The sequence below is a fragment of the Chiroxiphia lanceolata genome, chromosome Z, assembly GCF_009829145.1.
Source record: "Chiroxiphia lanceolata isolate bChiLan1 chromosome Z, bChiLan1.pri, whole genome shotgun sequence".
Classification (NCBI taxonomy): domain Eukaryota; kingdom Metazoa; phylum Chordata; class Aves; order Passeriformes; family Pipridae; genus Chiroxiphia; species Chiroxiphia lanceolata.
In genome coordinates this window covers 58,791,568-58,935,746 of record NC_045671.1, presented here as the reverse complement: position 1 = coordinate 58,935,746, position 144,179 = coordinate 58,791,568, and the positions used below count along the sequence as shown (strand labels likewise).

At 37.5% G+C, this 144,179-nt stretch overlaps 1 protein-coding gene and 1 non-coding gene across 11 annotated transcripts; both read right to left on the bottom strand.

Annotated features, from left to right (window-relative positions):
* Positions 1 to 41,522: 41,522 nt before the first annotated feature.
* Positions 41,523 to 41,594, bottom strand: TRNAE-UUC. Its single transcript has one exon. It is a non-coding gene; the product is annotated as a tRNA-Glu (tRNA).
* A 14,882-nt stretch (positions 41,595 to 56,476) lies between these two features.
* Positions 56,477 to 123,077, bottom strand: CSNK1G3 (casein kinase 1 gamma 3). Of its 10 annotated transcripts, none has more exons than XM_032675522.1 (16): positions 122,975 to 123,077; positions 105,706 to 105,777; positions 103,177 to 103,586; positions 99,154 to 99,194; positions 91,583 to 91,652; positions 79,797 to 79,945; positions 78,264 to 78,498; positions 71,967 to 72,052; positions 71,748 to 71,832; positions 70,148 to 70,296; positions 69,475 to 69,570; positions 68,720 to 68,815; positions 64,848 to 64,954; positions 64,457 to 64,480; positions 59,966 to 60,057; positions 56,477 to 58,691 (listed from the first exon to the last, which is right to left on the bottom strand). In XM_032675522.1, the coding sequence occupies exons 3-15, from the start codon at positions 103,352 to 103,354 to the stop codon at positions 60,000 to 60,002; spliced, it is 1,374 nt and encodes a 457-aa protein (XP_032531413.1). In that variant the 5' UTR covers positions 103,355 to 103,586; positions 105,706 to 105,777; positions 122,975 to 123,077; the 3' UTR covers positions 56,477 to 58,691; positions 59,966 to 59,999. The 10 variants fall into 10 exon arrangements, with proteins under 10 accessions (XP_032531413.1, XP_032531411.1, XP_032531415.1 ...); XM_032675520.1 differs by lacking the exon at positions 122,975 to 123,077 and adding an exon at positions 122,600 to 122,716; XM_032675524.1 differs by lacking the exon at positions 122,975 to 123,077 and adding an exon at positions 122,600 to 122,716 and having other exon boundaries at positions 68,726 to 68,815.
* Between the last annotated feature and the right edge of the window lie 21,102 nt (positions 123,078 to 144,179).

Below are 144,179 nucleotides of genomic sequence, written 5' to 3'. Positions count from 1 at the left end.
AAGTGACAAGGCGTGCGCGGTTCCAATCCCAGGGACAGGGAAAGACGCCCAGAAATTCTTCATCCGTGACCAGATGTGGATGCTGGAGTCACAATCTGCCGGGAAGGGTAGAGGAGGTGGCATAGTTACGATTCCAGCACCCGCATGTAGTATGGCATATACGACAGGAGACTGGTTTGGAATCTGTTTAATTTTGGAAGGGGTGGTCTGAGGCTTAGGTGGTTGAGGTTTAGGCTCTGGAGGGAGCCTCCACCCATCCACCTGTTTTTGGATGTTCGGGAACCACCCCTGACGCCGAATTCGGTTCTTTAATTTTGGAGTCGCCAATTCATTTTCGTTTTGGAGGGACCTTTTAATTTGGATTCTCGGTAGGATGGCCAGATCTGTCATTTGGAACTTCGCCGGTTGTAAAGGGCCAATTTTCCCACAGTGCAGGGACCCCCTTCCGGGTAAGCCCGAATACCAGGCCATGCCCTGTCCCCGCACAGCAGGAAGTACCCCTTTGGCAGACGCATGTTCCGAGGAACATGCTCTGTGGGTATGGTGGTGACAACGGACCCATTACACCACGGCGAAGCGGTCCCTTGGTAAAGAGGTTTTGTAGGGGTGACATTAAAGGGAGTAAACAAAATGGGTTGGGTATAACGATGAAACATAACGCATGCAAGGGTAGGGAGCGAACCGAGGAGGTCAATTTCTTGGAAGGGAATATCAATAAAGGAAAGTGCCGCGATTGCCTGGGCCAGATTGGGGGAGTTGAGGGGCATCGCCCCACGGAATCTTGTCTGGGAAACGAAAGCGCTCCAGTCCCCCGATGTTATGGGGACTCCCACCAGGCACGTCCTGAATGGACTAGCTGCGCTAGCCAAGGACAGACACAGGGTGTCTGTGCCTGTTGCCTTGGCCAGCGTTACCCATAGATTTTCCTTTGGTTGGTCCATCCAGGGCCTCAGTGGGATGGGCGCGGCGAGAGGAACGGTCTTGGTGATGATGATGATGGTGAAGACGGTGGCGTGGAGGAGGACGGTCATCAAGCTCATGATTCCGATCTTTTTTGTGCTTCTCCTGATTCTTGTCTCTGAGCGATTTTAACTCGTCTGGCGGGGACCCACTTTGGTCCTTCAGGACCTGCAACACAAGCGTAGCCCTTCCCCCAGGTGATTAAGGGGAAAGGGCCCGTCCATTTTTCTGTTAGTGGGTCCCGATACATGATTTTTGCTTTTAGCGAGGACATTTCTGCTGAGTTTGGGTCTGTCATGAAATGTTTTTGTGCTGGACTTCTGTTTATGTGAGTGTTATATTCCTCCAGCAAATTCAAAAAATTTAAAACATACATTACTTTGTCCAATTTCTCTTGGGGAGTCAGGCCCATACTCCCCCTTTTTTGTTTTTTGAGCAAATTTTTGATATTTTGGTGGGCACGCTCTACTATGCCTTGTCCTGTGGGATTGTGAGGGATCCCGGTGGTATGGTGCACCCCCCATTCTTCAAAGAACTTTTTCGTGTCTGCAGACACATAGGATGGTCCATTGTCAGTTTTTATCTGCTTCGGGACACCCATCCTTGCGAATGCAGACAGGAAATGTCTTTTAACATCACGGTTCTTTTCACCAGGATGCGCGGTGGCCACAATCATTTTTGAAAAAGTGTCAATTGAAACATGCACAAATTTTAATTTTCCGAATTCTGTAATGTGTGTAACATCTGATTGCCAAATTTCTAGCACCGCCAGACCTCTGGGGTTAGTACCTTCAGGGGTAAGTGGCGTGAAATTCTGGCAATCAGGACACGTTTTTAGAATTTCTTTTGCCTGCGAAATTTTTAGGCCGAATTGTTTGTGTAACGATCGCGCATTCTGATGAAAGAACTCGTGGGATAGTTTGGCTTGCTGGTATAAATTTGGGGTGACTACCATACCTGCCAGATGGTCGGCACGCTGGTTTCCCTCCGCCACAGGGCCTGGCAGAGTAGTGTGTGACCTGGTGTGGACAATGAAAAAGCCGAATTTTCGGACCTGAACCAAATATGCCAATTGAGTTAATAATCTGAACAAGTTTTCATTTGTTACCTCCTTTAGATATGAATTTTCGATTCTCTTGACCACACCAACAACGTAGGCCGAATCTGAGACAATATTAATTGGCTCACCACTGAAAATTTGGAAGGCTCGCACAACTGCCGAAAGTTCCACAATCTGAGGGGAACCTTGCACTCTGTGAATATCTTGTTGCCAATTACCATTTACTTGCCAAACAATCACAGCGTTGCCGGTTCTCCCTGAGCCATTGGTAAAAATCGTCTTTGCATTTTTTATCGGTAAATTTGACGGCACAATTTTTAATTTGAGTGGAATTTGGATTAATCTCTGGATAAATGGGCACGCCGGGAGATGTAGCCGAATTTCTCCTGGGTAACCCCCAATGGCTATTTGAAAATCTGTGGAGGTTTGCAGCAGTTGATCTAGATGTTCAGAGGTCAGTGGAAGATAGATAGAATTTGGTTCTTCCCCACTGAGTTCTAAACACCTAGCGCGGCCTTTGAAGATGAGTTTGCCAATCATTTCTGCAAGAGTGGTGATGGTTTTGCCGAATTGGTGTGGGAGGAATATCCACTCCCACAAACAGAAGTCTTTATTGTCTGTCGTAAACTGGCCCAGTAAGGCCAGGGGTTGCTTGTTGTCTCTAAGGATTACCAAGGAGGATGGCAGCCCCTCCATCCTCCTACATGATTGTCTTTCCGAGATTTTCTTTTCGACAATGGACAAAGATCTTTTAGCTTCTGATGTTAAGAAGCGGGGAGAAGATAGGTCAGCGTCTCCTTTGAGCAGCTCAAATAAGGGGTGCAGATCACTAGTTGTGATCCCCAGCACAGGTCTCACCCAATTAATGGCTCCTAGCAGCTTTTGGAGGTCATTTAAAGTTCGGACTCGGCTGTCAATTTCAATTGACTGGGGTCTAATAGTTTTCTCGGTAATTTTGAGTCCGAGATACCTCCAGGGTGCTTCCTTTTGAACCTTTTCAGGGGATATCTCCAATCCTCTGTCTTTTAGCGCCAGGATAGTGGAATTTAGGGTTCTTTCAACTGCCAATTGTGTCTTTGCACAGATCAATACATCATCCATATAATGGAAGATGATTGACTGTGGAAATTTCTGCCGAATTGGCCTCAACACTTCTGCCACGAACATTTGGCAAAGTGTTGGGGAATTTTTCATCCCCTGAGGAAGCACTCGCCACTGATACCTGCGATGGGGTTCGCAAGCATTGACTGCTGGGACAGAAAAAGCGAATTTGATCGAATCAGCCGGATCTAAGAATATATGAAAGAAGCAGTCCTTTATATCAATGACCACTAGGGGCCATTCAGCAGGGAGCATAGATGGAGATGGCATTCCCTGCTGGAGGGCTCCCATTGGTTCTAGGACTTCATTAACTTTGCGCAGGTCCTGGAGAAATCTCCAGGAACCTGAGGATTTTTGGATGACAAACACTGGAGTGTTCCAGGGACTGGTGGAAGACTCCAGGTGTCCTTTTGCCAATTCTTGATTTACCAATTCGTTTAAAATTTGCAGCTTTTTGCTTGGTAGGGGCCACTGATCAACCCAGACTGGTGTTTCAGTTTTCCAGCTCAGTCTGGGGAGCTGCAACACTTCAGTGACCCCACCTAAAAATTTTGTTCATGGAATGGGGAGCTTAAGGTGAGCTCCCACTGTTCCATGGCGTCCCGTCCCCACAAAGTAATTGGTATATTTAGAATGTAAGGTTGGAGAGAGGCTGGCCTACCTTCTGGCCCGTAGATAGTGAGTGCCTCCTTGCTCCTGACCGGCTGTTGACTTCCCCCCACTCCACTGACCCGCACGAACGCCGCCTGGGCAGGCCACTCGTGCGGCCAATCTCTGGAAGCTAATATGGTGACATCTGCTCCCGTGTCCAAGAGGCCTTTCACCCTGATCTGCTGTGGCTGCTTCGGCTGCGGATAATAAATGAGACAGGTGAGCAGAGGGCGAGAAGATCGGACCGTGGTGGTCCAGAGAACTTCTTTTTGGTCTCTTTCCCTCTGCTCTTCGTCCGGGGACCGGACACACAGCAGATCCTCTGTGGAGACCATCTTGGCCACCGGGGAGCGTGCTTCCAGCTGGATGGGAGGAAGGTGAACAGTTAAATTGATGGCAATGTTAACGTCATTCAGCCCAGTCAGGAGGGTAGGCACTATACTAACTCCCTTGTCCATTGCTGAAAGGTGAGACACGATTAAGTAAGTCAAGTCCGGGTCAACATGGGCGGAAGGTGTAACTCTCAAGAGGTGTTCGGGGGAGGTCAACTGTAAGGTGGAATTGTCGGTGTACAAAATTGTCCACTGGAACGGAACACTTTGGTTTGGAACTAGTTCGGGAAATGAAGTTCTTATTGCTGAAGGTCTGGCTGGGAGGCCGTGCGCAGAGCAGAGCGCAGTTGGGGGGTCACTTGTGTCATTGCGCCCCCCCGGGCGCTCTGCTCCCCGTTTCCCGACTGTTCTTCGCCAAAGTGTCTGATGTCCGGGAGGGAGGAGAAGGTGACTCTTCTCCGTAGGTTTCGTGAACGAGACGGAGGGAGAGGTTCGCCATTAATGTCCGTGAGGGAGCAGCAGCTGGCTGTCCAGTGCCGTCCCTTTCCACACCTCTTGCACATGGTCTTAGGAAGGTTAGGTGTGGATGCGGACAGGCGAGGGCAATGCTTCTTGAAATGCCCTTTTTCCCCACACTCGAAGCAATGGTTAGGTCCGGTGAAAGCAGCAGCCAGTAGACGTGCCTTATGGGAATGTGAGCCAACATTTTTACACGCTTCAATCATCTCTAATAGAGTGGGATTCTTTAAAAGCTTTAATGCTTTTTGGCAGTCCTCATTGGCCTTTTCGATCACCAATTTATTAAAAAGAATTTCTTGGCACTCTTTCTGAGGTACCTGCCTGGCAATAGCCTCTTTGAGCCGGGTTATAAAATCTGTAAATGATTCTTTTAGGCCCTGATTAATCATTGTAAAGGAGGGGGTCGGCACATACGCGTCGGCCACCTTCTTTAAGGCCTCTAATGCCAATTCTTTGGTTATATCTAAAAATTTGGGGTCTAATTTTGCTTGATCCCCTCTTCGCGTGTAATCGCCCTCCCCATACAGCATGTCTACTGCCTGCCGTGGGGGAATTCCTCTCCTTTCCATTTTATCATTCACGAAAGCTACTATTTTCTTCCTCCATTCTGCCTCGAACACGGAGGCCTGCACGGTGGTCAGCAGGCCTCCCATGACCGCCCGAATATCAAAAGGAATAAGTGTATAGGCGAGGAAAAACGACTCTAACAGCCCGATGGTAAATGGGGCGCCCAACCCGTACTCCACGATAGCTTTCTTAATGTCTTTTAACATGGGGTACGAGATGGGACGCCACTCAGGGGGCTTCCCTTCCTCGTAGTACACAGGGAAGGCTCGTAGGAACTCAACATCCTGGGCACTTGCTGCGTCCTCCCGGAAGGTTTTCCAAATATCCGGAGCGGTGGACGGCTCCTCCGGGAGGCATGGTGCCCAGTGGTAGTCTGAATGGGGATGCCGGCAGGCGGGGTAGGCCTCGGTGGCTTGGGCCTTATGGGCGCAGCCATCTTGGCGGATGTTGGGTGTGGCTTTCGCCCTGGCCCCGCCCACTGCACCCCGTGGCTTCCAGGAGGGAGATGGCTCGGGGGAGGAGTCAGAAGTGGCGGAAGTGGACGCGGAAGAGGACCGGTCCGAGGAGGGGCTCTGCGCGCGGGTGTATGGGGGCGGAGGCGGAGCAGTGGGTGTTACTACAGAATCTCGCCTCCGCTTTTCCCGCCTTGATTTCTCCCGCGCTATCAGGGGCCCCGCCTCCTCGTTGCTATTTCGGAGTCGCCGCGATCCCCTTCTTCGCGCCCTCCCGCCATCTTGGTCTTTGCTCGACTCCTGCCTGCCATTTTGTGAGCCTCGGTGTCCTCTCTTTCTCCCTCCCTTTTTCCTGGGTTTCTCAGTGTCCTTATCTGTATCGCAAGTGTCCGTGTCCGTATTAGAAAAGTCCTTGTCGGTGTTCACTTTATCTTTTTGCGTTATCTTGGAGGAGTCGGCTTCTTGGTTGTTACTGCCGCTATTCTTGTTCATCATCTGGTGCTGTAGCACCATCAGAACAAGCCTCCAGGCTATCTGCGCCTTCTTCGCGAGCTGGTCACCCTTTTCGCCCTCTCGCCATAGCTGGAAGCCTATGGCTTGCCACTCATCAAATGTGGTGTTATCGTGGACGTGATGATGGTGGCAGTCCAGCCATTTGGCGAGGGCTTTGGCCGATTTTTTATCTAAAGGGTGACCGTGCTCGATGATAAAGTCTTTCAGGCGCCTGTATACGAACTTCTGGGAGGTGGAAAGCGTGAGCCCCATGCTGTTAATCTGGTTCCTCAACGCTCCCAGATGGTAATTCCTCCCTTTTAATTTATGTTGCTGGGGGTGGGTGATGGGTGCAGGGTCAGGAATGTCCCCTGTGGCTCACCTTCGTCTGGTGCGCGACTCATCGGACTTCTCAGCGTCCACAGTCGTCCGCTTCGCAGGGGAGAGCTGGCGGAACGATCTTCCCTCGTGAAGATTCGCTCGAGCCCAAGTGCAGGCACAGGAGTTCTCTTAATATAAGAGCCCTCAACTGTGCCCCACGTTGGGCGCCACTTGCCACAGCTCGTGGGTTGGAAGGGAAAGGGATAGGGCACTGCAAAAAGGACTAGGACACAGTTGAGGTGAGGGAAGCAATGCCAATTTATTAAGGGGAAACACGGACTTATATAGGGTAGTCTGAGGGGTTGGACTCAAGCAAGGGGAGGAGGGAAGGATTGGCAGGTCTGAAGGGATTAGGATTGGGTATTATAATAAGGAGGGGTGGAGACTTCGGGTATCTGGGGGAAAGGACCAATGGGAGCTACCTCTGCACTGCGGCAGACTGCAACCAACCACAGGCAGAGGAGCGGGAAAGCAGGGGAGAACAACAAGTTCTGGCGGGAAAACTGTGAGGGGAGGAAGAAGACAACATGGAGGATTTGATTTAAAAACAACAACTGGGGATACAAACATATTGATAACTTCATAATAATAAATTGGGGGAAACTGTAAATAACCGGGGATAACAGGTGGTAACTGTCCAGTCCAGTGATGGCCTTTTTAGGCTGTAAATGTCCATTATAGGTGTGAATAGTCCTTCTATGATTCGTAAACTCTCCTCCACGCTTGAAACCTTTCCCATTCCTCTCGCAAATGGCTCTGGTCGTCCCCAGCACTCTGCCCTGCACAGAGCTCTAGAAAATCATTCTGGCCTGTAAAACGTGCTCAAATGAAAGAAGAGCATAGAAGTGACCAAAAAGATAGAAAACAACACCACTAGGTTGAGTGAGAATGTGGAGGATAAGAAGGCTCTGCAAAGGGATATGGACAGGCTGGATAAATGGGCCAAGGCCAATTGGATGAGGTTCAACAAGGCCAAGTGCCGGGTCTGTATCTGGGCCACAACAATCCCATGTAGTGCTACAGGCTGGGGGAAGAGTGGCTGGAAAGCTGCCTGGAGGGAATAGACTTGGTGGTGCTGTTTGACAGTGGCTGAACTGTCAAATGCTGAACTGCCAGCATGTGCCCAGGTAGACAAAAAGGATAAAGCCATTCGGCCTGTATCAAAAATAGTGTGGCCAGCAACACTAGGGCAGTGATCATTTCCCTGTGCTGGGCACTAGTGAGGCTGCACCTTGAGTCCTGTGTTCAGTTTTGAGACCCTCCTTACAAGAAAGACATGGAGATCCTGGAGTGCGTCCAGAGAAGGTGTCTTCAAAAAGAGGTGGTGAAGGGGCTGGAGCACAGGTCTTATGAGGAGCAGCTGAGGGAGCAAGGGGGGCTCAGCCTGGAGAAAAGGAGGCTCAGGGGGACCTTTTTGCTCTCTACAGCTGCCTGAAAGGAAGTTGTATGAGGTAAGGGTCAGCCTCTTCTCCCCAGCAACGAGTGACAGGACAAGAGGAAATGGCCTCCAGCTGTGCCAGGGTAGATTTAGATTGGATATTAGGAAAAATTTCTTCTCCATAGAAGTTATCAAGCACTAGAACATGGCTGCCCAGGAAAGTGGTGGAGACACCATCTCTGGAGGTATTTAAAGATGTGTAAATGTGGTGCATAGGGCATGAATTGCCGTTGTACTTAGTGTTACACTAATGGTTGGGCTTGATGTTCTCAAGGGACTTTCCTAACCTAAATGATTCAATAATTCTAAAGCATGATTAAGAAACAAAAAGAACAGGAATGAGTGTTGTGGTGAGAGGAAAGTGCAAAAGAGAGTGATGTATCTCTCTTCTGTAAAATGCAGTTGCAAGGAAAGAACCGAATACCATATTTTCCAAGTTTCAGACAAAGTATAGGGTTAAATGGTAGGAGGAAAGACCAGGTTAGGCATGAAGAACACATATCCAGTGGGAAGGACAGAGAAGAACATAGGTGTGATGGACTTTCTGTACAGCTTTGGAAAACAGGATGGTTTGTATAGTCTGTCTAACACCCCTCAAGCAGTAGTTTTCTATTTCTCTCTTATTTACAGCTAGTCTCTCTTGAGCCACTGAGCTGAACATTGGAAACAATGCTTTGGCATCTTAAATAATGTTGCATGAATTGATTATCTAGCGATTCTCAATCAGGTTCAGTGCTTGTTATTTTTACACCTCAAGTAAAGTATATTAGGCTTTTATTATCATCATCTTACAAAATACTAGTGATAATATCTGTTGCTATATACTGCTTAAATAACCAGAATACATGCTAGAGAGAAGCAGCTTAAAAGCGTCTATGAAGAGTAGCTAATTTTCTCTGTTTAAAGACTCAATCTGGAAAAGCCTGCACCTAATTTTTAAGATCTCAAAAAGGACCCCTTAGAAATCCTTACAAGAACAAATTAAGTAAAAATAGCACACCTTTAATCACTGCACTACAACCAACCAGTTCAATTTTGCCCTGATTATTGCTTTGTTCTTTACCCTACAGCACTGGTTGGCAAGGAGTTGTCTTATTAACATTGCAATAATTTCTAAACTTGGAGTTAATTTTTTCAGATTCTTTTGCTCTCATTTAAAAATGGTTAATTTTAAATTAAGAGACAATAAAACACCTAGTAAGGACAATTAAGATCGTCTTCTGTCAAAAATAGAATTCAGTTAAGTTCTTTTTGATGGCCAGCATTCCCTTGTTTTACAGTGTACCTCAGCACACGATTAGACAATTAAAGAACCACCAAAACACATTGTTAGACACATGCTGCCATGGGACAATGTGGAGTTTTTTCCATATCACTATTCAGAAATATCTCTTCATATAATTTACTTGAATATGTTTACTCATGGTTCCTCATTAAACAGTCTTATTTCCCTGTGCAATAAACTGATTTAAGACACACTGTGAATAAAAAATGCAAGCTGAATTGCTTGCACTGAAAGGAGATGTGGGACAAAAACAGATTAGGAACATTAGCACAGGTAAGTAAATCAATCTGTCCTCCCCTATCAAGAAGTCTTTTTAAAATAAATGTGGTTATTCATGTAACAAAAATGCTGTGGGTGTATTAGGCTGAGAAAGTAATCCAAGTCATTGAGTTCATTGGAATAAAGCAAGAATCCTCCTCCTGCCCACAGCTGTTCATCATATTCAGCTATCTCTGGTTATTCATGTTTTTAGTTTTTGAATCTATTCTTTTCCCGTACGTTAAACAAATCTAATGATTCCTATCCATAGCAAATGTGGAGCTGATGAGCAAATGGATGATAAAAATTCCTATTATTCCTTTGTGCTCCTCTCTTGCACTTAAGATTCTTGTCATGCCCTGGGCATTCTAGCTGTCTGATACTGTTCCTTTATTTCCAATTCCAGTGCATTCTCTGCTGAACATTCGTCTGTCCAGAACATTTGGTTCACTGCCTAGTACCAAGCAAAATCTGCTTGCAATGTAAGAACATGTGGAGAAATTATGTGTTTTTGTCACACCCTATTAAACGGTATTCAAAACACAATGCCCCAGAAAGTAAATTGATTGTAGGTTTTATAACCCTTTTCAGGCTAATGGAAACAATTTAGTACCATGAACGAAAACATTGCTAGTGCAGCTGTGGGAATCTTAAATTGCTCAGCTCAGCAGTTCTGTTCCGGCTTAAGTAGGATAAAGTAGTTAAAGTTCAGTTAGATTCCATTCTCCTGGATCCCTGACAGATCATTTCAGATTAATGTCTTCAAAGTTTTCAACATGCCCCATAAAAGACTTTCCGAGGAATTCCTGGTTTGTGCTTTTAACTCGAGGGCGGCAGTGGGAGGGAGCTGTAAGGACTGGGAAGAGAGGGAAAGTGGGGGCAGGAATGTAATGGGGAAGTTTTCAATCGCTCTGTAAAGTGTTCTGAACCATCTTTCCCTTCAGTTTGTTTTTTATTGTTAATATAACAAGTGGAAGGAAATCATAAACAAAACAAATCAAACAAACAGAAATCCAAACAATAAAAAGACTAAGCTTTCTTATAACTTTCATGATTTTAGCTAAGACCACAAGAGCTAACAATGAAGACCTAAGATAGAAAGTCCACTCTTAACTCTACTTTTGCAATCTGTTGCAGCTCCTTAGAAGCCTGAGGTTAAGGACTTGTCCTTAAACAGAAATTATCTCCAATGTTCATTCACATTTCTATATTAAAAGAAAGCTTTGTTTAAAAGCTTTATAGGCAAGAGAGAAAGGTGACTGCTGGAGAACTCCACACTGCACTTTACAAAACAAATTCTCTACCTAGCCACTTATGAGCAGGAATCACTCACATAGGTATTACCTGCACTGTATTACAAGAAAAACATCTGTGAATATTGTTTGACAAATTGATCACTAAATGAGCCATTAGTTTGCAGGGGTTTTGAATTGCCTTAGGAAAGGCGGGTGCTATACAGCACAAAGGCTTACAGATGCAAAACACTGATTGGCAAAAAAAAAATTGTTCCAGAAGAAAAGCAGTAATAAAACAAGCCTAGCATGAAAATGTACCCTTTCTAAAAAGTAAGCCATTTATGAGAAGCAGTAGTAAAACTGCTTAATTCTTCTGTGACTCTAGGGAGAAATCTAAGCCTTTTGAGAAGTGATGGAGGGAAAAATGAAGCCAATGGTGTGTTTGTCAATGAGAGAATGCTGTGGAAACAAAGTTAGTAATTTTACCATTCTGGCTTGCCAAGAGCTGACAGGTGTGTAGTTTCTTATTGTTCTGAAAGGCAGCCAGAAACCACAGTTTAATATGCATCTGTGTCTTCATAGTAGGGGAGAAAAGAGTTGTCTCTCCTATGCGTGATACAAGATGATAGAAATATTGAGACATACTCTTCTTTACAGTATCTTACCATCACTTGCATGGCTTCGTTTGATCTTTCAACAAAGCACATAGCTGGAAGGAAAAAGAAAATGCTGCAGCCCAGATCAGATCAGACATGATGTGGCAACCTCCACTCCCACAAACAGTTATTATTCATGGAGCCTAATCACCTCAGCGAGATTTTTTTCACGTGAACAAAGGTTGAAAGATCAGATCATACTTTCAGCACAGCACACTCAGATTTTCTACAAACAAGACCATTAAACTTGTAAATAAACAAAAACAGGGAAATACTAGGTTATTTCAGATAAAAATGAGGTAATCATTTCCAACATTCTTAAAGAATTACTCCCATAAATCCTTCGGTCTTCAAACTGCTGAGAGATGTCTGTGATTAATAAAGCCTTTAAATATAAAAGGTTTCCTCACAAAAGAATTATGTGTGTTTTCCTGTAATATGTGGCAAAGCAATCTCTTAAATCCTAATTCCCCTAGGAAGGTTAAAAGTATGAGTATGTTACACACACACACACACACACACACACTCTACCAGATGCAATAAGTTGCAAGAAATGTTAGGTTCTGTACATTAAATTTCTTTTCTGTGCAGAAGTATGCTACAGCATCAAAAGTTCATGACAATTGGCTGGCATATTGTCAATTGGATATACATAAAATGTCTGTATTGTGTCCAGGCTTGTATGATTTGACAGACGTAATTTAAGCAACAAGACTTGGAAGTTTTATATTTACCAGAATATGAGAAGAGGGATTAGTAAACTCATTCAAATATTTGGAAATTCTTAAACTCTCACAAAAATACTAATGTTCATAAAAATACTGGGCTTGACCAGTTAGCTTCCAAAAGCTCAGCCAAACTTATTATAGCAGAAGGATCCTCTAGGCCTATAGTGTGCCCATATACGCACACTTATTATGTCAACATGTTAGAAGTGTCAAACAAAATAAACTCAGTTATCAAAAAAATTAGGAAAGTCAGAGATAAGCACAAAATAATTCTTTGACTAAGAGACAGATATATATTTTTTACCACTTCATTGCCAGGAGCTTCTGACACATTTCATTATCAGAAATTATATTTTTACACTAAATTTTAATACAAGCAGGAAGCAAAAATTTCATAATTTATTCCATTGGATAAGGAAAAACATCACTGGATTAAGACCCAAAGAAAGGTCTTCATTCATTTCACACAATGAAAACTCTTCTATCCAGTCCCCTCTAATAATTATTCACCACATTTTTGATAGTCCTCGGTAAACCCAAGACTGCAAGTCCTTGTCCAAGCTAAACGAGTACAAGATACCAGCATGCATGATCATCACTTTCACAGTGCACCTAGAGACTGTGGAAGCTGCAATGAGAGCATCTCAACAAACAGACCAAAAACGGATTCAGAAATACCATCTCCTGCTGAAATTTCTTCTCACAAAGAACCACTCTGATCCATTCTAGATTCCCTGGGCTTGGGAGTAAGTCAGACCATTATATTGAGTAACAGGTTGAAAGAAAAAATTACTTTTCCTAATTTTTTAAAGAAATGTAAAGGAAAAAGAAAATATTTATATCCAGTGCCTCAAATAATTGGTGTAAAACCTGTACTTTCCAGTAATTTTTTCAAATCAAATTAGTTCATGAAAAAAAAAGAAAAAAATTGGAGAAATTGCTTCTTCCACAGTTGTGCTTCTTGTACTTCTCAGCATCTGACAGCACAACAGTGCCAGCAGAGTTGACATGAATTTGTGTCTGGCGTGGTTAAAGTCAGTTGTACCCTGGTGTGGTTTTACAATGTAGACAAGACGTGACCTAAAGCTGTAACATGATATCAGACATATTTGTATAATTGCACTTTCTAGTTGTCATAGGTTGAGATTGGCCCCCCCCCGTGAGAGACTGGGGGGCTCAGAGGTGATTGGGTGCCAGGACAGTGTTCCCTGGAGAGCCAGTCACCACTCATGTTGTTCGCTTCTGCTCAAAATCATATATCACAGCACCGGAAGCTGTTGGCAGTTCTGTCTTGGTTGTTGTGCTGTTGGTGTCTGCTGCGTGTAGGTGGACAAGGCCAGGGGGTGGCTGGGCTCCCTCTCTTTCCCTCCGGGGGGGAGAGGGGAGCCCTGCGACCCCCCAGCTCAGCCTTTGGCTAGAGTTAGAGTCAGCATTTGGAGTGTGTGCTGTGAAGGAAGAGATTCACAGCACCTGAGGTAAGAGGAGAGAGGCAGGCTTTGCAGCCAAGCCCTCTTCCCCCTCCTTTTCTGCAGTGAAGCTGTAGAGGGGGGCTCTTTTCTTTCCCTCCACTCTAAGTGGAGGAGAGGCTCAACTTGAAGCTGAGCCAAGAGACTGGGCTGTGGAAGTAGGCCTGGTGCTCGGGAGAAGAGTCCCAGGCAAAACTGGAGACGAGCCAAGAGCTCGAGAGTTGCCTGCTGAAGCTGACTGAGGGCAGCTGAGAACTGATGTGGAGGAATGAAGATTCCAGGATGTGGACGCTTGATAAGCTACACTGCAGCAGCCTACGAACTGAGGTGAGACACCAAGAGGGAGAAATCACCAGCAAAAGAGCAAGGACTCAGAACTATCTTCTTGGACTTCATGAGGAGGAGAGACTACAACAAACAACTAGAACTTGGGGGGGGGGGGGGGGGTGTTCAGGAGCCCAGAACACTCCCATAGCAAAAGGCTGTGTTACATATCGGCCTTAAAGGCTGCTCCTGGACTCAAGTTAAAGGAGGGGCTTGAAAGGACTGACTGATAGTAATGTAATATATATATATAGTTACCTTTAGTTTGTATAGTATTTATTTGTGTAAATAAATGTATATACTTCCCCCTTCCCCTAAAGAAGCCTCTGATCTGAAAGTTTCTCTCCGGTGTTAGGATAAATTGTGGGAAGGGGTGGGGAAAAGCCTAAAAATTGGATTTTAGATTTCTAATGTGGCTCAAACTGCCACACAAGTCCAGAAAACAAACACAAGAAATGAAAGAACATGCATGGTGCAAATTTGGCCAAACAAGTCAGCTGAAGCTGTACCATCTGATCCTGAATGCATCACAGGCAACAGGGTTACCTATCCCTCACTATATCATCAGATACCTGCCAGTCATCTTTCATGTTCAGAAAAAAAAAAGAAGCTGGCTGCATTTCTAAAATTCTTATAATTATGTTTAAGATAGTGGAATAATTCAAAGTTTCTTTTCAAATGTGCTAATGAATGAAAACAAATTAGTACCCAAAGGACTCTTAGCCATATTGTTCAATTTCTCTTAATCCTAAAGTCACTAGTTGGTAGCCTTAACTAAGTACACAACAGAAATTGAACAGAAAACTCTTTAAAATTAGTATGTTAAAAAATGGTCATCCATTTTTGGTATAGAGAGAAGCCAAAAAGAATATTTAGAAGACTGCATCTCCTAGAGAGACCTGTTAGAATCAAGTCTACTCCAATAGAGAGACCTGTTAGAATCAAGTCTACTCCAAGGCACATAATGCAGGAGAAGTATTGCACCTACAGAGCTCTTCAAGACACCATGACACTACATCCAAGACTGGTTTATCTCACTATGTGCAATGGGTAGCTTTACCAGAATTGAAAAGTCCTATTCTAGTGTCTCTGCTTTCCATATCAAAAGTCCTCAAGTGTCCCAGAACAAATCTCAATCTCTCTCTTATAGGAAAATCCCCACCTGACAAAAGAAATAACCCCAACCTATCAGCGTCTCCTCTTCAATCACAATTTTACACACACCACTTCCCAAAATGAGACCTAAACTACAGAGCTGAACATGCTGCATCCGCATGCACAAGAACATGTAAACATGTACACACAAACTCCTCCTCAAAACACTGAAACCCATGTTCTACCCGTATGAGCCACTTAAAATCATAGAATCATAGAATATGCTTGCATATACTTGTATAAGGAATGATAAATATTTGTAGTTGCTAGATATTTAAACTGAAGAAAAACAGTTACAACAACCGATAACTGATTAATTATAATTACTTACTCTTTAATGATTACTGACTGCTTCAGGTGCAGTCTGATGAGTCTGTGGCTGAATGTTTGTTAAAAGAAAATAAAATAAATAAAATAAAAAAACATACAAAACCCCCCACAACCAAACAACCTACATTCACTGCCTTCCTTTTTCCACTAGACAGGTAATTTTGTCATCAAAGAATAATAAGTTAGTAAGGCATAACTTCTTCTTCATGAACCTATTGTTGCCTTTGACCAATGACTGGATTCTCTTTCAAGTGTTTTCCAGTAGCTCCCAGAACAGTCTTTTCCATAATTTTGCCAGGTACTGGAGTTACAGTTACAGGCCTATAGTTACAAGGGTCACATTTCTAACCATTGTTGAAAATTGCTATCTCCCAGTCACGGATCTCTCCAAATTCCTAAAACTATCGATAACTGAGACATGTTATCTTGCAATAACATTGGCCAACTCTTTCAGTACCCTGGGATTAATCCAGTTGGGCCCCATAGATTATTTGCAGATCAGTTGTACAATCAGTTGCAGCAGCAAATTCTGCATGAATTCAGACAGCTCCCTGAGCTGTGGTGCTCAAACCCAGGGCTCCAGTAGTTCCAGGGCCCATCACTGATTTTAAAGGACAGAGGCAAAAGTGGCATGAAATGTCTCAGTTTTATTTTCATCCCTATTTGTATGGTAATGGACTGATGCTTTATTTAGTCATCCTTTTGATGTTAACATGCCTTAAAAAGCCTTTTTTGATATCCACCCCAACACTGACTTGCTTCCAGTTGAGTCCTGTATTCCTTCAAAAGGTGGCTCTTGAAAAGTCCCTAGTATCTGTGGACTCAAATACCCTTGAAATGAGATCCTCAGGGGGCCTCACTAACTAGTTCCTTGAGCAGCCAAAAGACTGCTCTTCCATTATCCAGGGTAACATTTTTTTCATGGTGACAAATATCTTAACAATTTCATAATCACTGTAGCCAAGACAGCCACCATTCATCGTTTCATCCATGAGATCATCTCTAGTTACAAAAAGCAGACCTAGGAGTACAACTTTCCTACTCAGTTTTCTTAGCACCTTTATCAAAAATCACCTTCTATGCGCTTCAGAACCTTGACAGGCTTCTGGAGTGGGCCCATACAGACTTTCTGGAGGACAGCAAGGACAAGTTCAATATCCTGCTCCTGGTGCACAGCAATCCCCAGACTGGAGGATGAAGAGTTTGAGAGCAGAGAAGGACTTGAGGATACCAGTGGATGAAAAATTAGACATGACCAGCAATGCACGCTAAGAGCCCCAAGTCGACTGTATCCTGGGCTGCATTCAAAACAGTATGGTCAGCAGGACGAGGAAGGGGATTCTGCCCCTCTACTCTTCTCTGGTGAGGCACCACCTGGAGTACTCTGTCTGGCTCTAGGGTTCTCAGCACGGGAAAAACACTGACCTATTGGAGAGAGTCCACAGGAAGGACACTAAGATGATTAGAGGGACGAAGCACCTCTCCTATGCAGAAAGGCTGAGAGTTGGGGTTGTTAAGCCTGGAGAAGAGAATGTTCTTGGCAGACCTTATTGTCCTTTTAATACTTAAAAGAGGCTTTAAAGAAGCATGAAGAGAGACTTTTAACCAAGATCTATAGTGACAGAACAAGGACAACCGATTTAGAGAGAGGTTTAAGTCCTTATAGACTGATAAATTATTGTCATCAGCCTGGCTGGATGATCTAAAATAAGCCTGCATGATAACATCTGTTTTATTCTCTTTTTCCCTAATCCTTACCCAGAGGCTTTCAACCATGTCACCTCCAACCGCAATGGCCATGGCTTCTGCAGGAGAGAGCAGCCAATGCCTTTGACAAGAGAGGGCTGCTATGCTTCCCTGCAATACTTCAAGCAGCAGACTATAGTATGTGTCAGCTGAGACCTTGGTCCTTGGAAAGAAAAGCCATTCTGAGGAGACAGGATGACACCTTTTGCTGATCACCACCTTGCAACAAGCTGCAATGATGGTGCCAGGCTCATTTTTACTGGGGCTCCCCATTGCACAAACACCATCTTGAGAGCTCCAGGACAGAGAAGTCATGACAAGGCCTCTTGCTTGTTTACCTCTCTACTCCCCCTCAAGGTGTGATGGCACGGTAGGGAAAAGTCTCAGAGAAGAGCACAAAGTGCAGAGCAGAAAGGGGGGGGGGGGGCAAGTTCTTAATGTAGAACAGGGCTTTGTCTACCTTCCTGATGCACCATCCAAGACAAAAAGGGATGAAAATAAATTTGACCATTTGGTACATCATGTCCCTGGGCTTTTTTTTCACTTTCCCTGCCAGCACAGACAACATCCCCTTCCAGGGCTCCTCTAGGTCATTTCAGGTTGGCAAGAGCAAAAAATAGGGATAAGTTCTTTGGATCTACAACTAGAAGTTGTATAAGAGAGTAAAGGACATAGATGACAGATATGACTTTACTCTATACTTCTTGCCTACATATCACATTCATGTATCTGTACTGTCTCCCCAGCAAGTCATCCGTGATATCCATTTCACATAATCATGTACATGCCATATTCTTAACAGGAAGTGCCTATGTTTGTCTTTTTTTGTAAATAAATTACGTTTTCTTAAAAAAATACATATTTCTGCAAAAGCAACTGGAAAACCCTTTAAAAGGTTCTATGTAAAATGGGAGTCTCCCACGGGCACAGTTGTTTTTGTAAAGTACTTTACACTCTGAAAGTCAGATGATGTAATGACTATTCCATGTTCTTGGTGTATTATGTAAGGAAACATAAGTCATTTCCTCCATTATTTATAAAACGATAGAATGACCTGTGAATACATATGCATACAATGAAGTAAATTCAGAATTCAACGTTCAGCAACTAGTACCATCTGGTACATTTTCATTTGCACCTTTCCGAGCTGCTGCTGAGCACATCACCATTCCAAAGAGGGATCTTGTTTAAATTGCTGACTTGCAGCATTTACAATTTCATGCTGGGTAGGAAAAATATAAATATACTCCATTCCCTCATCTTTCTATAGCCTCCTCACACTCCCATATGTGACTGTTCCTAATGTTCCTGAAAATGGGGCATAACTGTTAGCTGACAAATAAATGTCTTGAACTCAAGTCAGATGATTCTTTATAAAAGAAGAGCAGGAACTTATCCATAGTAGTCAGATGCTTCACTAAAATGTATTTTACAGGCATTTTTTACACTCCACTCTCAGGAAAAAGAATTATGAAAAAATGGTTCAATTCTGCATGCCAGCGATTGCTGTTCAGTGATTTGAGTTAGATAATAATTGACTTGCTCCATTTCTGAGTATAAGCTCTCACCTTATACTTAAGGATCAGAAAAAGAAAAACAGCTGGCAGCAAAATTATAAGGTACTAGAAAACAGGAACTACAATCAGTCACTGTCACAATGACTTTAGCTTCCATGTCAAAGGAGTTAGACATTTGCAGAGGGATTAAGTGGTACTGAGGACTAAACACTGGCTCATATGTACAGCTTTCAAAAGAGAAACTGTAGCCAAGAGCTTCTGGACAGATTACACAGATCAGACAGGTCAAAGCTGTTTGTAAGACTTCACTGGAGCACCACAGTAAAGGGATATGCAACAGTGTTAGTGCTGTGCTTACTGACTAGCTGAAAGAGCCATCATCCCTTAAGGCTATTGTCTTGCTGCCCTAAGCAATGACCACAGCAAAGGAAATAAAAAATATGAATTAAGGCTGTCAAAGAAAGTAAAATAAGTAAGAATATGCTATTGACCATTGGAATTTTTTACCCGTTGTGTCAGCCTTATTGGCGATTAGTAATGTGTCTTTTCCCTTCCAGTGTTAGAGAGAATAAGTGAATTCCAAGACAATGACAGAGTATTTATCACTATTATTTCTGGTCATCTTGCATTCCACAGTACAAAGACAAAGAATTATAACTTTAGACACCTAAATCTGTATTTCACATCTATACATTTGCTTATCAGAAAACATGTCAATCCTGGCTACCAATCCACAGAAATTGGTTAGCTTTCCACTCCCCTTTACCCTTTTCAGGGGAAAAAAAAATAGCCAGATTGTACTATGGTCTTGAACTGAGGAAGCCACAGTGACAGCAGACACTGCAGTCTGGAGCCCATGGCAGATGAGCACGACTTCACTACCAGGTCCATGACAGAAAATGGACTATCTCAGCCAAAGGTAATTCAGTGCCTGGTGACTGAACAGAAAATCAGTTACTGAAGATGATTTAGGATGAAAAGTTTAGAAGGGATTTTAGAAAGATAAGCATCAGATGTGTTATAAGTTGCCTTTTCTGAATACTCAGAAGGAAATCTCACTGGGTAAGAAAGAGAACAACTATAACATTATATAACCAACAACAGATTGCTGAGTTAGCATTTTTTTCTTCTTTTTCCCTCCTCCTCTCAAAGGAGAAAGAGCTATGAAACAGGTGTATATAGGGGTAATCACTGTCAGAACTGAAGACTTCTCTTTACATTTAGTTTAATGGGAAATTTACAACACTTTCTGTCTGGGACATTGCTGTAATGCTAGTGGCAATATCACAGTTATAAACACTGAGCAGCTGATATATGTTTAGCTGTGCATTCATGCTTTTGCTAAGCCTGTAATCCCTGCTTTAAGTATGCTTGTGAGTAGCAACCAATTAAATCTTTGCTAAGATAAACCATTACCTATCTGTTACATGTTTTCATTACTTTTGCACTGATATTCTCCTTACATACATTACTGAGAAAATGGTAACAACGGTGACCAATGCAACAGAAGCCCTGGACCAGAAAAGGTACTCCAAAACTACAACTGCATTGGTCATAAACCCATTAATTTTTAAGGTCGCTGTCCCAGAAATTTGTCACTAGTCTTTTACCCAACAGTAGTACTAGTTCTGATCTAACGCTGAAATTAACCTAACATCACTTAGATGTTGATTGTATCATTTGTTTGAGATTGTGTACACATTTACTGTCATGATGTGGATTAAAATATGATTCACAGTATCAGATTCCTTTAAAAAATAAATAATACTTGTGTTTCACTCATTTGGCAACTGAGATACACATCTCTGTTCCTGGGGTATGTGAAAAGCCTTGTAATAGTCCAGGTCAATATGGAAATACCATTGTTTTCAGTGTCCTTTACTTTGGTTTGGTTCCCACTGACTCACTTTCAGTACACGCTTCACAGGCACATAATGTGTTCACAGCGCGAAAGGACTAGACAGATTTCAGGAGGTCAATTAGTGCACCTCCCTAACCAAGGAGCAATGACACATTTTGTGTTCAAGCTCAGTTGGACTGTAGAGTGAAAAAACGCCACAGGCTATGTGAAATACAAACAGTGAATGTTTGCCTATAAATTGATAGGACTCTGGGATATGGGAGGCAAGGAGAACTGAGCCCACTGTTTTATAGCTCTGCTAAACTCACTAATGAATATATAATACAACAGTATGACAGTTAGATACAACAAATAGAAGAGAAAACAAGAGTCGATTTCAGTTGGACTGCCAAAACTATAAGAACAATACAGAAAAACACAAGAAATCTCTAACCAGTAGAGAGTGACTTCTGTTTTCCACCTCTTCACTTCGTGAAAAGTACTGACTTCAAAGTTACATCTGTTTGAATGGTCAGAGGCTTTTGTAAAAATAGCTTAGCAAGAAAGCAGCTAAATTACTTAAAAACTTTCATTAAACAAACATGTACACATTCATCCACTCACAGGTCTATGCCATTTTGTGCTGGAACTTTATCTCCTGATGCTGCACAAAGGAGAAAATGAAACATCCTCCTTAATCCAGAATGGGCTTCCAGCTGTTCTGCACATTGCCTAAGTTCCTGTTAACCAGAAACTTTCGACAAATAGTCGTATTAGACCTGACACATATCAAAGCCTCTCCCTAACCTGTGATTTTGTAAGATGTGAGTGTGTTCTAGGGAATCTAAAATAAGGCAAAAAGTTATTGACTAATTATAGCTCTGCAGCCAGCTAGCTGAATTCAAACACATATTCAGAGCATCTTAAGTCATCATTTTTCCAACATCTACTTTTAGTTGCAATTATCTAGATTTTAGGTTGAAAGAGCAAGTGGAAAGAGAGGAAACACTGAACAACTTCTAGATCAACTTTCTCCAAACAGACTAAAAGATAGCTACCCATTCATACATAATCAGGGTAATTTAATATAAGCATATCTTATTAAAGAACATAAAGTCATAAGAAACGGTACAACTAAATACCTTATTATAAAAAAAAAAAAATTCTTTACACTTCAGCTGTGGTATGCCATACCATGACTTTTTGTAGTGTTGCTATTTAACAGAGCTCCAGATAATTTTGACACTTGATACAAGGGGTTAGACCCAAAAGAGTTAACTAAGAAATTTGGGCCTGCAAACAAGTTATCAACATCTAAAACAATCTGTACCCGTTCTGTTCTACTTACTGGACCAAAAGCTTAAGAGAACAGTACAAGAACATGTAATAGGCCTAGAGGCAATAAATTAGGAATACAGCAGGATCAGGTAGACATTTGAATAGGAGAAATAGGCCTGGAGCCAGGGCCTTTTCCGAGCTTCAGTGAGCGGGTCAAGAACAATGGAAAGGAAGAAAGGTCAAGCTGAGGAAGATGAGTTAAATCCCCCTGCCCCATGGAGGAAGATGGGAACTACCCCTCGAAATGGGGTGCCAAGAGAAGCACCGCCCCAAGCTCCGCCTATTCTCTGCCTATTTTTAATATGTATTGATAGATGTTGTAATCGTTTGAATATGCATTTAATCACATCTAAAAATTGTATAAAAGTGCTGATTTTCTGAAGAGCCAGTGAGCAAGTTTGTCCAGCACGAGCTGGCTTGCTCCCAACGTTGAATAAACAAATACCTTGCTGTTTAAAGATAAAAAAAGTCTCTGAGCAGTTTCTGGGACTGACTTTTCGGATTCACACTGAAAATCGCATACAGTGACTAGACTAGACAGCAATTACATAGACTACTTACATAACAGTGTTTTCTGCTGACAGTATATTGTGTTTACATCTTGGACCAACAATCACTCTCAGGGAGTTTTCTGGTGAATTTCAAGTGCTGTTTTATCTGTGAACATTTATCAGCACCTCAGAACAAGGCTGTTTCTTTATTCCATTTTGCACAGCTTGCACATAAGGTATCTATTCCAGAACTTTATAAATCTATGAAATAGCAGCTAGGAAAGTTTTATTTCTTTTTGTTTGTTGGCATAAAACTCTATTGATTAATTTCTTCACAGAGTTACTTTAGATCTGGTGTCTTAAAAAAAACCAACTTGTCAGTATGTTTCAAATCCCACCCTTCAATCTCCTATCAAGGATCAAATGAGTAATGCAACAAAGTATAGCACTGATGTACTTGGTAACCACTAAAATATTGATTGATAGATTTTTTTAAAAAAAATATATAGTGTTTATAAATAAAATTATTACAAATTCTAACTTAGAAGTTCAGTGCTGTCTTCCATTACACAAAGCACCTAAAATTATTTGTTAAAATTAAAAGCAATAAATAAGGTCTCTTACAATTTTCTTTGAAAAAAACAGAAAAAAATATATTTTTCAATACTTTTGAAAAAAAAAAAGAAAGTTATCATCCATATAGAGTATAGTAACTGCAAGCTATTAGTTCATATGACATGATAAGATCTTTCAAAGCACATAATCACAAAGACATTTTGTGTGGAAATAAAATATTCAAGGGTTGTTGTCTGTAAAAAAAAAATTTTCTGTAAGAAAAAATATTATACGTAATTTTTCCTCACTTCTCCTCCCACAAATAAAAAGATGACCTGAAATAATTTGTCCAATACTAAAAAGAACACAGTGAGTCACATACCAGGTTTCAGTCGAACGCATTTTTAAATGGCAGAGTTATAAACCCCTTGAAATCAAGCTTTATAATGAAATGCTGATAGACCCTTAACTTTAATGGCTCTTCCAAGTGCTTCTACGGTAGGCATCACTTACAATGTCATAAAGTGATGTTTAAAATGCTACAGGATTTTCTCAAGGCAAATAAGCAGGTCTTTGAGAGGGCAGCGCTATTTAAACCTCACTGATTTATGGACATGCTGCATAAAAGATCAATAAGCTTTGTGGAAGCTCACAGTAGAAACTCCAGACTTCAGTAGACACAATACCACCATTGTCTGAAGATCACCAATACACATTAATTTCCACTTAGTAATATTTGAACTGCATTTTGTATGTGTTGCCAGTAGTGAAATATATACCTTAACTCACAGAGCAGGGCTCTCTTTTACCAGTATACTTTTCATAGAATATTGCATGAAATAAAATCCATTGCTTAACTACTTCATCATACAGTGTAATGAGTCACCTGATACACAGGTCTTTTACTGTTATTTCAGTAACACCATTTCTTACCTCTTCCAAGATTTAGAAACTGAGCCACTTACCTCAAAACTTTTAAGCAGATTTAAAAGCAGAAGATGCGCCAAAATTAGCTGCTTTATTAACCACTGTTCAAAATCATCCTTCTGAAAGTCATTTTACCATCAGAAAAGCAACCAATAAGTCATCAAACCAATTTATGTAATTGATTAGCATTTTCTTCTTGTTAACACACATACAAATCAATAATCTCATGGTTGTGGGACCCAGCTTTAATGATTTAGTAAGATTGTGATTTACTCCAGCCAAAATTAAAGAACAAAAAAAGCAAAGAAAAACTCCACTATTAGCTCTCAACAGCAAACTTCATTAAAAAAAATCGTAGGAAAAAAAAGAATCATTACTTTTGAAGCTGTAGTTAGCACTAAAATACCTGATTTCTGTGGATAATTATCTCTACTTTCTCTTGAGGAACCAAAACATTTCCCAGTGCAAACTCCCCCTATATTTCTAGTTCAACAGGACAGAATACCATGAGCTCATACTGATACATGTGGTAAACAAATATCAACAGAAAAGTTCAAAGAGAATAAAAAGTTAAATTATTATCCCAGTTCAAAATAGATATGCAAAATAAACATGCTCACCTTTTAAAATTCTTTTTTTTTAATCAACTTACCTGTATGTTATTATAATTTTAAGAAACTTAGACAATGTCACATGAGAATTGCAAAGTATATGCACCAACAAAGACCAGATTCCTAGTACACAGGACTGACTTAGACTGAAAAATCACAACACATTTTTTTACATCTGTTTGTCCTATTACTGATTGACTTTGCACACTACTAGGTAACTCGTAGTTCTACATAGCAGTAGCACAAGTAAAATGTACACAGTAGTTACAGATGCAGCAGCTAAATTCGATTTAATAGTATAATCAAACCATGCTTTGCAGATAGAGCCTGCAAGTCAAAATTCAGATTTCTGTCATATATTTAACATTTCTCATAGAGCAATAATTTTGCAGGTACACAAGTAAGAACCACAAGAAACAGAGGAACTTACTCAACTAAATGCTATTTAATTAACTGCTATACAAAGAACAGAATGCTTAAGACTATCACAAAACTCTAAATATGGCCTTTGAGTGCTTGATATGGTCACCATCGAGTTGTGCTTCGGCATAAGCAAAGTTCAGCACTAGCAGAGGTGCCATAACTCTAAGGTTCCCTGATCATTATTTTTTATTCATAAGTACATACAGTAAAACCAAAAGACAGTCTTCAGAATAATTATCATTTTACAGTATTGGTCTGAATCTTCTTCCCATGGTGTTGATCTCCTTCATTGTCTGACATATTGACTTGGTGCCCATAAAGAAACACTCGAAATTTGGTCTCTGCCCTGTTCTGTACTATCTACTGCACCTGAAGACTATATAAAGAAATGTTTATACTTTCTGTGCAAGGCTGAGGCATAAGATTACAAAACATGTGAGACAAAAGTGAACTGACAGGAGTTAAGCGAGATAATGGTTCACTGTTGTGTTTCTTCATGACCCATTGTTCAGGTTACTCATGTGAATACAGTCAAATTAAAGGAATGAAAAGGCCATACTAGGGATCTAAATGTAGCTCCATTAATGAGTACCAAGTTTGATACACTTTACTGTAAAGAATAATTTCAGGTTAAATTATTGTAACACTGTAAAAAATGTGGTTTTTATTTTGCCTAGGCTCATGTAGTTGGAAAGGCTGTAATGGCTACTCAGACCTTTTATCACAAGTGATACAATCTTTGTCTGTAACACAGTGGCAAGAAAGCAGCCTCTGAGCACTTCTAGGTTTCTGTGGACTGCTGTGGACTTTTTCTAATTTATTTTCTTGAAAACTTCTCACTATTTTTTTCCCTGTTAGGTCTTTGCTTTCATTAGCTTCACTCCTGAAAAAAGTACATTGCCTTTAGATAATAGTAAAGGATAAGAAGGGCAGGAGCAAGGACAGAAGTCCTCTTCCACTGACCTATAGAAAGGGTCACAATAATGTTAAAATTACAGATCCTTTAAGAGGTGATCAAACAAACCATCCAGAGCACAGAGCCTTGATACCATCATGATATATTGTACAGCTACTCTGCTCTTCTCTTCCTTCCTATTCTTCATGTCAGCAGGGAACAGAATTCACAAGATTGCAGCCCTCTGAACACATCAGTAAGTCATAGTCTTGTCCTTTTCAGCCTCCTGCTGGTTCAAATAACAGGAATAAATAGAAAGAATAGTTCAAAGATATTATGAATGATTGCAACAAACCCAGAATCCTTAAGGTGATTGTTAGGTACTCTGCACCAACAAGTGTAACACAGTTGCAGTTTCCTTCAGGTTTTTCACATTCTCAACAGAATTTAAAAAGAAATGTTATTTTCCCTCTGAGTGAGCAAGTGAACACTGAGGGAGTTGGAGATAGAGTGTGGTTACTCACACTTCGGGAGTATGAATTCATCCTTATCTTTGTTGTCTACTCCTATTACCCCTTCCCTCCAATTTAGCACTTTGGAGTTTAGACAAATGGTAAACAGAAACTAGTCTCCAAAGTCAGTGAAAAACATTTTAATCTACTTTTTTCTTCTGTGAGGTTTTAGCACAAATAAGCATTTCCATCAACAAAGCATAGATCTTCATGGCAATCCTATGTAACTTTTCCAATCCATAATTTTTCTTCAGTTATGTCTGACATATACTAAACATGCATAATGAATGAATCCTCTGCAGACAACTGTTTAGTTCCCTTTTCATCCCACTTCCTTCACTTTATCAATAACTCAGCTAAAGTATTTTTTTTAATTTCCATTTAGCAAATATTAAAAGGGTAGAATGGTTGCATAGTACCTCAAAGAGATCGTCTTGAGAATTCATTAGAAAGATTTTCATTCCAATTTGTTCAGCAAATGTTGGAGTGTTGTGCCAATTTTCTCAGCAGATCAGCACACACCTCTTTAGCACAGGTGTTTCCAGAACTGCAATTTGTTAGGAAAAGTTACTATTTAACAGCTTATGACCCTTTAAAAGTCAAAACTATCTCTAAAATATTTGAAGATCCAGCTGAAAATACTTGTACTTTTCTTGTAGAGGCACATTGCCACAAATCTGATTACCTGAAAATCAAAGCAAATAATATTACACAATGTTTCTGCCTCTAAAGAGGACTTTATCTTGTGGATTTTCATTTGTTGCTTTCATATACACTTGAAAGTCACTTAGCATAATCTTTAATCTCATCTTTCATAAACAAATGATGTATAGGGGTAGAGCTGGGCTACTGTGATGGGGAGTTATTCCATAAAAAAGTAAGCCTATTAGTCTTATTTTCATTCATTTTAACACACCATTTCCACTGACTTATTCAGTTATTGCCAGTTCTAAGAGTTACCGCAGCACAGCTTAACAACGTGTGGTTTCTGACCTTTATTTATAGTATACTAAACCCAAAATCAGACTGGGTGGTAAGAGTTTTAGACCACCTGAGATGCCTTTAAATCTTCAGCACGTGTTTAACTGCAGCAAGACCAGCAATAATCCCAAATATGCAGTCATCACACTGTTGGCTGATTCACACTTTAAAGTTATAGATTCAAGGAACTACTTTTCTCAAGTGTCCTTTCAAGAAATAAAAATGGTTTGTTGTATTTTTATCAGTTAAGAGATGGAAAAATACCTGGGAAGGCAAAAGTGATTTTTAAATTTTTATTTTAAAGCAAGTCCATGTGTGGAGAGTAAATTGATGGATTTTCTGGAATTAATTTTCTTTTCTTTCACTCTCTTTGCCTGTACGTTTAGTGTGAGACAGGATCAGTTGTTTAGTTTCATGAGTGTCTAGCTGTGAGCTTAAAATGTGTATCATGCAACAACTATTTCAGAAAAAATTACACTTTCTTTCAAAATATTAATATAATGAGTATTTCCTAAGTATCTGTATAATATTTCACATAGGTAATAAGGTGATAGAGTAAGCAACACCATTTTTAGTAACCATGAAACAAATCAATCCTCTCTTCCTACATCACTGCTGTTATTTGAAGTGAAGGACCCTTCTTACCCTGTCCAGCAAAATACGTAAACATCTGTAGTCTCCTTGACTTCAATAGTGTTATTATGCATGGTCTCAAGTGTACTCTGTACACATTTCTGGTGGATCAGAGTGTTGCTGAGCAAGGGCAGCAAAGCATAACCTAGTCAGAGCCTCCAGTGCTGGAAATGCTGCATAGTAATAGTACAGCTTTTCAGGTACAATGGCTTTTGAATTTTTTAACAATAAATTGGAATGCAAAAGGAAATGTGAAATACATCATGCTGCTATTTTCAAAAGTATAATTAAAATAAAAGGAAATTTGCAATAACTGGTGTTAGAAAGCAAAGAAACCAACACAGATTTGATACACAAAGTTAGCTGAGCCAGATACATCTTTGATGTGAATTGGAATAGATTTAGAATACTGGAAATTTCCTGATCAGTGCTGAGCATCCAATTTCCAACAGTCTTATATTAGTGTTAAATATTTTTAATTTAATTTATACTGACCCTCAACTACAAGGGCTTTTCTACTCAGCCAGTAAACGAAGTCATTATGTGAAAGTAGTGAAATCTTCATGAGCCAAACATGTCTGCAAATAAGTAATTGATGGTTAGTGTAAGCAAACTTTCTTACCCATAGCCTTTAAACTCACGGACTAAATAGTTTAAACATTTGGAATTTCTTTGTGATAGATTATCAAACAAGCACTCATCCCAGAGACTCATTGTAGATGAGATTTTCAAGTTAGAAGAATTTCTTCTCATGCATAATACTTCAGTTCTTAAAAAACAAACAAACAAAAAGGTTAAAGAGTGCTTGCTTGTTTTTATTACAGGACAATAAAAGAAGGAAAAGCATATTCCTTAAGGACAGCAGTTCAGTAAATCTCTGCTATTTACTTTTGGTTATTTTTTAATTTGGTTTAATTTCAGAAGTGTAATCACGGGAGACAGTAACGAAGGCCAAATCAGAATAAGCTCAGATGTAATGTACTGTTTAAATTCATACTTTTCATGCAGAGTAGTTATAGTCACTCTTATTATCAGGGAAACACAGACAACATAAATTCATTCTATGAGAACTGCTCTTAAAAAAAGAAAACAGCACGACCACTTTTCCCACAAGAATCTTATTTTTAATCAAATATATTTTACTCTTCAAGCAGGAAATCAATTTGATATTGCAAATGTTTTTGCTAAGTGATGGAACATGCAGTCATGCACCAGCAATTGAATCCTGAAATTCAGTTTGTTCATGTTAGACAAGAAAAAGCTTTAGGGTTCAAGCATGCACTATATTACAAGGGGAGGCACTTAAATACATGAAGGGGAGGCCATGCATTTTATTCCAGAAGACTGAAATACATCTTGCAATGTGGGGCTTTGATGTTATTCATATGCTAACAATATACCATTTCCTCCAAGTGCTCAATACATTGGAATAAAAAGACATAATTTGCTGACATTGTGCTGAACACTTCCTGTCCAGAATACTGATCAATTACCATTCAGCTTCCAAGGCAAATACACCCAAAATAGCCCTCAACATAACCTTTAAATTATTCTTTTAACACTTAAAAATTCCAGTTAAAATAATTTTCCATTTTACAGAATAAAATGATGAAACAAAGACCATAACTGTATTTTTCCTATGCTTCTAAAATGCAGTTTTAGTGCCCCAGGGACTCCTTTCATCTAGCGTAAGTGCTGGCGTATGATGTGATTGTTAACATAGCTGGCCACCAGATGAAGTGAATTATCTAAACTGCCAAGATTCCTACTTTCATTCCAATTTAAACATCAATTTAACACAGAAACTGAAGGGTATTATGAAAGCTTTAATATGAACCATTTCAGACATGAAAAAGAATAGAAGGATTTCTCAAAGAACCAAAACAAACAAACATGTAATTCATTGAACCTGAAGATGAGTTGGAAAATGATCAGTGCACAAAGGCATTTCTATCTAATTCCCCATGCTGGTAAACTAATACAGTATACCCTAGGCACCTTATAAAATATGAGTCACCTGCATGAAACCCCAAGGGCATCATCCAGAAGCAACTGTTATATCAAATGGTTAAAATGGGAGCCTATAGCCAACGAGTATTTGGTTACTTTTTCTAGGGGAAAACAGCATTTTTGGGCTTTTAAGATTGCTGTATTCAGGAAGATTTTTCTCCAGTTTAAACAATTTTGTTACAGATGTCTTTCTGTGAGTCATTTAATTTCCTTTTTTTTCTCAGCTCCTTCCTCCTTCATATAACATTAATCCTCTTATTCTGTTCAATGTCATATGCACAGTGCTGTGAACTCTTTAATACAGCAGCTTCCTCTGCACAGCACAATGCAATTACCTTTTATCTAAGGTACTGAGACATCAGTATGGTGAGGTATAGGCAATCCAGAAGACTCCTGAAACTCACGAAGTTTAGTTTCTTAAGTAAGATAATAGACAGCCCTACCAGAAGGGATGTGTTACTGGATCTGTCACCAGCATAAGTGAGCTAACTGGGGACATCAAGATTGGAGACCACCTGGGCTGCAGTGATCAGGTAAGGAGTAAAGTTAAGGCTCTGAACTTTAGGAAAGCAAACTTCCATCTCTGCAAGGAAACTGTCAATAGGGATACTTGTTTGGAAGATCACATCCAGAGGGTGGTGGTCAATGACTCAGAGTCCTGTGGAAATCAGTAAAAAGTGGTGCCCTCAGGGGTCCATATATATTGGGACCAGTGTTATTTAATCTTCATTAATGACACAGAAGAATGGATCAAGTGCACTCTCAGCAAATGTGCAGAAGACACCAAGCTGAATGGTGCGGTTGACACACCTGAAGGATAGGATGCCATCTAGAGGGACCTGGACAGGCTCAACAGGTGGGCACATGGTCTTGTTAAATCATGTGATTTAACAAGACCAGTAGCAAGGTCCTGCATCTGGGTCAGGGCAACTCCTAGTATCAATACAGGCAGGGGGATGAACAGATCAAAGGCAGCCCTGCCAAGGACTTGAGGGTTCTGGTGAAGGAGAGGAGGACATGACCAACAAGGTGCACTTGCAGCTCAGAAAGCCAGTTGTATCCTGGGCTGCATCAAAAGTAGCATGGGCAGCAGGTTGAGGGAGCTAATTCTGTCCCTCTATTCCGCTCTGGTGAGACCCCACCTGGAGCACTGCATTCCAGCTCTGGGTTACTCAGCACAGGCAGGACATTAACGTGTTTGAGCAAGTCCAGAGGAGAGCCAGGAAGATGATTAGAGAGATTGAGCACCTCTGTTGTGAGGAAAGGGTGAGCGAATTGGGATTGTTAAGCCTGGAGAAGAGAATGCTTCAAGGTGACCTGATTCTGGCCTTCCAGTATATGAAGGGGAACCTACAAGAAAGACAAGGAGAGACTTTTTGCAAGTGCATATAGTGATAGGCCAAAGAAGAATGGTTTGAAACCATTTTTATTTTAAACTAGTTTTAAACCTACTCCCAGAGTAGATTTAGATTATATATTGCTAAGAAATTCTTTACTTTGAGGTTGATGAGGCACTGGAACACATTGCCCAGAGAAACTGTGACTGCCCCATCCCCAGAGTGTTCAAGGCCAGATTGGATGGAGCTTTGAGCAACCTGGTCTAGTGGTAGCTTTCCCTGTCCATGGCAAGGGGTTTATGATACAGAATCATGGAATCACAGAATATTCTGAGTTGAAGGGAGCCACATGGATCATCAAGACCAAATCTTAAGTGAATGGCCCACAGAGGGATCAAAACCACAACCGTGGTGTTATTAGCACCATGCTCTAATCAACAGAGCTAATCTTGAGGTCAAACAATCCCCAGTCATGCATTTCCATCCTGCTTTTTCTGAAGCTCAGGCTTTCATGTGTATGCGTATGCATTTATACGTATTTGTGGCATTAGCATCACTTCTGTAGTTCTTTCTTAAGGGCAACAACTCACTGAAAGGGAAGGCACACAAAACAAGCACATGCCCTGGACATGCAAATACAACATAATCAATGCCTGTAAAATGTGGACAGGTAGATGCAACAAAAACATGGAAGAATACAAAAAGGATGCTTCCTTTTTAGCACTCCTTTTCATCTTCCTGATCTTCCACATTCTGATCAAGACTCCAGACTATTTGCAGTAGTTCCAAAATGCTTACTTTATTAATGTACAAACCTCAGCAGGACAAGGACTGTTGAGGATGATTGATTGAAATTCATAACATGTTACAAAATGATTTCTTTGACATAGCCAGTAGGGAACTCTTGTTTGTTGAGCTTATTATTCATTCATGTATTCATGAAAAAAAATACAATAAAAGCATAATCCCTTCATAGTGCCTGAATGATCACATTGAAATGAACCCGGAGCTTTGCAGTGCTAAGCAAGGTCTTTACTTTGCAACAGAACAATTTTATATTGCAATATCATTAGCTGAGCCCAGAGTTTGCATCATACTTATAAATCAGCAAGGGAAATTTAACCTGCATTGTAATCTAAGGTTATGCTGAAAATCAGGTATTAAAAACACACATGCATAATAACAACTGCTTATGTTATTTTTTTATTTTCTCTTTCCTAAACGATTTAGCAATTACTGTGTGGAAAGTAAAATCTCACAGTCTGTTTGCATTTTGACAACTAAAATTAAAAAATGGGTCAAAAGAAACACAGGAATAACAAATAATGCTTTGGTGATTTGAAAGTTCATAGAGGAAACCAGTAACAGGAAAATTGGCTTGTCAAACCTGTTATTTGAAAAGAATTACTGACAAGATTTAAATCAAACTTTCCTGTGTTCAAAATACTGATAAAATTAAGGACCATAATTTAAGGAGAAAATCATTCTCAAAAGCTCCAGCACTGAAAGTGTTTACATTCACAAATGTGAATGGAATATATAACCTCACTGTACAGTAGCATACCAAACAATATTTGATTTTTCCATTCCTTAATAAACTCTCATCTTTCTGTTGCTGCTCTTTCTAAACTAAATATTTGCATGTTTCCATTCAGCTTGAGCTAGTTTTATATTGTATATTCACATCCTACCTTATCTTGAAAAGAGATGTATTTACACACTTGGAACATCAGGTTTTGCATTACTACTTTCCATAATTTGTCATTTATTTTCAACCATAGTAGATGCAGAGCCACTTGGCAAGGCCCTGTTACTCCATCTAACCTTGCTGTTGTCAAACTCTTGGGCTAAATTAAAAGGAGTTCTGGAAATCATCTGAACAAATTGTTTCTGCTTGTTTCAAAGGGAATCCTCCCTCCTCTCTGCTAAATGCTTGTAACTTGTGACAGAAGGATAAGAAATCCTTAATTTTGAAAGGTCTGGGTCAGCTTTTCATTGAATTCTTTCTATTACTTTCAATCAACCAGACCAAAAATATGAAAAAGTCTTGAGTTAACAAAGTGCATCGGACTGCATAATAAATTAATTAGATTTTGGAAGAGATAGAGAAAATAATTAGGCCCAAACACAGACTTCTGAAGTTAAGACTAACCAGAAGGGTAGATATTCATCTCAGTTCTCAATATGAAAGTTGAAGGATTCCTGTTTATGGGACACCTAAACTCATTGCCTTCCAAAAAACCCTACCTTCTCCTAAATTAATCTGTGTTCTTACCCCTTGAATTGGGAAAAGGACTTTACCCAGTAAAGGCTGTTTGAACTCTGTTCACTATTAGGAAAGAATAGTGATGGATACCAAACCACATGAGAAGTTTTAGGTGCAGAAGACTATCTTTCCCCTTTCCTGTGATCTAAGCATAGAGATTTGCCACACCAGCAAAAAGAAAAACATGGTTTCATCTCTGATTTGATGCACTTGGACAACACAAAACAACCAAACCTATAATCAAGAAAGATTTCAGTCTTTCTGAATAAACAGTACCTCAATACTTGAAAAGAGAAAGTCACTAAAGTTCGGCTTCAAAATACCATGTCAATGAGATGCACAATATTGTTGTAAAGAGTATGTTGTAAAAAGTTCAGGGACACTATGTCAGTGAAATAAAACTTGGAAGATGCTTGCATTAGAATGAAGCGGTCGGAAAACAGGAAACAACTCAATTTTCAAAAACATCTACAATCTCTTAGGAGTGTCTGTTAACAGAAAACAAGGTCTTTGTATGATGGGATGGGAAAACATTTCTTCAGTTCAATAGTTTTAAAAAAATGGTCTCTCCCTCCTCATCTCTTCAGAGTCAGGGTATGTACAAAAAGGGGGTCTACAAGTGTCTTATCTTCTCTTTATTCTGAGCATCTTGAGGACTGCACAAAATTCTTTGGTGGTCTTACAGTAGTTTCAGTTAGGAAATTACAGTTTAGGTTCTCAACCTTTAGTCTCCTGACAAGACCCTTTTCTTCTTATCAAGGACATGCAATTTTTCAGGCCAGTATATGCCATGCAAAAGTATACACTCCTACCAGACTACTGTATCTACAAGGCAGAGAATACTGGTAGGCAGAGATCATAGTTCAGTTTGCAGTAATTGTATTCACCCTGTGAAGCAGGATTAACTGGTTCAACAGTACTGATGAAATACTATTGATGTAACTATACAGCCTTCAGGACTTTGATTAGCTCATTTTTATTGGCATAACACCACACTGAATTGTCCACCCTAACATCACAGTCACAAATACACAATACACACACACTTACCAGAGCCTTTCTACCACTCCTTCTCCTCCAACCAGAGCTCTTACAAACAGGAGCTTCCCAGATCCTTTATTTGAAGGAATGAATTTCCTTCATTCTCAGACTGCTCAAGTAGCTTTTTGAAGTGCCACTCTCTTAAAAACTGGATCCCTCCTTCCTGTCTTAACAGATGTCCAATATCCATTTAAGGTAGTCAGATGCCAGCCTGTCATGTTCTAAACCAAATAAGGCTCAAAAAACTAACATTATTGTTAATTTCACACTGAAGCTGTTTCATCTACTCCTTGCCTATGTAAAGCTCCAGCTTTTCTCTTGTACCTCAGACCTTGTGGTCATTTTGCCTGCACTTGGTCTAAGCAAAGGTAAATTGACCTAATTAACCTGTGATTGTTAGTCATATATATTAAATGATTGCTTAAATTCTTATCCTGTTCCATTTTCAATGGTCATCATTACAATTTCCTATATCAAATGCTGACAGCAACAAATATGAGATCTCCTATGGTGGTTAAGAAGTGAATATTCCACACATTAACTGTTCCTTTAGGAACCCTTCTAAGTGCCACTTTGAAGGACTTCCTTCCCTCCAACTCCTGGTAGATTCTAATTATTTCATTTTGTCTTCATCATCTTTAACTGACCTCTCATCTTCCTGGTCACTTTCTGGGCTGAACCCTAGCAAGCGTTGGACCTCTGAAAAGCACTATGAGTTCTGTAGTGGCAGCTCAGGAAAACAGAAGAGGTGTGGCTTTTGCTGTGGGGAAGGCCCAATTAATGGCCAGCTGAAATCAATGGATTTCAAAACACTTGATCATTCATAGTAGGGAAAGGGTTTTGCCCTGTTTAGCTTGCAGTCATTCCTTGTTACAAACACAAACACCAGCCAAATACCCACTCCTTATTCAACCATTAGGAAATTTCTTAACTTGTTAGGAGACTATTTCAAAAAAGTCTTACTCTGACCCTAGTGCAGAGAGATTAAGATTAAAGTGTTTCAGAGCAGCAATCTTTCCTGCTCATGACCAAGTGTTTTGCAAGCTGATTTCAACAGGGTGTGAAAATGCCAGTGATTAGACAAATGTAAGACCTTGTTTTCATGTGAAGTTCATTTTAAGATCAAGGCTTCAGTCAGTGTAGCCATGGCAATTTTATTACAGCACACTAATATCCAAACTGTTACCATGGAACCGAGTTACAAAGACTTGGACAATCAATTCCAATTACAATAGTTAAATGGTCATGACTTAAATCATACAAATGGCAATTTTCATACACACATTCGAAATAAATAATTTTATTTATTGAGGACAGAGCAAGTTGTGCTTAGCATTGTAATTCCAAGGCATGTTGTTCAGAATATAATGATATAATTTGCCCTGATATTCACACATGCTACTTTCTTTTTCCTTTTTTAACCTACATTCAAGTGCCATTCAAAAAGGTAGACTCCTGCTGTCTTTAGAGATCAAAGAAAACCACAGAAATTATATCCAATCTGATCCTGAGCAATCAAACATTCAGATGTCTGATATTTCAAAAAGCAAACACATCAGCACCAATTGAAATTGGCTTTTACAAGGTAATTTTTTATCTGGAAGTCAAATAATAGTACGATTAAATTTCCCTGTTCGTTGATTTTGGAATAAGCAGAAGAAAGAGAAAAAGAATTGAATAGGGTAATACAAAGACACTTTAAAATATGGATTTGGTTATTATTTTAGGAAGAACAAGAATAAAAGGCAATTTTAACTTTTTTTTCTTGACTAGAAGCAAGAAGAAGAAAAGAGTGAAATAGCACACTTAGCAAAATAAGTCTCCTTGATGTAACCCTTCCTTCTATCCTTGACAGAAGACACTGAATATTTTATTAGCACACACCAAATATAACGTCAAGTGGTCAGAGAACCAAATATCACAGCTATTCCAAGGGTATAGCTTTTTTGTGGGCTCTGATGAGAAAACAAGAATACAGAATACCTGCTTCAGCAGAACAAGTGAAGCATTCTCCACTCACAGTCAAAGATATTTTGGAGCCTAAACATTAGCTACACTTATTGCTCATTTGGACAAACAATCAAAGCATGCAGAAATCAAAACAGCGGGTTGTTTATTACGTGCCATCTGCCACCAACATGACATAAACTTGGACAGCATGATCATTACTGTTTGTGCAACAATTGTATGGAAGTGTTTACTGGTAGCAAGCTTTTATCGAGAAAGTGAGTTTATTTTGCAATTGTTCAATGAAGATTCCAACTTACATAACCTCTTGGACAAATGTTGTGTTAATTCAGTGCCTGAAGTCTTATTCACCTGGAAAATCTAATATATGACAAGAACAAAAAACCCGTACAACAGCATGACCATTACGCCTCTGCAAAGCAAAAAAAAAAATGCCTGCTGTAAAAAACACCACACTGATTTAAGCACTGCTGTCAACATTTTCTTCTTTTACACCCCAAGGACAAATAGACTCTTACAGGGAAGCGAATCTGGGTCTTACAGACAGGCAAAGCTCCTACTACTGATTATTCACAGTTGGGTCCCCAGAAACTCTTACCACATTTCATATTTTTCAATTTGAAAGAGTCTACTACTTTTCTTGAAACCTTCTTCTTCCCAGAAATATAACACATTAAAAAAAATAGAACATCAGCACAAAAAAAACCCAATCACAAAAAAAACCCCAAACAAACAAACAAAAAATAAAACCAAACCAACCAAACAAACAAACAAAAACCAAACAACCCTGTGGAACCAATGTTTATCTTTTACTTTCCCTTTAGTGTTCAAAAAATTAATATATGACTATCCACCTGAAAAATCATTATCCAACAGCATTGTTCACAACCACAAAATAATACTATTCACTGATGAGAAACTAAGTTGGAAGCCTCTGTAAGTAGCCATCTCTTTCACAGCCTCTTTTCTCTTAATTGCATGTGTATTTTTGCTTTTGAGTTAAGCAAATGTCACAAAGAAACCAAGTCTGACTGTTACTTTATTGTTACGATAGTTAACCATTCATTTCTTTTAGGGGCTTCTTCCACCTACTTGAACAGTAAAATGAAAACTAGTGCCTTAAAAGTTAATGTTTTATTGAGGTGAGTAAAAAAGAAGAAAGGAGTAGTGAAGTAATAACACTGGATCAGGAGAGACCTGAAAATTCAGAGACCCTGTTCAGAGACCTACCGATGTTGACACAATATCTAGACTATAATGGTGAATTATCTCCATTCCCTTTCCTTTAAAATTAATACCCATGTTTATGATACACAAGAGTGACAAACAATGAAAAGCTACCCAAACAGCAATGACAGCAAATAACATATTTACAATAATAACTGTTTCTCAAGGTTAAAGAATTTGAACAGAACTTGAAAAAACATCATTAATGTTTCTGATTTTCACCAAATAATCCCAGTCAAAGATTTATTACATTTCATTTCAATATACAGCACTTCTATACCTAATATTTTCCATAACTTCTCTTCACTACCTGTGAACATACTTTAAAATATTCACGAACTTTCCATTATTCAAACATTCAAAACCAAGTTGAAATCATGACTATGCACCAAGACAGTTAGATTTATGGATATATTTTGATTTCTTTTCTGGAGAGGTGCTTTACCTGCCTGTGAATTCCTAAATGCTGACTCTACACTTTAGCCTATCCAGCCAGGACACAGTCTTTATTCCAGCTTCTGTCTCTAAAAGAATATGAAATTACTTGCAGAGACTTCTTGTTGGCATGCATCTGCATATATCAGGTGTGGTATCAAAACACCTTAAAACATAATAGAGCATAGACCCTTCAGATTAGACTGCATTCTCTTTCAAACAGATTGAAATGTAGACAAAACAAGAGATGGTTCCTTAGTGAAAATGTTGATGCAAATACCTCAGATATAGATGCAAATGATAAAGTACAAAGAAAGTATTTCCTGGGAATGCTACAAATTTAAAGTGTCAAATATTGGATCAATTTGAGGGGACACAGCAAAAAGTGTACAGATGGATACACTACTCACATGTGACAATTTTGTCAGGAGAGAATTTTCAAACGTTGATTGTTTAGCCTTGTCTGAAAACAACAAGAAGCCCTGTAGAAATTTTTGAGACTTTTTCCTACAGTTTTCTCTGATCTTTCTTTACCAACAATAAAGCTGATCTTCCTTCCGGTCCCTACCCCTTCAGTAGTGAGGATCATGTGCTTGCTGAAGCTGGTACCCACAAAAGGGTAATGTTTGAACTCTTCCTGCTGTTCCCGCCACTGGTCTCTTTTCATTGATTTTCATGGATTTTGAAAGAATTTAGTTATCGTTGAGAAGTCTAACTTTTGGGTTCAAATTTGCTTGAAACGGACCAATTTTTGGTGGGAATGAAGGGAACTGACAAACAGATGTCTTCCTTTTACCTTCTAGGTGTTTTAACAGTCAGATATGTACATAATGAAGTGATTAAAAAGTATGGCTATTAACTTTTTTGCTCATCTATTCTTGGCTTCCCAGTTTGTTAGAGTGCTCAAAGTACCTAGGCTGGCACCTACTCTAAGATACAACTTCTGCTACCATTACTTGAAGGAGTGAAATTATTTATTTAGTTAGCCAGCCCTGGTTTTTAATTAAAAATCAGGCATTCTATTTCAAAATTTCATTTATGAGCAGCAGCATGACCATAACCACATACCTAAGGAACATGATCCAACTGCATTACATGGACACTAAAAAAAAAAAGGTTTTCAGTTCATGTTTTCAGGTTTCAAAATATGCACATAGTACTACATGTTCAGATGTTTTTAAAATATTTGATATATTCATTCTGTTTTAAGTCCAGCTGCCAACTAAACCCCATACACAGAACCCTACACTATGCTCTGCGAAAAAAACTAATGCTACCCCAGCCAAAATTCCAATAATATATTTTGGAGAAAGAAGTCTCAAGAATAGTGCTATCTGAGGAACAGTTAAGCAACATAGATCACATGTTTAAGCTACAAAGGAAGCAAGGTAACACCAACAAAAATTATCAAAAGAAAGAAGATGACCAAAGTGTCTCAATATAATCTCTAAACTGGCAAAGATCAGAAAAAGAAGTATCCCATTTTCAAGCACATATGTATTGGATTTATACAGCAATATTTCAGTAACAGGTGAGATACAAGGGTGGCTTAGAAGCTGCCAGAAGCTTCCCCCAAGTCCAATATAGCTAATGCCAGGCAGGTCCAAGACAGACCCACCGCTGGACAATGATAAACCCATCAGTGACTGTGGTAGCACCTCTAGGAGAACAGATTTAAGAAGAGGAAGAATTTTTGTGCAGAAACAATTGCAGCCAAAGAAGAGAAGAGGGAGGAAGCAACAGCTCTGCAGACACCAAGTTAATCATAGAATTATAGAACCATTAAGGTTGGAAAATACCTCCATCATCAACCTCATACCCCCATGCCTACTCAAACATATCACGAAGTGCCACAGAGGGAGAGAAGGTACTCCAGACGCTGGAGCAGAGATTCCCCTGCAGCCTGTGCTACAGTCAATGGTGAGGCAGCTGTGCCCCTGCAGCCCATGGAGGTCCATGGGAGAGTGGAGATGCACCTGCAGCACGGGGATGACCCCACTTCAGAACAGGTGGGTGTTTGAAAGCAGACTGTGAACCTGTGGGAAGGTGTGCTGGAGCAGACTTCTGCAGGACTTGTGACCTGTGGAAAGACGAGCACAAGCTGGAGCAGGTTTGCTGGCTGGACTTGTCACTCCGTGAGAAACCCACAATGGAGCAGCCTGTTCCTGAAGAACTGCACCTCCTGGAAGGCACTCATGATGAAATAGGGGAAGAGTGTGAGGAGCATTCCCCCTGAGGAGAAAGGACTAGCAGAGACAACATGCAATTAACTGTTACAGCCCCCGTCCCCTGTTCCCCTGCACCTCTGCGGGGGAGGAGGTAGAGAAAACGTGAATGAAGCTGAGCCTGGGAAAAAAAGGGAGGATGGGGGGGAGGTATTTTAAGTTTTGGGTTTATTTCTCATTCTTCTGCTCTGAGTTGATTGGCAATAAATCAATTTCCTCAGGTCCAGCCTCCTTGCCCATGATGGCAATTGGTCAGTGACCTCTCCCTGTCCTTATCTCAACCCACAGACACTTAGTTATATTTACTATCCCTGTTAAGCTGAGGACAGTAGTGATAGAGCAGCTTTGGTGGGCACTTGTCATCCAGCCAAGATCAACCCACCATAAAATACAATTAGGCATATTTAATCCTATCTAAGTAGTTGTCCTAATCTTGTACATTTCTATAGCAAGTAGACTGATTTGGTATCCATTCTGTAGATTCAAATGCATATTCACAACCAAAAAAACCTGGGAAGGCTAAGATATTCTATGGAGGGGATCCAAGCAAAATTATGATAAAACTGAATGATATTGACGCATTAACTCCAGGCAATGCCAAATATCCTCAGTAGAATGATTTCTCTCCCAAGATCTAACTGTGTTATGTTTTCTTACTCTTCATAAGGCTTTCAGTTTTATGAACAATAAATGTTATCCATACAACAAAACAGATGCATTTAAGGGCAAGTTTGGGTTTTTTTGAAAACTAAAGAAAACCTTTAAAAATTAGCCTAACCAAACAAAAGTAACCTAAAGAAAAACAAACATTTCTTGCCTACAACAGTTCAGATGCTGGTTTTGGGTCCAATCAAGTTTTTTAGTCAGAGGTAATCTCTTACATTAAGAACATTAAAAATATATATATGGCCAGTCTTCGCGAACGAAGATTTGGGAAAGGTCTTTACCCTTCGAGCCTGCGCAGTGGTTTTTTTAGGTGAGACACAGCGTGCGCTGAGCTGAGCCCACCCTTTAATCCTGAGGTTCATCTGCCGGGGCCGAGCAAGCTTGGACGGTGGCAGTGAGGTCCTCAGGACGTAGGTTTGTATAGAGTGACCTTCTCTTAGATGGATGGCCTTACAGGGCTAACGAGCTCCATCTACCCGGGGGACTTTTTCTCTGGCCGGGAATCGAACCCGGGCCGCGGCGGTGAAAGCGCCGCATCCTAACCACTAGACCACCAGAGGGCCCCAAACATTAAAAATAACCAATACTCAATATATGTTCTCATATGTCAATATGAGTTCCTTAATTTTATGGACTGTAGACCCCTGTCAGCTCTCAAAAAAAATGCTCATCCTTTTTTCTAACATTAAAATATTAGAGATGTAAGATGTTTCCTCAAATAAACTGAAGCCAGCCTTGAAGAGCAGCTGTATATATATTCATACATGATCTTGATGACCACTGGTGGTTTTGTATTAACAACATCTACAAGAAAAGAAAATCAAGTCTAAGAAGATAGTAATCATACTCACATTATGTACAGACCATGTTTTGAAGCTCAATCAAAAACATGTTCACATTTGTATTTGATAATACTGAAATCACAAGACTGTAGCTCAAATCTGAAGCACTATTTTCAGATTTCAAGAGCTTCTGTTTGATTACTTTCACCTTGAGGGGAAACAGTATAAGAATATTTGGGGGCTTTTTGGTAATTTGGACAACTGAATTAGTAATAAAGAAATAAACACCTCATATATAGAACTAATAACAACAAATACAAGGAATGTAATTAGGCCTCAGGTTCAGTATTTACTCACAAAAATTTCAGCTTTCCTAAAATAAAGTGTTTTTTTTCTGAAATAGCAGGATGAAAATAACATTTCAGTCCTACAACTATTGTATATTAAGCTCACTTAATTAAAAAATTAAAACTATCAAACAAGACCACCAAACTTAGTCAGAGTCAAATTTTTTTTAGAATTATTTGTACTTCAGAATAACAAAGACATTCGCAAAATATTTCAGTCAGACCTTCCAGATCTCACTACTCTAAATTGTTCCAATTTAACCACATTTAAAACACAATAAAACTCAGCAAGTATAATCTAAATCATACACTTACCAGTCTTCTTCCCACAAGCCTTGAAGTCTGAAAGTTACTATGGAAACAAATTCTACATTTCCACAAATTGGAAGCACCCGTTAAAACCAAACCAAACCAAAACAAAACTAAAAAAATATTATCTCATTGCTAACTATGCCTTATTCAAGGTATAAAGAAGGCAATGACTAACCAGCTTTTAAACAGTCACAAATAATGACAGTGACACTCTCATTAATTAATTAATAAATTAATGAGGGATCCAAAGTAGTATGGTTTTCATAAAACCATCTTAAAAAAAATAAAGAAAGGAAGAAATAAACTACAGTATTTCTTTCAAAGAAGCATACTTTACAGTGCATTTGCAACATGGCATTTTAACTGCTAATGTGTGATAAGAGTGCCACTAAAGCCCAAATTATCCTGTGACCTAAGTGGAGGTAGAATTGCTGGCTGAAGCTTTAGATTTGAGCAGTGTGGCCTATATCACAGAATTACAGAGAGTTTTAATCTCTCACGGCTTTGGTTTCCTATCTATAAAATGGGTATGGCATAGCATGCAGTAGCAGATAATAGTTGGGAAAGATACTGCTTAATGTTTATCTGCATGTCATACAACATCATACAATTGCCATATTGTCCTCTGCTTATATTCCATGATGTTTATCTGTGACCTTGGGCAATACAAAGCAGCTGTAACTCCCAAGGTCATCTCTTATGTCCATACAGGTGAACAGATACATCTCCTGATATCTATTTTATAGCAAGATCTAATACATTGCAGATTACACATGACCTAAAAATATATGAAAAATCAAAACACAAGAACTGGAAGACAAGAACATGAACAACTGGAGTTCAGCTATCTCTGCTTGACCTAAGTCCGTGGAATTTCTACAACTGGATAAATTAATACTGGAATGCTTGTTACTGCAGAAGTCTTTTCTTATCCGAATTACAAAAAATAATCAGAAATGGTTCTGATACAGCAGTTTGCTTGCAAAGTCTCCTGCTTTTGGTGATATTATTCTCAAAATGTCTAACACTGTTCAGTTCGACATCTTATTTCATAGAACCATAGAAAGGCCAGGGTTAGAGGGGACCTAAAAGATCCTGGTTCGAACCCTCCTGCCACAGGCAGGGACACCTCCCACTAGACCCAGTTGCTCAAAGACTGGTCTACTGGAATTTATCCTCTAAGTTCCCATAATTCATTTTAACCTCGTTTAGTCACTATATTGATCTTAAACACTGTGTCTTCTGAGAATGCCAACAATGTGACAGTCCTGATAATGGCTTATATCATGCGAATCCGTGTCAATTACAAACCAGTTTCAAAGCACTAATGACACTAAAGTACATCAGATAGTAACTGCTCTTAACCTAAGTGAAATTTAAAAATGTAAAGTTTTTTTCAGCTTTATTTCAATAGTTCTTTCTAAGAGATCTTTAACATACGGCAAGCTATTTATCAGGAGCTTTGAATGTGTGTCGCAAAGAGTCATATAAACTGAAAAAGTTTAAAATCAGGAGCTGACAAGGAGTCAACAGATCTTCAGGTTGCATTAGAGTGCTACCCTGCCTGCACTAGAAAAAAAAAATGAAAAAAGAAAAAGCTATCTCATATCTGCTTCACAGTTTTTTCTGACTATTCTTTCCTTCTCATAGCTTAGGATCCTCCCATAAAACAAGTGTTTTCTCCAGCCTCAATTCAAAAATAATAAAGCTACAAAAGATAGCAAATATCCAAAGAATCTGTAAATTTCTTCACTGAAAATAAAACACATAAATATTATAGGGACTGAATTTGTGTACATTAATTGTTTATTAGAGGCAGACGGTTTTCCAGTCCTCCTCAAAAATAAGTATGGCTACAGTGGGAGGTCTTAAATCCTCAGTGTTATTCTTCCACACTATTTCAGTGCAAACAGTGAAACAATTTTGAGAACTTCAGACCTTTTTATGTGGCAGACAGTAAAATCAAACCTATTGTTAAATACAGTTTTATTTTTCCTTTGTCCCAAAAAACATTCCCCAGAGAAAAACCAAGAAAGTTTATGCTACTTTTACTATAAAAATGCAAGTTTACAAAAATGCTATATGCTATTTTTGGCTTTATAAATACCAAATATAATCACAAATTTCCTAGGACTGTCAGCACAGTATAAAATTTCACTTTTCTTATTTAGAGGTATAGTTCAATATTTTCAGATGAAAAAAATTAGGCCTTCATGTGGTTTTAAGACACTCAGTTTCAGATTAGCTACTGTCTCTGGTCATTCAAGAAAAACCTGTGAGAGAGCTTTTAAGTAAAAGCCTTTATCATAATGAAAGAAAAAATAATAGATACTAAAGGAAAGAGGGGAGAGTGAGCAACAGAGAATTGTGTGTTTCTCAAGAAATACAGCACAGAGGACACTGATTAAGTAATATCATCTAAACCAAAGTATTCTCTGTCAGCCAAAACGTTAAAGAGAAAAATGACTTTATTTCTTTCTCTGCTGAAGGAGTATACAGTAATCCTATTTTTAAAAAATTCAGGCTCTGATTCAATCTTCTTGGGTTTTTAAATCTTCAAAGCACCTCTGTATTGTTGTTTTCAAGTCCATTCTTCTTATATGGTTTGATCACCTGTTCTCCCACTCAGGCTGGGGACTCAACATGTATTGTTTCCTAAATTCTCTGTAAAGCAGAAAAAGAAATAAGACAATCTTCCAGGATATTTGCTTTTATAAAGTGACTACTATACAGTCTGCAACAGGGTGCACACATACTTGACCCAACATTAAAAGAGATATACTTTAGCAATTCATTTCAAGTCATTCATGTTGTACCCCATTATCTGTATTGACAATTGATGTACTGTCTAGCAATCAATATACACAGAAGTTTACAACGCTCTTTTTGTGATTTTAGAATAACCATCTACTGTCACAATAGCTTTTGATTGTCTAGTAAACAAATCTTTTACATTTTTGGACTACATTTGTGATGTTACCTCAAACTGATCTTCATATGTAATATCATCATCAACCTGCAACTTTTGTGTTTCTTGAGAGTTTGCTTCAACTTTGCTTCAAATTCATTTACTTTTCTGGTAGAAATAATGTCTTCACTAAGATTAACACATGTTAATTTTACCACAAATTTTATCCAGAAACACTTCACAGTGATGTCAAATAACCCATTTTTTAAGCACACTATAACCATTAGTTCACTGATGGCACTTCAACACTTTCTAAAAATAATCCTTTTTTCCTATATAGGAAATAGAAAAATACCTTATTGCCTAAATAATGCACATTTTATCTTTAACCAGAAGTTGAAAAATAGTTCGTTTTCTCAATAATATAGTAATGTGGACTAAAAACATTATATTATTTGACCTGTGTTCTTCTCATGTCTTCACACAGACTCTTGAAGACTAATCGTGTTCATAAAGTGTAGATTCTTCCTTACAGAATTCATTAATACTTTCCTTATGCAAAACCCTATAAATATGTAGTACACTAACTTAGACAATGTTGTGTTGCCTTGTTTATTCAGCTCAAGGCTTGTTTGCTTATGTTCTGTAACATGGAAAATTTCTATGTGTTTTTAAGTTTTAACCAAAGTGCTCTAACAACATGCATATGTACGATATTGCATGTCTGTCATAACACTCTCACCTGTTAAGAAGGAAAAAACATTCTGAGGACTCAATGGTTTTCATGTTTTGTGACACTTTCCCTCTCTCAAAAGTTTGGACAAGGGATATATTTTTTTCAGTCTAATGTACAGTCTGAAAACTTTTCACTCAAGTGAATCACTGTAGGTTTCCATCTTCTGAAAACTGCCTTTTTATTTAGGCTGATTTTAAGCTAACTAACTTCAAGCTATATCCCTGTTTTTCACTAGACTTAAGTAACTTTAACCAATGCGTGGGAAATACTATAGACTGTAATATTTTTCAATCTCTCAGACACCAGACAACAACTAAATAGGATATTAGCATCAAACAACAGTTTCACAGACCTTGAGAGGCTGAACCATCACATCTCTGAGAACAGCTGACAGCTTGCCCTCATTTAAAGAAGGATTAGCAATGCCTTCCAACAATAGGCCCAAGTCTATTCCGTTTCATTTCCACAGTTATATAAAGGGCACAGATCCCATATTCAGCTGTCTGTGCAGATCCTCTTAGAACATCTGAGATTGCCAATCAGGGCACAAGACAAAGCTCAATCAGGGTAGGTTCCTCGGTGTTGTACTCCTGTCTTCATATCATTAATTGCTGAAACCATTTCATAAATATTCAGTCTGTATCTACAGAGAAAATTGAAAGTGTCTCTTTTTTGCATATTTCTGCTAATAGAAGACATGCTTTAAAATTATATCCTTGCAGAAAGGTTTCCACGTTTTAATATTTTCTTCCTCAGAAAAGCATCCACCAAACTTTGAATTCACACACAGACACATTTTAATGACTAAAAATATAATACAATTTGAGAAGAAATTGAACTAAAAACTTCTATACAGGAAAATAAGACCATAAAGTCCACAAATATAAATACAACCCTACAGCTATGACTGAACTGACTTTTTTTGTTGCTATCCACTGAAATGTTTAACCAGTGCCAGATTATTACATTTGCCTTTTTATTAATCTTATCTACACTGTTGTGTTCCCAGGCTACTACAAACATTGCATAAAGTCTTGTCTATATGGTAAATAAGTTCTATCTGGTTACCTAGGCACAACATAAACCATTTCCTATGAACCAAATACAAAATTAAACATCTAAAAAAAAACCTTAGCGGAAAAGACAACTGAGGTTTGCTGCCAGAATATATTCTTTGGATTTAACATTCATATTCTCCTGTCAAATTTTGAAGTAATTATAGCGAACAAAATTTAGTGTAATTTAATTTTAAATCTTCTGCTAATTGTCAGTGACTTTTGAACCTTAGAATCAGGGCTACCATACGCATGGCAAATGTAATTATGGAATCTGATTTCCTATATGTTGTAAGCAATGAAACTGCTTTAATTGACACTGATATATATTTGTAATAACTTCTGTGTAAATTAAAAATCAATGCCAATATTAGCTCCCTGGATTCTATTTTTATCAGACTGCTTATTTCTTCAGAATTCAGGAGCACATATTTTGCAGAACGTACAATACGTATTTTAAATCGCAGTGTATTTTGCATGCATGCCATTTATGTTTAAATCTCGCGTATCTCACACTTATGTACACACACATAAAGACAAATCCCATCAGATCTAGGCTGCCTTCAGGAGGTTTTGCTTCCAGCTGATTTTTGATAGATTGTCAAGCATGCCTCGCCATGACTAAGTGGGATATCACTGTATTATCTGGTATCAATGCTGCAGTGCATTGTAGATATCCAAAAGAGGGATACAAAAGAAGCTGGAAGTAGAATTATTCACTTTACTTTTTTTCCTTCCAATTTTTATAGCATATTCTACATTTTTAAACGCTTTTGTGCATTCAAAGACATACTTGGCAAACATTGTTAATTTGTCTCCTATTTTTTCATTTTTCTTTGTCTCCATACTATTTATTTAAATGTCAGAAAGCAAACTATAAATACAAATATCTAAAATACATTTAAAATTTCATACCAAGGAATGTGTTTTTGCTCAGCATCAATAAAAATATTTTGTTATCTAGATACAAGCATTTGTTATGAATTCAGGTAAATTTCACACTAGACTTCAAAACAGTCAATAGATGCTGTGGGGAGTGGAAGGAAGGTGATCTTTGTGGTTCAAGCCCTCAAAGCCAGCATTCTGGATTGCATAAAATATTTTTCTATTGTCATAAAGAACCGAATAAGTTATAATTTTTCCCAAAATGTAAAAAGCTGGAAGTGTATTTTGAAATTACCTTTTATGTTTAATGGTGTTAACCATATAAGGTATGGATTAAACAAAGATGAATTGAGTGACAATACAGAGAATAAGAACACTCACAGCTCAAAGGTCTTGCTCTCACACACAGCACAGGGCCACATCTGATCTCACAGTGGTTTATCCTGCTGTGACTGCACAGACTTCATTAAGCTTCATCCTTTATATAAACACAAATGAATACATAAATAGAAAGCAAAGACTTGCACAGATTTTACAGTGGGAAGGGGGGAGGGTGGGAGGTGCAGAATCTGAATTGGGAAGCATCCAGTGCTGTTTTCAAAGGCTGTTTGTTCACATTGTATTCCTTAGAAAGGAAGCTAATTTACATCAAAGCAGCAAAAACAGTGCAATATTATAAAATGCAGGGAAATTTTGCCTTTCAAAGTAATAACACTTCTCACCTGTAACTGAAACTCAATGTGATATAAATTAGGTCTTTTAATTAGAAGTATTAAACCAGACCAGCTCCTTACAATAATTTCAAGTAGAGAACTCTCTTCTTTCCTGGATTCTTTCCTAGCAATACTAGTCAGACATCATGGTGTACCTAAGATTCATATGCCAGAGAAAGAACCACCACCATTCCTCCACCGCTCCAGGCTCTTTGGAAAGAACAGAAAATAGAAAAAAAATCAGACAACTTCAAAACATAACTGATTTCTGTTAGGTTGCAGAAAGAAGCACATTTTTGCAACCAGTGAACTAATCCCTTTTAAAAAATAATGAAAAGAAACAGTTTATAAGCTAGATTTTGCAAATACCACAAAGTCCCAGCATACCCAATGTACCTGTAGTTATATTTTACTCAGCAAACAAACCTTTGACTTGTAATTTGCTTCTGATGTAGCCTAAAAGCACTTTATAATATTAAAGCTTATTGATGCCTGTAAGACCCTCTTACCTACAGCTATTTCAAATGTAGTGAAATAACGCAACACTAATCTCTAAGACTTTTATTCCATAATAGATGTTTTTCTCACTAAATCAATTCAAAGGCTAATTGGGGTGGAAGGTGACTATCTCTAGTGGTTATAAATACATTTGCATTGCAATCAATCTTTTAACCGGCTGATGTTTAGCGAGGCTGAACCAGAGCCCAGCCCGGCCCCGGCAGTGCCGCCCGGTCCAACACATAGTCAATGCTGCCATCCAGTGGCACATCCAGTGGCACTTCCAGCGCTGGCTCCTCTCGCCAGACCCCGACTCCCACACCCTCGCCCTCACTTCCCGGTGGACACGCAGGCAAGAGGAGAGAGGGATAGGGGAATGAGATGACAGGAATGCAGGACTCCTTTGCTCAACTCCACCTTTGTCCTGAGGATTCGACCGTCAGAGCGGCTCTTCCACCGTGCGGATACTGCCGCCCGAGCTGCCTCGGGTTCGCTGGGCACCAGAAGCTCGACCCACCTGCTGCAGCCAGAGGTGTAACAAAAAGCAGCAGATTACCAGGCAAGCCTCACCTCATTGAAAAGAAAGACCAGAAAAAGTTATTGTCTTCTTCACTGTGTCTTGGACCACCGCCCACGTCCATCATACATTATAAGTCACTCAAAACCTCTATTGAGTATGTTTCATCCTCCTGCCCAGTGAGAAGTCTCCTGTCACTTCCTGAAATAAGCTTACTTGCACACACCACCGAGGGGAAAAAAAAAAATAATAAAAAAAAAGGTAAGAACTTTGTAGTTTTATTGAGCACATAATTCAAGTTACTATATATACTGCACAAGTCTCAGGTGTCGGAGAGATAAAAACACACTCAATGCTCATCATGTAACCACCTCAAAAAATTTGCAGGCAAGGCTGTTCACAATATTCCTGTGAGCTAGGAAGTACAGAATATCCAAAATACAGAAGCCCGGTTTACTTTCAAAAAAACTCCCTATGTCTGAAATGGGTGATAAAGCTTCCCTTAGACAAACTTAAATAAACATTTTTGGGATGAAGAAGGTTAAAAACCCATTTTTACAGCTTTTGCCTGATAAGAAATATGGAGATGTGACAGAAAGCATCTGCTTTTCTACCAGAGAAGTTATTGGAGGAATGAGCTGTTTTATTTACTTAGTTTGCCTGAGAAACAGCAGATTATCTAAGTGATCTCAGTGATTCTTATCTTTGTGCATCATTTCTGAGTGGACAGCTTGCACTGAAGTGTGTCTTCCCCTTCAAGAAAGGGGATGGCCTAAATCAACTACTTTGCATACCTGCAAATTTAACTCATCATCAGCCAGACTGTTACCAGGCATTATCCATGGAAGGATCATACATAGTCAATGGCAAATACATAGTAAGCAAGTAGCCAATACAACATTTATGAAGCTACATTATTACTAGGTGGTCTCTAGAGTTTTACAACCAGAAACTTATAGTAGCAAATTGCTCTAATTTAGCAGACTGGGTTTACTGAAGCCAGCTATCATGATTGCAGAAGTTTGCTTTCACATGCCTAATGTTGTAGTAAACAGTTCACAGACTGTAAGTTATGATGTTAAGGCAGGGGGCAAAAAACTTGTATTCTCTCTGTTATTACCGAGATTTTGTACATATAACCTCAGAAGATAGTATTTCCTCTGTAAATGTTAGTGCTGTAACACGGTACTTCACACTACAGGTAAAGGCAGGACAAGGCCTTGTGTCAATGAATACACAGGCTAAAATGAATACTGAAATAGAAGTGGAAGCCTAAGGTAAAACAGCATCTTGAAGTCAGACAAAAAGAAAAAAAAATGTTAAGATTAGTTACAAACATATCTGCATAATGGTAGTTAATAGCATTTTCTCTAACTACAGTTTAAATTTACATTGTTGTTTAAAAGAAAATAGGGGATGCATTTTTTAGATGACCAAAAATTATATTTAAAAAGTTTTCTCAAGACATCAACCAAGCAATCAGACAAGTTAATGGAAGAAAAACCAAAATTCACTGAGGTTATTAAACTGATAAATACCTCTTGTGACTGAGAAAGTTTCTGAACTCTGTAATGCTGAGAGAGATGAGTACTGGAAGAAGTATTAATATAATCTTTCATTTTCTCATATTCTTTCTTAGGTATCTGATGATGAACACTACTGGTGACAGACTACTCTGCTCAGTACACAGTCAGTCTGCTGCAGCATGGCTGTTCTTGTACAGTGACTTTAAAAACCTTATCTGTTTTCACTCTTAATTTGAATTCAGCATATTTGGAAAAACTATATTTGAAAAAAATCACAAAAAGTCATTAAATATGTCCTTACAATCACCTGTCTATGCTGAGACTGCTTGTGGATTCTGATAAGCCATCTTAGTTTAAATATACTTCATTAAAAGCTTCACAGCTATTGAGTCAACTTTGTATCTTCACATGACACACTGACTAGAAGTGATCTGCTGAGTTTCCATTTAAACTGATTTTGTGCTTTTAGCTCTGAAACTTCTCTCACAGGTTATGATGTCTCACTGCTACACTGCCCTTACATTAGTGTGCTTACTGAAGAAAAGGTACAAACTAGCATAGTATCAGTGATGTCCATAAATTGCTAAATTGGAATGTTTGAATTTAAATCACTTCAGCAACCATAAAGTTCAGTGCATGAGTATCCCAAAGTTAAAAATTATAACAGCTGTTTAACTATGCTTTTGCTTTTTTTTGTTGTGATCTAAGAGCAATACTCACGTTTAAAAAGAAAGACAGTTTTTCTTGCACAGTAAGATCATCCACACGGAAGTAGATGCCATTTTTCTACTAAATCAGGTCCTAATTCATAACACATCTATACATCAGAAACGCCCTAGTTTTGCTGTACTGTGTTACTGTCTATTAAAACAAAATTGTAATCTTTTCAGTCCAACATCTTTTCTTAAAAGACTCTCATAGGCAGGTTTGATCTTTACATTATGATTTTCATTTCAGGGTAAGCTCTTCCATTTTTATTACTGCCTAACATGAACTCTCACTGAAATGTGACCTGACAATTTATAGCTGTATTCATTCATGCTAAGTTTTCTGCTCCACAACTACTGGGCTGAAAGTGTAGTATATTTACTGCAGAAATAATACTTCCTGCTATTCCCAACAAAGAAGGTCATACCAGCTTGACATGAAAGGAAATGTGATGCTTCATGTTTTTCAGTTGTGGCACACATTTTAAATTCATCATTAAAATCATCTATAGGAGAATGTTTATGCAAATTGCTTTTTTCCCCAACTCCCTTTTCTTTCTTTTAGGTCAGCAAATAGTTTATGTATATGGCACCACCCTGCCATATAGGGGAAAAAATATCAAATACACAGATTCAAAACTTACTGAGTAATACAATTAAAAAACAAAACAAAACAAAACAAAACAAAACAACAAAAACCAAATCGGACCAAAACAGTGAGGCTCAGGCCTGTCTGTGCCTGAGCTTTATTAATGTATTCTTATCCCATTGGTAAAATCTTACATTTTTGGAGTATGGAAGGAAAGGATCCCAAAGAGACATATAAGCTGTTAAGCTTCATGTTCTTATTAAACCAGATCAATAGCTGCACAGTTGTAGTTCCATGATGAAAGATGTGGTTGATTTTTAATTCAGTTTCATCTGCACACTAGTATTTCAGTTCCTAGCTGATCATCAGTACACAGTAACTATAGCTACTGTGCTAATTTCTGCATTACACATTTGTACATTAAACTTCCAAAGTTACTGGAAGGCTCAGAACATTAGATACTGCTGTCATGAAAAGACAGTTACTGAAAATTTGAATGCATTTTTCTAGTCAGAAATATCAGTTGCTTTTCCTTTAATTAGATAAATGCATTTAGAAATACGCAGCTATCATTTGTGCTCTGTAAGTATGTTTCCATGCCTTGTTGTATAGAAAATGCTCTACTGTATTATTTAAAACAATATAATATCAACAATTTGTAAATCATAAAAATATTTATAGGATAGTTCTTAAAAAACAAAGGTAAAGTCTTTTTTGAAGACCAGTTAGATTAGCCACCTATTGAACTTTCCTAGTGCGTCAACATTTACAACAGTTTAATATATTTAACACAAGATGAGCCGTTGCGTTGGGGTTGTGTGCACGTTATTTGTTTAGGGTTTTTTAAGTAACAGATTTTAGCTACAAAACGAAGCATTTTCTGAAGCACTTATTCAATTCCTAGTGATATTTCTCAAGCATATTTTATTTAAAAATAATGATTTCAGTTACAAAGCACATATAGTAAGAACTTTCAAATGTTCACTCTAAGTGGCAGCATTGCAGCACAAGTGAAATACAGTATTTTAGCACCCATAGCAGGAAATCTGTTTAAAATCAAAACCAACCAACCAACCAAAAAAAACCCACAGAAAGAAAAAAAAAAGGAAGCACATCATGCAAAAACTAATTCGGCAGTAATGCGAGTTTTGTGTCTGTACAAGTGGTGCAAAATGTACTTGAACCACCTTGCCCCCATCTCTCCCTTCTTTCCTAGGCTCAGCTTCACTGCTGATTTCTCTACCTCCTCCACCCCAGGGGGACAGAAAATGGGGACTGTGGTCAGTTCATCACACATTGTCTCTGGCCTCTCCTTCCTCCGCAGGGGGGAAGCTCCTCACACTCTTTATCTGCTCCAGCATAGGGTCCCTTCCATGGGAGAAAGTCCTCCTTGAACTTCCCCAATGTGAGTGCTTCCATGGTCTGCAGTTCTTCATGAAGTGCTCCAGCATGGGCTCCCCATGGACTAACAAGTCCTGCCAGCAAACCTGCTCCAGCATGGGCTTCTCTCTCCACTGGGCCACAAGTCCTACCACAACCCTGGTTCAGCATGGACTTTACATGGGGTCAAAGCCTCCTTTGGGCATCCACCAGCTCCAGTGTGGGGTCCTCCATCAGCTGCAGGTGAACCTCTGTTCCACCATGGACCTCCACGAGCTGCAGGGGCACAGCTGCCTCACAATGGGCAGTACCACAGGTGGCAGGAGAATCTCTTCTCTGGTGCCTGGGGCACCTCCCCACCTCCCTCTTCACTGACCTTGGTGTCTGTAGTGCTGTTTGTTCCACATATTCTCACTCCTTCCTTCTCTGGTAGCAATTGCTCCCACACAGTAACTCCTTCCTCTTCTTAAGTTTGTTATTTCAGCGGCACTACTGCTGACTCTGATGGGCTTGGCCTTGGCCAGTGGTGGGTCTGTCCTGGAGATGGCAGCATTGGTTCTGTTGGACATGTGAGAAGCTTCTGGCAGCTTCTCACAGAAACCACCCCTGTAGCCCCTCTACTACCAAAACCTTGCCACACAAAGCCAATAGAGCCATAGTGTTTCTGCTTTGATTTCAGCCTCAGACTTTAACTTTCAGCAGGTGGAAATACTTCCAATCAGCAGGACACACTCTCCTCATAGTTCTCAGATAAAGAAATGTCCCACTTACTTATAAAATAATAATTTTGAAAGATGTCAATCTTCTAAGTCTAATTCCCTGGACACCTAAAACTTCTGGGTAGGCTTGCAGAGCCACCAGTTACTTTGAGTGACAGGTGGGGCTGCAGTCTAAGCTTGGTGGTGAGGAGAGCAGGATTATGATCTGCTTCTGCTCCAGATGAGTCAGCAGACTCATCTTCTCCTGACCTCAAAGATGGGACAAAAGAGCACCTTGTCATGTTTAGCATTTATAAAGGATGAAAATTATTTCCAGGCTTGCAGGAAAGATGGTTCAGAGAAGAGATGTTCTCCGAAAACTTTGTTCCTCAATATCCCTTCTAGCCAGTTATGGTTGCATGAAGAACTTAATTAAAGCAAATATATCAATCAACCTCCTGTAGTAGTTCTCAGTGGTAGCCATTACTTTTGTACAGTTCTTAACAATTAAACTCAACAATTTCATGATCACTGTGGTCAAGACAGCCACCAGTCATCACTTCACCCATGAGATCACCTCTAGTTACAAACAACAGACCTAGGAGTACACCTTTCCTACTCAGTTTGCTTAGCACCTTTATCGAAAGTCAATATGTGCTTTAGGACTTTGAAAGGCTTCTGGAGTAGGCCCATGCAAACTTTCTGAAGGACAATAAAGACAAGTTCAACATCCTGCTCTTGGCTCAGGGCAATCTCCAGTATCACTACAGACTGGGGGATGAAGGGTTTAAGAGCAGAGAAGGACTTGGAGATACTGGTGGATGAAAAATGAGATCAGCAACATGCACTTACAACGTGCACAGAAAACCAACCATATCCTGGGCTGTGTCAAAGGCAGTGTGGCAAGCAGGGTAAGGGAGAGGATTCTCTGCCCTTCCACTCTACTCTGCTAAGACCCCATCTGGAGCGCTGCATCCAGCCCTGGGGTCCTGCGCACGAGAAACACTTGAACCTCTCAAAGAAAGTGCAGAGAAGAAAATAAAAATGATGAGAGGATGGGAACAGCTCTCCTATGAGAAAAGGCTGAGAGAGCTGGGGTTGTTCAGCCTGCAGAAAAGGAGATTCTAGTACTACCTTATTTTGGCCTTTCAATATTTACATAAGAAACATGGAGAGACACTTTTTATCAAGGCCTGTAGTGACAGAACAAGAAATTACAGATTAAACTGAAAGAGGGTAAATTTAGATTGGATGTAAGGATGATATTTTTTACATGGGGCTGGTGAGACACTGGACCAGGTTGCTTAAAGAAGTTGTGGATGTCCCATCCTTGGAAACATCCAAAATCAGGTGGGATAGGGCTTTGAGCTACCTGATCTAGTGAAAGATTTCCATACCCTCCATGTACTGGAGGGCAGTGGTGGTGTTTTGTGTTTGGACTAGATGTTATTTAAGGGTCTCTTCTAATCCAAAACACCTGAATTTCCTAGACCTCTTCAGGTCTTATTCCAGGTGGCAGAGACCAGCATAGACTTTATCTTTGAGTAGATTTCAAATGAGTGCATTTAAGTCTCTTCATTCTATTGCTATTATCAGATCTATTAAAGCATGTAACAGTAACACCTCTTAACTAAACAAACATAACTATAACTGCAACTCAAAGCAGCACTGAGTATCATGTTTTCAAATTCCTTGCCATGTAAAAAGATAAAATCTGTTCAGCAATTCTTAAAATAAGAGCTATCATTATTTCATCTAGGACTGTAGGAAAGGGGGGGGGAAAGGCAAATTTTATAAAACTATCTTTATTTTTTCTTACATTTAAACAGGGATGTATTTCATCTTTAGACATCCAACCAACATTTACTTCATTCGTTTAGACAGGAAAAATAACAGGATATAAATACAAATCATATTGGCACACCTATACCAGTGCTGACTGCTTCACTAAAAGAAAACCTTCTTCAGCATTTAAGTCAAGCACTTAAAAAAATTGCTGAAAAGCAAGTGCCTAGATACTAGTCCTTTCAGCAAATAAACAGTTTTTATATATTTGACCATTTTAAGTCCATACTATTCACACTTTGTTATGTGTATGGAGTTCAGATCATACAAACACTGTACAGATCAAAAACCTCTGAGAATAAAACTCATCAGGTGTACATACCACATGTACAAAGCTAAAAATTTGGTCAAGTACTACAAAGAAGGATGTTTTCATATGAGAATGGTCAAGTAACCTACTTTTCAGCTCAAATAAAGACAAAGAACTAACTTCATGAGTTTGAAATAATCAATAACACAGACTGGTGGAGTGGAAACCTTACGACCTGTTATACAGCGTGTTTTTGTAGACCAAGTTCAGGTTTTCTACAACAAACACCTGAGATCATGAACACGAATAACAATGAAGATCAAAGTATACATATAAGCACACAATCCAAACAATAAAATACACTTTTGGCTTTTAAGGATAAATAAATTACAAAATACAATTAAAATTCTTGTAAATGCAATGATTAATTCAAAAGTGTGCATTTATTTTAATATACATTTTAAATGCTACCACAAAACAGATTAAAAATAAATAAGTATGCCAAAAGACATTTGTGGATAGAAAAAAATGGCTAGAAGAATTATAAAAAAATGGAGATAATCTGAGTTTTGGTCAATAAATCTGTCTAGTCACTTCCATCTTTCACACTTTTTCTTTAATAACTGGTAGCTAAACATGACAAAAGCATAACTCTGTCATTATGGCTTTAAAAGAAGCATATATTTTCTGAAAAAGAAAATGCAAAATGGGCTGTCTTGTCTACAGAACCGTTGGTTTGCTCATATTGCAAGCACTTCATGGGACTGTAGAGAAGTACCTGACACACCCTTGTCATCCTATCTTACACTGCAAGACAAGCAACTTCCAAGAAAACAATCGTGGGAAATTTCGGGTGCCATGGGCTAGTATAGAGAGAAGTCTAACTCACTTCCATTGCATTTGTTTTCTAAATTAAAGAGCAAAATAATCTACAAATACATCTCTAACTTTTCATGGCACATTCATATTTTCAAATTAAAGATGATGTCAATCATCAGTTACCTTAGTGAACACACAGGCTTTAATACTGATTACACTTTAATCAGAATCACATTTCTTCTTTTATAATTGCTCTGTAGATCTCTTTTGAAGGCAATTCAATTTTGCTAACATTATTAGAAGCACAGCTTAAATTATACAAACTTCTGTATTCTTTGTACAAATGCTCTTGTAATTTCTACTGTACTGCAATACATTTGTAAGCATAACAAAAGCAGACTTTCAAACCAAGAGGCTACTGGAAATACTTTCTGTTCATTAGTATCTCCAGCATTTAGATAACTGTCAACAATTGAATCAGCCTCCCCAGTATCTCTACACAGTGACCATTTGGCTACAATATCAGCAGTAATACTGGGACAAAAGAAGAAAAACAATGCAGGTGTCATAAAATAAATCTTAAGATTTTATTGTTTTTCAATATGGTTGTGCATTCATATTTTTCTTCCGCATTTTTGAAGAGAACTGCTTTTGATACACTGCTACAAACTCAAATAACAGATTTATGGCATCTGTCTTCATCTAAGACACAGCTGCTACTTCCTAGAAAAGAAGAAATTCTTCTCAAGTTCAGTTTTGCTCAAGATACTGTTCATTTCTATCACATCATTGGTCCATATGTTGACGGTCAAAGAACCACTCCTATTCGACAATATTTTAAAGCTTTCAGAATAGATGAATTAAAGAAACAAAAGTTCAATGCAGAAGAACCAAACCAAAGCACACAGGCGTGACACTGTTTCTCACGGAGTCCTTTGAAAACGTGTTTACTATGGAGGTTTTTGCTTTGGGTTTTGTTGCTGTTTTTTGTAAGATCACAAGACAACAGATGAACAACTAAGCATTTTCCCATGTTCACTTGCTGCGCTGAATGGTTTTCCTTTTCCTCCGCTTGAATAAACAGCAGCACCTGCAAGTGTGACACAAATTACATATGATATAAAAAGAAACCACAAAACTAAACTGATTACTGTATGTTTCACTTAAGTACATAGCTCAGGCATAGCCAGCACCAAAAAGAACACACTATTGCAGATGATTGATTTATTAGTGAAAGAAACAGAAGTAGAGATATTTTTTACACATTTCATCTTTTTTTGGAAAAAAGTATCAAATGAAAAAAGCTATGATAGAAATAGCTACTAACTTTAGAGTATTGATGAGAGTATCAAAAGCACAGGCACTATAGGCTGACTTAAAAATGTGTTTGTAAGAGTAAAGGACACTCCATTACCTGAGTACTCTTTAACTGGTAATATTCCAAGCAGAAGCTTGCAGTTAAGATTGTATCACCTAAACTGTGCACTTAAGACACTACTGTTGCTAATACAAGAAAACTTGAGCTTCCTTTGTCAACCAGAACTTGGAAAAACCTTCCCCAAGGCTATTCCCCAAAATTTTTTAGAACAAAATATTCATGAACAACATAAAATTAATGTTCTCATCCAGTGCTGTGATAAGACTACTACAGTGAAAAATCACAGCTTAAGTATTAAGTACAATGACATTCTTTATTCTGCTTTATTGTGTACTATATGAAAGAAACTAAAACTGATAAATACTGTGAATTTTACTTAGCAAACAGAGACCATCTGAGAGTATCTGAAAGAACACTACAAAATGAAAAAGAATTGGAGGGGGCTAGGGACAGATAATACAGAGGAGGACTGCAGAAGTCCAGAAAGTACTTCTGAAAATAAACTGAAGAGGAAAGCAACAAAGAACACAAAGAAAATTAATTCATCTGAAAGCACTGTTAGCCTTATTTTAGGCAACTGCCAACTCCTGAACACCACCTTTAAAAGTAAAGCTTCCATTTACTAAAGCATTCACACTGTGCAATCAAAAGTGAACATGCAAGCTGTCTACCTTAACAGAGCTTGCCTCACGGAGTTCTGTGGTTTGGTTATTGAATTCTCACTTGCAGTGCTATACACCAAAGGGTCTTAAACTATGAAGTATAACAGAAGTGAAAGTATAAATGTACTCCATCAATAGCCTATCAGTAAATCCTTAAAGTCACCAAGCATTTTATATCACTAAAATTCAAAAGAAATACAGACAATTTAGTTTGGAATATGGGAAATGGGGAAAGCATTTGAAAATCAGGGAGAACAAGGGTCTAAAAATAAGGTTCTACAGGGGATGAGAACAACATCCAAAGTAAGGGGAGACAGAAGTTACCTTCTCAAAATATCCAAGGCACCCTGTCGCTCAGTCACTGAAAAAGTAGCAGTGGGCAGAGGCAGACCAGAACTGCTCTGAGAGTTACATAACTTTCAGCAGAAAAAAACATTGGTTATTGATGAAGAGGAAGCCCAAAATTAAAATTCAGTAGGGGAAACTACATAGATAAGTATTTTTACAGCTAGCAGAAGTATCATAATGTATTTACTAACTTTAAAGTACTTGTAAAAGAAGAGACAGAATTGGTTTTGAAGGCTACACTGACTGTAATTGTAATTCCCCCATTACTACTAAGCCTTTTTTTCCAACATCTGCCTATACCCGCTAACACCCATTATCTTATAGCTTTGAATTTACTCATAGATGTATGGACGTCAATTCAGTTTAATCTTTCTTTGACCCCAATCTTTTCACAAGAATTTTATATATGAATATACCACCAAAAAAAAAAGCATTTTACAGTGCTCCCTCCCTTTCAACATGAATTATCCTGAGTCTGTAAATGAGGAAATCCTACCCTGAACTGTGATGGTAAATCACTTTAACACTTGTTTGAGATTATGAGGCCTCAAGGAATGCCTACAGAAAAATTTTGTCTTGATTCATAATTTTAGCATATCAGAACCCAGGCTACATAAGTAACTGCAGGAAGATGAAAGCATGGCACACAATTTATATTCTAAAAAGACAATCTAGAATTTTAACTCTTCACTCTTCAACTAAATTTTGTTTATATGCAGCACCTCTCAAGTAGATCACACTTCTTAAATGTTTCAGATTGCTTGTATGCTCTGTGTAGTTCGAGGACACTTGAGGTTTTCTTGGTTCCTTATCAAAAAATTTTAACCAATCCTTGCTGCAAATCTCATACTGTCCTTTATTCTTTCTGCATAGCCCACTTAATTTGCTACTTCTCTTTCAACCAGAGAAGAATGGCACTATGCAATGAGAATTCAAGAATTCTATCTTTAACCAACATAAACCACTGCTTTTTTAATCCTGGTCTTCTGGAGTTTGAATAATACTACTACAAAGAGCATCATTTCTATGAGCAGTTGGGTTTTTTTTAATTATAAGAACTATTCAAGTATTTCAGTTCAGGGCAAATCACTAAATGCTGAAGACTCTTGCTTGGTGCAGGAAAATAAATCCCTTATTAATATATAACATATCTAAAAAGGTGAAAGGAATGTAAATTCCATGGAGAACTGTAAAACACAGGACTCTCTTGGAAATGTGAACTGAAGTACACTGAAATGTGTCTTTTTAAGTCTAGAAGTGCTAGACCGTCCAAGGCATATATGCACCTTTACATGGGAATAAGAAAAGTCAGACTGCATTGCCTGATAATAAATTTTATGAAAGAAACATAACTCTGAAACTAGAGATCCATAGTGCATAGTCTCTCAACTAGTATAATTCATAACAGAAACGCAGATATGTTCCTAAGGATACTGTCACTAGAGGGTGTTATTACCATTTATATATAATACAATATGCTTGGAGCCATATTTAAAGCTACAGAATGGAGCATTATTAAACAGTATTAGGCTACAAATATATCATTCAATATACATGCAAAATACATGAGAATAACTAAGTTTTAAAAAGTTTTAAAAATCTCTAATTCTAGGAAAGGATTTTTTCTTTTAACATCTATCATTTAATGACCGCTAACCTCTTTACCGGTAGTTTATAAAACATTTCTAGAGTAGGCAGTATAATAGCAATCTATAAAACTCAAAAACCACTAAACTTTTCCTGTACAATCTAAAGTGACCTTTGAGATATTATCTAAGGTAGCAATCTCAGCATGTAATGAACATTTCTTGTCCTTCTTAAAACAACCTTCTTAAAACTTTTTTCCTGTTAAATATCCTTCCTTCTACCACTTGAACAGTCCCTTCACTCAACATGCTAAAGCAACTTAATTTGTGTTTAGATAGCTGTGTTTTTATATTTGCCATCTACCACGTGGCAGCACTTTACTGCAGGATTAGTAACAAGTGTTTGCAGTGTCAAAGAGGATGCAAGATGCAAAAAGGACAGATGGTTTCCTGTTTGCCCTTCTCTGTCCTCCCACGGCAGAGCCTTTTGGTTATGCAAATCACACGTCTCATAGAAGCAACTGTTCTAGCAAAGAGTAAAGGAAAGAGAGGCTGATTGGTAAGGAAACGTCAGGGTAGAACAGTGATCAGGTTAGTTTTCTCCTTGGTTTACAACTCCAGTAAGTAACAACTGAAATAGGGCTGAAAGCTACTTTTTTAAAAACCCAAACAAACAAACAAACCATCAACAATAACAAAACATCACCAACACCCAAAAAACAAAACCAAGCCACCAAAATGCCAAAAACCTGACACCTACTGCTCATGCTTGCTGCACAGCAACACCATGAAAATGACATAGGATTTAGAATATATACTGAGAGTACATAAATATTTATCAAACAATGAAAGTGTTGAAAAAATGTCCCAAAACAACAAAATAAATCAATGGAAAAAAAAAATCTTGAATATACTGAGTACTGAAAAATATTCCACTGAAAAGGTGACAGAAGAGCTAATATTCAGTTAAATTATATTTGTGTTATAAATAGAAGACATCAGCAAGAGAAGTTAGCTTTGTTCATATTTTCAGAAGGAGAAAAGATTATGAAAGAGGTACAAAGTGAGTCTTTTTGGAAAACAACATCTCCTTAACACCAATAATGTCCATATCATAGACACAAAAGATAGTGATTATTTTATTTCCTTACATTCTTCAGGAGTGTAAAAATCTATAAATGGATGTTTAAATGTCTCACAACACTTTTTGATATTAAGATTGTAACTATTATGTTAAAATGTAAAATTACCTAAACCTTCTAAAGCATTGTTTCTGAAAAAATATGTATACTTATGCATTGATGCTTATTAGCAATGCTGGGGAGCAGGTGTGGGTGAGGGGCACACATGTATGTTTATTACTGCCAAAATATAAAACAACTTCTACCCCCTAAAAAAAACCCAGGGACTGAGAAAACTGCAGTTTAAATAGACAGTGCTAGAAAACTAATTTGACTGTTTCATACTTGAATAAAAGAAGATTTATCTAAAGAGTAGGATATTGAGACTAGTTACCTCATCTGTAACAAAACCAGTAAAGACTAGGCAACAGAGGTCAAAGACAGCATATTTGTCCATCACATATTTACATCAGAGAAAATAAACTTCCACGCTTCTACAGCAGCTGAGCATCCCAGCTACTACTAATTCTTTTAACTTTCTGCAGATAACTAAGTAAAGTTGATAACTAAACATGGGTTGAACTGTGCTAAAAGCACTATTCAAAACAAAAGAAATTTAATCATTTCCTGTGTGTACATGAACTGAGCATAAAGAAGGTTGTTATTCACAAAGGGAGAGGACAGGCAATTTATCCATGAACAGACTACTAACATCCTTGCTCTTTGGGAACTTTTTTTGTTTTAAAGATATATAAGAAAACTGTATTCTTGACAGTAAAATAATAATACAGTACTCTACAAAGATGGCAGATTAAGAACTTAGTTCTTTTCAGTCATTACAGAAAGCTGGTGCAGAAATGTGGCACAACAGACACCTCCACTCATGACAACATTAACTACACATGCACATACACCTTACAAACCAGAACCTCAAAATCTGGCTTTTCAAAAATTTCCCCTTTTCTAAAAGTTAGGAAAACAGTCCCTACAACACTAACTGCTATTAGGGAATGCCTGCTGGATTGCTCTGTTACTAATGTATCCTTCATATTTGAGTGCCCCTATTTTACAATAAACTAGGGCACATATCCTTATAAAATGCTATTCCAGGTACAATTATAAAATAAAACATGTTGGAAGTTATATTGCCTTTAGCTGTCAAGAATATTTTTCTGTACTATTTTGCAAGTTTGAGTTTACTACTCAAATGCATAAACATTAATTGTCCATCCCACATTAACTGACATTAATATTTCTCCCTTCCATTACACTATAATTTTAAGGAACCCTGAAGTTATGTTTTAGTGATTAGTTAGCAGGTTGTTAAAGACTAATACTCTGGTAAATATTTCATTTACAGAGACAACCGGCAAAGTTCAAACATTGGCTCGCATTTATTATTTATTAGGTATTTTCTAGATGTTAAAATACTGGCTGAAAGATACAACATCTGAAAAAAATGTTTTCCCCTTTAAAACAAAATAGTAAGTAGGAAAAAATATTCTAGTGCCCATTAAAAAGGTTGAAATAAAGTACATCACAGACTACACAACTTAAAAGCAAGCAGTATTTGAAGCTGGCAGAATAGCTCCTGAAGGCAGCTGCTTGTAAAAACAATTAATTTTTTTGTGGAATTAAAACATGTTTTGTGATTTTCAAATGGACATTTTATTTTAAAGTTCTCTGATATTAGTTTTAAACCCAATAATAAGAACAAAGCTTCTGGGGCTATTTCTGCCTGCTTATGCTGTATAACTCACCACATGTTCAACACTTTCTGGCAGCTATACAGAAGGAAAGTAAGGAAAAAAAGAGAATCAGAATACCACACAGAGAAAGAATTTCACATCTTGCACACATAGCTGTTGGTAGTCAGAAGATTGTCCTAAATATTTCAAAATTAGTTGAAATATCAAAAATGCATGCACTTCTCTAGCATAGCAAGATGTGTTACCGAAGGTTTAGCCTAAAAGTACAAGCTATAGAAAGTCTTTTACTTAAAAATTTAAAGACAAAACTAGATAGAGCACTGGAGTTTTGTCCCTCACCAGTGGCTATTAGTTTAGATAATATTTCTTTAATAACTATATGAGAAAAATATTGAAGCAGCTGAGCCTACAAGATCCAAAGAATACAAAAACAGGAACATACTTTGTTTCATCCATTACTTCTACTTCTGCAGGAGCTGTGATGGGTGCATTTGAACGGCCTGCAGTTGGGTCATCTGTGTTGAGTTCTCCATTTGTTGAGCTTACTACCTGAAATCACCAAAAAGACCTGAAATTATGCCAGTGCCAGACTCACATTTGTTAACTCCTAAATCTTAAAAAACCAATAGATTTTTTAATTCCATAATTCTTTTTATTTCAGTAATAGTTTCTTTGCCAGGTTTTATTCCGGCATCCCCATGCTCTTGTCATTTTCCTTTCGTATCTATTAGTGGAGCTGACATTTACATGACAAACTCAGTGCGTGGACTAAGCAAAGCAACTCAGTGGATCAGGTTTGCTTATCTCCCTCACGTCTCTTCAGAGTCTTAAGGGAAGGCACCAAACACGTTCCTGATACCAATCAATCTAACCCTATCTCTGCTTCTTTAGTGTATTTATGCTCCTTAGTTTCCATCTTTGTATGGCCTGATTCATTTGTATCTCAAAGAGTACTCACTAGAAGAAGGGAAAACTAAGACATTTGCTAGACTGAAGAGTATAAATGGTATCTGATTTTTAGAACACAAAAACACTTACTGCCAAAAAATTAATCAGCTGCAGAGACCAACAGTAGTCCACAGTTCAAGATTATTACCAGCTGCTGCCTGATGGTCAGAGATTAATGTAGACAAAAGGAGCAGGAAGAAAAGTCACCATCATAATATTATTCCCCTCACCCTTCCAAGCTCTCCTCTTAATGCAGCAGTTGTATTTCATCTATTTATAGCCAGAACTAAGAGCCTAGCCTACTGAGGTTTGTTTTGTGGTTCCTTTTCTAAGTAAGTACAGAGCTTCAGAAGTTTGCTGCACTTAAGGCATTTTCCATGCCATATGCCTACATTAGGCTGAGTTCTCTTCTTTTTCATGTTTGACTAAAATAGCAACCACTGACAAGAAAAACTGCTGCCCTGTAACAAAACAAAAGAAAAGATGTCTGAGATTGCAGGATCTAGTTACATTTTAGTCAACATAACTGAAGGAATTGTGGGAGATTGGGCTTTATTTCTATGATGATAGGTAAGTCAGTGTAGTTTCAACAAGGTGGCTTAAGCTTAGTTTCATATCACTGCGCATGACAGAAGCACTTCACATTCAGTGACAGAAATAAATAGGAATTGCACTTTAACAAATCATAAGATGGTGGGTCAGGCATTTTGAACCAAACACTCTGGGTTAGTAGTTTCAGTTTGTGGGCTGGTTTTTTTTGGTTTGGTTTGGGTTTTTTTGGTTTTTTTTAACAAGTATCTTAATATTTATTGTCATCATTGTCCAAATTTACTTGGAAGGAGATACAGTATGATCCCAACCACTTCATCAGGTATCTTACTGTGCAGGTAAATTTCATTGCTTCCTGTGAAATGTCCAGTTGTAATAGTGATAAGCACAGTGGAAAATGCATCAGAAGTACTCGCTAAATAAGACAGGAGCATTGCTGACGACGTAAGGGTAAAAAAAATTTGCTCAACTTGTCCAAAGGGGTTTTTGGGTCCAAAGGAAGCACAGAATGGATACGGTTAGAAGGGACCACTAGTGATGTCATCTGGTCCAACCCCCATGCTCAAGGAGGGTGTCCTGGAGCACGTTACTCGTGACTGTATCCAGACAGCTTTTGAACGTCTCCAAGGAAGGAGACTTCACAACCTGTCTGGGCAGCCTCTTCCAGTGCCCAGCCACCCTCATAGTAAAGAAAGTCTTCCTCTTGTTCACGTGGAACTTCCTGTGCATAACTACATAACTAACCACAACTACAGCCTGCACTAATCCATATAAAGTAATGCTATCCAATTAATATTGTAGTTAACTTTGTCTGCAGTCCTAATAATTCACGATTTCTGCTCCATGACCTAAATTCAAAATGAATTTTTCTGAAGAGATCCTCAGGGATCATACTCAAGGTTTCATAACAGTGGTTGATCAAAAACTGAAGCCTTTGTCTTTAGTTTACTCAAGTAAGTGTAGGGTACATCAAGAAATAAAAAGGCAGCTATATGTCCCTTTCTGGATGGAAAGCAAACACAATACAACTTAGCAATCCTGACTATTGCAAAAAACAGATGACAGTATGGAAGGGCATTTGCAAGAACTCTTATTTTCTTCTCTTTTCTTACACAAAGCAAATGAAATAATGTATGATTTTTTCACAAGTTAAACAAGCTGCCCAACTCTAGCATCAGTAGAGCTTTCACATGGCATTCTCCCTCACACTTCTCTCCCAGGAGCACCTGTTTAATTATTCCCATCTATCTCCTTGGACAGCAGACTTTAAAAAAAAGGATCCAACTCAAGTATGTACACACTCATCACTTGGATTGGAAAACATGAAAGCAGGTATCTAAAAATCCTTTGAGAGTCTCCCCCCCACACACATTATATTAACAGTAAGGCATATTACTGTTATTTCCTAGAAAATGTTCTCCCCATCCCCAAAGGGTATTTAGCATATCTCTTGCAATTGTTGCATTTTATCTGACAAAGAATAAAAGGTTTCTTAAGTGCTACAATTATCAAATAAGTGATATGATATACAATTTCAAAGTTCTACTGACTGTAACTTAACATGTTAAATATGTTTTCTTTCTAATATTAAAAAAAAATTAAAAAAGTAATAATTTTGGAAGACAACTCCAAATCCAACTTTGATTCCACATGACTATACTGTTGTCAAAAGATGAATTATTTCCTTTAAAACTGATGTTATTGAGAGAACCACTGCAAATCAAGTTAAATATACCATAAAGCTTTTAAAACATTAATGAGAAGCACAAAACTTTGAAACTTTTCTTGATACATAGTGATAATTACCATTACTAAGTTTTCTTATATGACACATGACAGTTGTTTCTAAAGCAGCAAAATTTAGAGAATGTTAAGTTTTAACTTAAGCATTTAAAGAAGACATGGAATTATCACACTGGCAAGACTGCAGCACTGTTTTTCGTACCCTGGACTTTTCATTCTTTCTTCAGGCCTTGACAAATTTTTTCCAAAATAAGACTTCAGAAGAAAAATATATAACTTAGATTGTTAGAATCAAAAATGCAGCAGACAATTTATTTTCCACCCAGATAAGCTAAATTGTTTTCATTTTGGACTCAAAGTTCAAAACCTCATGGAGACTTTGCAGCTGGCATTTTGAATCCTATATTAAATTTAGATTTCCTTATGTATTATCCCACCTGTCTCATACCTAAGTATATTCAAAGAGCAAGACAACAAAAATTTAAAAAAAAAATTAAAAATTGAAAACAAAACAGGAAAAAAGTGCTTTGAAAATAAAATTAATAATAAAGGAAAAACTGTCGGTTTCTACTAATTTTTTAGCTGATATGTGTGAAGTACTACTCCAGGAAACATTCTTCTTGTCAACTATTGTTTGAACAAAAATAGTAAAGTTTAAACAAGCATCACTAATTAATATTTTAACTGGAAGTTTTCTTAATGAAAAAAAACATGGCTTGAATAACATTGAATTCAGTCAATAGTGGTTTTTAGTTGCTAATATAACTAACACATCAAAAGTGTAAACTTCAGTTGCTTGCACTATTTTAAGTGCATATTCCATTAAAAAGACAGTTCAACTGTTTTAGACTTTCACTAAGAAACGTGCAGGAAAAACTCCACAAACAAAAAGTTCCATAGTTTCTACACCTGTTTTAATTTCAGTTTGACAACTGTGAACCAAGGAGTAACATTCTGAGCATTACTGGAAAGCAGTTTTAATATGAAAACATGAATCATGTCATACACTACAGGACACCAGTATTATGTAACAGAAAACAACTAATTTAAGTCATGCAAAGAAGCAGAAAATACCTGTACCGAGCCACCATGTCTGTCAGCTGCCAGGTGAGCCCTCAAATGATGTGGATTGGCTTGCTGTGAGTCCCAAGCTGCCCTATGGTCTGTTGACTACCATTTTTGAATGCATTAGGAATTTATGCAAAAGAAGAAAAAAAATTACGAAAATAAAAACTTTGTGCATTGATTATTATTGGGGTTTTTTAAAGGCACAGAAGCACTATACACTTAATTCCTATATAGATTGCACTTCCGCATTATCGACACACCTACATATGACTACACATACATTTTCATAGAGAGGTGAAGCAGCTAAAACTCAAAATTTGTAGTAAGAAAAGGTACACCAATGCAACCCTCTAACTTTGCTAAGGTAAATGGACACAACTATGAATTTCTAACATTTTTACCACCTTGGTCATTAGCCTGGTTTAAAAAAAAAAGTGAAAATGTTGTACATACACGTTACCAAAATGAACCCAAATAGATGACATGGCATATGGAAAGTGACAGTGATTAAAGAAGTATCAGAGAGAAAATGCGCTACTGACGTAAGCTACATTATATCATACCTTCAAACAAGCAAATTTTTAGGACATTTTAATGTATTTCTAGATCTGTAAACTTTAACAAGGATCTACTTAAATCCAAGTCAAAACAAAGAAAACCTGGTGTCAATTTTATTTTGGAGTTCTAATAAAATCAATAACATAGCACAAATCATTAGACAAAAACATACTAACGTTGATAATCTTACAAGAGCAGTTTACCTGATTTTTGGATTGTTGCATTCTGTCTCTGTGTTGATATGCTTCTCTGTTTGAAGACATTGCAGGGTCTGAATGTACTGAACCCACTGGAGTAGGCTACAAATATAAATAATACGAAGCTACTGGTAAAAAACCCAAATTTCTAAGTCTCATCAAAAGTTACTGGTTTGTAAAAGAAAATAGTCTTTGAATCTGACAGTTTCCAATAACACAAAGTCATCAAATTAAAGCAGAAGTTTCACTAGATATTTACACTAACATCAACAAGAAAAAAGCAAACTACGAATTACATAATTGAATGAAGTAGCAATTCTAAGTATTATTATAAATTAATATTCTGAAGGACTTCAGGCTGATACTTTCTTCAGTTACCAGTTAGAACATTCTGATGAAACCTAACTAAAGGGTTAAAGTAATTCTTTATGCAACCCCATTTTGGATTGAGCAGAGATGTACTTAGATATTGAAAGCATGTCTGGAAAGAGAAAGAATATGAAACACTCAAGCCAAAAGATAATGTTAGAAAATGCATCTGAAAATGGGTTTGTAATAGCAGCTGTTAACAATTCTAATGACAGCCTTGAGGTGCACATCTCCTGAAACTCAGTTCTGAACCACTGGCTCAAAACTGATCACACAAACATTATATTACTAACAGCTTAACTGTACTCACCAGCTGTTTTCCAATCCAGTCATATTCATAATCAAACATATAGCCTTTCCGATCAAGTAAGTCTGTGAAGAGCTTTCTTAAGTAGTCATAGTCTGGCTTTTCAAAAAAATCTAACCTTCTCACATAACGTAGGTATGTAGCCATTTCCTCTATATAAATAAGAAATATACGTAATTCTCATTACCTCTTTTAATGGAACTAAAAAAAAAATTATTTCATTTTAAAGCATTTCTCACCCTAAAACCGGAACAGTTCACTATGAATCTGTGAATTACCAGAAAGAAAAGTTACTTAATAGTATGCACAGTATGCCAAAAAAGTGGGAAAAGAAATGCCTCTACTTCTTTCCCCCTCTCAATTAATTTCACAGAGACAAGACTAAGGAAAAGTAAAGAAAGGGGTATATGACAAAGTATCTGCCTCCTGTCCACAAGGCCTGCTGTGGACAGGATTTCCTTTCATAAGAGGAAACAAAATCAGTTTGTCATGAGCTATTCTCAGCAAATCTATTTTTCCTATCAGTGATATTGTTATTACCTTTCAAGGTGTTTATTTATATTTTGGCAAAATCATGTCCATGTTACGTATATCCCCTGTTCTGAACACTTTAGTCCAACTTTTAAAAAATGTCATATTTGCTTCTCTCCAGTTTTCCAATACCTCATTGATTCTCCTTGTACTTATGGAGAGCTAGAAGTGACACCCAAAACTTGCAAGTTAATTTAAATATTAGTTCAAGCTGCTTCCAATTCAGCTTGGTTTTAATAGGGGTACGACACCGTATTAAAAACATATTATTATTAAAAACATATTAAAAATATTTGAGCTTAAAGGGCTTGCAAAATTTTATGTGTGAACATAAAAGTGCAGACTAGTTGATCAATGTAAGCATACATATAATATTTTTTTGTTTCCTTTAGAAGAATCTACATTTTAAGAAAAACAGCATTAGCTTGCTGCTGCTCCAAAAGGATAATTCTTCTTTCTGGACCCAGTATTGTTTAACTTATCCATCAATGGCCTGGATGAAGGGGTAGATGCCTCCTCAGCAAGTTCACTGATGACATAAAGCTGGGAGGAGTGGCCCTCTTAGAAGGAAAGGCTGGGCCTGTTCAGCCTTGACAAGAGAGGACTGAGAGGGGACCTAATTAATGTGTGCAAATATCTGAAGGGGGAGGGTGCCAAGAGGATGGAACCAGGCTCTTCTCAGTGGTGCCAAGCAATAGCAAAAGAGGCAAAGGGGCAAAACTGATGGAGAGGAAGTTCCTCCTAAAAATGATGAAGAACTTCTTTACTGAGAGCTGACCAAGCACTGGAACAGATTGCGGAGTCTCCCTCACTGGAGATATTCAAGAACCATCTGGACACAATCCCATGCCACACGCTCTAGGATGACCCTGCTTGAGCAGGGAAGTTGGACCAGGTGCCCCACTGTGGTCCCTTCCAATCTGACCAATTCTGTGATCTATTACCATAGTACATAATATATGTATTTGGAAGCATTATTTTATTTATTTTAAAAGCCAGATATTAAGCAATTGCCTATCTCAGTTTTGTTTTATAAATCAATAAGAACATTTTTATAAATAGTAGACATTACCTGGGAAGTTTTCACACAATACTTCTATAGGGGTTGCTCGTTTTGTGTCTCCAATTTTCTGGTAACGTTCTTTTAATGTATCAGCCTATGATACAAGAACAAAACAAGCATCTGAAGTTATACAGCCTGCAGACAAACATTCAAAAAGAAAAAAACAAACATGTCAATAAAAGCTGATGATCTGAAAATAGGACAGAGGAAGATATCAAATTCCACTACCTTTAAACCTTGCCATGGAAGACTTCCTCTGAGAAAATACATAAACATATGACCCAAAGCTTCCAAATCATCTCTTCTGCTTTGCTCTGAAATGAAAGGCATATATTAATAGAAAATTCAATCTGAGTAATTTTACATTATATTTGAAAGGTTAGCTTCAAAATTATGTAAAAATCATTGGTAGGTGTAGAGTACTTGAAATCAAACTAAGCATATTGGGGGGTTCTGGTGTACTATGCCCTGCATTACAAACACAGCTAAAATAAAAAAAAGAAAAAAAAAAAGCAGATGCAGACTGCAGGTATATTCATCTCAACAGTACTTAAAGCAAATTATCTTGCTGTAAAAAACTGTTTTTATTTTAAAATATTGTTTATTTAAAATTTAGTTTGACCCTTAAAATTGCATTTTAATTACAATATTTTTAATCCATTACTTGTGAACTTGAAACAGTTTAAGAAAACTTTAATTGAATTCATTTTTTTCTCTATAAAGCCATGGAGAAGACAGTCTTTGCCTCTGGGACTCATTATGGAATTTCTGAGCAAGTCAATGGTGGACTGAAGAAGGCTCAGAAGTACTATTATTTGAATAGAAACCAGCATAAAGAGGCATGTACATACAGCCTGCTCTCAAGTCTAGCTGATATTTAAGCTTTTACAGTACACAATGTCTGGCAAGGCTATAATTTTTCATCTGCACTGAAGAAGTGGCAGTCCTTCAAAAAGTTCACAGAAGGTTAAAACAGAAAGTAACAAGTAAAACACAGCGCATTCAAAGTTTTCAAAGCACATTTCATATAGTTTTTAAATTAAATCCATTATTTGTAGGAAAAGTAAACATAATAGAGAATGCTGAGTCTTCAAATTACTTGTAGAAAAGAGATTTTTACATTTCCACCAAACTTCATTCTGTACTGCTGTTGAAACAAATGTTACATGTTGTATTACATATTGAGGAAACAGGCAGTATTCAATTCTAAATTTGAGTTCCTCCCTGACACAAGGCAGAAAAACAAAATTATAAAATTGCTTTCACCCGGTATTTCACAAGACAAAATCGCTATGCTTTGACAACAAGAAAAACGGAGCAGGAAATTAAACTAAAAAAAAAAGATTGTTTGATTTTTTTAAATACAGCAAAGCTAACAAAGTCAACCTGGCTCTGATTTGATCAACACATAATATTGCCATAAATATACTGCATCTGAAGAACAATTATTAATCTTTGTATAGATAGAACAACATACTTAATATTCTATTCCTATCCCTACCTTCTCATCTGAACACTGAGTAAACACACACTAGCATGATAATTCTATATTTAGCCCATTACTTCATCACACATCTGCCAGCCATATGAGGCTCTTTCATGATCATTTCTCCTTCACTCATTTCCACGTTTCCAATTTCCTTGCCAACACTCTTCTTGTGCTCACTCCTCCACTCTCACTGGCCACTGCTGCCACTTTTCTCAGTGCACTCCAGACACTTTGATTCTATTTGAATTTCTCTACCAACCCTACAACATCTCATTTACTGACCACATGCTATCCTGATACAATCACATAGGGTAAGAAGAAAGCAGGAATAAGCTACAGAGTTCTTTTTATGCTGTAGAGTTCTATGCTTGACAGGTCCCAGCACATGAAAGAAATGTTGGCTCCAGTTGCTGGCAGAAATTCTGTGCTCTTTATGAGATAGGGTGGGCATGCAGAAAATGAGTACTTCACAGAATGTTACAAGTGTGCAACAGACGGCCCACCTATGGGCAACACTAAGGCACAGCCCACAAAAATGTACTGGAAAGTTCTGTTCAGTTTTTGCTAATCCCTCTCTTTCACATTGATTTCTACAGGTTATGCTGATGAAAATTTAACCTAGTCTACTCTTAAAAAAAAAAAAAAATTTATGGAGGCAATGGCTCCTTCACAGAGAATCCTATCTATGAAAAGTGAAACTTTCAATCTTTATCTTGAAATTATTTCAAATTAAGAGGATTTCGGCTTTTTGGTTTTCAGGGTCTTTTTTTTTAAATGAGCTTTGGACTGCTGGTGATATTTCTTTAGGACAGTTCTTTGGGAACTACCATTTGAATTCACAATGCTCTCAAAACTCTGCTACGAGAAAGAAGACAGCAATTATTATTTAGAATCCATTTAAGTTCGTCCCTGACCAATTTGAGCTAATTAAGAAATAGTAATCAAATACACTTTCCTATGGATGGAAATCTTCAAGATGAGCTGGAGAAACAGGAAACCCAAAGATTATACTGCTATTATTCAAAGAAGGACCTCTGAAAACTGGAAAAAAACTAGCAGTGGACTAACTAGAAGACAAAAGGATTTCAAGCATCAGCTAGAGGAAGAGCTGCTAATGCATACAGATGCTAGTGTATCACAATTTAATGAGATTAAGAGGATATGTTGCCTAAAAGGTAATAAGATCATAAAATGATAAACGCACAACAAAGCTTTAGGGCACATGGTTTCCTCTCTCAAAGTGGTCACCTGAAGCAAGCTAAATTAATAAGAAACTGGTACCTGTTATTTAGTTCATAAACTACAGACAATTATCTCAATTCAAATAGACTGATTTAAATAAACATTAGAGCCTCATTCAGCAGGCTATTCCCAGAAATCATCTTTTTTTAGGATACACAATAACATAATCATAATACAGTTTACACAGCAGACATTCAGTCTTTAGTAAGCATCCATTTTTAACACTACATTCCTCCCCAAAGAAAGTTACTTGGATCAGAAAAGACAGTATTAGCTACCAAGAAGATTACATGGTTAGATACAGAACTGGAAAGTGACAACCTACTTAACTTGAACTATCAGTCCATAAAGTTTAGCAAAAAAAAATTTGAAACCTAGAGTTTGTAGTCTTACTAAAAATGATAGGATTTCATACAATAATATAAGGGACAGAACAGCATTCCTTTCTGAAAAAAAAAATGAATCCCAAAGCTGATGATTCTGTTACAGAAAAATGAAGTTGCATGACAAGTACACATTGTATGTCATACTGTTGTCTTATGAATAATGAGGACTTTATGTAAAAAAAAACCCCTATTTTCATTTATACCTTTAATTAAGGTGCCCACTGCAGAAGAGGCTGTAGCCCATCTCAGGAACTGAAGGTGCACAAGTCCCTGGGACCTGTTGAGATGCATCTATGAGTCCTGAGGGAATCTCAGGCTAAACCATTATCCATTACATTTCAGAAATTGTTCCAGTTCAGTGAAGTTCCCACAGATGGAAAAAGTAGAAACGTAACCCCCATTACAACAAAGGCAAGAAAAGGAAGACATGGGAAACCACAGGCAAGTCAGTCTCATCTCAGTGCCTGGTAAGATCACAGAGCAGATCCTCTTGGAAACTGTGCTAAGGGACATGGAAGACAAGGAGGGGACTGATGACAGACAACACAGTTTCACTACAGGTAAATCATGCCTAACAAATTTGGTGATTTTCCACATGGAAAGAGTGTTGGTGCAGGATGGAAGAGTAACTGACATCACCCACCTGGACATGTACAAAGCCTTTGACACTAACATAGGACATCCTTGTCTCTGAACTGGAGATACACTGATTTGACAGATGGAACAGGTGGACAAGGAATTGGCTGGGTGGTTGCACTCTTAAGCTGTTGGCAACAATTCAAGTGAAGACCAGTGAGGAGCACCGTTCCTCAGGGGTTGGTATTGGGACAGGTGCTGGGTAACACTTTTGCTAGTAACATGGACAGTAGGATTGAGGGCACCACCAGCAAGTCTGCCAATGAGACAAAGCTGTGTGGTGCAGTGACCACGCTGAAGGGAATGGATGTCATTCCAAGGAATCTGGACACGCTTGAGAGGTGGACCTGTGCAAAATTCATGAAGTTCAACAAGAAAAAGTGCAAGACCTGCACCTAGATCTGGGCAATCCCAAGCACAAGTACAGGCTGGGCAGAGAATGGAGATCAGCCCTGAGAAGAACTCGGTGGTGCTGGTAGATGAGAGGTTGGACATGAGCTGGCAACATGTGCTTGCAGCCCAGAAAGCCAATCATATCCTGGACTGCATCAAAAGCAGTGTGGCCAGCAGGGAGAGAGAGGGGATTCTGCCCCTCTACTCTGCTCTGTTGAGAGCCCACCTGGAATGCTGCATCCAGCTCTGGGGTTCCCAACATAAGAAGTACATGGAGTGAGTCCAGAGAAGGACTATGAAGACGATCAGGGAGTGTCTCTCCTATGAAGACAGGCGGAGAGTTGGGGCTGCTCAGCCTGAAGAAGAGAAGGCCCCAGAGAGCGCATTACAGCACCTTCCAGTACCCAAAGGGGGCCTCCATGAAAGGTGGAGAGGGACTTTTTACAAGGACAAGAGGTAGTGGCTTCATACTGAAAGAGGGCAGGTTTAGATTAGATCTTAAGAATAAATTCTTTACTGTGTGGCCACCAAGAGACTGGAACAGTTTGCCCAGAGAAGCTGTGGATGCCCCATCCCTGGAAGTGATCAAGGTTGGATGGGGCTTTGAGCAACCTGGTCTAGTGCAAGGTGTTTCTGCCCACAGAAGGGGAGTTGGAACTAGATGATCCTTTCCAAGTCAGACCATTCTATGATTAAACAACAATAAACACATCTAACCAGAGATCAAGACTACTTAAGGAGTGGAAAAGTCACCCTTGTAGTCATTTACTATGTTCCTGTGTTAATATCAGACATGTAAACAAAATTCAGTTGTGTTTTTCAAGTAATTACCAGTTTCGTGTTCATGTTTATTTTCTTAAATGAGATAGGAGAATCTTCTTATTTAAGAAGGAATAAAAAGCTTATTTGATTTTAAAAGTCATTGTGCCACTGTTGAAAATTTTACATTATTCAAAAGTCTACCCTGTCTAATGGAGATGAGAGCCTACTGTCAAAAATTTAAGTCACCCTAAGCTGATATCAGCTTTCATGCCTGAAAAATACAGTAAATGCTTCCTTTATCTGAGGAGATTGAGCTCCAAAAGCTAAGTCTAGAAAGCTCAAATCCTACATCTGAGGTTCTGGAGCATGTCCAAAACAGAGCAATGAAGCTGGTGAAGGGTCTGGAGCACAAGTCTTTTGAGGAGTGGCTGAGGAAGCTGAGGTTGCTTACCCTGGAGGAAAAAAACGGCTCAGGGGAGACCTCTACAGCTACCTGAAAGTTTAGGTTCTTCTCTAAAGTAACAAGCGACGGGACAAGAGAAAACAGCCTCATGTTGTGCCACAGTGAAGTTTAGACTGGGAAAATTTTCTTCACCAACAGGGTTCTCAAGCACTGGAACCCAGGGAAGTGGTTGAGTCACCATTCTGTGAGATATTTTAAAAGATCTGTAGACGTGGTGCTTAGGGATGTGGTTTAGTGATGGACTTGGCAGTCCTGGGTTAATAGTGGACTAAATGATCTTAAGGGTGTTTTCTGACCTAAATGATTCTATGGTTATGCTTTATTGATAAAGCACCTTATTGCCATCTGAAAAGTGTGAATGGTTTCTCATTTGCCATATTAACAGTCGCACTTACAGTTGAGCTGTATGTATTGTGCAACATTTTTATGACCAATTCAAAGAGCAGTCTAATCAGCGATTACCATGCAGTGATAAACAACCAGTTTACACAAATTCGAAGGGGTCAAACCTGTTTTCACTAGAAAACCTCTTTATAACTGGAATAAACAAAGATCTGAGTGCTCATACCTTTTTCCAGGTAATTTATTCATTCAATAATAACAACTTTCATCTTTATATATATTCTGTCCTTTCATTAGCTCGTTAGCATAACCTTTAAATCCTTATTAACAGTGCAAGCACTAAAAAAAATAATCAAGAAATCAGTATGATATATAAGCTACTTTATTATTTTATGATGCATTTCAAAGAGAACAGAAAACTAGCAAGATACCATTGAAAACCTATATTGTTGCAATCTATTCACTTTACTATCTTTAATAAGTGTATCTGCTTCCTGGACACTTCACTCTGCCATGGTGTACTTCTAAATGTGAAGATGTTATAATACAAAAAGATATACCCCATCTTTCTTTTATATATATCTAACAAAGATAACAATTCCCAAAACAACACCATGATGATTAGAGATTCAGAAAATATCATTCCCATAAACAGTATTTCCATAAGGACAAACTATATTTGCACAGTACACAAAACTTGTAGTTCTTAATGACTACAGACTGAGAAAAATTACAACTACAAAACAAGATGGTTTATGACAAATCACAGCTGTTGATCAATTCTTGTTTCTGCACTTAAAAAGCACACATACCTTTTCCTAAGTGTGTATTTATACTCATATATCTAGCTGTTCCTGTAAGGCTCTTGTGTTCTCGATATGGTATGTGCTTCTTTGTTTCTGGATCTACATACTCCTTTGCTAAACCAAAATCTATAATGTGAATAATTTGCTGGGTTTTGTTTCCAGGTCGTCCTATTAGGAAGTTCTCAGGTTTTACATCTCTGTATATCAAGTTCTTTGAATGGACATACTCCATACGAGAAATCTTTAATAAAAGAAAAAGAAAAAAAAAAACAAACCAAACAACAAAACCAGAAAGTTTAGTTTAAGGTTCAGGTTATCACATTAAAACATTTTAGAAGCTACATATCTTACATGGAGTTTATATTTAGAAGAAATCACCCCCATCTTAAAACCAAAGGGATACTGTTCTTAACAAGATACCTCCCAGCTAAGATCAATAAAAATTGATAAGCAGATACATCAGTTCGTGTGTTGGAAACCTTTACACTGGACATTAGTCATGAATCATGTATTAAACAGAAGTTTTCTTCTTTAAAAACAGGTGGTACAACTATGTTTTGTGCACATTAGAAGTAAAACCAGAAACCGTCATCAAGCAGTGAGCAGCAAAGTTTCATGTAGATCTGTTACACATTAGAGGTATAAATAAGAGAAGCACTGAAAGTTCATCACTATGCATATAATTACATTCCAGCTGGACCACTTTCTATTGAAATTTCTGTATTCAGAAAGGAACAGGAAGTGTTAAATAAAACGGATCTTTACATCTGTGATAACTTCAGCATTTTAAAAAAGACCTTGGTCATTTTGGCTGTAAATAAGCTCAATATGTCCATATGTCTGCAGCTGGAGGTCTGTTATATAATTACAGTTGTGTTTTAAACAGCTATATTTACCCTTCATGAGTAATATTCAGGGAAATGGAAGTTCAGTATCATTAATATTTCATAAGGACTTATTTAAAACTCATATCATCAAGGTAAACATGCATAGATTTAATTGTCTTTCTTTGCACTTCCATCCACCCTTAGGTCAAAACCAAATAAGGAAATCTTCAAAAAAGACAATAATTCTTCATTGAATAATTTTGTGCTATAATTTCTGGGAGGGTTTGAGGAATCTTTCATTTGTTTGTTTGCTTTCTTGCTTACAAGAATGCCCCGTAAAAATTTTTATGCTATTTAGGAGTCCCATAATCCAACTGCTTTTGTGTGCTAGAATTATTTATATTTAATTAAAGTTTTCTTTTTAAAAGAGTATGTCAAACTAATATTCATTATTTCAGGTTGTGACCTGTGAGAACTCAGAGGATGTAATGTAATTTTATTCGTGCTATGACTCTTGAAAAACTGGAACAAAGTAAATGGAAGTAACAGAAGACAGTTTTCCTACTAAAACTGTATCACATGCTCTTTAAAGACCACTGACATCTATTTAAAACACAAGAACTGCAAATCTCAAGTTAAATAAACATTTAATCCATTGCAGACTAATTCAGTTATTCTAGTGAACACTCAAATTAACATCTATTCTACTTACCAACTGTATGGCTATCATAAGAACGGTTTTAAGAGAAAATGTCCTACCACACAAGTCAAACAAATCTTCCAGACTAGGTCCAAGTAGTTCTAGCACCATAGCATTATATTTGCCACATGGGCCAAAATAATAAACCTGAGGTATTCCATCTGTAAAATGAAAATACAAAGTAATTACAAGGTGTTAAATAGGATTAATAAACATACCAATAAAATTCCTACTCAATTTCAAGTTGTTGTGAAGTTATAAATACATTTTTCACATAAAAGCAAAAATAAAACCTCATACAAACTACAGGTAAAAGATACAACAGGAATAATAAAGATAGTATAATTTTCATTAAATATTTTGTGACTGTTACATATTTGACTTGTGAAAGATATAAAGATTTCATAAATAAATAAAAATTAGAACTTCTCTGTTAGGTTTTGTAACAGTAAATTGAAACAGATTTTAAAAAGCTATGAAGAGAGGCTTAAATATGCTCTTTTACCAAAAAAATGGAAAAAAATCACCAAAAACCAAAACCCACCACACATTTAAATTAAACCTTTTAAAATAAGGCTATGACAAACCTACATTTAGTAATAAATGCACCTCATTGTCTGTAGAAATAATTTAAAAACCCAAAAGAGATTAATGAACCAGAGAGTTCAGTAATCAGAAGCAGGCAATCCAGAAGTTTGAAAATATCAACAGTTAAAGCCTTATGATCCAATTTTACTTACACCTTTTTGTACGTATGCATTGTGTGACTATTTAATTAAAAATAACTTGGTATCATTGCTTCTATTCATCTTGCACTTTTCATATGCACAGGACATCTTACTCATTCAGCAAAATAAATTTTGTTTATATAAGGAACCTAGCTATTCCAGATTCTTTTTTTGCTCTTCAGTACATATCCTCTGTGTCTCATTTATTTGAAATATTCAGTACTCTGAAAATGCATTCCTCCTTTCACATGAGCTTTTCTACAGTATCCATTGTTACAATTACTGTACTATACAGAAGTACTAAACCTATTTTTAGAACACCTTAATGAAACACTGGATTTCACCTTCATTCTCTGTAGGTCAAATGTGAGTTTAAAAATTAAAACATCCCTAACTCTGGGTGTTTTTTGAGGTCTTTGGTTTTTCATGCCTTACTACAGTGCCACTTACACTGAGTGTACAGATTTATAATTGTTTCCACTACAGCTTTGGGGGAAAAAAAAATAAAAAAAATAATTACTGTTTTAGCAAAACTAAAATCAAATGAATGACGTGTTTTTAAGAGCATTTTCACTAATCTCTTTCCTACAAGTAAGAATAATGAAAGGAGAACCCCTAAAAATCCAGTTTAACTGTTCAGTGTTTTGAAGACCAGACCTTCAATTTATTTTAAATATGTGTAATCATACCCATCTCTATACTAATATACTTAACATGCATAACTATAGCCATTTGAGAAAGACTTCACAGGAGTAGCTTATTGCTACTAAAGAAGGAGCATAGACCATATTGTATACCTCATACTGTATCAGAACATGGTACAAGATAGTGTTCTTCCTTTTTTAAAAAAATCATCCCTAGTGACCAGATAGATACCTAAAAGACTTGATCTTCTGACTAGGCAAAAACTCCAGAACACTCCAAAATTGTGTTTAACACATTATAACTTTCTGCAAGGCACATATGGAGCATTCTGTCTAAAATTACCCATATTGACAAAATAATTTCATATTAATAGTTCAAAGTACTAGAAGTTGGGGGTTTTGGTTCTTAATCGAAACAGTCTTAATGCTTTTGCTTAAAAACAATAAGCTAATATCATCCTGCTACTTGTATTATCTCTTCATGTCTCTAGATCTCCAGAAGATAAGTCAGAAAGTAACATGATACTAATAAATAGAATCTGAGGCTTTTTCGCCACTATAGAGAAATAAATAATCTCTTCTATATAAATCTTTAAGAGATACTGGTTAAGTTAGAAAAACACAGAAATTCTGATTTTTAGAAAACTAAGAATTTCCTATTTTGTTGACAGGATATTCCAATACGTATTATCAATTAAGAAGATGTATATAATTTCTATTCTGAATTAGTCTGGCTTCAACCACTTTCCTTCCACAAGAAGGAACTACTCAAAACTTTTAAGACACATCCCAGTCGTCTTGCTGTGAAATAAAAGTCATTGTTCTTACGTTTCTTGCTCAATAATTGATTATCATTCAATCCTTTCCATTACCTTGACACATCTTCTGCCTCACTCTCAAATATCCTTTATAAAAAGAAGTACCGCTTCCCATTACGTACGGAACTCAGTGATCATCACACAAACATCACTAAAAGTTACAAGTAACTTCCAACTCTTCCACCAAAGAAGAAACTTACTTGTGGCCAAAAAACCAGATTCACATACTCTCACCAAATTACCTTACCACTTAAACATCTACTTCCTTTCTAGACTTAAAAATCTGAATACAGCATTCTTATTTTCAGATATGTGTCACATTTGCTTATCCCTAGATATTTACACTTGATCACAAGTAAAACACTTTCATTTGAATGATCTCAATTTATTAAAGCCATTTACAATACTTTATGTGACTGCTTTGCGATAAAATTGTAAATCCACTTTAAACCAATATGACTTTGAATCCCATTTTAACCTCATGGCAAAAATCAAGAAAGTCGTGACTTTGAAATTAACTATTTGAATATTGCTTGGTTTCCAGTTTCTTTTTCTAGAAAAGTTAACTTTCATTAGCCACCTAAAATATTGCTGCTATACAACACTGGTCTCCAAAATAAGAGACCAAATGCCCTAAAAGTGCATTACTATCCACTGGGGTGCTGAGGGGGGGGGAAGAGGGAGGGAAATAGAAAGAGAATTTTGTATTTACTTTTTTCTAAGACTAAGAAACTAAACTTTGCTAATATTAAATGCATGGATTCACACTGGAGCTCTCACTAAGTCAGATGGTTGTATCACAGTACACATAGGACAAATCCTGGTAGATAAGTGGGAATGCAGAGATGGTGACAGTAGTGTACCTGTTTGTTTATTCATTTTTGGCTTACTGCAATTATGTGTGCCCAGTTAGGTGGATTTATGGATTATATTGCCTAATATTTGCTTAAATGCTTTAGTCCACCATGTTTATTTACCTGACATCTAGAAAGTTTTTAAAGCTGACAGATCTGATTTCCCTATAATGATGAAAGGATAAAAACATCAGAATAAAGAAAACATTACTAGAGTAATTAGAGTTTTCTCTAAGCCAGTCAAGAAACACACTGATGTGATCTGCATTATATCTTATTGCTTAGACTGTTTGCTAAATCAGATTCATAAATGCCAGTAAAATACACAAGACTGCTCTTGCAGAACAAGGTGTTCTGTATTCAGCTTCCTATACACCACTGCCTTGTATCTGTATTTTTAATCTTCTCATGTGACAGTTCACTGGACAAAAACAAAAGACCTTAGGTAGGTGGAAGATTTGCAGTAACAGTTATCTTTTATGGTACATCCATACTGGTACTCTGGCAAGGACACAATTCAACAAACTGCCACAAACACAAGTATTCTCTACTTAGTCTACAAAATCTGGTGTGAATCCTCTCAAAGGAAGAAATTATAAAATCCAGGGTCGTGCCATATGTGCATTTTGACTTGAACCAAAGCAGCATACACAGAAGGGTCATACAATATCTCAAAACATAGCACTGTAATGCTCCTGAAACCATGATCATCTATGAACTATAAAACCCTAAACATGGAATGAGACACTGTATCAGAAACACGAATTCAGCACCAAAAAACTTAGACCACATTTCTTATTTGCAAAAATAAGAATATGTTTGTATAAATAAGAAATAGTAGTATAACAGTTAAATCTATTTTCAAGGAAAAATCTTCTGTAACTAGGTATTTACATTACTAAAACAGAATTACAGATGCATTTTTATTGTCATCTTTATTAAATCAAATATCCATTTATCTAACATGCACTGTTCTGTGAACTGTATCATCAAACCTCCTTTCACAATTACAGCTATCTATTGTATGCTACAAAAAACCAATTAATTTCTGAAATCTCTGTGTGATGTCACAATCCAAAAACAATACAAATTTTTGCACAGAACCAGGCTTCTTATGACCAGTAATCACTGTTTCTCAGAAATATTATCATGTGAATCTATTATGCAGTTGTCATTCTTACCAGATCTCTTGCATTTATTCTAGGGGAAAAAATTACTTTAAATATAAATTGAGAAAATTCTATACATTTCCTTAAGCCAAATGTTAGAAAAGGATTAGTATAAAACAAGAAAAACTGCCAGAAACATTTTTTATAGTTTTTGTGGGACTACACTTGAAAAATAAATTTGCTATTATCGTCATCTTTCATTCACATAAACATAAATATTAGCATATTCACATTGATAATTGAGCAGCTCAACCTTTCTATTACAGGAATTGTATCAGCAGCAACAAACTCAAAATGGAGTCAGCTTCATCCCAAACTCACAACAAAATCATAGCAGCCATCAGTACACAGATTAACAGCACTTATGAACAGATACCTCTTCAGCAAGAAATTCAATATTTGATTCAGTTTAAGCACTCTTACAGATAAATTCTTAAATTAGAGTATTCTTTTTTAAGATCACCTGCATTAATTTTTATTAATCATTGATTAAAAAAACTTCAACTAACTGCTTACTGTTTATTCTTCTACATAATGATCTCAGTCAAATTAGAACAAAAGCAATAAAGTAGGACAGCTTCACTAAAAAAAAATAAATTAAAAACAGCTTTCAATTTAAGAGTAAAGTCTCAGTTACCTACCTAGGCGTATCTCAAAGCAAAGTTCTGAAGTTACTAATAAAATTCACTTTGCATTTATACTGCATGACAGTTAGCAAGATATATAAAAAGGTTGTGAAATGAGACATCTCAGATACACCTGTAAGAACTCATGAAATGTAATTCATATGTCAACTGAGACTATTCTGAACTGACTTACTTGCTAACTCTGTCGCTCCCAGGTAAGACATTTTATCTTCCACTTCCATTGTTACTGATCATTACAAACATAATACATTTGTTTTAGAAATTAAATAATATTCTAAAATCTGAACTCCAGTCAATTACTGCTACTTTAACTAGGTAATGGGAACAGTCTATGTGCTGCAAACAGATATGTTTGCATACATATCGCATTAGAGTACTTGCAGAAAATCTTCTTTTCAAACTCACTTCAAACCCCCAATAACCTTCATAATTCTTATCCTATAATAACAGTGTGGGCAAGATACCAATCCCAAAATATTTTGCAAATATAGAATGAGCTAAGTTATTTTTAATTGTATAAATTGAGCTACAATTTGTTTCTAGCACTACACTAAAAGAGACTTGTTAATGAGATACTTCCTCCTGATATGGTAGAATATCAACCTAGTAAAATAAGTTACAGTCTACCAACTGAGAAAGAAATCAAGAAAACATCAAGCTGAAAATTTTGTCCTAGGAAGAGTTATAGCAAAACACAGATGTTGACACACTCTGATGAAATCAAGCTGTGCTGAATTTTCATCCAGAGGCTGAAGTGAAAGGCAAGGTGGTTATGGCCCAGGAAATTAATTAGAGGTGGTATCACTAGCAATCTGAAATCCCATTGCCTTCTCCCAGTGACAGATCAAAAAAAAAAAAAATCACCTGTAATTATCTTGAATACAAAAGATAGCCTGTCTTTTAGTGCCAATATCTGCTTCATGCATTCTATATCCTGAATAGAGGTGTACAAAAAAAATGCATAGATATCACAGCACACTTGGGTCTCATACACACCAGCTAACACTGGTCTGAATTGAAATTATATGACGAATCACAATTTTGTTACCATGAATGTTTTTGTCTTTACCTAGAAGAAAAAGCACTAAACACTGAAGTACTGAACCTCATTCTTGGCCTTCAAACCATCAAACATTTCCAACACAGAGAACAAGGAAAAAACCATAAATAGCAGCATTTAAAGCTGTGTATAAAGCACCTCATAACAAAGAAGCATTCAGTCTCTAGCCTTAAGGCACTCTGCCCCCTCAAAATCAGAAATTCAGAGTATTTCAAAGTCACATTGCTACATTCCCAAACCAAAACACAATTGTCTGACAAATCCTGACATGCTTTAAAAGCTAAAATAAATATTCTACTGAGCTTGACTACCAAAATGGAGCAGACTCCACAGCTCTGCATCAGCAGCTGACCACCGTACACAAATGCTTTGTACTTCCCTGGCTGCAGCTTCTCAAGATTACCTACAGACCTGTTCTTACTAGCCAATATGTACACAAGTGATCTGGTAACATTTCTGTACCTTCCAAAATCACATTATGCCTGCACTGCAATCTTCTTCAACCACTAACCCAACAGCAACTTTTTGACTACCGCTGTAAAAGAAGGCTCTCACAACGTCAAAACTGAAAAGCATACTTTTAGATAGCAATGCAGAGCACATTAACCACATGCTTGTTGGTAGTGAATCACAAAAAGACTCACAGACAGAATGCCATACTTTTAGCATTCACTTCTCAGTGGCCATAGCCTTTTGAAGTATAACACCTTTTTCTGTAGTACACAAATATGTATTTTATACATTTACTGGTCAATAGTCACCCTGTAAGTTTTTACAGCTTTTAGAGTGGAAGTGTTAACTAGATTTCAGCTAAAAGAACATAAGTACAAAAGTTAAGAAAAATAAAATACGATTTACAATACTGAGCATCTGCCTTCTCTGAAATATTAATACAGCAGTTTGACCAGTAGGATAATCAACAGCTGAACAGATCTTTGTCTCTTTTAAAAATGGCCTCAAATGAAAGAATAAAATCTAACAGTGGATACCCCTCGTTGCTCTAGACAGGTACTATAGTAAGTCTGTTTTAACAGCAGCACAGGGACAGGAGCTCTACTAAGATACCTTAAGTAGCAGAAGCTCCTGCCATTCCTTTGTTCCACTCCAGATGAGTAAGTACAAAAGAGTCTTCATTCACTTGAAAGACTCGCAGCCATTATGATAACTACTCCTGCATTAAGACACGTTAGAAAAATCAGACAACAAAAAGTCGAATAGTTTTTACACTCTTCAACACATAACACCTGATTTCTTTAATTTACTGACTGCTTTCTGCAAAAGGGAACTGTACCATACTGTAAATGCCTAGCTGTTAAAGAATAAAAGCATTTTAAGTTTTCACCAATAAGGGCTTTTTTAACTGAAAAAAAATCCCACACTAAAAACCTCGGTTTTACTCAGTATTTTTTTGCTGTAGTTAAATTGAGGCAGCAGTTACTGTTTACCCCTCTCCTTCTCAGCCCCTCCTAGGAAAATGAACTTAAGTGCAGTTAAATTATGGGCATAGTACATGAAATACACCTACAGCTCATCTTCTAATTGTGCAAAGAAAGACTGATAGTATAAAAGATGAATTCAGAAATCAATAAAAAATACAAAACTGCTTTCTATTAATTCCAAAAGTCCCAGTGCAATTTCAGGTAAGAATTCAGCAATAGTTTTACTTGTAGTACTGTGCTTTTGGTAACATATCAGTTTTTCTTACAATTCATACTCGAATATTCAAGAAAATACACATTTAACACATTTTATTAGAAGATATTTTAAATTCCATCCGTATGCCGCTCATTCAGTTGGCTAGAAATTTCTACATACTGACTGTATGATCTCAAACTTCAGGAGGAAAACATGCTCATAGCTACTGAATGACAACATTATGTCAGAAAAGAAAAAAGCTAAAGGAAAGCTAAATAATGATGAGACTAAGATGAGCCACATCTTCAGACTAATTTAAGAACTATTTTTAATAAGTTTTAGGTCTATTTGCATGAATAATTAATAATGTTTCAAAAAAAACCCAAAAGTACATAAAATGTTTCCTGTTTAGGAAAGATTCTTCACTTTTCTTTTTCCTGACAAACACCTCCATGATACTGCACGTGCATAGGCACATCAATAAAAAGTTTTCATCACTCGTGGCTGGGCTTCACGAACGAAGATTTGGGAAGGCTCTATCCACGTTTGTTACAAGCACACTGGTGGTTACTGAGGCCAATGCGAGACAGACATATCCGATTGCAAAAGGCACAGCAGAAAGACTCCTTAGGAGATATAACTCCTTAGGAGGTATAATCAATAAAAAGTATATTTAAGAGTAAAGGTAAACCTTCTTTATGAGCAGATTCTCTCCAAAGGAATACACTGAAATGTTAATAATTATCCATGCAAGTCAAGAGTACTTTTTATTAAATACAAAGAATTAATACAGTTTAAAAGTCCTGTATATAAAAACTGCATATCTATCATATTTCATGTCTATTTTTTTCCTTATTCTCTCAGGGAGCAGAACTATAAAAGATCCCTCCAAATTTTTTTCCACTCAAGCATGTCTTCCATCTTCATGGCATTCAAGACAGAGAATAGCAAGATTCTTTCCACAGAAATTAATAAAATATCTTAAAAAAAAAAAATCTAAGCCACAAGGTCACTAGAAAAGAAAGAAAAAGGGATATTATAAGAATAAATAAAGAGATTTGCAGTAGACAAATACTGGCTTGAGACAAGGGAATACCAAGAAAACATACAATTTCAAAATGCTACTTCTTCCTCCTCTTCAAGGAGGTCCACAAGAGCAGAGGAAGCACAAAGGAGTTCTGTTGAAAAGGGCTGGAAGGTAAAATAATCTGTAATCCTAATAACAGTTTCATTATTTGCTTTCAGGGAGATCTTGCAGGAAAATAACCTCATTTTCTTCCAGAACTATTCATTGCCATGTTAATGTGACTCCCTCCTCCCCATGCCATCTCCAAACACAGTGGGATTTCACAGGGGCTACAGGAATTTTATCCCTTAAGCATCAGGTTATTTCACACTAAGCACAAGTCAGTTTGTAGCATAACTGAGAATTCAGAAAATAATGGCTCTGCTTACAAGAGTGGGAAAGAAAGGGAGTACTACCCCCTTTTCTCCAGTTGCTTTTGAAACTATAGTAGTCACTTGCTATTAATATACATGAATACATGTAAACATGAGAAGGGGAAGCACAGTTCTGTACAATTAAATGCAAAATACCCAGTCCACACAGTTATAAAGCTATCAACCAAACTACAAAAAGGTTGTCTGAATAAACAAAAACTGCTAAGGAAAAGATTACTTCATTGTAATTAAGAAAGCCTGCAAATGTTGATTTTTAGGGACTTAAAAGCCAGAAGGCTTCAGACAATTGTGACTGCTAGTGTGGTAATTATGTACCAGAGAAACCTCCCATCTGCTCACAATTACTATACTTGAAATTTCTTCCAGCAGTAACAACTACTTTTATACCTCCTATGATAGACTCTTCTGCAACTTGCACACTGAAGATCACTTCCTTTAATCTACTCTTGCTCTGACAAAAGTACAGCACTGCCCGTGAGGCAACACTGTCCTCATGGATAGATCTAGCATAAGATTTTTTAATATCTCATGTTCTAGGAAGGATTAGCTGCTTCCTGAATTTATCACTTGGTCCACCAATTTTCCAACACTATGTTTTCCAACTGTTCATGTGACAAAATTTCTTAAATCTATGCTTGATAGTAAACAAGCATCTTACGAAAAATCAGTAAACCAACTGCCACAGATCACATGAGAACAGAAAATACATAATACTGCAACTTTTTTTCTTGAAGAATCTTAGACTGCGTAACTTCCTGGGCTTGAGGACCCAACTCCTGCAAAGATGGAGAAAGAGACTGCTGCAGAAAGGTAAGGAATCAGCAATTTTTTCAACTTCTAAGTAGAAGATAGGAAAAAGAATATTTCTTCTCAGCGAGCCTTTACCACAAGCCTCAAGTGTGTACCTGAGAAAGGCTCAGAAAGGAGCTTTCAGGGTTCTGTATGTGCTGGGGCAGGCTTTCACTTTTGAATAAAAGCAGGTTACTGCAAAAACAGAAGAGGTCTAAGACAAGGTTCTTCACAAATATTGACGAAGCTCAGTAAGTCACCAGCTTTATCTTTATCTTACTTTATTCAGTAAACAAAAATGTATACAAAGTTACATTCACTAAGACATTTTTTACCCAAGAAATATTCCCATTAGGGTTCCTACCTCTGAGAAGCACTGCCTAATTTCTGAAGTCTGAACTAGAAATTACAGCTTTATTCTTACTTCCAATACACAGCTCCTTTCCAATTTTAGATAGTTACACCTTGGTTTTCACAGCTCGGTACAGTCCCTAACTTGTAGGTTGTCATTACCCATCAGTTAAGTACTTAAGATCTCAGCTTTGCACTTATTAGCTATTTCACAATGCTAGTCTATCCAGGGTATGCTGACAATTTATAACCACTAACGAAAGAACACCCAGACATCATATTCTGATGACATTCTCCAATTAGCAAGCATTTAAGACTCAACATTTTTACTAGATATCTGCAATTTTATCTTCCATCTATGAAGAGGAATACACCATGTCATGTCTTGCCAAGAGCTGTCTCTAAAGATTCCTGGCTGCAAAGCATTCATCCTCACAGCATCAAAAAAATTTTCTATATCAATTGAACATATTAGAAGGTAGGTTTCACCAGAGAAAGCCTTTAAAGAACATAAAAAAATGTTGAAAGCTACTAAATTAGAGAAACACTATCCAGGCCACTGCAGCAATGAACATATGATCCTGAATTTTAAGTAAAAAAGTGAAAGTGGTATTTAAAAAGTATTAAAAGTCATTATAATGCACACACATTCAAGGCAACAAAATGAAAGTGGTATTCCCTGACTTTCAGACATGACTAGCATTTTATACCAGTTTAAGCATAACTAAAATCAGTCACAAAATCCAGGCTGCCTTTGCAAAAAAACCACCTGAGCATGCATGTAAAAAGCCAGTTAGTAGCCCATTCATACTATAAACTTCTATATTAGTAAAAAATGGGAAAATAGCTAACTACATGACCTACTCTAGGAATTAAAGGAACATTTTCAAGGAAAAGATATAAGGTTTTTTTCCTAGGTTACAACTGATTTAGAGAATATCTGCTCTCACTTTCCTAGTTTAAGAAGCTTCACATCTTGCTAACTGATTATATGCAGTTTTGTGAAAGGCACAAAAATATGTGAGAAGTTTTAGGTATTGCTCACCTATAAAAGCAAAAGGTGACAATTGGATCATTCAGGCGACCATCATAAGAGTACTTCTGGGTATAAAAGCACCAAGGGGAGCGAAATGAGAAATTCAAATATTAAACTGCATTTAAACTTTTTACAGAAGTATTTAAGAGGTTTAAAACTAGCAAGCAGCAATATATACTGTATCAAAAAAAGTGAAGTAAAGCTAACTTGAGTCTGAAGCTATTGAAGTATCACAGCAACTTTAAATAAAAATACGTGATTAGTAATCAGCAGTTTGGAGATCTGCAGTGTTTATTCAAAGAGAATGCACTGGGAATAGTCTCAGACTACTTAGTTTAAGGTATACCCATATGCAGACAAATGCTGTGACAGTTAAGATTCATTAAATAGGATTCCATAAACACATTTTAAATTAAAGAATAGAACAAAAATGTGTTACAACACTTGAAAAAATTTATACATTAATCCACTCACTCATGGGGTTTCTTTCTGCTTTAAGTAACTAAGAATACTTTATAAAGTAGATTTATACCCTAAATCCAAAAACTTCTGTCAAAAATTGAGCCTGGATTACATCACAGTAAAATGCGTAACACTCCTTTTTACCTCCAGATCCTAGCTGCTTGTAGAATCTGTATTCCAAATGTAGCTGTGGTGCTCTCGACTTCATTGGCTCCTGATTTAAAAACAAAAACAACATTTAAAATAAAGCCTAAAAACTAATATACTAACTTACTACCAGCCAAACTAGCCCTACTGTTTCCAAGCCACATAGAAAGTTTGAATGTTTTTTTCCAAAATTACTGGCAATTAAGAAACCAAGAAAATGAAGCCTCCCTCAGGTGACACTAGTGCATAAAGGGCCAATTATAACTTGCATGGCTCCACTGGACTGGGGTCCAACATGCAAACCAAAGCATAGACCCACAGTGGAATACCTGAAAAATAGCATGGCACTCCAAAGTATGTACGTGTTATGTCTTGCAGTTCTCAAAAAGTGATATTGATATGCAACCTAACAGCTTGAAAAGACTCTCCAAAAACCTATGCCACAATAAATGTATCCTTATTAAAAAATGTTTTATCCTAGCATCTTAACAAAAAATACCGAATCCTTTCACCAAATAGTAACAAGCTTAGCAGAAACTGAGTATCACCATCCTAACTATAAATCCAAAATAAAGAAAAGCCCCAGAATAAGTTTGTAGTTTAAATCTTGCCTTTTTAAACATAATTTATGTAGGTTAATGAAATCTTAGTTCTGTGTTCGACATGCTAGCATGTCAAGTCTTATAGATCAGCACTCCTAGGATGAAGCACAGGAACACACAAAGAACCTAAATGAAAGCCCTAACTTCTTGAGTATCTCCCTTTGCAAAGTAAAGGTACTTTACCACAAGATTCTTGAAGTAACTTCCTAGGGTTTCTTTTGTTTAGAAGATATGCCTAGTTTCTTGTGATATGTAACACAGTCTTAAGGTTAAGCTGAGCCAGGGGAGATTTAGGTTGGACATTAAGAAGAATTTCTTTACTGAAAGGGTAATTAGATATTGGAACAGGCTGCCCAGGGTGGTGGAGCATCCTTGGAAGCATTTAAAGAAAGACTGGATGTGGCACTTATTGCCACTTATTGACATGGCAGTGTTCGGTCATAGGCTGGACTCAGTCTCAACAGTCTTTTCCAGCCTAACTGATTCTGTGATCTGCCAATGCACCAGTGATAATTTGGACATTATCTGTGCATTATTATTACACAATCTGTTACTACTAGAACTGCAGCACATACTTGGTAAGTCTTTTAATACAGCTAGCAGCAATAACTGATAATGCTGGATGTCAATTTTCTGGAAAAGTTTGGGCAAGGTGGTCATCATTTTCCTCACACAATCTTAGCCAGAAGCTATGAGTTTATCGACCTGTGTTGTTTCCTAATGTCATATCCAGGGCATAAGAACTATGAGCTTATGTGCAATCATGAGAAACTTAGTCCTCTTTCTCAACCCATCTCATTCAAACACTCTGGTGTTTCCAATTCCTGTCAAAGTCCCTGTCAGTAAATCAATGTTGCCAGGATGCCAAAGGTTGATGCCTAAAAGTAAAGAAAGACCAATGTAACAGGTTCTGCAAAAAAGAAATAGAATTTACTATATGCTTTTTATGCTTCAGAGCATTCATCATAGCTGAACGCTGTCATCCTTTCCAAAGAAGTGAGAAAGAACCCTCTAAAAAAGACAGAGTTTATCCTTCAAAAAATTAATTACTAAGCAAGACTAGCTGGGCCTCCAGACAATCCTAGTTACAGTTTATGAGAAGCACACATGAAATTTATGATCAAGTATTGAAGACAGATATTCTCAAACAAAACACTTTACTGTAAACATGAGCCTAAGCAAATCAGTGCAACTATCAACCTTTAGTACTCAGCTTTCAGAGGTATGAGTAAATCCATTATAATGCATTTATTTAAACATTTTAACCGTTCACAAAACCACGCAAATTTAGCTACTAGTTTGCCTGTAGCAGTGTTATAAAAGTCTGTTAGTTACAAAATACATCACTCTCTACATAGTGTCTAATTAAAAGTTGTGATTCTGCCTGCTATAAGGAAAATATTTTATTCCACAAAACTCTGCATGTCTGCTGATTATAATAACACAAGACACTGGCTTAATTAAGTTTAACTTTGTTCAATTATACAGTTTTGTCTCAATTGATAGTACATTAACAACTTAATAGCCTCTCAATGCTGTAAGATGGTCCCATAAAAAAGATGAAAAATAGTTTGTATGTATGACATTTACATGAATAAATGTACACAAAAAGTTGTTTTAGGGAAAAGAAACAGCTTCCAGTTTTTGACATACACATCTACTTCTTCATGAGCACTGCGTGTTCTGGTCATCTGCAGGAAACAGTCCTGATAAGCCTCCAGAAGGCAATGTTCTCAAACAGTCAAGCAAGTCTACTTGACAACTACGTAACAGCCAAAGACTAAAGTTCAACTTTGAGGGACAATTAAATAATTTTACTCCCTGTAGTAAAGGTGAACAAAATGTGGTAATATGTACTTGCATTCCATTCACTAGATGGTAGCCTTTAGGAATTGCCTTACTTTTGTAAGGATGTTTAGATATCTTCCTGCAACTCCAGACATGCAAAAGAAATACATCAACTTGTTCAACAAAACATGTGAAAGGCAAGCACGATAAGCTCTTCACCTACAATTTTTCTTTCTACAAGAATAAAAAAAGAAATGGCAAAACACGATTCTTTACTTTCGGTACATCAGTGTTTCAGTACACACATTAGTGTTTCTGTACATTTCGGCATGTAAAAAATAAGCTTGGGAACACATAACTCTTCAAATATCATGTTAATCCCAGAGGACTTTGAAGTCAATTTCTCTGCTTAACAAAATAAACTAGTGTATTTTACTAGTGTGTTTTACTTACATAAGCTCATGCCTTCACTAAAGTATCCTGAAAGAACTGTTCTGGGATTTGCCATGTTTCTGTAAATGACCTTCTCTACACTGCTTTTATATTCAACTCTAATTATTTTAAAGTTTCAGTATTAAAACCTAGACACCTTTTCTCTGCAAAAGATCTTTTCTCTCTTAACAAGGGACATGGGATCTTGCTCCCATCAAAGAATCAGTGGGCAGTTTACTAAGCCCCACAACAGCTCCTTAGTTTATCAGACAGGGTCTTCTGAGCCAAGTTTTTTCCTTCCTATTTTTCTTTTGTGGGATGTTTATACGTTCAAATAAAAGGATAAAGACACCTGAAATCTGAAATCTGTTTCAAGTCCATAATGTATTTTTTCACAATTATTTTTGTCCCAAATACTTAGAATAAACTACTATACCATTTTGAAGACATGTCACTGCCCTTCTAAAGGGCTCTGAAAAAGCAGTTTACTTGAACTGTAAGGTTTGAAGTTTACGAGAACTATGATAACCCAAAGCAAAATATCAATAATCAGCTAGTATCCACTTTTCATGTTTTTAAGTCAGTCAGTGGGAACTCCTGCTCAGTATGGGGGTGTGTGTATACGGGTGTGTGTATACGGGTGTGTGTATACGGGTGTGTGTATACGGGTGTGTGTATACGGGTGTGTGTATACGGGTGTGTGTATACGGGTGTGTGTATACGGGTGTGTGTATACGGGTGTGTGTATATGGGTATACAGTGGGAACTACTGCTCAGAGTCTCTGCCTCACACTTTCTTAAGCAATGGCAAACAAAAACTATTTTCAGGTAAAAAATTCTTTCGTTACAGGAAAAGACCAGTCTCTTAAGCAGACGTGCACTAGGATTTATATTTACTACAACCTCCTAAAGAGATGCGGAAAAGTATCATTCTAGACTGCGGTAATTCCTTGAAACCAAAAAAAGGAGGAAGAAGGCATTCTAATCTTGAAACCAAGTGCAATCTTCTTTCCAAACATATCTCATTTATTTTAGCAATTCAAATCTTAACAGTGGACTAATGAATCAGCGCCTTAAAGATTACAGTTTAAAGGCAGCAATGACTACTTTGTAACTTGCTATCTTTCACACAAAGAAAGAAAAATTTACTTATTTCCAGAAGCAGCTCTGTGGAGGACCAGGCATAACCATGTTTCGTCTTAAACATTGTGATGGTTATAACAGAAAAAGTGTGATTGGAAGAGAGGGTCCCATGGAGGTGGGGCAGCACTGTTCCGAGCCACCTTCCTGCTCTACCTGAGACTTGTGCTCAGTCTCTCGCCTCAAGTCGCTCCCCGGAGAAGGGTTTAAAGGGCTGGCTGTGCACGCATGAACAAAACGGCAGGAAAGGTCTAGTTAATGTTGACTATAAAAGGAGGCAGACTGGTCCCTCTCACTCTCTCATTTTGTCTTGCTATCCCACCTCCAGACCATCCACACAGCAGGACCAACACAGAATTTACAAACAAGTGAATTTCTTTTTTCTCTCTCTTTTCCACCTTTATTTCTCTCCTCCCTTGCTTTGCATGGGAAAAGCACAGCTATCATATTCTACCCCATACTGAAGTTTGTTGTGGGAGTGGTGAGTTGTGGAAGTGTGTCGTGGGTCAGCAGCCAGCACCTCTGAGAACTGAAATAGTGTTTTGTGGTTTGTGAGCCAGCACGTTTGAGAAGTTTGCTGTTGGAGTTGAGAGCTTATTGAAGTGTACTGTACAAAATTAGGGGCTTGTTAGCCACCACTTTTAAGAAAAGTATTGTAAGAATTTAAGGGCTTGTTAGCCAACACGTTTTGAGTCGAAGCAGTGGGCTGGTTGCCAGAATTAAGGCAACTGTACAATGAAGCACAAGAGCTCTCTGACACATGACCTGGTGTCTTTGTTCAGCCCAACGAGGATTAAGAGTAAACATCACAGCCCCTACTGGTGGATCATGACAAGCTCAAGCAGAAGTTGTTTCTTTTAGTTGGTATTTTTTTAGTGTTTAAGTGTGCTGCAGAGGAGGTAAGTTTGGGCAATGGAGAAACATGTCAAAGGGAGAAAAGAGTGAAGAAGAAAAAGCTGAATAGGAGGTTTAAGGGTCAAATACAGGGTCATGTAATAAAAGTAGTGAATCCAACAATAAATGAAGAAGTGATCAGGAAAGGTAGACTTCATATATACCAAATAGTTACTGCTAAAGGGCTACCCAACCACAGGAAATCAATTTGTATACTAATAGATCAGAAAAAACATACAAACACCACTACACAGGGCACAACTGATAAATTCCAGCTCTTAAGAGTCTCATTCGAGTTCTTAAAAAAGTATATTCTAACCTAACTTGAGTATCTCCCCAACCAGAACAGGTCATAATGAAAGAAGCCAGATTAAGAGTAAGATTCTGGAACCGTAGCTGTTTTACCATAATAAATACATATTAACATTATACATTAAAATGCATACACTGTATGACCCTTGGGCCTCATATAGAAAAAATTATAAACTGTTTTGTTACGCAAGTCTTGAAGTTGCCACAAGCATCATTAAAAGGAACATTCTTGTATAATTTCATCCATGAGGGAAATATTAATTCAACACAATGAAAAGGTTAAGTCAAAACAGCCAAACACTTACTTTTAACATTAGAAGTACTCCTGAAAGCTGCTGTATAAACCCAGAGAAACCCACACAGTCCTCCTGTACTGGCATATAAGGTTACCACTGATCACAAAACATCGGGTATAGGAGATGTCTTGCTGCTCACAAGACAACAGTAGGTCAACAATGGAATGCTACCACAAGGAATTCAAACACAATTTTACGATATAGCCGGAGAGATTACCACAACCATACCTGCCAAGAGTAACTGCTCAAACTGTAATACATACATAATTCAAGTAATCCCATTCAAGAAGGCTAAAGTTGAACTACAACAGATGCAAAACAGAGAGGAAATAAAGTGTGCTTCATTTAGGATAACAAAACAAAGACTAGGCATAGGTTTAATGACTGCTTTCAAAACACAGAACTAGTAAGTGCCAGAGAAAAACTCTAAGGCTTACATTTCAAAAGGGCAAGGATGGTATGCCTCCAGCAAGTACAACCTACCTAACTGTTAGAATAAAGTCCTGGCACTGCCTCAAATAGGAGAAACAGAAAAAGTGCAAAATCCAACTAAATCCTACAGTTTGATGCAGTGCTTTTAAAAGACTGGATCTTGTGACCAAATCCTTTCCAATTTGGAAACAAGTTTAAAAGATCTGAAAGTTATACTGAAAGAAAACCAAACAAGGGAGAACTATATTAAAAGAACCCACTAGTTCTACCAGCTAATAAATGTATTTTTGTCTTAAAATGATGATGCAAACTCCAGTGTTGATTTTCACTATGATTCCTTCCATCTGCTTTCTATTGCAAAGATACTACAGGCTTTCACACCACTAATGTAAGAGGACAACTCAAAAAGTTAACTTCATATTCAGAGTTCTTTAAGCAGTAGTAGTAAATTACAGACATGTTTTACTATAGTGGTTCTTTAGTGACTTTAAATTATACAAAAAAGTTACTTCAAGCTTTTTGATCAGCTGGAAATAAACAGCTATAAGATTGAGCTATTGGGAAACCAATACAGTAAGTGTTGCCACTGAACAGTATCTTTTGACAGTTGAAATGGGTTTAAATGGTAGCCAAGTTTACTAAGTTTCACCGGACGTACAGAATAAGTTCAAGAAACGTTAAAACAAAATGAGTTTTAATCTGATATAATGCACAATAACCCTCAAAACTGTATCCAATGTTGCTATTTCAAACCATAACTTGTATGTTTTTAAAACTTTAACTACTCTCAAAGTAAATATTTTACTAAGCAAGGACAGTGACAGGAGTATTTTTCAGAAGTTTATTATGTTTGTAATGATTTTTAGATTTCTCATCTAAAGCCATGCATTTCTGTTTCCACATACCTTTCACTTTATGAGACTATACTATACTATGAAAAAAGTTCTGTTCTACTGCAGCAACAAGAAATTAACTGGAGTCCTAAAATTCCTTCAGTGATAAAAAGTAAATAACTGAATTTCATCGTGAAATACTTTGGTTATGAAAACAGTAATTTACCAAGAAGTTTAAAGTATCCAAAAGCAAACTATGACATTACAAGAGTAGTTCTGATGAAAGATTGAGAAAAGCAGAACAAGAATACATTAACAAAACATCCAAATTTACCATGTTTGCAAGTGAAAGAAACATTACACAACATTGCAAATAAAACGTGTCCACCAAAAGTGATGTGCAAATACCAATGGATAAAGAGGAAAACTGTTTGGAGCAGGAGTAAGGGCATTAAATTACATGCAGTCTGCAGAATTGCTGGAGTTTCTCTGTAGTTACTTGATGTCAGATTCATATTTAATTTGTTGTTCCTCTACTTATTGGACAACAAAGGAATCTACTAAGATGACTGTCAAGTGTATCCTTGAAGCAGCTGTAAATCATCAGACTTTTCAAACACAGATTTAGCCTTGAGAACAGTGACAGCAATTAAACACTGGTTTTATTCAATATGGCCAACATATACAATTACATCTACCACTAACTGCTTTTATCTATTTCGATGAAATCATACAAGAGTATTCAAGATTTCCATTAAAGAAATCAAATTATTATATATATGAAAGGAAAAATTTGATTAGTTTTTCATCCCAAATCCTTTAAAAAAATATTAACTTACCAGTTTAATTGCCACATAGTCATTTGTGTATAAATTTTTTCCTTGAAAAAAGAATAAAAACAAGAACATGAGACATTGGCTTTTCTGTTAAATGCCATTTAAACATCAAGAAAGTCTTTGAAACATTTTCATCTAAGGTGCTAGGTCTTCTGGTAGTGACTTAAGAAATGTAGCTTTATTAGTCTAATACCATAGAGAGAACTTTTTTCTTGAATAGTGTAAGAAGTGGCAATTTCACTCAGAGTTTCAGCTATGTCACCAAGTTTGTAAAATTTTTATGTACTAAAAAAAGTTTGAAAATTGATAAATTAGTATAAATGGAATGTGATATTCCACGTTTTCATTTTTATTGCTATTTGAAACTTACTTTAATATTGTCATAAGATTTTGAAACACCAAAGTTCAAATTAATTAGGACTTTTCCTTTCCTCAGTTCTGTAATTTACTAAGCTAGAAGTTAGGACAGGACAAGAACATTACTGATATGCTTACTCCATTTGGAAAATGCATTTGCTGCTTTAAAAATGATTCTGTAACTACATAAGCATATTTCAACAAGCACTAATTCAAATGGTACGCAAAGATTAAAATGCTATAACAAGCTTTATAGGTGTAAAATTAAAAACAGCAAATAAAGGAAAAAGTAAGGTGTCACTTCCAGCACTTTTCGTTTCTTTATAGCCTTCAAATGCATATAGTATATATTATTTTTAATGACAATTCTACTTTTTTTCTCTGTAATATTACTCAGGTCTGAATTTGCCATGTTAAGCTCAATTTTGTTAAATAAATCAAACAGGGAAGAGACATGGACCAAGACAAAAAAGTTCCTTGTAAAGACAGTTACACAGAGTCACAGTCACAGAATTTCTGAGCTGGAAGGGACCCACAAGGATTATCAAGTCCAACTCTTACATTAATGGTCCGTGTAGGGATTGAACCTGCCTTGGTGTTATCAGCACCATCCTCTAATCGAGTTACACTGACAGTCAAAAACTAGGATTTCAGGTCTGACTCTTATTTTAAAAAACAGAGTACTTTTGTAAAGCTGAAACAAGATACAATAAAATAACGTCTGTTAAGAGATCAACTTTACCAAAAGCAAGTTACCTGAGAGCTGCACAGTAACAGACATATAATCAATATGAGCAGCATGCCTTAACTGGACCACCAATATGGTGTGTAATTCCAAGACCTTTCCAGGGACTAGAGTGGAAATACAGGCATCTTAAATGGTTATCTCTTATCTCATGATCATTTCAGTTACATTTTTGATAAAAAGTGTACTTTGTTTGAAGAGGCTTCTGTGTCTCTGCATGGTATTACACTCCATAAGACACTCACAGAAACTCTTGCAGGAGCCCTGCTCACTCTACCTATTAGATATATAATTCAGCTACTTGGAGTAGGTAACAAATCCAGTTCCAGTTAAGTAACTGGATACAGGGTTACAGAAGCCAGATCCTGTAATGACACATGTATTCTGAAGTAACATCAGAAGGTACCTTAACTTTCCATGTGGTGAGTCAAGACAATTGTCGCTTTAAAATATGGCAAAGAGCAGATTTGACCTGTCTCTAAACACACAACAGGTACTGAGTAATACATCACAACAGCAACAAGCTTTCTGTTACTAATCCATCAGTTTATCTTAACTATAACTCAGAAGACCCTTAAAATTAACAGCCCAATATTCAAAACAACTTAGTCTTTTTCAAGGTAATGGCTGCAAATCATAGTCATTTGCTACATTTTTATTGCTACCATTTGGATCCACAAGTCACTACTGAAGTCTGATCATTGCTTTCTTCTCAAGTGGAAGAACTACAACAGCTACCAATTCATAACTGAATTTCTGTCTCCTGAGCAGAACTTCACCACTCTAACAACTTTATTCCTCCTTCAAGTATCTAAGATTTGACCTTAAACACATGCTGAAATATTCCGATTTGCAGAAGTATACGAAACAAAGTGCTTGTGTGCATCTTTGTAGAAAAGGTGCCCACTAAATACTTGCTACTGTAGCAACACAAATGAAAAAAATAACAAACAAATCAGAATCTATAATACCAATCTTAACTCCTGCTTTCAGTAACTTACATTTAAAACATCTTACCTCACAAATAATAATAAATAAGAATTTGGCAGCACTTACAAGTATAGAGGCCATGTTGCTGAGAACACAGCTGCGCTGGGCAGGGCATGTCTCAAGAATGAAGGACCACCACCTCCCTAAGATTGCGCTCTATGGTGAACTTGCCACTGGCTGCCACAAGAGAGGAGCCCCGAAGAGGAGATACAAGGACTCCCTGAAACTTCTAGTAGATATGCAACCCACAGACACTAAAATGAGAAAGGCTGCCCTTGTCCTGGTGACTGCTGCAGGACAGTACACTCCCCTACTATCTTCCTCCTATTTCTTTTACTTCCTTGTTCTATTTTATTTCAGTACTGTCAGACTATGTGTTAACTAAATTAATACTGTATTTAAAATGAAAGACTATTTCACTCTGTACCTGCTGCAAGGAAATGAGTTAATCTGATATTACTTTTTAATTAACTCTTGATGTTGTGACCAAGATGAGAGACAGGAAAAAATTAACTTTATTAGTTCATAGTTGCCTTTATGTAATACTAATTCTTCTGGTTTGATTTAGTTCACGGAGAGGTTTGAAACAAAAATTATCATTCAAAGCCAGTATACAAAAGTTATGGAAGATTGAAAGACAGAGTTTCAGCTTGACTTGTGGACTGCAAAGGCACATATGTACCAATGTAAAGGTCAAAATGTATCAATCTTGTTTAACTATTACTAGAAATAACAAGAGTACCTATTATTGAGATTGTTAAATTCAGTGTCCTCAGTCAGAACTGCAGCAATATTGTCTTTAATCCCTCTACAGTATTAATTTGCTAAGCTTGTTTACATCCTGACAGCCCTCAGAATGCACTATATTAAAACAAGTTATATTTTATGCAAGCACTATATTAGAAATATTGCCTGAAGGACAATGAGTAGTAGTTGTCCCGCAGGCAAAGATGAACAGAAACAACACCTACATAGCCCACCATAGTCTCAAATATCTAACTTTGAAACCCAACCCTCTTTAAAGCTTGAAGGACTGCATTAACTCAAGCCTTTCAAGAATACTGGAATAAATTCTTGCCATTAGGTGTCAAGTTAATTTGTTAACACATACAGAATTCACACACCTTGAAAACTGTGGCTAATCATGCTGTCCATCATGGAAATCCAAGTCTCCAAAATTAAATATACAGTCTTCCAAACAGACACAGTTAGTGCCTACTTTAATAAACGGTCATATTTCCAGCTTTGCTGCCCAAATTCTTCAAAACCCTATAGTCCCTTCTCAGTCTGTGCTTTCTCCACCATTTGATATTCAGCCATCTGTTCAGTGGGGAACTGAAGTGACTGAATTATTCATCTCCCAAATTTTCTCTACAGATGGATTTTCACTGCCCATGTCTAACAGCAGCTCAGTGTTTGGCCTGACTACACCAGAAAGAAAAGGAAGGAATCCAAGTTGTTTGCTGCTACTAAAAACGCTGTAGCGCCTGCTACAGTATCTCGAAGAGATCTGCAAGACCACAGCACTATAAACTGGATTTACAGGAGAGGGATGTGTCTCACATATATTTAGTATCAAATACAAATGAATAAATTGTTTCAGGAAGTCAGAAAAATATAGGAAACTACAATAATCATGAAGTAACTTCCAGAACCTTGGAAGAGACAACTGACTGAATTTAGGATAGCACTGCATGTATTTAGAAAACATTTTTAATCCCAGAAAGTTTCCTGCTACTGAGATTCTTCACAAACCATGGAGCTTGCACTGGCAGGGTAAAGTCACAAAAGATGGCTTAAATTTGCCTTGTGCATCTGAAGTTTCAAAGCAGTTTGAAAAGCTGCATGGTGTATTCATACAGAGATTTTCATGTTTACCGTGCATAAAATGGCCTTGAATAATGTAAACTGAAATACAGAAACAAGGATCTTACCTAGCCGTAGTTCTCCAAAATTACCGCATCCAATTTTTTTACCAACTCTGAAGTTAGGGCCAACCATTAACACGCCAGAATTTGAAGAACCAGTTCCACGTGTATTATGGCCTGATCTCCCACTAGGCCGTGCCATTCTTTCATCTGGCTTATCTTTGTCTTTCTTTTTATTCTCCATGTCAAGTTTACGGTACTCCACTTTGATTTCTTCCTCTTTTTAAAAAATCAGTACAAGCAAACTCCAATTGGACAATGTAAGAATGAAAACATCATGAGGAAAGTGCCCAGCTGGTTACTGTCAGTAAGCAGTCAACAGCAACATGTTCATCCTGTTTGCAAAGCCTTTGTAGGATCTGTAGTATCTCCAGAATGCACTACATCAGCAACACTTACTAGTATTTACAGGAATTCTGTTAAAAGAAAAATAAAGTTATTCTTGTACAAAATTATCTTTCCCTTCAATTAGTCACACAATTAAGCTGTAACTAATTATATTTGCTTTACAGATCTATGAAAAGCACTTCTTTAAAATTAAAGCCTCTGATTCTGGGACGTAATAGCAAGAGATATTGGTGTGACTGAAGTGTGCTAAAAAATCTCAACACTTCATACATCAGATATTAAAAAAAACAAAAACCACAACAACAAAAAACACCCTACAAAACTACTTCCTGAATAGATAAACACACTTAAAATTGACACTTAGACTCTCAATCCATCTTATGCCAGCTCTGCAAAAGAAAGTATTTTATTTAAATTTTTTTCCCCCTCAAGTAATATCTCTTGTTTTAAGAACATGCTCACACTGCAGTCATGCAAGTTATATAAATATATTATCTTTTCCAAATTACAATTTCTGAGATGCACATTTATAAATCCATGGCAAGGGCACTTCAGTTCTTTCAGTAGCTCCTAGAATCTAAAAGTAAAATATATTTACTTATTCTACTCTACCACACTTAAGTCATAAATTTGCTTCCCCAGTCCCCTTCTCCACTGTTTAGCATCATTGACTGGACACTAATTCCTACACAAACTTCAGCAAAAACAATGTTATCTTACTACTGCAATAAAGAACCCCAAGAAAACTTGGGATATTGTTTCCTATTTAATGACGTGAAAACGCATAATCCAGAAGATAGTTGGCTACTACATAGGCAAAATTTCAGGACCAGTTAAATACCCGTCCAAAATTATTTTGCTATCTTTGCTTCAATGTTGGGAATACACTGCTGTAAAAGAAAACATCCTCTGAAAAAATGCATTTCATGTGCTACAGCCTATTTTAAAGGTAGTCACCAGGAGTTTATTTTAAATACTTTGAGCAGAAGACATTTTCATTTCTTAAACCCATTTCTCACAAAGTAGAATTATTACTTGCCTCATAGCTTACTACATTTCAAAAATCAAAGAGCAAGTAGAGAAAATATACCAAATAATATGAACAGACACCTGAATAATTGCATCTGTTGAATCATATGCACTCATACCGTGATTAAAACTAAATGATATTTAAAAATCATTAATCAACAGCCAATTAACCTGTCACCTGAACAGTGAAGTACATGGAAATTTGTTTGGCAAAGAATTTCCAATGACCACAATACTGTGAAAAGGAAAATGAAAGACTTGTTCTGAGAGCAACCAAAAAAAACAAATGCAGATTCCAGTCCAAGACAACTTGCTTAATGCAAGGGAAAAGGACTTCAGAGGTGAGGAATGAATGCAGTGGTGTGTTATGGTATAGACAGAAGCATTTAAGGGAAAAAGAGAAGCACATTAGGCTACTACATAACCTTTCACGTTTAAGCACCACCACCAGATACCCTAACATCACTTTCCAAACCACAGACCTCAGAGGAATAGACTCAATGGGAAACAGCAGGTCATTCTTCCTCACCACTATTGTTACAAAAGCTAGGGAAGAAATAAAACTAGACATTAAGTGTGTTGAGATAGAACTTCACAGGCACCATTTAGTTCTTAGAAAGGTCAGCACACCTGATGCAATAAAATGCATATATATATTTTAAATACTGAAGAAAAAAATACTTATGTTCCATATTTTACTGGATATTCAATGAGAACTAACAATAAGCAATCCTATGTTTGCTTATTCCAAATACATTATGATCAACATGAATTTCAATTTCCAGAAATGCATCTATTATTTGGACAAATCTATTACATGCTAACTTATATCCTTCCCATTTCACTTACATTATGGGTATGCTCTCTTATGTAAACGGAAATTAGTACCTTTTATAGGATACCTGCTAAACAAACACCATAAGTCCCATACATTTTTCCCACACTAGATATTAAAAGGAAAACATGCAAGCATTCCTGTCACAGTTTCTCCAGGACACAAGTGTTCTCTTACAACATTTCCTAATAAAATAATCCGCAACTAATTTGAAATAAGTACAGCACTTATGACTTTCTTCATACTAAAGTTCTTGTACAACATTTTATGATGTATTTACCTTAGAAATACAAAAGGTTTTCATTTATTTATACTGCACTTACCTACGACAGTGTTATACTGTTGATGGAAATATCTTTTCTTCACCATAATGCTCACATTCTAGAGGGAAAGCACTAAAAGGTAAAGACATATGTATTTGTAGTATTTGTAATTACTTGGCATGTAAAAACTTCTGATACAAAATGCAAGTAAAGTACAACTTATTGGAATTGCATTAGTTTTCTTAGACTTTTAAGGAAAGTCCAGCAGATTTTTTTCATACTCAACATAATTTATAAGGCTCAGAAATCAGACATCATTCAAAAGTATGCATCACCTAAAGAGAAAAAATAACACATACAGTGTAAGCATTCTAAATTACACAAATCCCTTTTCTTGATATGTGCTAGTTACATGGGTTGTATGGGCAAGCTGTCCAAAAAAAAAAGCCATCCATCTCACAGCTTGATTTTCTGTTTAATTTTCATTTTTCATCTCTGTCAACATAAATGAGCACACTTGAACAATAACTTTCAGCCCAGCACTAGGGACTATTGCTATGATGTAAACATTCTTGGTTAAAAAAATATATGACTAAATATCAGTATAATGGCAAACACACCATCAAAGCCAAGTAAATAAAGCGATGTCATAGGAGTGAAATGACTGTTATGTTCAAGTAAAAAAAGAAAGAGAAGGCAAGGAATCTATGAAAAAAAAAGTCAAAATAGTATTACATAGCAGGAAAACTAATTAGATCTTCATTAGAAACATTCCATATAGACTGAGGATAAAAAGTGAAACAAGACTGGAAGACCTGTAAGAAAGCAAGTAATATCAGAGTAACTAAGAAGCCCAACTAACATCATCTACTAGAGGTCTTATTTTTCTGATGTAATTTGATACTTGCCCAAGCACCATAGAGAGATTGTCTGAAAAGCAAGGAGAGGATGTGTGAAGACAAGTAAGAAAAGTGATGACAATGTTCCAGGTGACTGACAACAGTCACACACCTAACACCTGCAGAAGTGTAAAAGGAATCTCTAGCTCAGTTTTAGAAACACGAGATCAATGGCAAAAGATAGCCAGGCTACTGGTCCATACCAACACATAACTTAAACAGAGTATAGACTCAAATTTACGGGAATAAATTTAGCCACAAGACTGTAGTAATACCATCCCAAAACAAATACCATCCCAAAACAAATTACCCAGTGAAGAAGCACCTAAGGTCAACTGTATTTATTGGGTCCATAGAGAATTAAATAATTCTGACAGTACTGCTTCTACCACGTTTGATGTAAGAAGCCAAAAGGCAAAACTTACTACTTGGATTCACCAAGCTAGTAAACCACTAGCTCTGGAATTACAGTAGTTATTGCTAGCTCAGGAGGGTTTGCTCAGTTCTCTGCTCCATTACACAAACGTTGTAATTCACCCACATGCATTAGAACTGCAAAACTTTCAGGCACTTGAACTCACAACTTCAGTGATGTTTTTCCCACATTATGATAGGTGACTAAATACTTCAACAAAGTCAATGCAAGTACCAAAGGAATCATTCCCTAAAGACACCTATTGCCTAAAGGTTAAATAAGCAATTTGTGATATTTGAAGAGGACAGACAGACAACTCTTCTCTCAAAGATGAGAGATGTTTTACACATTGATGATCTGCACACAAAACTTGCTTAATAGACAAAGACTCCAACTCAGAAAAAACAGTTTGCTTCAAAAGTTTGTTTTTCATTCCCTCTGATGAATAAAATTCCACACAGAGAGCAACTGAATGAGTTTTAATGGAACTGTACAGGCGTGTAAACAAAGTGATCCTTCAATTCACCAGTATAATCAATCTATTTTTTATATAAATTCATGTTGTGTAGTTGTATCAACCTGAAGGACTCGGAACACTGAAAACTCCCTAAGAATCCATACAGAAATAGACATATAGAAAACAGATTAAAGGCACTGAAAATAAACACTAATATTACATACATGGTGAGTAAACAGGTGATTTAGAAAAACATAGTCAGGATCTGTCTGTTCCTTTATACACTTGGTATATTCAACAACTTTGCTGCTATTGTTCCAAGTTCACACATCACCCAAAAGAACACATTAAGGAAACATATGCTGCTACAGAAAATCTGTGAGGTAACTTTACCTATATATACACTGGAGAAATTTTCCTTTAAATCCTCTTAATATTTTCCTCCTTGATTCAGTATTCAAAACCTAATCGTGCAGTGCAACACCAGCTACAAGAAAAATTCTTGCAGGGCTGCAAGAATTTGATCAAGCCATCTAATCATATTCATACTAAAGTTCTCCTTTTGCAAGTGCCCTGGGAACAACTGCCAACTCTTTAGATTACATCACTACCAAAGATCATACATACCCACTCAACCACAATTTCTCTCACAACTACTGCTGAAAAATATTTCAGACATCCCTAGGTTAGAGAGATATAAGTCTACACAGCTCTCTGAATCTCAGTTGAAAATGTCCCGTTTAACACTACCAAATACTATATGCCACACAAGAACCCTGTTCTGTAGCAATGAAGACTCTCTAGGACACTATATAAGACAGAGTAAAAGAATAACTCATTTAAGCACCTTCCTTATTCAGACATTTCTCAAATGCCTAAGTCTGCAGCAGTAGCACCACTGTAATTATATGCAAGTTTACATATTCCAAGGTGTTGTCACAACAATTCAAGTGTGCAAGTCACCTTTAAAACGCAGACTAACTATCTACTTAATTCCTTTTTCATGTTCCAGATTTACTCCTAAATAAACTGATAAAGAGAATATCAAAGCTGCAAAATAAAACATTCCAGTGCCAGGAGTGACAAAGTTAAATGAAACACGCAACCATAACTGCTCCCTTAGGTATCACATGCAACGGCTTTCACAGTTTAATTACAAAATCCTATATCACTGCTAGTACCAGCATACTAACATTTTTCTCTAATTTTAAGGAAAGCATTTACTAGCAGAAGAACTGTAGAGGAAAGTAAAAAAATTGATAGAGATTTAAACTAGATTGGAAGAAGGAAAAGGACAAACAGGCTTGCCAGTGATAAGCAATGGGATGGCACACCAGTTTTGGTGTTCAATGGTTGTAGGCTCTTTAGGAGGGACGGGAAGGGCAGGTGAGGCAGTGGGGTGGCGTTGTATGTAATGGAGGGGCTGGAATGTACAGAGCTCACAGTTGGCAGTGGCACAGTTACGAGCCCCTGGATAAGGATTAAGGGGTAAACAAATAATGCAGATGTCATCCTCAGAGTCTGCAATAGACCTCTCAGACAGGACAATGACACCAATGAATTATTCTTTGAGGAACTAGGATATTTCCCAAACAACTGCCCTCATCCTTATGCGGGATTTCAACTTGCCAGATGTTAACTGGGAGCATCATACAGCTGGCACAAACAGGTCCAGAAGATTCTTAAAACATCTGGGTAATAACCTCATGGTACAGGTACTAAAGGAGGTGAAAAGCAAAAGTGCCCTCCTTGATTTGTTCCTTGTCAGATTGGATCTTGTGAGAGAAGTGGAGATTGGCAGCCACCTTGGCCACAGAAACCACGAAGAGACTGAATTTAAGACCTCTGCGTCAGGAGGAAAAGTGCCAGCAAAACCTCAACATGAGGAGAGTAGACTCCAGGCTGCTGAGGGAACCAGTAGGTAAGGTCCCCCAGGAAAATCTTTTTGAAGGTTCTGGGGTCCATCGGTGCTGGTCATTTTTTAACTACCACCTTCTAAGGGCACAGGAGTAGAAGTCAAGTAGATGAGGCAGAAGGTTGGCTTGGCTAAGCAGGGGTCTTCTTTCAGACATAAGGCAAAAAAGGAAGGTGTGTGCCCAGTGGAAGCAAGGTCACGTGACACGGGAGGAATACAGGGATGATGCTTTCTATTGCAGGGGGAAAATGCATGCGCCAAAGCTCAGTTGGAGTTGAAGCTGTCAGAACTGTGGGGGACAATAAAAACTGCCAAAGGCAGTTGGAAATAACATTGGCCCATTAGAGAATGAGGATGGTCACCTCACAAACAGGGACAGAGACAAGGCTTTCTTTGCCTCAGTCTTCAACTCCAATGATGGTGGAAGGAGGGCCCAGCACCCTAATCTGGAGAACCATGGCTATGAGAATGAAAAACTCCCAGTTGATTCTGGACACGCCCAAGATCTGCTGCTCCAAACGGATACCGACAAATCTATGAGGATTGATGGGATTCATCTGAGAATACTCAAAGACATGGCTAATGTTATCATGTGGCCTTTCTTGATGGCCTTTGGAATCTGGAGGGGTCCCAGTTGACTGGAAGCTGGCTATCATTGTCTGTTTTAAAGAATGGCAAGAAGGATGACCCTGGAAACTATAGGGTCAGTCTTACTTCAGTGCCTGGTAAAACTGTGGAGAAGATTATTCTGGGAGATATTGAAAAACACCTGAAGGGCAATGCAGTGATCAGTCACAGCCAGCACAGCTTCATGAGAGAAAAGACCTGCTTGAAAAACTTCATGTCCTTTTATTACAACGTAACCCACCTAGATGACCAAGGGAAGCTCGCTGATATAATCTTTTGGGATTTCTGTAAAGATTTTTGATACTGTCTCTCCAGGATCCTTCTCCCAGGACAAAATCATGTGATGGGTTAGCAACTGGCTCACAGGTTGGTCACAAAGAGTTATAGTGAATGGAGTAACATCAGAGTGGTGTCCAGTCAGTAGCAGGGTTCCACAGGGCTCCGTCCTCAGACCAATTCTCTTCTACATCTTCAAAACAACTTGAACAAAAGGACTGGAAGGAATAATAAGTAAGTTTGCTGACAATACTAAACTGGGAGAAGCTCTTGACTCCCTCAAGGGCAGAGAGGCCCTGAAGAGAGACTTTGACAAATTAGAGGACCGGGCAATCACCAGCTGTACGAAGTTATAAAGTTTAACAGAACAAGTGCCAGATTCTACACTTGGGATGGGGCAACCCCGGATGTGTGTACAGACTGGGGAATGAGATGCTGGAAAGCAGTACCAGGGAAAGGGGTCCTGGTCAGTGGTAAGTTGAATATGAGTCAGCAGTGCCCTGGCAGCCAGGAAGGCCAATCATGTCCTGGGGGGCATCAGGCAAAGCATCACCAGCCAGTCAAGGGAGGGGATTGTCCCACTCTGCTCTGCACTGGGGCAGCCTCTCCTTGAATATTGTGGCAGTTTTGGGCACCACAACATAAGATATTAAGCTATTAGAGAGCATCCAAAGTAGGGCAATGAAGACAGTGAAGGGCCTTTTGAGGGAAAGCCGTATGAGAGTGGTTGAGGTCACTTGGTGTGTTCAGCCTGGAGGAGCCTGAGGGGAGATCTCATTGCAGTCTACAACTTCCTAGGGAGGGGAAGAGGAGGGGCAGGCACTGATCTCTTCTCTGCGGTAACGTGTGACAGAACCCAAAGGAATGGCACAAAGCTGTGTCAGAGCAAGTTTAGGTTACATTTTCAGAAAAGGTTCTTCAGCCAGAGAGTTCTTGGCTACTGGAACAGGCTCCCCAGGGAAGTAGTCACAGAAGCAACCCTGTCTGAGTTCAAGAAGCATTTGCACAAGCCTGTCAGGCACATGGTGTGATTACTGGTGCTGTCCTTTGCAGGAGCTGGACTTTGATGATCCTTGTGGGTCCCTTCCAACCCAGGGTATTTTATCATTCTATGAGAGTAAAAAAAACATCCCTGGTTTAAGCCCAAGGTATTTAAAATTCACTCAGGCTCCTGGCATTTTCATACCTCTGCAGTTCTTCTCACCCCTCAAGTGTCTTTGTTCACATAGTTCTACTCCCAAGGTCTCATGATTTTTGGCACTGATATTAATCTAGCAGCACAGCTTCTCTTCACACCTTCTATAGGAGTTCAGAGAAAGTTTCCAATGCCTCTGCCACAGATTTCCAAAAGCCTTTCTCCAGCATTACACATAGTTTTTATGGAATATTTCATCTACTAAGAAGCCCTTACCAGAGATGAAGCACAGTCACATTCATTTTCCAATATTCATTTAGATGTTACAAATACTTTTGGACTACAGAGAGAATAATACGGGATTTTATTCAACAAAACTCCTTTTGAAGTATTTAACAGCAGAAAATCTGCAATTCATAGTACAAATCTGAAACTAAGCTCAAGAACAAGAGATTTATTGAGAGATCATCAATATAAAATTTAAATATCAAATCAACTATTTCTGGTATTTTTGTATGTCTTGTGGAAAGTTAAGGCTAGTAAGAACACCTACCTTTAAATGACTGCATAATTTTCATTCATTTTTATATACATATCTCCATGCAACAGAAAACACCTATGAAATTCCAAATCCACAGCAAAAATGCTCACAATTGAAGGACCCTTCAAAGTTTAGGACAGCAGTTTCTAACTTTGAAAAACTCTTGAGACAGAATTTGAATTGAGAAATATATCTAAAATTAGATTTAGTCAGATCTGATTTAGTCAGATCCATGTTTTTCATGAAAAATTATTCCACTCTTTAATCATTGAATATTTCATTATTTTAAATTAGTCTAATGAGAGAAATTCAGGCCTTCACATGATCTCCATGTGACCCAAAAGACTTGAGTTGCTGTTCCAATGATTTATGTTAGAAATAAATATGTCTATAGATTTTTTTTTGTGTATATTACTTTCCTAGGCAAACTCTAAGATAAAAAGTTAAGATTCATTGCATAATTTAATTAATGTAACAAAAATATTATTCCATCATTTTTCATATTTCCAAAGTAGGAAAAAAAAAAAAAGCGAAGTCTTTAGCATTTCAGTCAAAATTAACAAGAAAATCAGTGTGGTGAAATATTCAGTACAAAAAACTTCCACAGATGGTACAAACTCATGATATTAGCCTTGAAAAAAAACAAAAAACATTTCCAAACAAACTTCTCCTGACACAATTTCTCTCTTCAGCTATCAACTGCATTATCAAAATTGCTCATTACTGAATCATTTTACAAGTCTTAGAAGGTATTTTCTAATTGCAAACTCAACATAATGAAAACTTATTCATCAGTAACTCATTTTGCTCTCAAAAATGGAATCCACTTCATACAACTGGGGAAGTTCAATCTTATTCTTCGAAGTCCAATGAAGCCTAGTTTTATAGGTTTTTTTTAATTTTTTAACATAAAAAATCAAAATACAACTTGGTATTATCTGCTCTTTCCTTTCTACCACCTCTAGTACACCTCAAACTTCTTCATCCTTTCAGATGTTAATTAAGTCATCAAGGAATACTTTACTCTAGGTACTTATTTTGACTTCAGTTAGGTAAACAACTACCTTGGAAGCACTGTAAAAGGAACATGCAAATCCTCTGAAGGAACATCATTTTCCCTAAAAAACCCCAATATTTTGCAGCAGATGTGAATTCATCTAAGAAAAAAAGATGGGCTTTTTCAGTTTCGCATAGGAGGACTGCTGTCTCCACAATAATAACATGAAAAACACATGGGACATACAAGAAGGAATGATGTACCTGAATCAGCTTCGGCAGCAACCACACTCAGGCCATCAAAAACCACTGCTCGCTTTCTTTCCCTGCCAGCTTGCCTTTCAAAATACTGAACAAGGGATCCCACACTCTCCACATTTATTCCACAGAGAAAAAGTACATAATATATTACTAACTTCGAAATCTTTCCCAGAGTTTCAGCAGCAAAGAGGGAAAACACACAAAGCAACTGCTACTTTTTGATCACATGCACATCAAATTCTTCACACTTTAGAAGACACCTGTTTATTTAAGAAAGCAAATATAATATCCTAATTTCAAAGGTAAATGAAATCTCCTTACAACAGATCATGCAGGTGTTCAGCTGTGCAATTTGTCTCTCATTGTGCATGGCTTCAAAACACCTATTTTGATTTGTGCTCTTCAGCACTCCAAGGCAACTAGCAGGTCACAAGCGCAGGTAAACTTTGTTTGCATTACCAGAACTTCCAACAACACGATGTTTGCATCTCAAGTACCTTCTACATTACCACTTCTTTTTTACTTAGAGGTCTAAGTTTTTCACAGATTCTTCAGTTCACTTTCTATGAGTAACTAAGACAAATATACTGTTCAGGCAGTGTGCAGTCTTTTTGTACTTCTACATTCTGTAATATCAACCCATTCTATATTAGCACAGTAGTTTTGCAAAACAAAACAAGAACAGAATTTATTGATGTTGGTGTACAAATTAGACTGTCAGCATACCTGAAAATTAAGGTTTAAGAAAACAAATTGCTTACTGTTACAGATTTGTATGATTTTTTCCCCATAAAACAGAATTTTATGTAACTGAAACTAAGTCTACATAGATACAGTCTCAGTCCACAAACACTTATCAATGAGATGCACTCAAAGAAGCAGCCTAATTGAAAATGTCAAGGTAAATCCAAATGGCTTTCTCATGAATAAAAATTTACACAACCAAGACTTCTAAAAAGCCATGTTTTCTTCTCTAGTTGTACATATACTAAAAAAAAAAAATAAAAAAAAAATTACATTTATCATTTACAGTATCAACTGCCACACACTACTTTCAATGAACACAATTAGTTCGAGATTCTGGAAGGAGTTTTTCAATTTGCATGCATATAGCTATTTCCCTAGGGAAAGTTCACCAGCAAACCAAATATGGCCACACATAATCCTCCTTTAATGCACAAAATCTAGCAGAAAAGCAGTTTTATTAACACATTTAATCAAACCTTCCTTTGTACAAAAAGTAACCAAAAATATACCTCATCTTTATTGAAGCTTGTTTAGAAAGTCTATTCTAGTTAAGCTAGTGTAATTTTTCTTGTACCAAGGTTTAAAGTCACATAAACAAATCTGAGGGCTGTCAACACCCAAACTTCAGTATCTGTTCTGTAAATTTAATTTTGTCACTTGAAAGGTTACTACCTAACAAACTTCATGGTTCTCCACCACCCAATTGCCAGTTCTGGTCAAAATACTGTCACATCAAAAGACCTGTAGAGCACTCAGAGTCACCCCAGCTCAATACAATTTTTCACAAGTGACAGACTGGACCAACTATGTAGCAATTAAGATCTCTGTGCAATCACTTCATCTCTGTTAACTCAAAACAAAGACCAATTGAAGATTGCTATCTCTGGTCACCGCATAAACATTTATATTTTCTCATTGACCTCGAAGACAAGTTTGGCCCTAATCCACAAATTGCACTTCATCATAGGCTTTCACAACAAAATCTCACCAACTTCACTTCAGGATTCCATGCCAGTGAATGCATTTACTTGATTAAAACTTTGGTGCGTCCATACTTCTTGCACTAACATATAATCATCATTTTAGAGTAAAAGTTGAAAGTCAGTTTTCAGAAAGGAGAAGCATAACACAAGGAATAATTTTTAAAAATCTAATATGACAGTATGAAGGCTGATTTACTATAGAGCAGAGAAAGGATATCACTGATAGTTAAGCAATATTTCAGTCATTTGCTTTTTCCATTTTTTCCTCACCACACTCATACAAACTTAAATGGGCTATATTGTCCACAGCTGACAGAAAGCTAGTGCTGAGCTAGCTAATACTACATAATGGAGGCTTCAATTTTCTACATCAAACACTAAACTGTCACAGCAGAACAACTGAAAGGTACAGATTAGCTTTAAACTAGGCCAGAGAAACTGTAAAGTTAACACATCTAAAAGTTAGAAAACAAAGCAAAAAGAACACTGCATTTCATCTAACACCGTAACTACATGTGAATACAAAATTAAGCACTAAAGTGAAGCCTTCCAGCACTATATGAAGGGAAAAAAACCCCCAAACATTTTCTCAAAGTCCAAAAGACACTAATTCTGTCTTCAGGTTAGAATTTTGATAGGATAAAGTACATAGTGTGCTGTAGCATTCCACAGCAACTGTGAAGATCAGTTGTCAAAATTAAAAGCATTTCTAATTCACTGAGACAATTCCTCCTCTCACTTATCTTTAATCACATGGTCAGATTCTACTTCAAAAACTTAGATGGGAGCCAAAGTCAAGTTATACAACTTCACATATAAGGAAAGGGATAACTCACAGCACAGGAAAAGGTTTCCAGAGTAAGTTTTGCAGCTATAAATCTGTCAAGGTTTTCTGACAATAAAAAACTACACAGTAATCAAGTGATTCTGCTCTCTTAATAGCCTCCATAAACTAAATAGGTACCTTCTACAGCAATCCAACTACTTTGCTATGAAATATACTTGCAACTCTCCTCACTTGTATGGCTTTCACTGCAATGTATACCTAAAATGCCTTTATTAAATTGAAACTAGAGCATTACAGCCTCTAAACGGTAAAAACTTTTTTTTTCTTGTTTTATAAGCTTAATGTGGAATAAAATGGTATGGTGAAGTCTCAGACACCACACCAATTAGAATCATGCTTGCCACCTTTGTATTGACTGCATAAGATGCATAGTGACACAAATTCAATGAAAAACACTAGGTAAGATCGTAGATTTATCAACAGTAATGTAATATAAAACATACTTAAACCACTGATTTCCCATGGAACTGAGGGGAAAAAACAAGTTTCTCAATGCTTTATACAAAACCAAACAATACTGAATATGAAATCATCTAGTGTAAACTCAAAGTTCTGCGAACAAAATAACCTGATGCTATTGACATCGGTTTTCCAAGGTCTGAAACAACTACTTCACTACAAGGATTTTAATTAAAAAGAATTCTCAAGCACTAAAATGAGAAAATGTTGGTATTTTGATATAAGCACTGTGTAGTAAACTCTTAATGTACTACTTAGGAAGACTACAACAGATTCAGACTAAGCAAATTGTTCCTCAAAAGCATCAATATTAGCTAAGCTTAGCTATCTACAGATTAGTGTTCAACGCCCACACAGACTCAGTACAGCAATTTCAGCTTGTTGGATATCTTCCATGTTTCCACAGTATTCCCAGGCTTCCCTCTGATAAATCTTGAGCTCTCTTTTTTTGCAAAACCCCTTGTTTCTTCCCACAATAACACATTCCCTTCTCACTCAGCAAGGAGATATACTATTGCTGGCCTAGTACTACAAGCTACAAGCTGAATACAGAACAGATAACATCCTTTCTTCACCATGGATAGCTAATATCTACTATGTAAATTGATTTTATGAAGCTTATAGGAACTTATTTTCAAAGGCATAACAATCTAAGCCCGGTAAAAAGCACCCAAAAAGTTCCATATTTGTATAGGCAGCAGATGAGAGAACTGCAGATAAAAATTCCTTATTTCTTTTAAAAATAGACTTTTTTTTTTTTTAGAAGAAAATTCAAAGTATAATAAACAGATTTCACTCAAAAGCTCAAAACTGGAAAATTTAGATCAGAGATTCAAAGAGCATTTCTGAAAGGCAAAGACATTTACCTCCCAGTCTGACAAAAGCTTAAGAGAAAATCTGGTCATTCTGTCTTCCTGTTGTCTGTTAGAAAAATTCTTCTGTCCCTCTTTACTGCTACCCATAAATTCAAGTTTCATCATTTGTTATTTCTCCACATTTAGAGATGCCTTAGCCTACTGCAGCAAATGTTAAACAGAAACTTTTATAACCTGATACACAGAGCAACGTGCTCCTAGACCATCACAAGAAATTAATGCGTACCAATTGAGGTGATCTTCCACAGAAAGAGAAAGAAAAAACATTTTATACTGAACTTCTTTGTTTTTGGAAAAAAGTATTTGCAAGACACAACTAAGAAAATACTAGTGGTTGAGGTTAGAGTGAAACATGACCTTAATTCAATCATGTCCAGCTCCAATCTCTGTAGTATTACTTCATATTCCCACAATTACTGCACACTTAGGATTAAAGATAGCTGTATTTTTGTGGACATCATACTGCCATCAAAAATATCAATAGTATCTGAAATTAAATATGTACTTCATTTTAAGCTAGCAGATCTCCCCTAAAGCAACACTGAACTCCTTTCTAAGATTGCTTTATCATCATCATCATGGCTGGGCTTCACGAACAAAGATCTGGGAAGGGCTCTACTCATATTTGCTACAAGTACATTGGTGGCTAAAGAGGTCAATACGAGATAGACAGGTCTGGTTGCAGAAGGCACAGCAGAAAGACTCCTTAAGTGGTATATTCTGCAAGGCACGATTCTTTCTGCGTTGTCTTTTCTCCTCGAGAGTGATCCTGCATGTGTTCTCAAAGACATCCGCAGCGTTATAGATGGTGTGTCTCCAGACCTCCCAATTGGAGGCCAGAGTAGACCAGTTATGTTGATCACTTTATACCATTACATTAAAAAGCTGTTGAAATATGAAGTCTTCCATGCCTTTACATACAGTCATGTTGGCTGCTTCATTTAAATTCAGAGACCTAAAATGGAAAATGCTTAGAGCCTTAAATACAGAGAGGTACTCATGGGATTTTTCTACATATAACAATACAATTTTTAAATAGTACTTTCTTCATTGCTGCAGAGGTGTGCCCTACCTTGGATTAAATCACAGCTTCCAATATCACAAAGGTAACCTGCCAGAAGCATTTTATACAAATCTTTAAAGCATTTTATACAAAAATACAGCCCATGCAGCTTTCACAACATAACAGATGCAACATTTACTACATAATTAGCACTTCAAGCTCAAAGACACACTGAACCAAAAAGAACCATTTTAAGGCTACAATAGAACCTAAGTCTGAAATTTTGTTATGAAAAATGCAATTAGACAAAATAATGGGTTGGTACAATGGCACTCTCCTCCTGCTACAGGTGGCCACACTACCTGCTGCTCCTGCCTCAGTGCTCCAATACCTCCATGAAGCCATTAGACCTCCTAATCCCACAGAAAGCTCACACACTCGACAGTAACTCACACTGAACAGAAGCTGAATCAACTCAGTGGAAGACACAGGAGACAAGATGCAGAGCAGGAGTGCACAGAGAGCTGCACAGCTGGGAATGAAGCAGGGGAATACCTGGAAGTAGAGAGGGATAGCCTTTTCAACAACCTGGAACACAGCTGTAATGGCTGGTGTTCCACAAATGGTTGAGTGCATCTCTTAAAGGACACCACACTTGTTCTCAGCAACCTCCACAGACAAGCTGCCACCCAAACAGCACCTTTAACTATGCTGCCGCTGGAATCTGTTCCATCTACATTCTGTTATTGTACATGGTTTACTGAAAAAAGAGCATAGCACCCCACAAATTACCTAGTGAATAATTCCAGAGACTGTAAGAAAGTGTGGCAAGCCACACATTTCAAACTGAAATCTAGGCTCTGCTTGTCATAAAATATCTCTGTATTTTTGGACTACTGAAAAGGACATCATCCATCACTGTTACAGTCCACATCCTGTCTCAATTAAAAAAAAAAAAATAAAAAAATTAAAACATGGTTGATGAAGAGTATAAATTACCACCCAGGTAAATCTAGGGGGAAAATTATTTCTAGGAAAATGACATTAAATTACTAATAGATCTCAGTTAAGCAAAACAGTTACTAAAAAGTCTTTGTATGTTAAAAGCATAACTGGCTAGTAAGCTTACAGAGAAGATCATAAAGCCTGAGAACACACCATTGTAATTATATTAGTGATGTTCTACACAAAGTCAGATTAAGTAATAAACCTACTTCAATATGCAAATCTTACCTGTGTGTCTGTCATGGACTTCTGTGACCTGCAGTTATCTGAGTAAACATTTTTGCAAAGACAGTTCTGACTGATCAATGTCTCCCCCCATTCCTAACTCCACTGCACAAGGCAGGACACCAGACACACAAACAGCGAGAAAATTTTACAGCTTTCCATACCTACAGTATACTTATTTTGTATAAAATACCTCTTTTTGAACAGCCAAGAGTGGATTTTATCTATTAAAAAGTTTTTATAGACATTCTCAAAAACATCAGATAAAGGAATAAACAAGAGAGGGAAGAGTGGATGTTAAAAATGCTGTGAAAAATGCTCTCTGTCACAAATGAAGGAACATGAAGTAAAATAAACATTCTAGAAGAAAACACTGGTGAATACGTTTATATTACTCTCAAAGTGTTGCATATTTAATATTTATAAATATTCTCTACACCTTTTTTTAGAAAGAATCCTCCTACTTATTAATTTAAGGCAATGAATATACCACTCATAAAACATTAGAACTAAATTTAACAGGTGAGCTAAATCTGACTAAAATAAATTAATCCATACTTTTTTAACCTAGCTCAGTACTTTACTACTTACTAAGAGTTTCAAAACTTCTTCTGAAAGTACTGCTTTCAGAAAGCTCCCTAAGTAACCACAAACCAAACCTATTCTGCAGCATGGACTGGTGTGCAATGTCTCCTCTTCTACACCTCCCCTTTGCCAAAGAGGAGACATTAAATTATAAGTGGCTTACCTAAGATCACAGGGAGGGTTAGACATCCCAGTCACTGTCTTTATCTGTGATCATCAGCCTAGTGTTTAACTACTTTCTTACTAGTCTGCTTTTATTCATGCAACTGTTTAGCTTAAACACACACATTTTTCTTCACCCAGCTATTTCAGCATTGGCTCACAAACCACTAGAACATTAGTGACAGTGTCTAAGATGCTACTCAGAAACACACTTAGAAAAACAAGCTCAGCAGCAGCAGGCTTGATTTCACTGCATTTGGTTTTGCAGCAGCATTGAGGAAGCATTAAAATGCCTACATAGCAAAAAAAAAAAAATCAAATTAAGGATTGTCAGAAAGTATACAACAATTACACCAAAGTTACTTTTTTACCTTTTAATAGATATAGGAAACCAATTACATAGAAGTCTCAAAACACCTTTGAAAGAGTGTTAAAGGCCCAAAAGCAAAGCAAAAAACGTTTTAATTCTTTTGCCTACTCTTCCAGGGTACATTAGTTGGAAACATACAATTTTCACTGTTAAACAACTCCCAGGTATCATCTTCATTTTAAGATCATCTAAACACAGCCCACCGCTGATAAGCACTGTCCCAATCTTCCTCTAAGTACTGTCAGGCATTTTGCTCTTACAGCCTCAGGTGAGGTATGAAAGATTGACTGAGAACTCCTGCCATTAATCTGCAGCTGAATCGATGAGCTTAAACTTTGAAGAAACAGTATGTCAAACTCCCTTACAACTTTGTGATTCCTGTGGTTTATGTATGCCTCTAATCACATTATTACTTTTATGTATGCCACTCCAAAAAAATCAGTTAAAAGTAAAAAGAAAAACGTAAAGAAGTAGCTATACGTTTTGTTTACAACAGACTGACAAAAAATGTTCAGCTGGAATAATTTCAGAAAAGTTCAATAAAGTTACTACAGTTGATTAGTTCCTTAAATAAAGTTACTACAGTTGATTAGTTCCTTAGAAAGTTCTCCTTATAATTAGAAGATACTGAAGAAAACTAACCACTGGCACTTCCCTATTCTTCACATTTGATCTATTTTTGTCTCAAAGACATATCTAAATTAAATTTATCTTCAACAGCAGGAAACTTCCTAATATTTTTTAAATGAGTTTTTAAGACAAAAGTAAAGATGTTACAAATGCATGTAACTTTGAAATTTCTAATCACAGAACAATTTAGTAACTAGTGAACCATGAACAGCCCTGTTTTCATGGGACAAACCTTGCAGATGCAGTGGGGACACTAAGTTTTGATAAACTGCATCAGCTTTAAAAATGCACTTAATCTGAGACTATTAAAAACTGAAAAATTACCACAAGAAGTAAAATCAGCCTTGTTAATTGTAAATAAGTAAACTGGATGAGGAAAAACTCTTATGTAGGTTCAGTTACTTTTTTTTTTTTTTAGGGAAGAACAACTTCAGAAAGGTTAAGATAGGGCCTGTAATTCTTCCAAACAAACAGGCTGAATCTCTTAACTAACGTTAAATACACATATTTTGATCACAGAGGAAAAAAAAAAATCCCTACAGAAAACGTGATGTATCACTATATCAGAACTGGTAATCTAGATTCTAAAATTCATTTACATTTTATAAGCCAATACAACTATTTGATTCAAAAGTAGAGTGGTAAGAGAAAAAGATTAATTTCATTACCTAATTTCATTAGCTGAAAGTCATCCTCAGTTGATGTAACTAGTCTGCTGTTTGCAAGGTAATTTCTCCTTTTCAAGCCAGCATAATAAAATACCACTTGTTTCCACTGAAAATACTGTTTAACTGTTGAAACCTCTCCATTCAAAAGAAACTGACTAAAGGATGTTGAGGTCGAGAGAAGACATCCCCTAAAATATAGTTAACACAGAAATCTCTACCTTATCTTTTCCCTCTAAAAGTAAAATTGCATTACTCCCATTTTGGATTTTAACATCCCAGTGGAGCTCAGGACAAAATGCATCTACATGATACTAATCTGTGTTCTGAAAAGGTGTGAGTCTACAGAGCAGGGAAGTTGTTTATCCCTACAAGTAGTCATAACCCAGGTATCAAGGCTTAATATGCTTAACAGTGTTCCTCACTTATGAACATACTTAAGGACATGCAAAATAGAGGATAGTTTTCCACAGTATGTATTTCTAACTATGTATGTACTTACAAAAGTCTTACGTACAAAGGGTACTAAAAAAAAAAAAAGAATCTTCGATTACATTCCAATTCCTTTCACACACTGCATGTCACTTTAACGCTCCTTAAGGGTGTACCAGCAAAGTCAATAGGAATGCCTGAAAATAAGCTCTGCACAAGTTCCACGGCGAATCACCTCAAACATCACTCTTCGAGACTTTAATTAACCAAACTTAAAACCACTATATTCAGAGTGTGTTTGTAAATAACTTTATAAAAAGCAAAATAAAAGGCAAAAATAAAAAAGCAGAACACTGGCAGCTCAATTTGACTCTAACCCGCTAACCCAGCACAACTGCACTCTAGCAACCTGCTTCTACAGAACAGAAAAGCGAACTTACTCACTCGTTCCTGCAAACCCGACTCGGTGCCCGCCAGGGAAGCGCTCCTTCGGGAGAGGGCACCCGGAGGTCTCTCAGCGGCGGCTCCTGCCAGCCGGGAGCGCAGCCGCAGGGACGCGCGGGGCCCCTCCCGCGCCGGCCGAGCCCCGCAGGCCCCCGGCGGCAGCGCCCGCCGGCCCCGCCGCACCCCCGGGCACGGCCCCCGCACAGGCACAGCCGTCCCGCTCCACGCAGCCCGGGCGGCCGCCTCGACAGCCGCCGCGGCCCCTGCCCGCCCCGCGGCCACCGGGGGAACGGGGAGGGAGCCGCTCCAAGTCCTCGGCCCACGGGGGTGCTGCGGCTGCCGCCGCTCCGAGAGGCGGCCGGGACGGAGACCTACCGGCGAGACGAGGGGAGCGGGGCGCAGGCTCGGCGTGCGGCCCTTCACCTCCGGTACCGCTTCCCGCCCCGCCCCGCCCCTGCCGCGGGGGCTCGGAAGCGGGGCTGGCCGGGGGGGCGCTCCGGGGCGGAGGGAGAAAGGGAGGTAGAGAGACCGGTGGCGGCGGCGCTCGGAGCGGACGCCCCTCCCCAGCGCGGCTCAGGCGCTGCGGGCGGGACGCGCCGCGGGCGGGACGCGCCACTCGCCCTCTCGCGGCTGATTGACAGGGAGCACCGGCCAATCGAGGGGCGGGGAGAGCCGGGGAGGGGGCGGGGCTTGCGGGTGGGCAGAGCGGACAGCCACTGAGGGCCAGGCGGGGCGGGGCAGCGTGAGGGGCGGGGCCGGCCCGGGGCGCTCTGAGAGGTCCCTTCGCGCCTCGGGCACAGGGCGGAGATCGCCCGCCCAGCCCTGGCCCCGCCGCTGCCCGCGAAACTGAGCCCTCCACGGCAAAGGAGCTGCGCGCCTCGCTCGCCTCAAGCCTCTCCTTAGTAGCGGCTAAGGTACTTGTTTAAAATGAGAAGGGCTGGCTTGCAGGGATTGCCCCGTGCCCGGCGGCGGCTGATCCAATGCCAGACAGCAGCCGCGGGGCGCTTGGAAGCGCATCTCTCTTTAGTCCTCTACTGGGTACCGGTCCCCGAAATGCCGGCATCCTTCGGCGCCTGGCAGTTCTCAAAAGTGCTACTGTCCGTCTTGTGGTCCCCAGATTTGGCAGCACCGCTCATTTGACGCTGTAGTTAAAGGTGGGTGAGGTTACGCCCTGCTAGTTGCACTTGGCATCCTGCGTTCCCTGTGTATCCCTGCAGGAAACGGGGAAATCAGAACCCCACTCTTACTGATGCCTGCGAGAGCTACCGTATTGAAAAAAATACACTTACAAATTTTAGAAAATAGACTGTGTACCAACGCTCGTGCTAAACAAAAGATCTTTAGGCCCTTTTCCTGTTCTGCAATCAGGACAGAATAGCATTTAGGCCACTAAGGTCTAAGGCTTTAAGTAAAAGAATTATTTTTTTTTTTCCATTTGAAGGCTTAGAAACAACTTTAAAAGTTTATTAAGAGCTTGTTGTGCAGTCATATGGAAGAAAGAGAATGCAAAGGATAAGTGTTGCAGCTTCTGACAGATCTTGGAGTATTGCTTGTTGAAATAATTTTTTAGGTTAAGTTTGCATCTTCCAGAACATTCCAGAAATCCTTGCAGAACAAAGAATTACAAGCAATATAGATGCAAGAGACTTTCAGAAGTCATTTGCTCAAGCTTCATTCCATTGTCTCAGTAGACACTGAATTACTTTTGCCAAAAGTTCTCCATAGATAATCTATGCTGTTACTCCCATTAAGAGAGATTTTGCTGATATTTAACTGGGATCTTGCAACTTAGGCCCATTGATTATTGCCCTGTATTTGTGCCAAGTACTTCACAGTGTGCTTATATGTAAGACAGGCCTTGGGAATGTCTTGTCATTCATTCTCAGGAATGTGTAACTCCCCACTTACCCTGTGGAGCATAAAGTCACCTTCAGAACTTCTAAGTTTCCTCCAACAGTTCACCTGATGTTCTCTAGCATCATACAGGATGCAGTCTGAGGACAATACAGAGAGCTTTGTGCTGTTTTGCTTAAAAAGTTTCCCTTCTGTAAAAGATGGCTTCATCAAAGAGGAGGGAGCATATACTTGGTTCCAATTAGTATTGCAGGATCCTGACAGACACAAGCATTGCCATCTCACAACCAACTAAAGCAGAGACAAAGACAAGTCTTGCATTACTGTGATTCCAGATTCATTTTGTGAAATCTGTCCTTGAATTTTCCATCAACTGGAAATGTGTCATCAGTGGACACATTTTCACAGGTACTAATATTGTGTTTCCCAAGCTTTTCTAAATAGGTGGTCATAACCTAACAAGTGGAGGCTTATTTTTTATGCAAAAGCTGTAGGATATTTTTCCACTTAAGTTATAAATTCTGACTTAAAAAAAAAAAAAAATCATTAGCCTTTAGTTCAACTCAACAAATTACCTAAAAACCTGTAATTCTAAGATTTACGTGAAGAACGTAAGGCAAAAGGGAAAGAAGGCTTACACATCTTAGAATTTTAAATAAAAATGCATCACTTTGGGATAGTTAGAATTACAGTCAGGCTGCAGTGGTAAAGAAAGTGGATGATTGCTACATTTAAAACATCTTTCCAGTCCTAATCATTAAGAGCAACGGAGACATACCAGTATTCAGTATGTCAAGTACATAAAATAGGAAAAAACGCTGTGGCTTCAACTCTCTAACATTGTGATGGTCTAATCCCAAACAGCAACCAAGCCCCACACAGCTATTCGCTCACTCCCCCACCAGCAAGACTGGGGAAAGAATCAGAAGGATAAAAGCCAGAAAACTCTTGCTTTGCGATAAAGACAGATAATAGCAAAAGCAAAAGTCATGCACACAACCAAAGCAAAACAGAAATCATTTCACTGCTTCCCTCGGGCAGACGGGTATTCAGCCTCTCCAAGATAGCAGGACCCCATCATGTGTAACGTGACTCTGGAAGACAAACACCATCACTCCAAACATCCCACTCTTTTTTCTTCTTCCACCAGCTTAATATGCTGAGCATGACACCATGTGATAGGGAATATCCCTGTGGTCATCTAGGGTCAGCTGTCCTGGCTATATCCCCTCCCAACTCCTTGTGCACCCACAGCGTACTTGTCGGTGAGAGACAGGAAACCAAACAGCCATGAGCAACAGACAGAGAAGGCCTTGATTCTTTGTAAGCACTTCTCAGCGTTAACTAAAATATACATATGTCATCAAAACTGTTTCCAGCACAAATGCAAAACACAGCCCCATACTAGATACTATGAAGAAAATTTAATCCGTCCCAGCTAAAACCACCACGTGACCACCACAAAATGTGATGCACTTTGCGATGAACATGCATGGATGCTGTTTCGAGTGAAGGAGAAAGTACTTCTGATGTTTAATCTTAGACTGAGTATTACTGCTTTCATGGAATCCTCTGAAAATTCCTGCACACGCAACAAAATAACGGAGTTTGCCAGATACCATACCACTTGACTTTCCAAAACTTCTTTTTTAAAGTACTTTGTTGTAAAAGTGACATGATATTTCATTCCCTGTAATATTTCAATTTTCATTTTAATATTCATCATTTTGCACTATTTCAACAGCTGTTTCTGATAGCCTCCACAATTTCATTTGTGCTGTGTTTTTCTAATGAACTTAGTCCTGCTAACCATGTTAAAATATTTAATTACTAGATATTAATAAATAAAGTACTTGCACTAGAAACCCAGAGGCATGACAGCTGGCTTTAAAGTATTATAGTTCAGCTTTCCCTTTTACAACTTAAAAGCTCTTCCAGCTTGTTAAGATCTTCATTCATTTCACACGTGGAAGAAATAATCTTCCTTCCTTCCATCCTATATTTTAAACTCATATCCATTTCTGAATAATGCTCTTTTCTCCACTGTCATATGATTTGAGCCAGTCAAGCTCATTTAGAATAACTACACTTACTGTGGTATCTCAATCACAGTCCCCTCAAATTTCTTCCATTCAGGATCCTGTAACTTAATCTATGTGCCTAAGAAGATCTCAACACCTAAAAATAGAGCTAAACAGGCAGTAATATAAGCAGCTGCAGTAAATTAATTCTTTCTTATGGATCATCCAAATTCTGTTTGACTAGTCTTTAGCTTAAGTTCTTTTTGTTCTGGACTAAAATTTCCCAATGTGTGATACAAAAATTACTGCAACATAGTAAACTGCAGCGTCATAAGCCAGCACTTAGCCAACTTAGCCCTATTTGGAGAGGCAGTGGAGGGAATTTGTTCCTGGCTGCTGTAAATGTGTGCCTGCAAACAGAGAAAACAAACAACATTGAGTACCTTCCATTTGTTCTAAAGTTCATGCAGTTTGGCAGCATGCTGATGTGAGGGAGAAAGCCTTACCTGGCTGGACTTAGCAGTATCCAGTGCAGATTGGGAGCTGAAGTCCACTTGTAGGTTCCAAAATTTTAGGACCACAAGGAGCATTTTATAGTTCCCTTCTGAAGGTAGAGAGCACAGCCAGGAACTCAAATTTGTTAATACCACATGAGAAAAATGTGGAGCTTGTGCTATTCCTGGTGTAGTGCCGTCACTGCTAAGGATGGTGGCAAAAAGCATTCCCAGTTTGAGAATCTTATGATAGGTCAACCTCACACATCATACAACAATAAGAAATTGACAGAATGTCAATTACCTTAAATAAATAAAAAAAAAAAAAAAACACACAAAAAAAAACCACACACAAAAAAACAAAACAAAACCAAAAACAAAACAAAAAAAAAAGTTTGGCTGCTTGTGTCATCTGGCCTACATACAAAGATTGTGCTACTTTCTCTTCACAATCCTGAAATTTTTCGTTGAGCTGACTTCTCAGGAGTTTGCTGGTCTCCATTTTTCTTCAGAAGGATTCCCTGTAACCTGAGAGGAATACTCTTATATGAAGGAAAGATGTGAAAAAGTGCTGTGATCAGGTTGATCCCCTCCATGCGACTGCACAAAAATGAGCTTTTAAAAGCTGGTGGAAATCAGAATTGAAAGAAAAAAACAAAACAAAGCAACAAACCAAAAGAAAAAAATAAGTAGAAGCAAGAAAAGGATATGTTGAACTCTACTGGTGACATGCCTCAACTGCATGAATATCTGTTTCTGTACAAATGGGGAACTAGCCTGTTAAATTCTATAATATAAAAAAATGAGTTATATCAAGAGAAAGTACTGAAAAGGCCACGTGTGTGAGAACCACTTGATGACGTACAGAAACACAGGCACTTTACAGAATGTTAGAATTCTCGAGTTTAAGATAGTGATCAGCAATTTGATTGATGATCTAAGGCTGCTTAATGTACAGAGAGGATTTTGTTTGTTTGAAGCATTTAATCATAGACCTGCTTCAACCAATGGTAATCACTTTGTCATTTATCCAAGAGGTTGCGCAGAAGTTACCTATCTTTTCATGTAAGTAAAAGGGATCATCAAAGCTCAAAGTTTAGGGCAAAGAAAAAATGGACGTAGAAAGTTTTCTGCAAAATTTTTAAGAGGCACTTGAAGAGGTGTTCTGTCCCATAAGCACTTTCAAAGCTAAGCTTCCCAGTAACTCTTGAAAGCAAAACTAGATCCTTTTGTCAGAGTATTTAGAAGTAAATGTATTGATTTCATTATAAAGCTACTTTGTTTTCATTCTTTGATTCCAAGTGTAACTGTTCTAATTTAAAGCTAATAAAGACTTTTTTAAAAACAGAGTTTTCTTTCATTAATATATAGAAAGTATTTTTAAATGTAATTTTTCTCTTTCAGTAGTATAAATTTCCCTGTATTGTCTTTACCCCATTTTCTGTTTTCAATATGTCTTAGAAATGTCTCCATAATTTTGGAAGATGAACTAAAACAAAAGAGAACAAGCAAACAAATAAAAAAGCATGAAAAAACTCTTCCACAAAACAGAAGAAATACTGCTAATTTTCTGATGTAAATTTTTTCAATCTTTTTCAGGTACTGCATCTTTGTGATTCTTTTCCTCTTTTAATGTAACAGTAAGGGAGTACAAATGATCTATCTATGTGTTTCAAGCTATTCCACAATATTTCCACTTCCTTTTATAAGAATAATTAATTTCACGGTTTTTAAAATACTATGTTTGCTAATATATCGCAAACTACACGAGAAATTGTACTTGTTTTTTATGCCGGCTGCTAAATGGTTCATGATTTATCTTTGCCAATATTTGCAGTTCTTCTTAATCCTTTCACTTGAAGAGGAGCAATGAATAGTCCTTCGTCTGAATCTGAATTTTTACCTTTGTTACACCCAGCACCCTGCCCTCAAATCAGTTCTCCAGTTTATGAATTGTTTGAATTCTATCTTAGAAAATCAATGGTGCATTAATCACTAAGCGCTAATTCTTAGTGCACAGAGTACTAAGGGGACTCTTCTGCAATGCAAAATTTACATTTTTCAACCATTGTTCTAAGTGCTGTCCTCAGTCACTGACCCACCCACTCGGCCCCCCAGTCATTTCTAGAATAGATTATTGAAGCAATAAAGAAAAAAAAAAGTCTTGGAGGCAGCTAGCAAAAATGCAGAATAAACTATTTTTTTTCTATAGACACTTCCATCTCTTTCTCATTCTTTTGTAGAACTGTTGTCTTTCCCACATGTCAAATGATGACCTTCAGTGTTCCAAAAGAAATCTCACCATCATCTGTATTCTGATCCCCATGACAATCTTAGTCTGAGAGATGAGACAAACTGTTTCATAATAGCACCAGGTTAATTTGTGTGCTATTGTATTGAGTATGGTCAAAGTCACCAAATATAGTAGGAGATCACTTAAATAGAGAGAATGTGAGGTAGCAGAACTGTACTCAGATAAAGGCAGTCTAATTAACTTGCTGAGTCACTGCAGATCTTTCCCAAACCCAATTCTTTCTCTTTCAGTGTCAAATAACATTACCAGGAATATCCTGTTACTTAGTAGAGATCACATATTCTGTAATCTCTGTAAGCCAGATTTCTTGCACACATCATAATCTCCCTTCATTTCAACACAAAAGGCTTCTGTGTGCCAGTTTTCCTTAACAATCTTTTGGAGTCTGTGTGTACCCTAGTTTTGACTACCCAAAATCACAAGGATTCCTTACTTCCCTTACCCTTACACGCCAAAAGCTATACCATTTGTGTTTCTTATTTACATTCCAGGAGTCGTTTTCCAACCTTGTTCTACAGAATGTGAGTACATTTCCATTTTACCCTTTCTATAAAACTGGTTGTTTGATAAATGCAAAATGATGAAGACGCTCAAGTCTGCCTCTCTATTAAACAAGCACAAGAGATTCTGTTTTGGCTTTCTAACTGTCTGCCCAATCAATAGCATTCCGCTCATTGACACTAAAAAATTTTCCTGAAACAGAGTAATTGATCAGATACAGAGCTACATGGCAAAATTGTGGTTGTGCTACCCAGACCAAACGGCTTTTGTATAGTAAAAGCTTGAGAATTCTCCAAAGATTTATATCCAATTATACTGGCTCTTATGAAAAAGAATGGGAATACGTATTTCTCATTAAAAGGTTAAAGAGAAGCAACTCATATACATCATCACAAAAGACATGCTTTCCTGTTGGAAATAACTAGTTTTACAGTAGTAAAATACATGTTCAGATTTGTATTGCTTTTGCTTGGTTTTTCAAATATAAATATTGTTCTGGATTGATCACTGTATTTTACATTTTCTCTGAAAATTGAGATCCATGGACTATAATTCACAGAAAGGAAATCAAGGATGAACTGGCCCTAAATAATAACTTTGCCGCTAAATAACATTCAAAAGGAGATACTCTTGGCTTAATTTATGTTTCTATTTTTGCTATTGATTTCTTAGGAGTTTCTTCCACTAATTTTGACCCTAAATAAGCCCTATATATTTTTTTTAAGGTATGAGTATTAAATTTCTGGAAATTGGATTCACATGGATTTGGAGAGCAAAACAAGATTTCCTGCTCTATTCAGAAATAGAAACCATTTATAACATCACATGGAACATAAGAGATGAGATATCTTGGCTTCCTTAGCATCATTGTCTTTTCATTAATTCAATAAAATTCTGTTTTTAAGGGCTGCTTATGTGCTCTGTGTTGCTGCTATTATATAATTTCTTCTGGAAACTTGTTAATGATGTGCTGAAAACGTGGAGATTTCCACAGATTTCATCTTCTGTATTCATGAAAAGTAATAGCATATTCAGCAAAATGCTAAGCTCAGGGGATGATGATTACTATTACAAGATCAAGGATTTTTCTATGAACTGCTTTTCTGTGAAAATCCTTGCATTCATAATCCACAAATTCTAGCTGCTGCTAGGGGATTGTGTGGGAAGGGTAGAGAGATAAAATACAATGTGAACTTTTTGTTTTTTACAAAAAGGTTGCTATACATAAAATATTAGACATGCTGTTTGGTTTTTTTTGTTTTATTTGGGTTTTTTGAGAGTGTTTTTGGTTGCTTGGTTCGTTGATTGTTTTTTGGGGGAGTGAGGGTGGAGGTGTCCCAGTAATATGGTTATTACTTTAATCAATTAAATTGAAGAGAGAATTTTTTTTTGTAACCTGAAATCACACAAGCAAATGTCTGGTGCTACGTATCAAATTTTATCCTCAATTATTCTCTGTCTCTAAAGGTTGGAAAGGTAAAATATATCCTGATTTATATCCTGTATGATCAATTTAGACACTGGAATTTAGCTGTGGATCCCTGAATTGAATATCTCATGTATTCATGAATATCTCATGAGATATTCTCCCATGGATATCTCATGTATTTCTTAACTTTACCTCCCTTGTTCTTCCCTCTGAAGACAAAGATATATTACTGCCCAGAGATATCACTGCATGCTTCCATTTCCATTTGGAAAAAAGTTCACAAAATTTCCCAAGGAAGTTTTCCCCTAGATAAATTACTTTTATAAGATACATTGTAACTGCTTTGTATTCATAGCAATCCCATCTGAAGACACACTAACAGTAAGATAACATCTGTCTGATTTAAAGATATACTAAGGGTTTTCCATTTGAACCAGCAAGACTGGAAGCCTGCAGCATCTTTGGAAATCAGCCCTTGGCCTTTATATGAAAACAAATGCAATCAGCATTCGGCAGCACCCTTGTTATTTGGCCAAAGGACTCGAACCATCAATGCCCAGTGATTAGTAAGAACAGAGCAATCACATATAAGACTGCCCCCACATACTTTTCCTAGTCACTAATTGCTTTCAGGTCAGGGAATTCCTTTGCTTTTCCTGCTTAGTAACCCTCAACAGATCTCTTTTACAATGCTACTCCAGGCTCCCTTTGAATTCATGTCAAGTTTTTGCATTGCCAACATCCTGTAGTGAGCAGATTCACAGAAAATGTAGCTGCTGCCGAAAGAATTTTTCTTGTTTTGAATCTGGCTCCTTCTGGCCTTGATTCTTGTTAGAAGTCCCACTGAATTTATACCATCAGTGATTTTGCAACCTCTGCCATAACCCTCACTAAATTGCTTTTGCTTCTTTTTTTCAGACTGAAAAATCCCACCTTATTCTTTCGTTCCTCGTAAAGAAGTGGAAAGAAGCTGTTATATCCATTGGTCACTCTTCTTACCCTCTTCTGACTCTTTTATAGTTCCAATACATCTTTTCTGAGATACACGGATCAGAATGATCCTCCTTGGTTTTTTTCATATTACTTTTCAAATAATTCCTAACTTCCAATTTTCTTTTTTTTTTTTTTGCCTCTATAGAGCATTAAGTTGAAGTTTTGCACAAATGTTTCATAAACTAAGGTCCATCTTCTGCATAGTTATGATCAGCTCACAATTTTGTGCAGGAAGATGGCATTACTTTGCCCCAGGTCCATTACTTCATGTTTGTTTATCTTGAAGTTTATCTGGTATTTCAGCTGCTAGGTGATTTGGTCTTATACGGTGCAGTGTTGTCCAGGAAGTTTTATCATTAGATCATCTGAAAAATCAAACTGCTGCACATTTCTAAGATACATTCAAAATACAGTTCAAGCCTGGGTTTGTAGTTATCTTTTGTTTTTAAAACTGAGATGGCACTATAAGATGAAAAGGTAAAGGACAAGACATTTATCTTAAAAAAAATGGAAATTCCTTCACACTAAATATGGTACAGGAAGCGAGTGTATCACTGAAGATTTATCTCTGTGCATCTGACATCTTTTCGAAGAGTAAGCAATTTACTCTTTTCAAAATACTGCAGTTATTTTTCTTCCATTTAAATTGGCCATTAAGTCCATATCTTTTTTTTTTCCATGTGGGAAAAAAAAAATCTCTGCAGTGTAGTTTTAGGTAGAAGCCACACAGCATATAGGCATTTAAACCCAGTTTCACTACGTAACTAAAAGTGCAAGAAGAGTATGAATGTCCACTTCATGGACAGTAGAACATAGAAGCTATCCAGCAGGATGTGGCTCTCTAAGTTGTTTGAAGTTGTTGACTTTGAGCAATAATGAAGATAAGTACTAGGACAAAGAAAATATAGGAAGTATTTTCTGAATAGAGGATTGAGAAAGAGAAGGAAGGAAGGAAATCCTCTAAGGGGTCTGGACCAACATACATTTGTTGTGAGAGAAGTGTGGCTCAATCGTTCTTAGTGTAGTTAATAAAAGCCTGGGAAGTATGAAATATACGCAGTCTACTTCCGCTCAGAATCTGAAATGACAGAAAGAAAAAAAAATTGTAAGGATCTGAGTTACCAAGACATCACTCCAGTTCACAGAATCTAAACAAGGAACTATATGAATAACCACAGAAGCTAGACTGAACACTGAACACTCCTGAATTAAACATAATGAACTATTCTTATGCCTGAGAAATCCTTACAGACTCCAGAGGAAAGGTAATGGAGAAAAAGGCTTGGATTCTATCAGGACATATCTATAGCTGAAAATAGATGCCAAAGGTAAAAGAGTAGAATAAATTTAAAGGACCATGCCAACCCTTGAAAAAGGTGGCAGAGATAAAGTCCTCCTATTTTAATATTTTCTAATTTTTCCAGCATGTGTGGGTGTGGTTTTCTCCTGGGGTGTGACATTCTCAAAGTGTTATGATCTAGTCAACTTTGTGGCTGTTGAGTCCTAATATAAATCCTGCAGAAATAATTTCACCATTTTCCATTCAGTTATAGTTTTAGTAACATTTGTTAATAATGCTGTATTTTTCAGCAAGGTCAATTTAAATTTAAATGTTCTGAGATAGCTTTCCACTGCTATTTCTCTACAGCTATTTCTATTACAGTAATTTTATGTAACACAGTCTTATAGAGATACAATTTTGAATATATATAAAATTTATTATATGTCCCTATCAAGTCATAGGCTGTAGCACTGCTTGTGGTATAAGCTGCATTGTATATTGATAAATATATGTTTTACATTTATCCTGATAACTATCTCTGCTATTATTATTCAAATTATCTAAACTGTCATATACTCTACACTGGTTATATTTGCATAGAGTGAATTTTCAACTATTTCACTAGTTAGTTGTGTTTTATTTTTTTCTCTGGCAAAGCTAACAAAAGTGGAACCTTGAGAATTCGTAGAAACTAAGAAGTCTTCTCTTATTCCTGCTATTCCATTCATGTGCTATCCATTCTCAGACAGCCCTCTGTAAAAATTTGGATAGCAACTTGTAGTAGACTACTTTTTCAGTTATTTAGATCACTGTGACAAAACAAATATACAAGCAAAAAAGGAACACAAAACCCCAAGCAAATGAAAACCCCAAAACAGCAAAGCAATTACATGAAGGGGAACCACTTTTGTGTCCACACACAGTGTTGCCAAAATTAATTAGTGTTGCTCACCCAGTGTATTTTCAACATTCAGCCAAAGGATGAAAGAACTAAACGTTCTTTTATTCTCCATCTGAACAGTACTGCTATTCAAAGGAATCGTTCCACCCGCCTCAACTTGGTTGAGAAAAATATACCAGCACTTTATCCAAGTTTATCTAACAGTGCTTCTTCACTTCTGATCAATTTGTTCATTATTTTTGTGACCAATACTCATGTAATTTCTTGAAATCATAAATTAATTAATTCTTGATCAATTTTAAATTCTCAATACACGTACTGTAGGTATGTAACAGACACCGTTAAATTAAAAAATAATGTTATAAGAGGCCCTTAAAGATCATAATTTCCAACTCTCTGTCTCAAGACTACACCTACATTAATTCAAACCAATGCTTGTCTATTCTTTTCCCAGAGATTAGACAATAGCCATGTAACTGGGCATATAGGCCAAAACTCATCCTTGCTTTTAGTACTATGTTAATCTATAAATTCTATACTATTGAAAACCATGTAAGAAAAAAGCTTCATTTTCTTTATGGGGATTATATTTATATTATTATGTTGCTTGCCAACTCTATCAGTAAAGGACAGACCTATTGGTTAAGTTTGGAAAGACTATATAGCCAATACTTGCAGATGAATTTCTATGGCAAAAAAAAGGAAGATGGAACTGAGTGAGTTATTACTGACATAGCTTGATCTGCAATAAATAAATTAATTAATATCCTAATCTAAAACCCTTTTAAAGTCCATGGTAAAAATGTTGGAAGTTGAAATGCTATCAAGCATTCAGATTGATAATTTAACCCACACTTCACTTGAAAAATAATTATTTTTATTCATGTAAAACTATTTTTCTCCAGGAATATATGTGATTATTTTGTTTTGTTGTGGAATGAAAATGTGAAAGAGTCATCACCAAGTTTAACAGTTTTTGAGATCTGAAGGGCATACATCTCCCTATCATGTAGCATTACTGTGAGCCAGTTGTAAAGTTATATGCATTCTCACTATTGAAAAGAACTCATGCGAAACATTTAAGACCTGAACACTCTTTTCTTCCAAGTGAAGTATTCTGTTGACTTCACTAAGACTGCTTACATTTTTCAGGGGTGGCAGGGTGAGGAATACGATTTTTATGATGTTAAAAAAATCATTTTATAAGATAAAACCAAGGCTGAAATTTCTTAATGTTAAGAAATCGCAAAAACACGTCAAATTAACCTCAGAATACAGTGAAAAGCCAATGCAAATAAGCCAGATTTAAATAATGTAGGTATCCAGTAAAAAGAAACCTTTTTAAATTGCTGCTTTTTCAGTCTTAGTATAATCTCATAAGTCAGGCTTCTCCAATGGATCCTTTTTAAATTACTGCTTTTTCAGTCTTAGTATCATCTCATAAGTCAGGCTTCTCCAATGGATCTTTTGTCATCAAAATGTGCTTCTCAGTAATACATTTCAGCCTTTGATTCTGAGGCATTCATGTGAACTTGCCTAATCCCTCAGGTGGGGTCCACCAGTCATCAGTGCCAATGGGCATTGAGCCCTTGACTTCAGCTCCAAAAATTCCTTTTTGCAGCCCTGGTTACATGCAATTAAAGGGTAAATTATTCTATTCAAGAGATCCATCTTTAATGTAAGGGTGATTTATCTGTTTTAAAACAGATAAACCAAAAGTGCGTGGTGCTGATACTCTATAATGCTGCATGCTTTTCTTGGCAATACACAGTACAAGAAAGAAAGTTTTCATCACATTAGTTGGAGGAATAAACTAGGAAAAAAAACCAAATAAATCTGCAAAATTCCTACTTCTTTAAAAAAAAAAAAGTTATTTCTAGTACTGTTTCAGTCTTTTCAGTGGGTTGTTATAAATATAAAACTGCAGATTAAAAAAAAAAAAGTGAGAAAACACCTGGAAAGGGATTTGTTGAATCTATGTTAAATCTATGGTTTAACAATCTTTCATTTTAGCAATACAAGTAAAGTTTTCAATCACTTTAGAATTTCAGGTGTTTTTTTCTAATTTACATCGATATTTTGTTCACTTAACATTTTACTATTAAAATCTTACCCAAGAAAAGGACAAGCATCAAAACAAACTAGAAATGCTATTCTGAATTAGCAACTAATGAAAGATTCTAGTTTTGAAATAACTAGAAATAATATGCAAGTTTTAGATTTATTTTTTTTTTCCAGACACATAGGCCTTATTGATTTCCTGCAGAGAGATTTTTAGGGCCTCACATATTAACATAAGTAGAATTTTTATTCTACTTATATTCAGTATATTTATTCACCCCAGAGGTGGAATGATATGGAACTCATCTTCTTACAACTGTTTATTACTAAAAATGTATGTCTTGGGAGCAGTGTCCTTAGCAATCTAGTTATTCTGGTTGCATTCCAGTATAATCCAAATTACATCATTCTAATTTTGTCAAGGTTATTTAGAGGATGCAAAAGAAAAAATCCAGGCACTGCTAAATTTTGCTTAGCTGGAACTGAAAGTGAGTACTATTGATTTTTACACATCACTTTTATAACCTAATAGCATTTAGATTGAAGGCATTGGAAAAACTAAAATCCCTGATGTCAGTGGTGTACTGAAGATGTAGAAAAAAGAGTAAAATACAAAAAAATAAATTATATACTTTTTAGTCTTTGGACACTGCCCATTTTAAGCACAGGGATTAAGACTTTAAAATGTTTCTGTGATTCTGCTATGAAAGCAAGAGCAGAAGGAAATGATCCAGTCTGGAACACTTCAAAAACATTAGAATATACCAGCAAGACAAAGTTCTTAGGTTTTCAAGTATCAGTTCTTTGGAGTGTAAAAATATTAACATGCAGCATATTCAGTTATGTAATACACTATAATAACATAAAAATAAACACTGTCATTTGCATTAAATAGTCTCCAGCTATTACGGTCAAGTGAGGATTCGAAGAGTGCTATGCCTGACAGGCAGTTGATAATTAATATACTTCACTTGATGGTGAAGAAGAGAGCAAGAAACATCTTTTTCCTTTAATATATGTTAATATTTTATACAAAGGAACCTTGATCCGTCTTTGAAGCATCTGGGAATTAGTACCAGTGAAAAAACCCCCACCAACTGTGGTTGGTAGTTTTGCAATAGTTCTACAGTAGCTCTGAGTCTGTGCGTTCTCATGCCACATTAGATGGTGTTCAATGCTGTAAAAATTGAAACAGTTAATATTCATGTCCATCTTATAATGAATAATAATTACAATGGCCACATTTTACACTTCCATCTCATGTAGTTCCAATAATAATGGGTTTTATTTTCTAATAATGGTGAAAGAAGGAGGCCTCAGATAAAGCACAATTGAGTCATCATCTCTGTAATTTGTATAAGTCTGTAGGCAGATATTGCAAGCTTTGGATAAATTGTATTATACCTACAGAAAGGTTCCATGGTTTTAGACAAGGCATCTAAGAAGGCATCTAACTTCATCTAAGAAGTTTACCTGGATTTTATTTTTCTCATTAAAAATATATTTAGCAGTAGCCATTTGCAGTATGGTTCAGCATCACTTTATGCATTAGAGAATATTTAGAAAAAAATTTAGAATGGCTCACATGTAGTGTGAATTTATTTATTAGGGTTTTTTCCATTAATAATACTGCCTTGAGTGGGCATGGTGTAATGAAGGAGGATTAAGATAGTTAATTTAAACATAATTATCCCTAAAATATGTCCTTTTTTCATCCTGCTGACTGCTACTGCAGTGAGAGAACTGCTCCTGCATATCCAGAGAACAATTATTCAGGTTTACTGAAATGAAAGATCAGGTGAAGATTGGCCACTGGATTCAGCAACAGTTGATGTTATTACAATTGCTATAAATGTGTATTTAGAGAAGAAAATTATCATTCTGATAGTGGAGGAAAGCACTCACCACCATAACAATTTTAACAATAGTGTTCAAACTAATTGCAGTCCACAATGTATGTTATGAAAGTTGCAATTATGATTTTAGTTGTTTTCTTCCTGGTACTTAGGAGGTACAATTCTTACTATTCCTATTTAAAAACTATGCTGAAATATTTGTTTACATTCCTTCTCTCACTTTCCAGTCTGAATGTAAAAACAGATCCCTTACAAAATCCTAAACTGTCAGTAGGATTGAATCAGTTGGACATCCATGTACAACATCTCTTGTGTGTATACACACTACAGATGAGCACCAAGAGCCAAAATCTAGTGGCTTTCTCCAACGGAGTGATTGCACTGGTGGATGAGAGAAGAACAACTGCTGTCATCTGTCTTGACTTCTGTAAGGCCTTTGACACAGTCACAGAAAACACCCTTATCACGGATTCTGATGTATGGTTTTGATGGATGGACTAATCAATGAATGAGGAACTGTCTGGATGGATGCATCCAGAGGCTTGCAGCCAACTGCGTCTCCAAACGGAGATCAGCAGCAAGTGATGTACCTCAAGGGTTCATGTTGGGATGAATACTATTCAGTATCTTTATTGATGACATAGACGGTGGGATTGAGTGCATCCTCATCAAATCTATGGATAACACCAAGCCGGTGATCCTCCATGGGCTGCAGGGGCACAGGAGCCTCACCATGATCTTCATCACGGGCTGCAGGGGATTCTCAGCTCCAGCACTTGGACCACCTCCTCCCGCTCCTCTCCACTGACCTTGGTGTCTGCAGGGCTGTTGCTCTGAATATTTTCATCATCTCTCCCGACTCCTGTTTCACAGCCACTTTTCTTCCAACAAAAACCTGGCCATGCAAACCGAGTATGACAGTTTTTCCAGTTTTTCTTGCTATCACTATTAATGAGTACAGTTTGTGTGAATTAGGCATTACAATAAACTTTCCAGTGACATCTACACCATTTGGTTACACATACCACAGTTGTCAGTGGAGAAGGAATAATCTTTTCTTACTTATTCTGAAGAAATATATTTCACCATTTGCTTCTCCCTTTTTCAGAAGAATTAGATTTATTACTTTTCTAATCTGATCTTTGAAAAGAGCCTTCAGCTGCCCTTCTTTTTAAATTTAAATTTCCTTTGTTTAAATGATGTTTTCACTCTTCCAGGTCATGCAGTGAGGATCAGTGATTCCAATTCTAAACTTTGCCTTCAAGAAAGTATTTAAAATTATTCTCTCATATTCAACCTCCATATGAAGTGTGCTCTTACTTATCCTATACTGTTATACGATAAGAAAGAATAGAACATTTAAAGATGTTTCTGAAGTATTCCAAAGTGTAGCCAAACAACCATAAGAAGACTAATTCAAGTTATCCTTTTAGAACACACATTACACTTACATGCATTTAAAACCCTAGTACTGTGCTCTCTGCATGAACAATCCTCAAGTGTTAAAGTGGATGCAAGGCACATTAAATAAGAACTCAATAAATAATCTTAAGCCAATTCGAAATGCAGCAAGTACAAATCTTTCAATGTTAATGGAAATACACTTTAAAATTATTATTTAAGAGAACAAGGTAAAGAAGGAAGAGTAAGTAACCTTGTAAAATGAGGGATAAGACAATATATGGAGACAAAAATGACATGATATCACTGGGAAGTGAAGCTGTGATTGGAAAAAAGAGCCATGCCAAGGAAAATCAGTTAATAATTGTAAAGAATTGTTGTAACTTAATAGCCTCTAAAACAAGGAGATAAAAACAAAAAATGTTGACTAGAGTATTTAATTATAGTACTCATAAATTATTAATCCAATAATTAATTTAACTATTGTCTGTGTGAAGAAAATTTTGTAACGAATGCTAACTGAAATATTATATCTAATATTCCCTACTTGATAGATTTTTTGAGGCAACTTATAGTTTGTATTTACCTGAATTTAGTTATATTGTTTCCTTAGAGATGTGGAATAAGGAAAGATAGTAATGAAGACAAAGATACTGGACAATCTCTATCTTCTTCATGAAAATTGGATTAAAATTTGACAAATTAATACTGAAAGTGCTACAGTTCTAATTCTGTTTTTAAAAGAGAAGCGTAATGATGCTAATTTGCTTAAGGTGCAAAAAATCAAACTCAGAAAATGGGAAAAGACATTGATATGATGCTGTAGAAACTGACACAGTTAAGACAGACTGTTTTATGACTTGTTCTAAGTGATCCTTTTTTTTTTTTTTTTACTGTTATATCTTGGATTTTTTAAATTCTATATATTTCAGATAGATTAAAAACTGTTTCACAAATTCTTTAAAAGGAATGTGCTGAATGGCAATAACATTTAAGATATTTTAATACCACCATTGTCTTTATATTGTTTCATTCAGATGCCCTTCAAACTCTAGTATTCTTATTGATGTCTGAGAGTCATTAGGTTGTCCCTGCTGTTTGGAGTTGTCCTTAGTCTGGAGTTAAGAAATGCCTTTAAAAAAAGGCATAACAAATTTCAAGAAAGCAGATTTTACCCTTTCATCACCATTTTCAAGCTCTAGACAGCCAAAACACTCCCTAATATACAGGACTACGCCACCATCTTTCCTTCCTTGCTAATTCTGAATAGTTTGTAGCCACTTGTTGCAGCATTATCCCACCATGTTTTTATGAGTGCTTACATTGTAATTCTCAGGCTGCACAATGTTTTCCTGGTGGTCTAGTGGTTAGGATGCAGCACTCTCACCTCCAGCGCCTGGGTTCGATTCCCGGTCAGAGAAGTCCCCCGGGCAGATGGAGCTCGTCAGCCCTGTAAGGCCATCCATCTAAGAGAAGGTCACTCTAAACAAACCTACGTCCTGAGGACCTCACTGCCACTGTCCAAGCTTGCTCAGCCCCGGCAGTTGAACCTTAGGATTAAAGGGTGGGCTCAGCTCAGCGCACACTTTGCCTCACCTAAAAAATCCACTGCGCAAGCTCAAAGGGTAAAGACCTTTCCCAAATCTTCATTTGCAAAGACTGACCATGATGATGACAATGTTTTCCATCGCGTTTTCACGTTTTTGCCCATGCTGCATGCTTTGTTGTAGATTAATTTGTTGTAGATGAATTTCAGTTGGACTATCAATCCTGCCACCTTTAGAAGGGAAGAAACCCTAATTCCTATATGACTGTCCTCAAATGCTTTCCATGTTGTCTAACACTTCAACGCCCACCCCTGATGCACGCTTTAGTACAGGGGTAATTGAATGTGCTACAGTGTCCTCAGCACATCAAATTTCCTCAGCACATGGTGGAGCAGGCTCAAGGACCTCACTGGCACACTAAGCCCTTGAACATTAGCATGCCACTCCCAGGCATGCTAGTGAGCGTGGTTTTATCCCTTTTCACTTTCCAATCTAGTTTAAAACTCAATTAATTAGCCCTGCTAACTCCTGAGTCAAGATCCTTTTCCCCCTTTAACACAGGTGCACCCCATCTGTCATCATCAGTCCTGATGATCAAAAACCACAAAATTATGCCAGTGACAGAATTCTGCCAGCCTCAGAGTTAGATATTGATCTGCTGTGTTTTTTCCTTCATCATTCCCTGCAACCGGAATGATAGAGGAGAATACTACATGTGTTCCCGGTCTCTTAGCCAGTTCATCCCAAGGTGCCGAGATCTCTTCTAATTGCCCTTGGATTTCTTATTGCAATTTCATTGCTGCCTACATGAGGGCTATACCAGGGTAGAATGTTTGTTCATACTGTCTTTAACACGGGCTCTGGGGTGCAGCAGACTTCTCTAAATGGGTCCAGTCTGCATATTGGGCTTTTTGTTCCTCTCAGAAGAAAGTCTCCTATGACAATGACCCATCTTTCTTTTTTTTTGTATGGAAGCGGTTTTGACAGAGGAAGTAACCTCAGCAGTTCAACCTCAGCGACAAGTGCAACCTAACTGACACACCATCCTCATTGCTGTTCAGCTCCCCTTGCAGAGCCTTGTACCTACTATTCCTGGACACCTGAGAAGGGGGGGCTATAACAGAGGAGATACATCAGCTGTGCAAGTCAGTAGCATTCCCCTCTATCCCTTAAGTCATGATGTTCTGCAAACTGAAGAGAGGATAGGGAGTCTCCTGTGTCATGTATCCTGTCTGCCTGACTGGTCTGTCCTTGGGAAGGTGGGGTGTTATTCAAGTAGTCCCTCTCTTGGTCAGACTTTTAGATACTGCTCAAATCTGCTTACCTCCTCCCACACCTCTGTCACTAAGCAGAGGAGTTCCTCTACCTGGGCACTGCCTCCCACATGTGTTCTCACTGCTGCTGTCCAGTTCTGGTATAAGATTAGGGGCACAACCTGCAGCTGACACCTGGGCAAGCAAAGGCATAAGAGGATATACAAGTAGGCAAGTCTATGAAAGTATAATAAGAAAACAATCTCTGGTGGTGCTAGGATGAATAGGTAAAGACTTGGTGTACTGCAAAACAAATGAAGACAAGACCAAGAAAGCCCCATTATCTTCTTCATGTCTTTTTTCTTTCTTGCCTTTCTTCTTCCCTTTTTTTAAAAAAAAAGTCTTTACTGGAAAAAGTTCATAGTGATGAGGTTCTTGGCATGGTTAATACCTGTAGCATCAAGACAAAAGTCAGGCTAGGGCCAGGAGAGAATGTAAAAGGATAAAGTTCCATGAGGTAGTTGACCTGATTTAATGGCTTGCTGTTGCCAAAAGGGGAGATCCCATATGCTTTGCCATGTGCAGACATAAACACCCATAAACCAGCATGGTTAATCACATGCTCTCAGTCTTTTGTCTATGCTGTGGCATTTATCTGACCCTATGCTGAATCAGTTCATCTTGCTAAATAGGCAAAAAGCAAATCCATGAACAGTTATGAGAAGAAGTGATTGTTTATTCAGCAATAGTTCACAAGAATATTATTTCCAGGAATCACACCAAGAGAAATCAATTTTGAAATAAAAAAGCTGTACAGGTAAACTGTATAGTTTTGTCATATTCTGTGATCGCGGTCCCTCACTAGCCGAAGTCACTCACTTTTCAGGGGTCTGCCTCCAGGTCTTAAGTAAAAGGTATGTATAAAATGTACCTACAACCTACCTTGCAGAAGCTGAGTGACAGAAATTTAAGAACTCAGACTGTAGACACAGAGAGGTGCTATGCCAAATGCAACGTTATACAACAGAAGATGACACAACAAAAAGCAGCACCCAGAACTGAACTTGGGCAGATTTAACTCAGATATAGGAATATGTCTTTTTGGGAGGTGTTTCAGCACCAGAATAAATTCTTGCAAAAGGAAAAGGGTTCTCCCTCTCCTGATGTTTGCAAACCTTGACCCAGAATCTTTACGGAATATGTGTGTTACTAAAACACAAGGGTTTTATGTCAGTGCAAAGATTTTGCTAGGCTATCTAATAAACAAAATATTGCGAACTTAAAAATGGTTTCTTTTGCCGTACCGTCAAGACATACTTGGGTAACTTGGGATGCCAAGTGGGGGAACACACTAATTCCTGATATAGATGCTTAACTGATGATTACTTCACGTGGAAGACAAGAATACCCTAAAACATTACCTAAGCAGGACAAAGCTGCATTTCGCTAGGGACTGGATCCAGATCGTCCTGCCCTGACACCCATCCCAGGCTGGGGCGGAGGGGGGATGGAAATAACGAAACTTCCAGGATTTAATAGAAGGGATGTCTTTGAAGTAGCTCGTGTTGGTCGACTGGCAGTGCAGGGTGCTCGAGAAAACTGTAATGTTGGGAGGCGACGTAATAGCGGTGTCCTCAGAGACCTTCAGCGCGACGCGACGCCAGGGCGGGTCG

Bases quoted from the DNA above. Each gene is read 5' to 3' on its own strand.
- CSNK1G3 (XM_032675522.1), bottom strand. From the start codon at position 103,354: ATGGAGAATAAAAAGAAAGACAAAGATAAGCCAGATGAAAGAATGGCA. The intron at 78,499-79,796 runs GTAAGTAGAATA...CTTTTATTAAAG, and splicing joins TTATGATAGCCATACAGTTG to ATTTCTCGTATGGAGTATGT. The intron at 64,955-68,719 runs GTATTTTCTGCT...TGGTGATTTCAG, and splicing joins GACATGGTGGCTCGGTACAG to GTAGTAAGCTCAACAAATGG.